The sequence below is a fragment of the Lygodium microphyllum genome, unplaced genomic scaffold (genome assembly GCF_053477565.2).
Source record: "Lygodium microphyllum isolate KBCC unplaced genomic scaffold, Lygodium_microphyllum_v1.1.10 scaffold_32, whole genome shotgun sequence".
Classification (NCBI taxonomy): Eukaryota; Viridiplantae; Streptophyta; class Polypodiopsida; order Schizaeales; family Lygodiaceae; genus Lygodium; species Lygodium microphyllum.
Window position 1 is genome coordinate 6,380,870 of NW_028229515.1, and position 144,179 is coordinate 6,525,048.

A 144,179-nucleotide genomic window follows, 5' to 3' on the forward strand; every position below is an offset into this window, starting at 1 on the left:
TTGGCTACATCTCAATGTTGGCTTGCTTTAGTTGAGAACCGATCTAGGTATAGGCTGAAATACCTACTATTAGATAATGCAAGTGAGGATGTCTCTAAATCCTTTGAGCAGTTTTGCGACATGAGGGGTATTAAGTTTCAGTTGAGCACTCCGTACACCCCACCCCAAAATGGTATGGCTGAGCACATGAATAAGACAACTCTGTTGTAAATCAGAGTTGGAAGCATGAGAGTGTGCAAAAGAGGGAGAGAGAGAGCTCAAGTACAAGAATAAGATCTTGCTTAGTCAGTTGTTCAAGGTACAACTACTACACTCTCCTCAACTATGAGTGTGTACTTTAGGCTATTTATATAGCCTCTGGAGAAGTTAGAGTTAGGGTTTCCCCTTGCTCCCCTATCCTCCAATCCATTTACACCTAGCTACCCTTATCCTCTCAGTATAAGAAGAGTTCCCATGCTTACTTCTCAACAACCCCCTTTAATCCACAATGAGATGCCTTCAGGCTACAAAAGAAGGTTATAGGTAGAGAGTGTTACAAGACTCAAAAGAGTCGGTCATCTGTGGATTGGGAGGCAAAGTTGGCCTCTGATTCCTTAGGTACTTCTAGAACATTGGGATACTTACTGGTGATATGCCTAGTCTTTTTGCATTTATTACACTTCATTTTGTCAATATATTTCTTCCGACAATTGCTTACAATATGCCCTTTTTGTGACAAAAGGAGCACTTAGTAGAAGCTGTATGGACTAACACTTGCTCATGGGAAGTAAATGTTGAAGTTCCTTCAGTATGGTTTCACTTCTCTTCATCCAGACATGACTGGATGGTACTTGCCAAGGTTGGGTTCGAGATATTAGTTAGGGTAGTCACAAGGGTTGGAAAAACCTTCTTCATAGATTTCAGAAGAATGGCAATGGCATCTTCGTCATGAATTGGTGCTTAAATGAAGGCCAGATGTGCCATAAGCCCTTTCATATGTAAAATAAACTTGCTTAGATATTCTCCATGTTTATACTCCAAGCTAAAAAACTCAATCTTTAGAAAGATCTGGGAGTTCTTCCCTGTAGCGCCATTAGCCTTTCAAGTTCATCCCACTTCTCCTTAGTACTGGAGAGTTGGTCAATATGATTAATTAAAGATTCATCCAAATAAAGCATAATGATGGCCTGAGCCCTTTCATCATCTTCTACATCAAGAGGACTAGATGGGTTAATAACTTTGGTCCCTTTTATAAAGGGCCAGTAGTCTCATTCCATCATTTTATATTTTACCAGGACTTTCCAAGGATGGAAATCTTTTCCATTGAACTTCCGAATTTGATGCCTTACATCTTCATAGGCCATGGCCATTATAGGAAGGTCTTACCTATTGCCTTGAGCAACGACACTGTCTAGTCCTTTACAGGTGGCCAAATACAAACCAAATAGTAGAAATGATAGCCCTACAAATGATAACCAACTTAAAAGTTGTAGAGATGAAAAAGGTTGGAAATCGTACATATGTAATATCTCAAGATAGGATTTTGGAGGTCTTGTTCTTCAAACAACCTTTGATTTAAGCTTTACTATTTTCCTAGGTTTCAATTGACTAGACTTCATGCTCCTCTTGATAATGTGGCCTATTAGAGGAGTTCTTGGTGGAGCACGGCTTATCAATCCACTCTATGCTATGGGATGAATCAGAGGAGAGTACAATAACACTCATTTCTCTAATTTACCAGCAACAAATAGTAAGAAGCATCAATTGAATGCATTAGTAGTGCTAAGAAGCACTCTTACCAACATCCATTCTAGTACTCATAATGTACGTTAATCTTTACAAGCTTAATATTGTCCATGGAATGAGAAGCACTGTGCATTTAGGCTCCACAAGGCAGAAACAAATCTTGACAAGTGTTTTTTAGTGATTAAAATCATTGTTGATAATGCCCATGTCGAGAAAAAATAAAAATGAGTGAGCTTGAAGCTCCATGGCTATGGCTGCCAAAAACCCTTAGTTAGGGTTTGGCTCATCGCAACTAGCACAAGAGGAATTTCTCCAAACCCTCTTAGAGGGAGATGGCCCACTGGGGGGGCTTTGAAAGCCCTATGGTGGCCACCTCAATCATACCCTCTACTAGTCATGGTCAGGTCGCTTGCAAATTTGCACTGATTTTTGTGTTTTCAACAATGTTGTCCTACTACATGGCCAATGTGGGGGTTTGTAGTGCTGGGCTGCTATGCCTTGAGCTAGGGAAGAGTTCCTTAGAAGAACCCTTGATCTAAAACTCCTCCTTTGTTCTCCCCAAGTCCTCCATCAAAGGTGGGTCTGGCTATGGATATGGTGGTCAAGAGGTTAGAGGTAGAAAATGAAGGCTCCTGTGCACTTAATGATGTAGGGAAGCTGAGGAAAGCTGAAGGATTAGAGATGGCTTTGATATCATGTTGCAAATCAGAGTTGGAAGCATGAGAGAGTGTGCACAAGAGGGAGAGAGAGAGCTCAAGTACAAGAATAAGATCTTGCTTAGTCAGTTGTTCAAGGTACAACTAGTACACTCTCCTCAACTGTGAGTGTGTACTTTAGGTTGTTTATATAGTCTCTGGAGAAGTTAGGGTTAGGGTTTTCCCTTGCTCCCATGTCCTCGAGTCCATTTACACCCAACTATCCTTATCCTCTCTGGTATAAGGAGAGTTCCCATGCTTACATCTCAACAAATTCAAAAGTGAGTTCATAGTATGCTTAGCTAGGCAGGCTTACCACAACATTTTTTGGCTGAAGCAATTACTACCGTTGTCCACTTGATAAATCGATCCCCATGTACTACTCTTGACTATTAGGTTGCAAAGGAGGTATGATCTGGGAAACCTCCCTCATGTGCTCATTTGTGTGTCTTTGGTTGTGAGGCTTTCTACCATGTACCCAAGGATAAGTGCAATAAGTTGGATCCTAAGTCTAGAAAATGCATATTTCTTAGTTATGGAGATGCAAGTGAGATGGGCTATCATCTATGGGAACCACAAGCTCGGAAGGTTATCTACAGCCACCATGATGTTGTTTTCCATGATGAGAAAATGGATAAGGACTCTGAGCATGTTTTTGAGGTACGCAGGGTAATATTTCAAGAGGAGCCTCTTGCTACTATATAGCCAAGTAAATAGCCTACAGCCATGGTGGCTGATTCTTCAATGGCCCAAGTCCCTAATGCTCCATAGGATGTCCCTAGACCCCCTAGCCTATTTTGAGAGTCTACTAGAGATAGACAATAGTCCGTGTAGCTCGAGCCCTCTATGAATTACCCCTATGGTGACAGATGTTAGTAAGCCTCTTACTTATGATGAGGCCATGCGCAGAGGTGATCGTCCCACTTGGGAGAGGGCCATGCTGTCAGAGTAGTATGACTCACTACAAAAAAATCATATAGAGAATTTGGTTCCTTTACCTAGTGAAAAGCATGCTTTGCCATGCAAGTGGGTGTACAAGTTGATGCCCCAAGCCGACATACAAGGCCAGATTGGTTGTTAAGGGTTTCAAGCATGAGCATGGTGTGGACTTTGATAAAGTCTTTTCTCCTGTTGTGAAGATGACTATCCTACATTTGGTACTAATTTCGGTTGCTCGACTTGACTTGGATCTTTATTAGATGAATGTCAAGATGGCTTTTCTTTATGGAGACTTGCATAAAGAGATTTACATGGAGCAACCTAAGAGCTTTACATAACCTGACAAGGACCACCTAGTGTACAAATTGAGAAAGATTCTTACCTTAAGTAGGCACCTAGGGGATGGTACCACAAGTTTGATGCTTTTATGAATTCACACGAATATTCCCGCAATAGTATGGATCTATGTTTATACACGAAGAAGGCTCATGATGGCAGCCTTATGATTCTGATCCTTTATGTGGATGATATGTTGATTGTTGGGTGTGATCATGATGAGCTAGATGCCTTGAAAGGTCAACTCAACAAGAGCTTTGAGATAAAGGATATGGGATAGGCGTCACATATACTTGGGATGTGTATTATGCACGATCGCTCTAAGGGGCTTCTTTACCTATCATAGGAGTACATCTAGAAGGTCCTTAAGCAATTTCATCTAAAAAATGTTAAGCCTATTGTTTGTCTTTTACCTTCTCATGCGAACGTTAATCAAGCCAATTATTCATAATCTGACGAGCAGAAGGCTGAGATGGCCAAGATCCCTTATGCATCTGCAATGGGTAGTTTGATGTATGCCATGATAGCAACTTGCCCTAACATAGTATTTATAGTAGGAGTTGTGGCACGCTATATGGCTACACCTAGCCAATGGCATTAGGATGCCTTCAAGGGTATTATGAGATACTTGATAGGTACAACAACTATGTGCATCTGTTATGGCGGCCAGGATACAGGAGTCATGGGATACACTAACTCTGATTATGCAAGACATACAGATAGTAGGAAGTCCACCTCTAGCTATGTCTTCATCTTTGCTGGAGGTGTTGTTTCTTGGATGTCGAGGGTGCAAAAATGCACGGCCCTATCTACTACACAGAGACAAAGTATGTTGCAGTCCCACTAAGGCTTGCAAGGAGGCTCTTTGGTTAGGTCGAAGACCTTGGCATTACTGATGTGGTCCCTACACTACATTTGAATTCTATGAGTGCTATTCAGTTGCCAAGAATCTGACCCTCCATGCAAAGACAAAGCACATTGAGGTGTATTATCACTTTATTCGAGAGGTCATTGAGGACAAGTCCATTGAGCTTGTCAACTAACCAGAATCCTATAGATCTATTCATTAAAGTCTCTCAACTGAGTGTTTTGCCATCCTTAGGAAGTTAATGGGCATTGGATTAGATGATGTCTTTCCTCATCCTATTGTATTTATATGCATTTGTACTTTTTCACATTTTTCTTAGTCTCTCCTCATTAGGGGCACATTCACCTTTAAGTGGGAGGTTGTTGGAGGAAAAGGTGCCAGTGCCTAGCCGCCCGTGTATTAGTTACACTAACAATACATGCACTGTTCATTAGTTACTCACACCATGTATTAGTTACCTGCACATTTGTACACTACATGTGGCAAGTGCCCATCATTGCCACTTTATTATTTATTCTTTCAGTGATACTTGAATGAAGGAAGAGCCAGTTACACATTGTGATTGTTAGAGTCCCCTCATCTTGTGTGTGTCTCTCTTGCTCTTGCTTCTTCCCTTGCTTTGCTCCATAGTTCCACTTCAAGGCTCACTTCCTTCATTTTCTACTAATGCGGAATGGTAAAAATCTCTATGTTTTTTGTGTGCACGTGTGTGTGTGCGCGCGCACGCGTGTGTTATCAATAAGCTTATCTCCCTAATAATAGTTAATATAATTGTTGGTTTGTCAACATCAAAGTGCCATGTAAACCATATAGACTACACTATGAATGTTGCAATTTTATCAAAGCATCCTTTCGATAATAGCATGAAGAACAAAGTGAGACACAAACACACATTATGTAGTTATGAACCATCATTTGCACCAAGAGAATATATTGGGAATGTGTGGCAAGTTAAGTATTGTTGAGATAAGATTACAACCTTCACAATAAGGTACAAATTACATAGTGAAGAGGTGATCCTAGTACCTACAAACCAACCAAAAAAACTAGTTAATAAGGACCAAAAAGCATTGATGAGTTGCATGTGTTAAGGAACCACCTCGGTTGTCATCCCCTTTACACCATGTGAAATATACTTGATTAGAAGACAAAGAAGCCATTTCAGTTGTCACAAACAACAGTTACCTTTTGTTTCAAATGATAGAGTGTGCTCTAATCACCTAAATTCATAGAAAGGAGCACAAAATTGCCATTTCATAAGGAGATTTCTTGATTATGACATCAATTTTTTAGGACAATAAGTAGAGAGGGAGATGCAAATATAAATGGCTATTATAAGACCACAATTTATTGATGACAAAACGGACTACCTTGCAAATTTGTAAACCAGGTCCTTGTGAGCAAGAGAGTTTTGCCTTTAAGAGCTATGTGGGAGAAGGATAGCTATACAACAATCATGATAAAGGGAAAGAAATGAGTGCTTTGTTAAGTGTAGATAAGCCAACTTGGAGAGTTACAAGAGTCGTGAATTAGAGGAGTGATTTAGGACTTTGTGAGCTATGATGGTGGGATAGCCATGTGAGCTTTGATAAGGGTAGCTTAGTGAGATTGGCATAATGAATTTAGTAGACTGATTCAGAGGGGGAGTCTATATGGTTTATATAGGCCAATGCATTTTGAGGATTTCAAAGTAGCACTGTGAGAAGGAATGTGGTTATTCTGTTAGCCCTGGCAAGTGGTTGCACAAGAGAGTGGAGGCAAGGATCATCCATACATGTCAAATTTGGCCACGTCAAGACTTAAGATGGTTCCATCGATCAAAAGGCATTACCATTCCCTTGCTAATTGTCATGTTATGTGATTACCTTTATTAAAAGGCAACAAGTCTAATGTTTATAACTTCATAAGATATATCTTGTTCTTATAGATAATTAATTACTATCACCTTGTTGCGGAGACGAAGAAATGTGTATTCAAGCTAATGCCATTATGCTTAATCATTTTTACATAATTACCCTATATCTCCTACCTAACCACATAAAACATTGATAAATGTTGGTCGAGGCAAGCTACAACCCCATTGCAATCTTCGCCTAAGTCTACATTTTAGATTATACCAAATATTTATGTATAATTCCTTATAGAACAAGTTTGCCTAGAGAAGTGCCTCATGCTACATAGGAAACCATACTTAATTTCGTAAGTTTGTATCTCTTATTTTGGTTTAAGTAGTATAGTCTTTCATTGCATCTCATGGGATAATTAGAGTGTATAGTGCATTGCTTTTTAGACCAATAAATAGATAGTCAAAGGTAATGTGGGTTATGTAGAGCAAAGGGGACTTTTGCTAGGATGCACAATTGATGGGTTACATACAAGCTTCTTACAACTTTTTGAGCAACTGTTATTAAATGAGGGAGTACAATCACTATGCACCTCCAATCCTTGCCTCAAGTGGTAGGAATTGGCAACTAATTATGAGCACACTCCTCTAAGACTTTGGGTTACCCAACAAGTCATTCATCAATGTATCTAGGTGGTAAGATAACCTCCAAACAAGATGTGGTCATCTTAACTTTACGTCTACATTTCAAGACGTAATAATTCAATGTGGTCATCTTAACTTTATGTCTACATTTCAAGACATAATAATTCAATGTGGTCATCTTAACTTTACATCTACATTTCAAGACCAAACAAGATGCGGTCATCTTAACTTTACGGCTACATTTCAAGACGCAATAACTCAATCTATAAGGAAATGTTCAAAAAGATAGATGTGTATACCTTTTCTTCTACTTTCCCAATGAAAAGGATAAGTCATTAGAAATAACTTTTAACAAAATATTTATTAGGAGATTGTGTGTGTGTGTGTGTGTGTGTGTGCGTGCGTGTGTGTGTGTGTGTGTGTGTGTGTGTGTGTGTGTGTGTGCGCGTGTGTGCGTGTGTGCGTGCGCGCGTGTGTGCGTGCGTGCGTGCATGTGCGTGTGTGTGTGCGTGTGCGTGTGCAGGCATGTGCATGTGTGCACGTGTGTGCATGCGCACGCGTGTGTGGAGACATATAAAGAGATATGTGTGAATATTTTGTTTTGTACTTTTGTGTTAGTGTGAGTGTGGGTGCACATGTAACTTATTCTCTCATATTTATGAATTATCCAAGATAAGTTAAAAATAATCATGGTTTATATCTTTGTTATGCACGACTATACTTTGTGAGAAAATATTACATAAGAAAAATTCGCCATCATAAGCGATATGAGAATTTTATTATATGGTCATTTTGAAAGGTATTTTATCATTAGTGGGTACCCTTTAGAAAGTAGATTTGCCAAGCCTTAGCAATTGAAGGGTTCACTAGTTACTGCACACATACAAAAGATGAAGGTTAGAACTTTGCAACTAAATTTTATTGCATGTGGCAATGTGGGATCCACATGGGACATTGAAGATGAAGGTTAAAACCCTACAATTAATGGGTATTGCATGTATAAAGCCATATTGGCATTGATGTCCACCCATTAAGAACCTAACGAACTCCTACTTGTTGAAGGACATCTAAGCAATCCATATAGGTCCAAGTTTCAACATCGTTTCATGGTACATGTGTATTGTCTTGTACTTTGTAGGAATACCTCTTATGTTTAAGATATTGTCCATAGTGTACCTACATTGTCTTCTAATTAACACCCATTGCATATTTCTTGGATTTTTTCTTCTTTTGCTTAGTAGTATCATTTAAGCTCAAGCTCCAAAGTGCACCCAAAGAACGTGATGTAAAGTTGAGTTGTTCGTATAAGTTAGATCAATCCTCCATCATGAATAGTTTCTACGCCAGCATAATGAACATATATCATGCATGTTATATCAACCTTATTCATGTATGATACCAAAGTAGCAACCTTATGGTAAAGTAAGCAAAGGGGGGATGTAATTAATGGTACATAATATGTAGAGAGTTCTATTCTAAGGTTAAAGTCTCCTACACTTGTGGAAAAGTTCTGAGAAGAAGAAGGCATTGTGTGTGTGTGTGTGTCTGAGCAAATGACAACTTGTGCCCTACCTAAAATATAAACTCTCTCTCTCTCTCTCTCTCTCTCTCTCTCTCTCTCTCTCTCTCTCTCTAAAGCACATATGTATACTATGTTTCTCACACTTTCAAATTATTCTAATCATTAGTAATCGCATTGGGCCATACTTGTTAAAAAGAGAATTTGATAAACACTTACTTATTGCAAATGTTGGAGTGTTATACTAGTTACACTTATTCCAAGGTGATCAAATAGACAAGTTATTGTAATGAAACATTTATCACAAAGAATAACTTATTGCAAATAATATTACAACAAAACAAGCAAATACAAGATCTTAGCAAATGTGCACGTGGTAAGACTATTCATCAAACACTGCTTGATGTAGCGGTTGACCATTGACCTATTTGGGCCTTGTCGGCGTTACCATTATTAATATGAGAATCAAAGTCATCCTCTCAATATTCCTCATGCATATTTTGAACAAGAAGATAGTGAAGAATGTAGCATGCAACAATGTACTTGAGCACACGATATGGATTAACCTTGAATGTCCCTCCACATACACATTTGATTTTTCAACATTGGAAACAAATGTTCAATATGCACTCTTCCCATTTGACAAGTGGTGATTAAACCACTTCCAATCTTTGGTAATTAGTGTGTGGGCCTCCCCTGAAGGAATTTATAAGGTGTGCACAAGATCTATAACCTGAATCAGCTAACAAATATAAGAGCATATGCATCTCTTGAAGGACAATTATTGGCTCTCGAAGAATTTGCTTGTTCTTGAAATTCTTGTAAACAGATGAGGCCTTTCAGTGTGCAACATTGTTGGTTCCATTAGGAGCCAAGACACAAACATTCCACATACACTTCTATGCATGATAAATTGCTTACACAAGAATAGAGTAGAAATGATGTCTACCACTAAGATTGAGTAGGGATATCTTTGATGTCAGGCTTTTAAACAAGCTTGATGTGTATGCCATCAATGGTGCCACACAAAGATTGGGCAACCAAGTGATGATCTGGAGATCTGCAATGATGTTCCTTAGATGATCACCTAATGAAATGAAGATGAAGATTTGCCCTGAGCTTTGTCACCAGAATGTCAACAACAATGTGACAATATTAACACATTGTAGACTCACCAATGCCAAATGTAGTGGTGCATGGAGTTGTTGATCACCAAATCCAAGTAGAGCACAACTAAGTGCTCTATCAAGCTAGATGGGTATGCGAATAATATCTCTATCACCTTATCTAGGCTAATGAGGTTGCTACAGAAGCTACTGGAAGGAACTATAATCAAATTTGAAATTTTTGTAAAATGGTTGGTTGCATGCATGAAGTTCACAAATCAATATCAATTGTTGAATGTTGAGCCAAAAAGTGCATTGCCTTGGAAGAACCCACCAATTGTGCGAAAGGGAGGTGGAATCAGGTATTGCTCATCGGTGTTGGACACAAAATCAAGAAACACATCAATAATTCCAAGTAAAGGTGTGAGGGAAGGCAAGCTTTCCTTTACTTCAAACATCTCCAAGAAGGTGAGAAAATGGAACATCTAAATGGAGTGGTCCATCTACTCTTTTGGCCAAAGAGGGAGGGGATTGGAAGAAACTTTAGAAGGCAAAGAATATGTGGATGACTAATGTAGAAAAGATTAATAAAAAGTAGGGATGTGGGAAAATGATAAGGGTAGTTGCAAATTGAAGGCAAAAAAAAAGATAGGATGGTGGATTATGCTTGAATGTTAGGGTGGATTATGATTGAAGGTTAGGGTGGATTGTGGCAAGAAGGTGGAGAAATGACTTATGGCAAGGTGCATTATGGCAAGAAGGTAGATTATGGACTATTGAGATGATAAAGAGCACAGTGGAAAAGGAGTAAGTGGCACTAAAGTGGCAAGTGCAAAGATTGATTATGGCAATTGCAAAGGAGGAAGAGCATTGCAAATTTGAACCTCTATCATCTATGCCACACCAAAACCAATTTCGAACTAGCTTTTGCCATTTTTGCCACACAAAAACTTCATTGAAAACTGCAATTAACTTGTTTATAGGTTCGATTATACTACAAACATCTCTAGGGTAGACACAAGTTTGATTAAAGTGTGCTCTTATTAGCAACCAATCTAGTGCACATACCATGGTAAGGGCCATGCCACACATAGGTTCATTGATTTGAGCAAGTCCACTAAGTCACTAGTTCGTTGCACGTGCTATAACGCCATGGACTTGGAGGACATCAAAAGGCCAACAACTAGTGTGTTTCTTGGTATTGTGACCAATGATCAAAGTATCTCCAAAAATGGTGAGAGTCAATGAACGTGACACCTATAGATTAGATACTGACATGGTAATTTCAGCTTCTCTCTCCTTACGATTGGGCTCTATCCGCTCCTCTCTCCTAGTGTTTGCTTCTCTTCTCGTTGAGCTTGAGCTCCACACAAAGCATGAACTTAGGTGTGGATTCAACACATGCACTCAATGGAGTGGCATGCACAAGTCCATTTACTCTCGCCTGAATTTGCTATAAGTCATATGCTCTTCACATCACGAGATCTTTGTTTGTTTGTTTCTAAACTTAATATTTATTTGTTTCTACCTTATTATGTTTAGTGATATCTTTGTTTGTTTGTTTCTACCATATTAAGTTTGGAAATGGAGATCGAATTATCCTTTCGTGACTACCAGATAACATTTTAGATCAAGGCATGGCGTCTGCTGCCACGGTGTGTCCTTGCACAGTCGCCATATCCGGTGCCCGTGCTCGAGAGCCGCAACAGGGGCGGCACCAGCAGCAGCAGCAGCATTTGCAGCTGAGGAGCTTCTCTCGACTTGGCAGGCCGGGCCTCCCTCAACTTCGCCGTCTCTGCCCACCCTCCCTCTCACGCACCACTGCGTGGTTTAAGTTTGGGAAGGATGCAGAGAAGGCTGGTATCTATGCGAGCCAGGGCCGCAATGACTTCGATCGAGATGATGTAGAGCAGGTATTTTCTTTTCACACAGACCAAGGCACGCGTACGCACGTGCGCACACATACCGGCCCGACCCCCCCGCCCCCCGTTTCTCTCTCTCACATATGTTCGGTAGTGGTAGATTATTCATCATGATTGTACTACTACAGCATGCCCGATAGGGATATTTGTCTCATAGGCCTATGTGACCTCTAGCGAACAGCTCTCTCGCTTCCTCGATCCAAAACACATGTACAACACTTGCTCTTCAAATTTTGTAGTGTAGTACGGCCGCCCAATTATGTATGAATGGAGAACTTCTTAGTTTACATGCATATCTATCTGTAACAACCAGAACCAGATTGATTGGGACGAGACATTATGGAACATTATCTAGCCCCAAGTTTGCTACAGGTAAGCTCTCCAGCCGGCTGCCCATAGTTTCACAACAGGTCATGCAAGAACTCTCTCTTGCTTCTCAGCCTTGTGGTGATCAGCAGATGTGCAGATTGCCATCAGTTGCTTTGCACTAGCGGACTTTTTAGTTTAAAGTTTGGGACTATGAATATTATATTGTGATGACCAAGAATGACAGAGTCTTCTGTTCGATTTGGAGGTAGAAGGACTGTGGATCCATGGAGCTCTTCGAGGACTAGCAAGGAATAGGTCGTTGGTGTGTCATGCCCTACTTGGTCAAGCATATCCTATGATGGGTGGACAGCTGGAGAAGCAAGGCAGAATGCTACAGATTGAAAGCATATCTATGGTAATGGAGGAAGAAGTTGGTGAAGGTGAGCACCCTGCTTGCAGTGAACAGGTGATGATACCATGTGAGACCGACAGCAGAAGAAGGAGAAGAACACTTGAGCAAAATGAGAATGAAGGCAAGAAGATGAACTCAGCTGAATGATGAAGAAAGCTGATACAAGGCTTAGCATCTTGCACACGCCACAGAGTGTAGCTGTAGTGAGGGCATTGGGAACAAGAAGGTGTGATACAGAAGAAGGTTATGGCTGATGATATTAGTGACCGACTGACAAGTGTGCCCATGCATAGATAAGATCCTACAATACTGTCGGGTGGCATGCAGAGCCAAAAAAAATCCTTAAATAAGGACAAAGGATAACATGATCAAAGCAACAATAATGAGTGGACACCGACAAAGCTCCTGATGTCCCTCATTGACTTAGTGTAGGCCTCACAACCAGGACATGACCACGACCACTAACAAATGCTCTTCGTTATGCAGGTGTTGTACAATGGCAGAAGTGGAAGAGGGCAGCAATGGATAGAGGGTAAGGTGATGGTATAGGTGGTAGAACTGCTAGTACCAGGCAACTGGGCAGGACTAAAGTCAAGGGCTGCAATTACTAGTGGCAAGAAGAGCTGAAAGTGGCTCCTTGGCAACATTTGGCAACAATTGATGACAAGGGTGGTAGCAACCATTGGTATTTCTAGCACAATCAGTGGTTGCTGAAGCTTTAGCAACCTAAGGGGGTAGTCTTGTTGTACAGCCCATAGTGACAACTATGAAGTAAATGCTGATGTTGATAGGCTATAGAATCATTGAAGTTGGGGATGAGAATCGACATAGAGGCAAGGATGGAGCTCAATGGCAATGGTGGTTGTGAGGGCGAGTGATGGCAAGCAATGGGTATGGCAAAGCTAGCTCTGATACCATTAGCATTATTGGCCCAAATGTGAGTGATTTTGAGAGAGAGAGAGAGTATGTGTTAAATGATAATGAAGATCAATGAAAGTACTCAATTGAATAGAATTAAAGTACAACGATCAGAATGATCCACATTGATGCACTAAAATGCACAAAGTATCTATAAATAGAAAACCCTACGGCTACTTGCACTAATTGTGTGAGAGTGCGCAACAAAGGAGGATCATGAACATGGAGAGAGAAAGAGAAGAGAAAAGAGAGCAGGAAGAGAAGAGAAGTCTGTATTGAATCTGAGATGAATGCTGAATACAAGAGCAGACCGATCAGTCCCTGCACACAGCCCAAAGCATCTGCGAGGGCACTAGATCAGACTGGAAAATGATGCCAGCACCTATGACAGTGATGGAGAAGGTGATAGTGACAGAGACGGAGTGTGCAGTTTGCAGTCCTTCGACAGAGATGGAGAAGACTGCAAACTGTCAGAGCACTTGCAGAAGGTAAGAAGACAATAATCTGCCCGGCCTTGACAAATGCTATAAATAGCAGAAAAGCAGAAACTGGCCAATTGCTGATCTTCTGGCCAACCTGCCAAATCTGTCCAACTGAAATAAATGCAGTACAGCTGCATTTAATGCAGTGAAAATTGACAACATGGCAGGTCTAGGGAAAATCACAGTAGTTTGGGACTGGACAACATCTGACAGGGTAGCACAAGCTATGAAATGCTTGACAAGTACTAGAAATGCACACTAAAATGAATGAAGACACAGTCACAGCTCCTTTGTCCCTGCCAACTTTGACTAGGGCTCAGAACTGGGAGATGGCAAATTGACAAACTAAATAACGCAGGTTAACACCCCCTCTTACATCTTGGGAGTGCATGAAGATCCAACAATCTCATGTGATGAAGCATAGAAGCCTTGGGCAATGACTTCATAAAGAGTTTGCCAGATTGTCCCTTGTGGGATAGGAGACCATTGCTAACTCAAAATCCATGATTTGCTCTTGTACATAATGATACTGAACCTCTATGTGCTTTGTGCGAGCATGTAACACAAGGTTATTTGCTAGAGCTAAGGCACTTTGGATATCTATGTGTTGTTGAGTAGATCCTTTCTATGAAAAGTCAATCTCTAACAACATCCAATGCAGCCAACCTACCTCTATAGGTACATAACAAAGGGCACAATACTTTGCCTCTATAGAAGAAATTGCCACAATATGTTACTTCTTACTAACCCACAAGATAGCTCCTGATCCAAGGGAGAAAGCATAGCCTATAATAGATTGTCTTGCAAATCCACATCATTAGCCCATGCGAGTCACTTCATCTACAAAGAGTACCCCCCTCCCACCCACCACTCCGCGCCCCCCCCCCCCCCCCCCCCCCCCCCACTTCCCTTTGTATACGATCTCGTAGGATCAAGTTCTCTATAAATAATGCAAAACTCTCAAAGTGGCTCTCCTATGAGCCTACATAAGAGTCTTCGTAAAAGAAGATGACAATGCCACCACAAAGAAAATGCTCGTTGAGTGTAAATAAAGCTAGATCAACGAACTAACAAGGCACCTGTAGTGGGTAGCTTCTAGAAGGGAATCTTCAACAGCCAAAAGCTTGGACTCTGGGTCCATGGAGTAACAAATAGGTTGACACTTGACCATACTAAACTTTGAAAGTAACTCAGAGACGTACGTATACTGGGATATGAAGATGTCATGTGCCATTTGATAGATCTCTAAGTGAAGGAAGGAGTCTAGGATCCTTACATTCATCATGTCAAACTCTTGTCACAAGATCTCCCATGTTTGATCAACCTCCTATGAGGCACTTCCTATTATAATCAAGTCATTTACATGCAAGATGATGATTATACACTTGTCACCCTTAACCTTATAATTATAAAGGTTGGGGTCATGATTTGATAGATGGAAGCCACTTTGTAAGAAGAATTAATCAATCCTCTCGTACCAAGCTTCAGAAGCTTGCTTGAGGCCATAGAGGGCTCTCCACAAACTATAAACATGGTCCTCCTTCCGTTGTTCAAGAAAACCAAGAGGTTGTGAGACATAAATCTCCTTCTTTGAGACAACACTCAAAAAGGCAGACTTCACATCCATCTAAAAAAGTGGTCAACAATAATGAGCTACAAGAGCTAAGATAGCTCAAATAGTGAACATTCAAGCTGTAGGTACAAAGGTCTCAAAGTAATCCAATCCAGTCCTCTAGGCAAATCCCTTAGCAACAAGCCTAGCATTATACTTGTCCAAGGATCCATTAGCCAAGTACTTGGTCTTATAGACCCGATGTACACTAATCAGCTTCTGCTTTCGTGGATGCGGAACCAACTTCCAAGTCTGATTACGCTTGATAGAATTGAATTTCTATATAGCACGATGCCAAATATCGTGTACAAGAGCCTCATCAACTACAGTAGGCTCATGATCCTAAAGAATTTGTGACGTAAAGGCATAGTTCACACAAAGTGAACTATCCTACTGGGCCTATAATTTGATTGATCTATGTGGGCCTAAAGGGGTAGCAAAAAAGTGGAAAGCATTGGATTTTTGCATAAGCCTTCAGTACCTCTGAGGAATGGTGATAAGCTCATCTTGCTACAAAGAAGACCGAGTAGCCTTTGGTACTTGCTGTCAAAAGATGGCATACCAGTGAGACAGTAGGGTTTGCGGGGAGAAACACGGAGTAAACTCGACAAACATGGAGAAGAGAAGAGAAGAGAGAAGATGATGAATGGAATGATGAAGTTCTGAATCATGGAGTGAATGTGATACAAGGGAACAAGGGTGCGGTAGCACAAAGAAGATGATGAAGACAGCCACAAACCACGAACTGCAATGTCCTCTTGAAGGGGTGTAAGGGTAATGAAGAGGCTAGGGAGGAGGTGACGGATTGAATGAATCAGCCGTAAGGAATGAATGAGAGAGTGGCCTATAAATAGGCATAGTTAGTCTAGGATGGCGTCCCTTTTTGGGGCTGCAAACCCTAAATGCAAAACGCAGAAACACAAACTGCGGGTGAAGGGTTTCTCAACACCCCCTCTTAGGCCCAAAAAGGGGAACAACAGAAGAGTGAGGTGGAGATGCAATACTACATGGGGAAGAATGCTCATGCAGCAGGTGCCACTTAGACAGTGTCCCTCGTGGGAAAATTGTTCACTTGCCCAAGTGCCCTAGTACAAAGATGATGAAAACATGCAATGCATAGGAGGAATGTCGGACTTTGTGTGGTGCCAAGAACCATAAGGATATGCCTATACTCGAATCTCAGGAGGTGGCTCCATGTTGACCAAGTGACCAAGGCAAGAAGAGAAGAGGAGGAAGAAAATTAGAGGATCTCTAAGATCCAAGATTTCCATCAGAAAGGGAACCTGCAGTAAAGAACAGTAGACAGAGTGAATTGGAGAACCCGAAACTCAACCCCGGGAGAGAAGACACTAGCTCCGTGCATCCATGGTGGAAGGAATACGAAGGCCTCCTCATCAAGTCGCGGCTGAATCTCCGAGATCCCGATCTAGGTGGTACCTGAAGATCCTGGGTATCAGTAGAAGAGATGACTGGTCAAAGATAGCCACCCCAAGAAAGTAGAGGATGGGTAAAGAACTTCATGTGGAGTAGGTTCCCCCTCTGAGGTGGGAGATGGAAGGGCCCCCACTGAAGTCGAAGAAGTAGATGCCCCCTCTGAGGGCAAATAAATAACATCCCCCTTTAAAGTAGATAAGGAATCCAAAAACTCATGGATCACGGACTCCGAAATGTCTGATGACAAAGGAAGTGCCGCCCGTCGTGCTGAAGAAGGTATTTGGGGTGTCGAAGAGCTCCCAGAGGTAGCCTCTCGATCCTGAGTAGTCGAGGGTGGGGAAGGGTGGGGCTTAGAATGAGTAAGAGGTGGACAACAATCGCTCTCTCTCAGTGGAGCAGACTGGGTAGTCGAAGAAGAGGAAGGAGTCGAGCAGCCACTGTCTCTCGAAGGAGCAGACTAACGAGGAGACGATATCAAACAATCACTGTCTCTTGATGGAATGGTCTGTGGAACCACGGGCCATGGTAGCCATTGTACCCGAAAATAGGTGGGAGAAGATTGTCGCTGGCATTGCGTCGATCTCCAGGAGGTCGTAGCGCCAATCGATCCTCCATGTGCTCAAAAGGACTTAGTGTACATCGGATGTGTCTTATTGCCTTGAGCATAGTACTCTTGATAGCCGATGCAAAACGATCTTTGTGGCCCAGAAAGGAGAGGTGGCACAAGTACTTGGTGGAAGATATGTACTCTGAAGGGGTGGGGAGCAAAGGTCAAAGTTGGCAAGCATCGGTGGTGTGTCCGGTTATGCCACAGTAGGAGCACCCAATAGTTGGGTCATCTGTTGGTAAAGAAGCCATAGATACCAATGTGCCTTGCTGAAGAAGAAAGAGGTCAGTCACCATGACCCACGAATTGCAATGTCCGCTTCAAGGGGTGTGAGGGTAGTGTGAAACACGAATCGCAATGTCTGTCTCAAGGGGTGGAAGGGTTGGAAGTGAGCTGCTTGTGGGAGGAGGATGCGACCAGCAGTAAGAGATTGCAACCAGTAGAAAAGCGCAAGTGAGGAGAGAGAAAGACTAAAAACACAAGCAGCACAGCCTGCAGGAGAGAGAGAGACTAAAAACGCAGGCAGCAGGACTGTGATGACACGGTAGGCTGTATGGTAGCAGATTTGCACAGGAATAGCAGTCGCCCGGCTGGAATCAGCTCCAAACTGCATGGAGAGGGCTGGAAATCAGGCGCCAACTGATGGAGACAGAAATGGACAGCTTCGGTTGAGATGTCCTCTGCGAATGGGGTGTGGGCAGCAAGCTGAAACACCTGAAATCTGCAAAAACAAGATTTTGATGTAGCGGAAGAAGAAGAGAAGTGGATGCCAAACCCGCTATCGGTCTTTGCCGTCACTGGAGTGGAGGATCTTTGTTGCTGTTTGAGCAGATCCAACCCTGATACCATGTCAAAAGATGACGTACCAGCGAGACAATAGGGCTTGTGGGGAGAAACACGGAGTGAACTCGGCAAACATGGAGAAGAGAAGAGAAGAGAGAAGAAACTCTGATGAATGGAATGATGAAGTTCTGAATCATGGAGTGAATGTGATATAAGGGAACAAGGGTGCCGTAGCACAAGGAAGATGATGAAGACAGCCACAAACCACGAACTACAATGTCCTCCTGAAGGGGTGTGAGGGTAGTGGAGAGGCTGGAGAGAAGAGATGATGGATTGAATGAATCAGTCGTAAGGAATGAATGAGAGTGGCCTATAAATAGACATAGTCAGTCTAGGATGGCACCCCTTTTTGGGGTTGTAAACCCTAAACGCAAAATGCAAAAATGCAAACTGCGGGTGAAGGGTTTCTCAACACTTGCGATACACTTGTCTAGGACAGGGACTCCCCCTCACTAGGTGAAGTTAAATCCCCCTCATCCAAAGAGGAAGCCTTCCCTTTTGACGACTCAACATCCCCAAAGGAACTGAAGGGAATGCAAATGGAGTAGAAAGACTCGAAGACGAAGTAGTAGTAGTAGTAGTAGAAGGAGCCATCAAAGAAGGGAAGCTATTACGCCCTAGAGCGCGAGGATCGAGACACGCAATGCTTTCTCACAATAGAGAGTCAGAGAGTGCAGAGTAAAGAGGAGAGCGAGCACGGCGTTCTTGGGTACAAATTACAATGATGAGTGTACCTCTTTAGGTTTTTAGATAGATATATATATATATATATATATATATATATATATATAAAAGTACAAATGTGCTAAGGGCGTGTTTATACCCGTGTACATGTAAAAGGCATAATGGCCCTTGATTCCCAACAACCTCCCACCTAAAGGCAATGTGTCTTAAGGGGAGAGAATCAGCTAAGTCTAGGTATGTACAATGCTGAAATATATACATCTATCCAACTCCCATTATCTATCAGCAATGAGCAAACCACTCTGTTGGAAGACCCTTCGTGAGAAAATCTACAGGATTATCATCTGTATGCATTTTGACAAGCTCAATGCTCTTGCTGTCAAGTACATCTCTAATGAAGTGATACTTCACCTGTATGTGCTTCGTCGTTGCATGAAAGATGGGATTCCGTACATCTCTAATGAAGTGATACTTCACTTGTATGTGCTTCGTTGTTGCATGAAAGATGGGATTCCGTACTAGCATGATAGCACTCTAACGGGTATCTCATAATATCTTTCACTGCTTCCCAATGCTTTTTACCAGGGTTTGCCATGTGTTTGCTAACCACTCCCACTACAAAGGCAATATCAAGATGTGTTAGCAACCATAGCATACATCAAATTGCCAACAATTGAAACATATGGTATCTTAGCTATTTCAACCTTCTCATCATTCAATGTAGGGTTGTCCTCTGCACTGAGTTTCACATATGGAGGCAATGAAACCCCAATTGTTTTCCCTCGCTCCATATTGAAACGTTGTAAAACCTTGGAGATATACTCCTATTGAGATAGATAGAGTAATCCTTTTGATCTATCTCTGAGTATTCGCATGCCAAGAATGTGATTTGCATCACCAAGATCCTTCATGTCAAAGCTGCCATGAAGACTTTGCTTCAGTGAGTCTAAGGCATGAATATCCCTACCAGCAATCAGCATGTCATCATCATAGAGAACCAAGATAATCAGGTTGCTATTTGCTGCCTTCTTGGTGTACTAGCAGTGATCCACTTGGCTTCTATGAAAACCTTGAGACTGCATAAATGTATCAAACTTATGATACCATTCTCTTGGTCCTTGTTTCAGCCCATACAAACTCCTTTTGAGTTTACATACCATCTTCTTTTTCCCTTTTGCCAGAAAACCTTCAGGCTAGTGTATATATATGTCTTCATGCAGATTACCATGTAAGAATGCAGTCTTTACATCCATCTATATGAGCTCCATATCTTCAACTGCAACCAAGCCCAAAATGGCTCTCAATGTAGTCATCTTGACTACAGGAGAGAAGATCTCATCAAAGTCAATTTCATATTCCTGCTTGTATCCCTTCGCAACCAATCTTGCTTTGTACTTTGGCAAGGAACTAGAAGTGACCTTCATCTTGTAAGCCCATTTGCATGGAAGGGTTTTCTGCCCTTTAGGCAACTACACCAAGTCCCAAGTGCCATTTTTCTCAAGAGATTCCATCTCTGATAACATGGCTTTATACCATTTCTTGCTGGCGTGTCTGTCCATTGCTTCCTTGAAGCAAGATGGTTCACCACAATGTGTCGACATGATATAATTAGCCACATTGTTTGCACCAAGAACAAATCTATCAGGTTATCTAGTAGCCCTAGACGATCTCCTAACCCAATGATCATTATTTGCTAGTTGTTCCTGCAAATTTTCATTTTCAGCTTGTTGTTCTAGCATTTCAGCCTGCAAATCAGCATTAGCAGCTTGTTGTCCTGGCTATTCCTACACATTTAGTGACTCATCATTATGGGCAATAGCTGGCTGACCATTTTCAGCATTATTTTATGCATTCGCAGGTTCATTTACAACAGGTATTTGCTGCTGTATAGCCAGCAGATATTTGTTGCTGTACAGCGGGCACATTTTGCTATCCAAAAGGTATTTTTTCCCAGATACAACCCTACGGACTTCCTCTGTTCTTTCGGGCTGTTTGTGCATGTGATCTTCTCAGAAGATAACATCATTGCTGTGTACTACTTTTCTTTTCTCAGGATCCCATAATCTATACCCCATTTCACCTTCATCGCCATATCCTAGGAAAATACGTGTACAGGACTTTGGCTCAAGTTTGTTGCATTCTTTCTTACGTATGTGCACAAATGCTTCGCAACCAAACACTTTCAAGTGTGTATACGAAGGTGGCTTGCCTGACCATGCTTCTTGGGAAACTCCCCTCCCCCAAAGACGTGTTTGGTGACCGATTAATTAAGTGTACGGTTGTCATAATGGGCTTTGCTAAAAAACCACGAGGTAAAGCAGCATGAGACAGCATCGTATGGACCTTGTCCTGTATGGTCCAATTCATACGCTTTGCAACTTCATTTTGGGGTGGATTATGAGGGGCAGTAAGCTCCCTCTTTATCCCTTTGCTGTCACAAAATGCCTGAAAGGCCTTGGACACATATTCCCCACTATTGTCAGAGCAAAGACACATAAGTGTCTTATTAGTCTAATTTTCAACCAATGCCAAGAATTTTTTAAACTTGTCAAGCACTTCGTCCTTGCTACGAATAGGGTAAACCCATACCTTTCGTGTAGCATCATCGACAAAGGTGACAAAGTATTTCTCTCCCCCTAAAGATAACTTTGACATTTGACATACATCGGAATGTACTAACTCTAGAGGAGAAGATTTCAGCGAAAGAGACTTCGTATGAGACATCTGTGCATGTTTACCATAAACACAATGATCACAATGCTCAAAATCAGCATAACGAAGACAAGGCAAGTAACCCAAACGAGAAAGCACTTTCATTCTAGTTTGACTCATGTGTCCCAACCGGCCATGCCACAAAGAAACACTAGGCTGCTCGGTTACGGCAACAACATGGTCACGCACATTAGATACATGGAGAGGATATAAGGTATTACTTTTACAACCTCTGGCTATCACTCTAGATCCCTTACAGATCTTCCATTTCCCATCACCAAAGGTGGTATGAAATCCATTGTCATCTAGTTGCCTTGTGCTAATCAAGCTCTTCTTGAGTTGAGGTATATGCTGTACATGCTGAAGTGTGAAGATAGATCCATGCTGAAACTGCAACTATACATTGCCAATACCTGCAATGTCACATGCATAGTTGTTCCCAAGATGGACAACACCATGTTGACCCCCGTGTATAGTCAGAAATGTTACCCTGCTCTTTATCATTCTCAGTCTGTCATCTCCTGGTTGTGAGCTCCTGCCAGAGTCTGACAGGAGACAGAGGAGCTCTGTCAGTCCTTTAGTGGCTGTTTTCATCAGTCCACAGCCTGTGGGAGACACACAGCCCATACTGGTTTTTGTGCAGTCGGCCCAGTTTTCTGGGCAGGTTGGCCAGATCTGGCCAAAGTCGGCCAGATCTGGCTGGTCGGCCAAATCTGGCCAGGTTGGCCAGATTTGGCAGGTCAGCCAGTTTACTAGCCTGGGGGCTATTTATAGCAGCCCCCCCAGTCATTCCAGCATTGTATTCTGCAGGTTTACTGTCTCCGTCGTCTCCCGCTCCGACATTGGTGCTGCCATTGCTTCCAGTCTGTTCTGGTGCCCTCACTGACGCTCCGGGCTGCGTGCAAGGACTGCTCTGTCCATTTCAGTGTATTCAGCATTCATCTCAGTCAGTGCAGACTTTCTTCCTTCATTCCCTGCTTTCTCTCTCCTCTCCTCTGTGTTTGTGTTCTTCTTCCGTTGCGCACTCTCACATGGTATCATCGCCTGATTGAGAGCACGGAGGACATACCCTCAGGAGTGAGATACCTTGCTGCTGCTGCCATCTGATCAACAACTGCCAGGCGACTTCTTTTGGAGGCTTTTCAGCCTGTGTTTTCTGTCCACGCTGTCTACAGAGGCTGCCACGTCATCCAGCGACCCAACAATCCTGCGTTTTCCACTAGGCTGTCCCTCCTTCTGTTGGGCGACTCATCTAAAGGCTGCGTTTTGCTATTCTGCTGGTCGCTTCCACTCCAGGCGACACATTTCCTGCTGGCGACTCCTTTCCTGGCTGTTTCCTGGTGCTGGTGGTCTCTTTTCTGGTGATCGTCATCAGTTATCTTTGCGTTTTGCAGATCCAAGTGTTTGTAGGCATTCTCAGCCTGCGCCTTGGTGGTTGGTGACCACACTGCTGGTCATATTTCAACATCGGCACAACTTTCTTTGGTATTTTGCAGATCGGAAGATGTCTTACCAGTTTTCAGGCTTTGATGACTCAGAGGATGAGCTTCTTTCTCATCATTCCTCTGAGCGGAGGCAGGATTATCATGAGGTTCGACGTCGGGAAGAACCTCCTCGCACTCGTCCTTCTTCAGTCCATGCATCTCAGAGGGTTCCATCTACCGCGAAGGTATCTTCCGTGAAGACTACTTCAGATGTGCGGATGCCTTCCTTGATTCCCTCTATTCAGGTGCCGATTCTTCCTTCCTTTCCGAAGGAAGATAAGTTGGATGGTTCCAACTACTCCCTCTGGTCATGCAAGGTGGCCTGCATCCTAGATACATTTGACCTTTGGGAGCTTGTTTCTTCACCCATCGACCGTCCCCCCGCGGATTCGTCCGATGGCACCTCTATGGACCGTGCAGCCTTATGGGATAGGCTCAACTCTCGAGCCCGTTTCTTTCTTTTTATGAGTCTACATGATTCCGTTCTTGTACATGTTCACAGGTTACAGTCCGCGGCGGAAGTGTGGAAGAAAGCTTGCATCTTTGTATCAGCACAAGACGTTTGCCCACAAGATTTCCTTGGAGAAGAAGTTGCGGATGCTCAGTCTTGATGATTCTCCTTCCATGAAGGAGCACATCACGAAGATGGAGGATATGCGAGGCGAGTTAGCCTCTCTTGGTCGTATGATATCGTCTGAGGATATGGCGATGATTCTGTTGACTCAGCTGCCATCACCCCGTTATGATGTCTTCTATACCAGCCTCATCACCTCGAGGACCCGTGAGACACTCCTATGGGAGGAGTTTTCCCCGCTTGTCTTGGAGCATGACGAGCGACTCAAAGAGGTGGGAGCCAGTGGCTCCACCAAGGCATTTACAGCCGGCATAGGTGGCGGCAAGAAGAAGAAACAAAAGAAGGAGAAGGCCAAGGACAAGGAGGAGGACAAGACGGATGCGAAGGAGAAGAAGCCCAAATGTCCCCGTTGTGAGAAGGGCACTCATCCCGAGGAGAAGTGTTGGCAGAAATATTCCCATTTGAAGCCTAAGGAGAAGGACTCGAAGGCGGCCCCAGCCACAACAGAATCTGCGTTTGTGCATGTCTTTGTTGAGGAGGATACAACCCTAGCTTCTACCACACAGGAGAAGCCTTGGCTCGTCGACAGTGGAGCATCTTCACATATGACCTTCCGTTAGGATTGGCTTCAGGATCTTCGTTCCAGAGGGGCTACAGTCACCATTGGTGACAACTCTACAATCCTTGTTCGAGGCGTGGGGACTTTACCTATGTTTTCTGACAGGCGGTCTTCCTCCGCCAAAGTTCTCTATGTTCCTGATTTGGGTTTTAACCTATTATCTGTGCATGGCCTTACTCAGCTAGGTACCCGAGTCATTTTTACACAGGATGCAGTCACAGTGGAGGATGCTTCTACAGGTGATGCTCTTTGGACAGGTACACAAGAGAGTGGGCTTTATACGCTCACAGCCTTGGCTGCGAGGACTTCCCATGAGCTTGGGCTGCTTTGGCATGCTCGGTATGGTCATTTGAACCTCGATTCTCTTCGGCGGGCTTCTAGGAGGAAGATGGTGGAGGGATTTCCTGATTTCCCTCCTCTTCACACTTTGTGCCCTAGCTGCTTGAGGGGCAAGCAGCACAGGCAGCCTCACCCTCAGGTTGCTTCTAGGAGGGCTACTTCTCCGCTTGAGTTGGTTCACACCGACCTTTGCGGACCTATGGGCACGGCCTCCCCTGGGAAGGCCAGGTATTTGATGCTGATTGTGGACGACTTTAGTCGTTATCTGTGGCCTTATTTCTTGGAGTACAAGAGCGAGGCATACTTCCGTTTCTGTGAGTGGCAGGTATTTGTGGAGACTCAAACAACTTCCAAGGTTCGTGGCGTTCGAGCTGATCACGGTGGCGAGTTCACTTCTCACCTTTTCTCTCAGTTTTGCAGGGATCATGGTATTTGGGTGGAGTATTCCCATCCGAACACACCATCAGAGAATGGTGTGGTGGAGCGTGCGAATCGGACCATGGTGGAGATGGCCGATCTATGCTGGAGCATAGGAGTCTTCCTCATTTCCTTTGGGGTGAGGCGGTGGCTATAGCGGTGCATATTTGCAACCGCTCTCCGACTTCAGCTTTACAGGACATGACTCCTTATGAGGCTTTCTTTGGCAAGAAGCCTTTCGTGTCCCATTTTCGCATCTTTGGGTGCGATGCTTTTGTCCATGTGGACAAGAAGAAGAGGAAGACGAAGTTCGACTCTAAGTCGAGAAAGCTTATCTTCGTGGGTTATAGCACGACCACGAAGGTATATCGGCTCTACGACCCGACGACGCAGAAGGTTGAGGTGAGCAGGGATGTGATCTTTGATGAGGCTTCGGCCTCTGAGGATCCGATTGATGGTTCCATTACAGATGTTTCTTCGTCATCGACAGACTCCCCCCCCCCCCCCCCACCTTCTCTTCCTTCCAGGATGCCCCTTAGCACCCCCCCTATTCCTCCTCCTTCAGCTTCCCTTTCCCCTTTGGTGGATGTGACTCCGTCTTCTACGAGCTCTTCCACCTCCACTTCGGGATCTTCACGGGATATACAGCCTTCTTCTGATGCGGAGGATCTACCTTCATTCGGTGAGAGGGAGTCCCTCTCCGATTTGGGTGCTTTGCAGGTTCCGGAGACCCCCCGGTCTCTCTCACAGCAGCAGGAGTCTCTCAAGATTCCTTTATGGTATCGCCGGCTCATGCAGGATTCAAGTGTTACTCACTTTCCTGCTTCTTCTACAAGTCCACGTCGCTCAGCACGTTTACAGGCCCAGCGGGATAGTTCACTATGTGTGAACTATGCTCTTATGTCACAGATTCTTCAGGATTCCGAGCCTTCCACTGTGGAGGAGGCTCTTGCACAGGATATTTGGAGACAGGCTATGCAGGCCGAGCTCGATTCCATCGAGCGAAACCATACTTGGGAGCTTGTTCCGCGTCCCGAGAAACGGAAGGTGATAGGTGTGAAATGGGTCTTTAAGACCAAGTATCTTGCAGATGGCTCCTTGGACAAGCATAAGGCTAGGCTTGTTGCTAAGGGTTTTGCACAGCGCGCAGGCTTGGATTACTTCGAGACTTTTGCACCTACAGCCAGGATGTCCACCATTCGAGTTCTTTTGGCTCTTTCTGCTCACCACCGTTGGCCTGTTTATCAGATAGACGTCAAGTGTGTTTTTCTGAATGGCGTTCTTGAGGAGGAGATTTATGTTTCACAGCCTCCTGGTTTTCTTGTGCAGGGGAAGGAGGATCATGTCTACAGGCTGCGGAAGGCTCTTTATAGCCTGAAGCAGGCTCCTCGTGCTTGGTACCAGCGGATTGACCGCTTCTTTCTACAGAGTGGCTTTGCGCGCTCCGCTTATGATCCCAATCTCTACTTACGAGTTGTGGATTCTCTTTCTGTGTTCCTTATCTTGTATGTGGATGATCTTATCATTACAGGGAGCGACACTCAGCAGGTGGAGTATACTCGGTCCATTCTTCAGCAGGAGTTTGACATGATGGATCTAGGGATCCTTCACTTCTTTCTAGGCCTGGAAATCTATCAGATGGCCCAGGGCATTTTTATCTCACAGCACAGGTACATCTCCGAGCTTCTTTCGGAGTTTGATATGGCTGCGTGTCGGCCTATCTCATGCCCCATGGACCCAGAGTCCAAGCTTTTGACAGATGGAGTTCCCCTTACAGATGCCACTCGTTACAGGTGCCTTGTCGGCTCTCTCATCTGGCTGCTTCACACTAGGCCGGATATCTCTTTTGTGGTGGCTTTATTGTCTTCTTTTATGAAGACTCCTACCCAGGATCATTGGCAGGCAGCCTTGCGGGTTCTTCACTATTTACAGGGGACTCGATCCTTCGGGATCATGTATGGAGATGGGATTACCCTTTCTGGATGGAGTGATTCTGATTGGGCAGGTGATGTGGATTCGAGACGATCCACTATAGGTTATGCTTTCACCCTTGGCTCCGGTGCTGTCTCTTGGAGCAACAAGAAGCAGCCTACTGTGGCACTTTCTTCTACAGAGGTTGAGTATGGGGCCCTATGTTCGACCGCTATGGAGGCAGTTTGGCTCCGTCGCTTACTAGCGGAGATTGGCTTTTCCCAGACCGGACCTACGGAGCTGCGCGTGGATAACCAGAGTGCTCTTGCTCTGGCCAAGAACTCGGTGTTTCATGCTCGCACGAAGCACATTGAGGTTCAGTATCACTATGTTCGAGAGCGGATCGTGGATTCGGAGCTGGTGGTGGTCTATTGTCCTACAGCGGCCAATGCCGCTGATCTCTTTACGAAGCCTTTGCCTCAGGCTTCTTTGCTTCATCACATGCGGTTCTTGGGTCTTCAGACCCTCCCAGGATCTGAGAGGGGGTGTTAGCCTGCTCTTTATCATTCTCAGTCTGTCATCTCCTGGTTGTGAGCTCCTGTCAGAGTCTGACAGGAGACAGAGGAGCTCTGTCAGTCCTTTACTGGCTGTTTTCATCAGTCCACAGCCTGCGGGAGACACACAGCCCATACTGGGCTGTTTTTGTGCAGTCGGCCCAGTTTTCTGGGCAGGTCGGCCAGATCTGGCCAAAGTCGGCCAGATCTGGCTGGTCGGCCAAATCTGGCCAGGTCGGCCAGTTTACTGGCCTGGGGGCTATTTATAGCAGCCCCCCGGGTCATTCCAGCATTGTATTCTGCAGGTACAGCACTATCTCCATCGTCTCCCGCTCCGGCATTGGTGCTGCCATTGCTTCCAGTCTGTTTTGGTGCCCTCACTAACGCTCCGGGCTGCGTGCAGGGACTGCTCTGTCCATTTCAGTGTATTCAGCATTCATCTCAGTTAGTGCAGACTTTCTTCCTTCATTCCCTGCTTTCTCTCTCCTCTCCTCTGTGTTTGTGTTCTTCCGTTGCGCACTCTCACAAGAAAACCACTCACGATGAGGGGTGGCATGAAAGGAAGCACTTGAATCTAGAATCCAAGTGTGCATGTCATCATCTGTATCTGCAAGTAAAGCATGTGTACTAAAGTGTGAAGAGACAAAGAGTACATCATTACCACTATCACTGTCATGAGTGACTACATTCACCTCTTTAATTTTGACACTGCTTTTCTTAGATTGACTCTCTTTCTTCTCTCTCTGCTATTATATGTCTTCTTGCCCTTTTCTTTCTCTTTCTTTCATTTGTAGCAGTCATGTTTAAAGCGACCCTACTTGCCACAATGATGGCATTCAACATCCTTACCACGTGATTTACTACATCCCTTGCTATCAGATTTGCCTTTCTGTTTTGATCTGCCTCTAGTATGCAAAGCACTGGAAGACTTATTGAATGCATTGTTCTGCCAATTCATTTTTTCCATGAGTAGAGTACTCTCTACATTAGCATACAAAAGGATCGCATTAGAATTGCTCATAGCAGTCCTGAATATATCCCAACTCTCTGGCAGAGTGCAAAGCAAGAACGTAGCCTTAAATTCTTTATCAATCAAGAACTTCAACAAGGCAACCATCTGGTTGAAAATGGAGTTAAACTCACTCAAGTGAGTAGACATTGTTGTACCCTCTTTCATACGCAAATCCATAAGCTTTTTCAACCAATAAATATTGCTTGCGGCACTCTTCTGGGCATATAGTTCTTCCAATCGAGTCCAAATAGCATAGGCAGAATCCAAACCTTCAATGTTAAATAATAAGGAATCAGAAATCGATAGCTCGATGGTTGAGCGTGCAAGCTCATTTAACTCATCCCAATCTTCCTGTTCCATGTCTGCGGGCTTTGCCTCTTTGGTCTTAATCGACTTTGCCTTCTTCTTTTGCAACAAGATATTATAGCATTGTTTTTGCCAGACTGCAAAGTTATGTGCTCCAAGCTTCTTAATGTGCATGAGATTACTGCTGTCATGGCTGCCAACCATGATTTTCAGCCCAAATGTGACCAAAAAATTTAGCAAATGCAGGTCCACCAAGGTACAAGCAAGTACCAACCAGCAATAAATGACCACGTAAAAGCAGAAATTTCAGACTTGCCAATAAATTTTCAGAAGCACTAAACCTTGTTTTATAGCACTCCACAACTGATTACAGCTGTTCCAAGGACAAATACATCACATTACATGAGAAGTCCCAAATTTTAGCTGCAATTTCTGTTATACATGCATCCACGGGTACAAAATTTGACACGCACGGTCAAAAGCCCCAAAATTTTTGTGCTCAAAGCATCAATTATACATCTGCATTGTCTCTAAAATGCACAGAATAGACCAATTTTGCCAAAATAGAGCGATTTCAGCAAAATCCCCAAATTTTTCAAGTGCTATATGTCCAAATTGCATGGAACTAAACCCGCATGTACATAAAATGACCAAATGACACACAAATTTTGCTCGAACAGCAAAAGCTCCAAATTGCACAGGGTCCAATGTGCATCAATGTCGAGAAATTGAGTAAATTTCAGCCCAATTCTTGCATGTACATGAAAAGCCCCAAATGTCAGAGGCAAAATGTCACAAATCCTTGGAATTTCTAAGACAAATATCACTGTTGTGTCTTACTTGTATCAAATCTGGACAAATCCCCAAATTTCTCGGGTTTGGTATGCACAAATTTTAGTGAAATTGAAAAAAATTCACTAAAATGTGAAACCCCCCAAAATAAGTCAAAATTGCACATTGTGCTTGTGCATATGAATACCCAACAAAGGGGAGAAGGAAAAATTTCAGGAATTTGACAAAAAATGATGAAAGAAAAGAGTTTGTCTCGTTTGGCGCCTGTCCGCGTGTGTCGCATCCCGTCTAGCGCCTGTTAGCATGTGTCGTCAGCTCGCCTGACCGTCAGTCGCTGTGCGTTAGCTACCTGACCCTTTTGCTTGGCAGCGCGTCAGTTACCTAACCCCCTGTCCATGACCTATCGTGTGCCTTGCGGTGATGTCTACAAACTGTCGTCTGCTACTCGTAGAGCCCCACCTGGGACTCTTGCAACACTTGCAACACTTGCTCGCCTGCGACACTTCCTATTTGCTTGGACACTCAATGTGATGACTGTAAGCTCCTGCTCGTTTGTCACTCAGTCTAACGACTGTTAATGACTCTGGAAAGCGTGCATGACCTGTGAGCTCTGATACTAGTTTGTTACACCCTGGAGCGCGAGGATCGAGACATGCAATGCTTTCTCACAACACACACAGAGAGAGAGAGAGAGAGAGAGAGAGAGAGAGTTTACGAAAAAAAAAGAGAGAGAGAGTTTACGAAAAAAAAGAGAGAGAGAGTGCAGGGTAGAGAGGGGAGTGAGCACGACGTTCTTGGGTACAATGACAAGTGTACCTCTTTAGGCTTTTATATATATATATATATATATATATATATATATATATATATATATATATATACACAAATGTGCTAAGGGTGTGTTCACACCCGTGGACATGTAAAAGGCACGATGGCCCTTTATTCCCAACAAAAGCAACTAGAGAGGAAGGAGGGGGAGGAGTCCTAGACGAAGGAGTGTGAACAGGTAACTTGGAAGGAAGGGGAAGCCCATGGGTCTATCCAACATGGATCCATCCTAGATACAATTGGAGGCTCAATGCAAAATGTCCCCCTAGGATCCAACCTACACACGAGACAACACAAGCCATATCCACAAATAAAGGGGACTCCACATTAAACTCACATTCCAACCATAGAGCCAAACAAGTTTACATACAAGCTTAGGAGCTAGCAGCATTATGAGTCACAACCACATCGCAAGGATTGGTGTCCCAGACAAGCAATCCACTCCATGCGGGTGTATAGATGTGTCAACCAACGAACCAAGAGTCCAAGAGTAGTGATCGCATGATAAATGTGTACGATAGGGTCTTGAGTCTTATAAGTACAACTCAGCTGCCCAAAACATGGACTTGGTGGTAATAGTAGGTGACAAAGAAGAGGTTGAAGGTGAGGGTATCCTCCAACACTTCTCCTCGAGGTGCGAGGTCTTCCCACAATGAGGAAACATGGGATATTCTCTATGCTTTCCCACAAGATTTGAATTAGAGTCGGAAGATGACTCCAACCTCTTCCTTTTCCCTTTCTTCTACTTGGCTGGTCCTATACCTGTAGAGAAAGCCGCATAATCATGGCCATGTGCACAAGCCCCAAAATTTGACTCACCGTGATGTGCATCCTACTCGAGCACCAATGGGAGTAGCTTCTCCCAAGTGTGAGTCTCCCGGCTATGAGAAGTGAAACACATCATATATCGATGACGGAAGATGTGAGAGAAGTGTCACAATGAGGTCCTCCAAAGAAATGTCTAAACCAAGAGATGCAGGCACATCTCGAATCTCCTCCATCCTACGGATGTGAACCCTCAGCATAGGGGAATTTGCAATAAAAAGCTATCATAGCTTCAACTCGAGATATGTGATGCCCAAATGTCCGGATTCAAAAGAGAGATGTCAATCTCCAAACCTTTGCAATGGTGTGGATCTGTCTAACATGCACGAGCACAAAATATGTACAACTCAAGAAGAAAAAAAAGCGGCCTTTGGTATTCAACTAATCCTATAAAGCTGCCGAATCCGCAATCAGATCATCATGAGGATCCGTGGTAGGTCGAGGTATAGGGATAGTAACAACATCCCAGAACAGTCGTGGAGGAGACACTCCATGTGGCATGACCATAGAGGGTAGTTTCTTCCAGCCTGCAAAGGTACTGCCCAGGAGGATTGATGACCTGCGTGCACAGAATGCAGAGTTATAAGGGCTGCTTGTGCTGAAATGCAGATTGAACAAGGGGCTGCCTGCAAGAAACGTGGATCTGAACCTACAAAATGATGCTGTGCAGCCTGATATAGGCCACCTAGGGTCAGTAATGGTGCCACCCAGCCTAGTAGAGGCTGCCTAGAAGCACATGAGGATGACACCGGGCAAGTTTTGTCGTGGACAGCACACTCCTCTTCAAGATCTCTAGCTCCCACGCATGGCTTTGTAGTAAGTTTGATACCATGTGGGTGCGTGCAACAGAAAGAGGAAAGTGAACACGGAAAGAATGAGACAAAGTGAGAATGTAAGAGAGAGAAGGAACAATGTGACTGCAATGGCTGAAGGTATAAGGGTGCAACAGTCAGCCCCAACACGCAGCTCTACACGTCAATGTGGGCACTAAACAATAGTAGGGGGATGAGAGAATTAGGGGGGTTGGCTGATCTCGAAGGATCAATGATGGATAATGAAAGTGGGAGGGCAAGCTGACACTTTTGTCTGTCATTTTGTCCTCGTTTGATACAAAATGACAGACAAATACAATGTCAAAGCTCCTAATGTCCTCTTGTGACTCAAACTGAGGCTCGCAGGCAATAGATGACCACACAAGACACGCACAACTGCTAATAGAGTTTGGGTACCATCGTCAAACTTACACTAGATTCTCCCTTTCATCTTAACTTGATGCTCACTAGCCCATTCTTTTCTTAACACATTGAACAATTATGTTGGTTGTTTGTTTGTGAAGCTTACGGTGAGTTCATGTTTTCTCCTTCTGATATCATCTCATCTCATCTAGTGCCTGTTTAGTTGAAAGAATTAGGCAAATCAAGAAAATTTTTGTTTCTGGACTTAAAATCTTATGGATTTGGGTATTTGTGCATGTCATTTACAGTATTTCAACTATATGGGCATGCTTGCCACCGAAGGCACCTACGATAAAATGGAGGCTTTGCTTAGTAAAGGAATACACCCTGTTGACATCTTGTTACTCTTGGCTGCATCAGAGGGAGACAAGCCTAAAATACAAGAATTGATGAGAGCTGGAGCAAAATATGATGTCACAGATGTTGAGGGAAGAACAGCATTGGATCGGGCTCAAGACGAGGAAGTTCGGCAGTATATACTCTCTTTTTCCTGATCGGCAATACCTGATGAGACAGCTGATCTTTTGACTTCTTTCTTGTAGAGCAGTTTATACAATCTCTCGTTTTCTTGTTCTAATTATCATGTCTACATGTCTGCTATTAATTCATTATAGGATAGCTTCACTTTATGGAACAATGTTCGTAAGCATCCTGGCACACTTTGTTCATGAGCAATGTTTCACGTTTCGTGCAGAGTAATGGTGAAAGGCTCTTCTGAGCTCGTAAAGCTTCCACTCGTTAGTGGTTAGAAAATCTACTGACTTCAAACTGTTTTGAGCTTTTACATTTGCAATTTGACGTGTATTGATGTAGGTTTCATATATCTGTTATAGAGTAGAATCCAGTGTAAAGTGCTGGTGGAGGTGACCTCCTCTTGTGGAAGAGGGCAAGAAGTGGTTACAATTGCTATTTGACCCTTCACCAGTTTGGGCATGACCGCTCTGATAGACCCGACTCTTTATTTGTGTTGCACTGCCTCATATGGGAGGAACTGGTTATTGCATGTGTCGACGAATGACTTCACATGGATGAACCGATAGTGCATCATAAGGACTGACCTGAGTATGGTCTGGTCAGGTATGCTGAACAGTCATCTGGATATTGTGGGCCTGTCCAAACAACCATGGCGTTTCCAACTTGGAGACAAGTGGACTGCAGGGAGTCAGATTTGCTATGCAAGGGGGGGAGGGGGGGGGGGAAATGATGTTGGGGCTGTAAACTACTTCAGTAGTTTTGAGTGAACTGCATTATCGGGGCTGTAGCATATGATAGAAGAGGACAGTTGAGCGCCTCGAGTTGTCCATCATGAAGTGAAAGTATAAAAAGTGTGCTTAGTGACCATGTGCTGGCCGAGCTTCTCCCGTGCATACAACGAATCAAAATTTGACAAGATATTTCCTTTAGTAGACAAATTTATGAGGCTTTGGATTGTTTCATTAAATGAAGAAACCATATAGATTACACCTATTAGGCTACGATAATGTCTAATAATCTAACGCTACGTTCCAATCTATCCCTTATCACTCTGATTCTGTGTGGGTGATCATGGTAACTGAGTTTTGCAGCATATCATCGATAAAAGTGGTTACATGTTAGATTGTATATGCCAGCAGCATCTTAAAACGAGGGCCCACGTAGCATTTGCGTGAACGTTGGCCTGCACTGCAAATTTCTTTTCATCTCTGGAATTCTGGAAATACTCTCATCAATGATATGGACATCCATGGTTTGATGCGTTCAAGGCATGCAAGGTGCTTGAAGGTAGAACGTGTGCAGAATAGACTGCCTCGAAAAGCTGACAAATTAAGAGAAGAGTAAATATCTGAAGATTAGGCCAATTGACATGACAACAAAAGCCTGCAAATTGTCAAGCAAGTCAATACGAAGGATATAAGATATGGCCAATGTACTCTGCGGGAAAGGTTGCATGCAACGCACAAATTTGGGAAAGATTGCAAGTGATATGTACAAATTACTCAAAACCTAATTGATATAAAAAACAGATGCATAGACTATTAGAGAGAGAGAGAGCTATGCGTAGACAGGAAGCAAGTGCGTAGTCCTAAGCAAACCGTGTCAGATGCTTTTGCATATGCATATGCCTTCGATGTGTACACCTAAGAGTTCCCGAGCCTACGGACAGATTAGAGTCGTGCAGAAAGACCTGTGCTTCCACAGAGAGTGATTATATAACTCTTGTGTCGATGAGTTTGTAAACCTGGTTAGGATGATTGCCCTCCAAGCAGTAGACCCGGGTTCGACTCTCGGCAAACGCATTATTAGCAGCATATCTCTGCTAGTTGTATTTTCATGATTCTTAGAACGGTGCAGAAACTCTATTCTATTTTAGAATGTGCAGAAATATGATGGTTCAAATAGTTAATTACGGAGCACATGTTTGAGAAATGCCTTGCTGCTATTCAACAGTTGCAACTTGCAAGAATTCTCTCCATAGAGGAGAGAGACATCTTGTTGTCAACTTTTGGATATATTCATGGATAAGTTGAAATACCTTAGTTGACACAACGACGAGCACTCCAAAGAAAGGGATGCCGTGGCTGCTATCAGTGTGGGAAACTTTTCTTCTTACTCTTGTAGCTCCCTCACCCCACGATGTGGAATTGTGTTGATGCATGTTGATAGCTCCACCCTCCACCCATGACAAGGTCCCTTGTTGTGCCTCCAGCTACCATGTACATGTGTTCTTGATATGAATGACTTTCTACCCTCAAGATGGGCCATTTTGCAAATAAGTGAGCATGTTGTGTTCTATGTTGCGTTTCTTGTCGTGTTGAGGTGCCCTGTGACATGTTGAGTTGGTGTTATGGTTGGGTTGGGGAATGGGTATAGTGATCAGGAGCTTAGATGGGGTCAAAGGGGAGCCCGCATATTCACAATGTGAGCTTATATATGGTAGTACCAAATTGCCAAGAACCTTGAGGGTAAATGGGTGGGGTGTGTTCAATAGCTAGGTATGTACACCCATAATTTTATAGCAAACATTAGGCGTATTCTTGGAATGATCCTCAAGTGTGAAGGGACCAAATATTGGTGGCTCTACAAATGTATTTAACTTTTAAACAATACAAAGTACCCCATAGAGAATCCAAGCAACATGAGTAATAATATATAACACAAGCATGTCTAGAGGATCACAAATGAGATAAAATGTGATATATATGGCTAACTATCAAGAGAGTTAGAGAGCAATCAAAGAGTAATTCACCAAAATGGCATGGAGCCCTTCTTGTCCTTTTCCTATTATACTAATGGCATGAACCTCCTCAATCCAATTCCCTCTTTTTGTTTGTATTCTACTCTCTTTGATTTTTGTTATAACCCAAACCCAAACTTTGTGTTAAGTACAATGTAATAACAAAGCGTGCAATTTCCAAAGAAGGCATTTTAGTATTCTAATCAAATGATTGGTGGAAGCAAGTTAATTGGTTACATTTACACAATCTTGAGGAGTCTAGAAAAATCTCTCTTTGACTACTAACTATTCTTTCTTGGTGTTTCTTACATACAATATGAGTTAGATTCCTTTCATCCATAACTTTTACCATACCATGCCTTCTTTGATCCACTACTTTGACTAAACATGGCACATTGCCCTCTTGGATTCCACCAATTCAATTAACCATGGCTCAATGCCTTCCTCAATTGTTAGCACTATAACATAATAGCATTACATGATTGCATCCTTTGAAGAGATTGGCCTCATTAAAAATAATCAAGTAACAATCATATCAATTGGCTTTTATAATTAGAACCTACAATTGGTTTAATAAATATTTGATGAATTTCTTAATGTGAATCGATAATGTAAATCTACTTTAAACCAAAAAAAAGAACTAGAAAATGCAAATGACTATTCTAAACAGATTCAACAAACGACTTTAAGCTATTCAACTTGTTTTTCCTCAAAGTTGCTAAGATTCTTTAGGGCATCCACACATTGATACACAAAGGCCTTTCATAAGGTTTTCATCAACAAGTTCATGGGATATATTCTTACTACTATAAAGCTTGTAAGCCTATTTGCAAAGAAAGCTAAATGAAATTGAACAAAGCCATGTCTCTTACAAATTGACACATAGACGACTTAAAATCCTTAAGAGCAAAAACTTCATTGCTTTGGTGGTATTATGTTCTTTGCTTTCAAGAAAAGAACAAGTTAGGCAATTGAATTTTCCTCGAGAAAAGGGTGGTATTACCATAGATTGTGCTTTGCGAAATCACAAGGATCATCATGTCACTTGAAGAAGATTATTATGAAAAGACGTACAATCACGAGCATCACGAAGAGCCAAAGAAAAGTGCTACATTGAGCATAACATTGAGCACAAGCACTATGTCAAGTTGAAAAGGACAAGGTTATATAGCCATTAGTCATCATCAACTTGTCAATCTTGGATAACTCCTTCCTTTTGCCTTTGATTAAACGTTTTGAAATTTTAGACACAAAGTTCAACCATTGGTAATCGAGACATTCTTATGCTTAGAGCTCAAAATGTGATGTGTATGCACACTTCCGATTTGACTTCATGGGACTATTCTTCAATAGTGAGACTAACTAAAGCCACGATGTCTAAACAATTACCTTTTTTGTTTGCTTATGCAACAAAATATGAAGCTAAAAAAAGGTCAAATACCCCATTTCAAAGGCATTAAGTTCTCAAACATACAAAAGAGCTAGAAGGAAATGCACAAACAACTCCACAAACAAATTCACACTAACAAAACAATTAGTACTAAAGTGGTTTGATGAGATTCATGAACACACTATCACCTCATTTCACGTCTTATATTACTTTTTGTGCTTCCTTAATCCCCCAAAAGTGTCAGGCCACTCATAATATGTTAATCCAACATTTGCTTCTTGAGATTTTACTTTCTCAGAATTATAATTTTAATACTCAATGATCTCACTACCAGAAATATGCTTCACAAACTTCGATTACATGCAGATAGTAGTACAAGCAGCCTTGACTTGTGTGGCTCAAAATACATGGAAAACCTTGCCCTGGGTGTAGTATAACGTGTAGAATCAATATATCCACAAACCTCGATTGCAACAATGCCCTGGTCATGATATTCACGATGCAACCCACCAACTTGATATTGACTTTCAATTCCAGAATTTGAAATACATCATTTTCATGGTGCAATACCTCCCATAAATGTCTTAGGATTGGGACAGGAGCCTGTAAATTCTGCCTGAGAGAAGTCAAAACCTGGATGCTGCATAGCAACCAATAATATGTTACTGTTTAATTATGGTCATCCTTGAATATTATGAAAAATTCTCACTTTAGAAGCTGTGTACAAAACATAGTTGAATGGTAAAACAAATACTTACCTTAAGACATGATTTAGGGAAAAGAGCGAATCTTTAAACTCTGAAATCCAACCTAAACAAAGTCTGGCAAGTGTAGCTGAAGCTTGAATAAATCTAATGCATTTGAACGAGCCAAGCTATGGTGGGTCAAGGACCACATAGGGGAATGTATGATAAAACTTTGTATGGTATGCAGCAACCGTTGCATGGAATGCAAAACCCAATGTATCAAAGGTATGGCTAGTGGAATGCAAAATCCCATGTATGGGAACATTGGCATGACTCCGAAAGGGCCAGCAAAGGACTATAGTGAAGGTGGTGAAGGGGTCAAGTTTTAATCCTTTAGTGGTGCACAATATAGGCTGAAAGCTGACTTTTATTCAACAGTTTGATACAGCCTATTCAAGAGGCAATTTCATGGAGTCTTCTAAAATTCGAAAGGCGACCACTTTCTTAAAGGGGAATGCATTGCAGTGGTGGACCACAACTTTAATGCAAGGAAAAGCAAAGCCAACATGGGTACAATTTAAGTAAATGTTTGCTTCAAACTTCTTATCAAGCTGTCCCCCTTCATGAGCAAGTGGAGAAGTATTGTTATGGGCTGCCTCAAGAGATCAAAGATTTTTGCATAACAACCATATAGACTAGCATGTCACAACTTATATAGACGGCAAGTACAGCTGATGCTTTGCTGCATGGTAAGGATTTGAGCTTCCAAAATGATGATGAAAAGTCATCTAAAAAGTCTTCCAAGGTTAAGAAAAGATGTAGATCAGAAAATGAGACTGAAAAGTGGCAAAAACAGCAAGGAGAGACTTGGAAATTGGTGGCACAATGCAAAGAATTAATGGCTGCAAACAAATGCTTTGTATGTGAACACGAGGGGCACATGGGAAATGACTGCACAAATAAACAGCAAGCTAAAAATAAGAGAGATTCCAAGGGGGAAAAGCACAAAACCTCTGTTTGTTTAGTCCTTGATGTAGTGACAATTCAGCCCAATGATGATGCAACTGAATTATGTAGAGGATTGGGGCAAGATTAGAGATCAACATGCACTGACTTTCTTTGATCTTGGTGCATGTTTGAATTTCAACTCTGTTGACATGGCTGCCCATCTAGGCATCAGAGAGGAGGAGATGGGTCACGACTCACATGGGTGAGATTGGTATGGAATGTAAGGGGCACGCAGAGCTGATCACTCCTATCATTGAAAAGCTTGGCTTGCACATTCAAAGTTTTGTGGACAACAAAGAGTTTTTTATTGCATCTTTGGAAGGATGCGATATAATGCTTGCGATGCCTTGGTACCACCGTGTGCATGCAGTGGTTGATAGTCTTGATAAAATTGTAACTCTTTATCATAGAGGTAAAGTCCATACATTGGATGTAAAATTGAAAGGAAAATTTGTCCCTATTGTATGAGTTTTTGCCATATCCATCCAAAGCAATGAAAAATCATCTTTCAACATACTTGGTCTTTACTAAGAACAAATATGTAACAAGTAAGAAACGTGTCTAAACTGGATCGGGATCCAGTTTCATTTCTGAAAATGTGTTTGATTGCTTTTCAAAGTCACTCCCAAGGCAGTTATTGCCAAAGATGTTGGACGATCATGACATAGCTTTGCTTTAGTGCTGAAATTGTATTCAACTAAGCATTACAACAAGAATATCTTTAGATAGTGAGATAGGATCAAGCAAGGATGATGCCTCTCAATCTCAAAATTCATGAAGTGTTGAAAAAAATGCAATGGCTAAAGGCACACAACATGGATAGCAAGCTGAGAAAGAGGGAATTGGACAGGAGGGGGTCCTTGTAAGTCTCTTGAAGCTTATGACCAGTAAGAGAAAAAAGAATTTGATGACCAATTTAAAGATCAGCTAAGGACATTAGCTAAAATGTTTTTGCAATTCACAAATGATCCTCAATTCATGCGCTTTTTGAACCTTTTTAGGAGGGCAAGGCAAGAAGAGGAAATCTTCTTCAAGAGCTTCGGGAGCTTCGAGATAGTAAGATGCACCGAAGGAAGAGCCAATACAACAACATGATGTTCCAAATGTGGATAGTGAGCATAAGCAAATGATGCTGATGCGGCAATTGATGCATATGCAACCAACTTGGAAGTGTCAATCCAATGCTTTTTGAACAATGGGGCATGCATGCAATTATGAGGCAACTAGGGTACTTTGGTGGTGGCACTAGTTTCCATGCTAGTGGGTTAGGGACCGCATACGAGGATGCAGGGTACAACTCCTTATGGTATGCAGCAATCAATGCATGGTGTGCAAGGCCCAATATATCCAAGTATGGCTAGTAATATATAAGCCCATGTATAGCAATGTTGGCATAATGCTAAGGGAAAAAGTGGTGAGTTTGGCAATGCATATATGCAACTGACTATGTTTGGGACTCATGGTATTAATGTTGGTCATGCAAATGCTTTGTATAGAGCTGGTCATGAGGAAAATACAGCTATTCCTGCATGCAATGTATGAAAAAATGTATCTTGGTATGGTTGGTAGTATATAAATTCCCATGCAAAGTGACATTGCAATGGTCCAATGTATGCAAACAAGAATGTCTTCTAATACATCTGGTGCTCCTAGCATGTTAGGCACACATGAGGGGCTAGTCAACTGGACACAATGTTGCATATTAGTTAAGTTGGAATTGTAGCAATGTGAAAGTACAAAGCATCACAATGCTTAAGAGGGAAAAAAGGCCTAGAACCTATTGGAGGTTTTGAGGCAAGTAAAGTTAGAGATGAAGTTTTCATGTGCTTCTTGGTGAAGTTTCAACATTGTTTTGTCTATGAAAGAATGCAATGGATGGAGAAGAGTGACTTGGTAGATTATCCTCAGTGATGCACTTTACCTTGATGTGTTTCAGCTAGAGCAAGTTTTGGATCGAGCTTTTTCAAGCTCAATAGAGCATAGAGGGTCCAAAGTATTGCTTGATGCTCAAGGGGAAGGTTGCACCTCCACTTCCCTAGTGATGGACAGCTCAGTTATGTAGTGGATCTCAAATGTACTTGGTTTGCACCCAAGATATTGTGTGTTGACAGTATTTCTGCCATTGAAATCACTATTCAATGTACTAGTCACTGTGAGTTGATATACAAATGTGTATGGTTTGCACCTAGGCTCTAAAATTATACATTAGCAAGGTTGTTGACATGTATGGAATACATGAAATGTACATTTTGATATGATATACATTTACAAGGCATATACAGTTGCATAAATTACATATGGTTGATGCCTGATGTATGCTTTACATGACTATTATGTCGTACATCATTGCTATGAGATGTTGTTTATGCTCAATTATGCATTACAATGCCTAAGAGGTCCGAACAATGTCAGATTTTGGCATGTGGATACATTTCATTGTAACTGGTCTAAGTGGCTGGAATTTCAAACATGGAGAGGGTATGAGCGTAGTTATGCCATAGGTATAACTGTACATGTATTATTTAACTATGATGCCAGCATGTATTTCCAATAGTGGCAATACATGCTTTGGCACATTGCAATACAATTGAGGACAATTGCAACGATTTCAAGGGGATGGTTTATCACAAGAACCTAAATTTTTATTTCTTTGCTTAGCATTTTTTATTAGAAGTTAATCAAATGTGCTAATGTGGGACCTAAAACCCTGAGATATTGGTAGGTACCAAAGACCCTGAGATATTGGTAGGTACCAAAGACAAAGTTGTAATAAGTTATGTTTGACAAGTACTAGGTGATACCTACTATTAAACTTAAGACCTGGTCTAATTCATCAGCCACTAATATCAAAGGTGACATTAGAGACTAGGCATTAATTGATTAATTAATGCCAATCCAAGGGTCAATAATTGCTCAAGGATACTTGGAAGACAAATTGGCCTAGCCAATTTAATTATTGACTGGTGGAATTTTTTTTTGGATGCTAGAATAAGTATTTTTTGAAAATTAATTTAGTAAGTTGAATAATGCTTAAAAATGGAATTAGAAGACTACCACTTAGCAAAACTTGCCCATGTAAGTGAAAAAAAGTTTTTGAGACTAGGAAAAAAATAAAGAGGCTCATTCTAGCCATTGTGAGAGAGAGGGAGGCTACTAGACAGCAAGGAGATGCTACTGATGTGATTTGCAACCACCAAGGATCATTCCTATAGCAGGTGACAGCAATTTGGAGCCCTGTAGAAGTAGATGATAATAGTCGAAGGTCCTTCTAATGCAGATGACAATATACAAGAGGCAACAACAATCTTTCTGATGGTCCTAAGTTGTAGATGATCCATGGTTGTTTGAGCAGGGCAACACCAGTTTTTTAATATTTCTCACGACAAAACTCTAAAATTTCTCTCTACAACATTCTCTTTCATCCCCCAATCATCTCTTAAGTTATCTCAACCGAATCCAACAGTTTGAGTCATCAGAGATAGAGATATTAGAAAATATTTGATGTAAACCCTAATTTAATTAGCAAATATGTCAATTTACGGTTGAGTCTGTGTATGCCAAAGAGCGATGGGCACATTCTAGATATTTTAGGTATTTTTTATTTGCTATTTTGATGGTGTTTATGGCATTTATTGCTAGTCGCCCAACATTTAATGCTAGCTAACCTGACATCATTTATGGCATTATTTCAACCTATTTATTAGGCCCTCCTCTACAATTATTATTATCATGCATCATCTAATAAGTTTTGGTAGAGGAAGAGGAGCAAGTGCTAGTGCCTTCACAGCTAGTGACTCATATTGGTTTTGTATTGTCTCATATCTTGATATGGATTCCACTTCTCGAGAATCTCTTTGCTTCTGAGTTCTTTGTGCAATGTTCTTTCTTTGCAGTGTTTCTGTTTCTCTTTCCTTTCTCTTTTGCGTTCAGCGGTCTATTATAGCAGTTTTCCACACTTCCATCACCGCATCCACTTCTAACATGGTATCAGATTGCAGGATCGTTGTTCCTACTACTGTTTTACATTGTTTCAGGTCTGACTTTTGACTTTTCATCTGCTGTTTTGACTTGTTCTTGCCGCAGCAACTGATTTACAGCCTAGACGACCTTCATCAACTAATTTTCAGCTTGTTCTTTTGCTATTTTCTCAGCATTTTGCAGACTACCATTTGCGTTTACAGATTTCCAAGGCTATTTCAAGACTTGAGACCTGTTATTGACCCTTCTAAATCTGCATTTTGGGGACAGCAGGCTGATGTGACCTGTTTTCTTGCAAGTCAACTGCATTTAATGCAGCTACTGTCTGTGTTTTGCTCTTTGCTTCTATGCAAGGCTGGGCAACACATTTCAAGCTATTTTTTTGGCTATGTTTGGTCTGTATTTTCCTTTTTGATACACTGCTCAGCTTTAGAGCGGGTTCATGTGCATCCAATTGTCACGTTCTCATCACTACACTCCGGTTATTGTCGATCTTTCCTCTATGTGCTTTCTTTACTACTATGAACTCATGCAATCCTTGTGAGTCTATCTTTTTGGCATACTTTTCTCGATGAAGATCCCTTGCCTCTCCTCATCTTCTCTGTATCCCCCTCCTTACAGCTCCTCTAGCATCTCCTCCTGATGGTCAGCATGCAAACATCATTTACTCGTCTACCAATGTTATGTTGGAGAATTGCTATGTTCAGCTTCACTTTTCTATGTGGATGCTATCTCTTGGTGATTCAAATGTTCCAGGTTCAGAGAGGGGCGCCATACAACGGAAGAAAAGTCTTCGTGCTATTATTGTGGAAAGAAGGGATGCCTCCGGAAGAACTACAAGACATTAGCAGCTTTACAAAAGGAGCAGGTGAGGATGGTGATGATGTCAGAAGTGGTGCAGCAATGGAAACATAAACACAAGCTGTAATAAACTGCTAAAGCACAAGACAAAAGAGAAAGGGAAAGAAAGAACACAATACAAATGAGAACTCAGATGTATGCTCGGGAAATGAAATCCATATATCAGACACAAGATTGTTGCATACAATAGTGAGTCACTCGCTGCGTGGGCACTGACACCGGCTCTTCTCTCCACAAGAACTCCAGGTGGTGAACTGACCAATTGAGGAGGAGGAGCCCAGAATAAATAGGCACAAATAATGCCATAAAATATGTCAGGTCAGCCAGTATTTAATGCTGGTCAGCCAGCAATAAATTCCCAATATGACCATAAAATGACACAATAAAAAATGCCTAAATAACTTGTTGGAAATAAAGGGCCATCGTGCCTTTTATATGTGCACGGGTGTGAACACACCCTTAGCACATTTGTACTTTCATACATACATACATACATACATACATACATACATACATATATATATATATATATATGTCGTGGGGGGGTTTTTTTAGGAGGTCCGCCGGGGGGTGGGTGGTTCCATGTCGCGGGAGGGGGTTGTGTGCAGTGGGGTGTGTGTCCTCTGTCATTGCGGAGCGGGATTTCTGAGGAGGGAGGGTGTGCCATGTCGTGGGGGGGTGAGGTGACGTGCCGTGGGTTGAGCGGGGTTTTTGGAGGCGTGGTTGGGTGGCGTGGTGTGAATGGAGCGGGGGTTTTCGAGGTGGGGTGCGGGGGGGGCGTCGTGGGGGGGTGCGGTGGGGTGGGGGGGTGCGCCGCGTCGTGGGGGGGTGTGACGCGGGGTGAGGTGGGTCCAACGGGGCTTTCGAAGGCGTGGTGGGGTGGAGTGGATGGAGCGGGGTTTTTCCTGTAATAAACTGCTAAAGCACAAGACAAAAGAGAAAGGGAAAGAAAGAACACAATACAAATGAGAACTCAGATGTATGCTCGGGAAATGGAATCCATATATCAGCCACAATATTGTTGCATACAACAGTGAGTCACTCGCTGCGTGGGCACTGACACCGGCTCTTCTCTCCACACGAACTCCAGGTGGTGAACTGACCAACTGAGGAGGAGGAGCCCAGAATAAATAGGCACAAATAATGCCATAAAATATGTCCGGTCGGCCAGTATTTAATGCTGGTCAGCCAGCAATAAATTCCCAATATGACCATAAAATGACACAATAAAAAATGCCTAAATAACTTGTTGGAAATAAAGGGCCATCGTGCCTTTTATATGTGCATGGGTGTGAACACACCCTTAGCACATTTGTACTTTCATACATACATACATACATACATACATACATACATACATACATATATATATATATATATATATATAACCTAAAGGGGTACATTCATCATTGTACCCACTAACATTCGTGCATCTCTATCTCTGACTCTCACTTGCTCGCTACTCTTACTTACGTTTTGCTCTCTACCTAACATTTCCATCGCCGGACATTACATCGCCACTATGCATCACTCACTTCAAACTGGTATTAGAGCTGGTGGCTAAGGTGTTTGCGCTTCTCGGCATCCATGCATGTCAGCTCATCATTGTTCTTTCACGTTTCAGTCAGGCGACAGCTCACGCAGTCACGTGGTTGCAGGCGCAAGTCAAAACGTCATTTCCTGGTCAAATGCAATCACATGGTTGCAGGCACAGGTTAAAAACATCATTTCTGGTCAGACGCGGGTCACACGAGCAGGTGACAATGAACGGGGCACATTCGTCATTCTTCCTTTGCAAAATTTTTAATTTTTTCAAAGGTTCCTTGCAAGCAAGCCCTTTGCTCACTAACGGGCGTTCATGCATGTAAGCACAATTCAAAATTTTGGACAGATGTGTGCCAAAAATTTGGGGATTTGTCCAGATTTGATGCGAGCAAGACACAATAGTGATATTTGTCTCAGAAATTGCAAGAATTTGTGACATTTTGCCTCCGACATTTGAGGCTTTTCATGTACATGCAAGAATTGGGCTGAAGTTTACCCAATTTCTCAACATTGATGCACATTGGACCTCCGTGCAATTTGGGACTTTTGCTATTTGGGCAAAATTTGTGCGCCATTTGGTCATTTTATGTACATGCGGGGTTAATTCCATGCAATTTGGACACCTAGCACTTGGAAACATTTGGGGGTTTTGCTGAAATGCTCTATTTTGGCGAAATTGGGCCATTCAATGCATGTTAGAGACAGTGCAGATGTATGGTTGATGCTTTGAGCACAAAAATTTCGGGCTTTTGACCGTGCATGTCAAATTTTGTGCCCGTGGGTGCATGTACAACAAAAACTGCAGCTAAATTTTGGGACTCCTCATGTAATGTGATGCATTTGTCCTTGGAACAGCTGTAATCAGTTGTGGAGTGTTGTAGCATAAGGTTTAGTGCTTCTGAAAATTTATTTACAGACCTGAAATTTCTGCTTTTACGTGGTCATTTATTGCTGATTGGTACTTGTTTGTACCTTGGTCACTTGTGTGACAGTTTGGGCCTGCATTTGCTGAATTTTTTGGTCACATTTGGAATAAAAATCATGGCTGGCAACAGTGACAGCAGTCATCTCATGCACATTAAGAAGCTTGAAGGAGCACATAACTTTGCAGTCTGGCAAAAACAATGCTATAATATCCTGTTGCAAAAGAAGCAGGCAAAGCTGATTAAGACAAAAGGGGCAAAGCTTGCAAATATGAAACAGGAAGACTAGGATGAGTTAAATGAGCTTTGCATGCTCAACCATCGAGCTATCGATTTCTGATATCTTGCTGTTAAACATTGAAGGTTTGGATTCTACCTATGCTATTAGGACTCGATTGGAAGAACCGTATGCACAGAAGAGTGCCGCAAGCAAAGTTTATTGGCTGAAAAAGCTTATGGATTTGATATGAAAGAGGGTACAGCAATGTCTACTCACTTGAGTGAGTTTAACTCCATTTTCAGCCAGCTGGTTGCCTTGAAGTTCATGATTGATGAAGAATTTAAGGCTATGTTCTTGCTTTGCACTCTACCAGAGAGTTGGAATACATTCAAGACTGCTATGAGCAATTCTAATGCAATCCTTTTGTATGCTGATGTAGAGAGTGTTTTGCTCATGGAAGAAATGAATTAGCAAAACAAAGCATCCTATAAGTCTTCCAGTGCAGATGATGACTCGTCGGAGGAGTCCACATCCCGCTTCGTCTTCTGCGCCTTTTGCTTCCTGGAAGCCGCTAACTCTTTGCAATCCTTCCATAAATGGCCCTTCTTGCCACTCTGGTAACACTAGACCTTCGACTTCTTCATCTTCGAACCCCTCTTTGAAGCTGCAAGAGCCTCATCTGAACCTCATAATGTGACGGAAGCCTCCCCTATAGTCGGAAAGTAGCCTCATGCTCAAGTAGCATCGATGACATATGAAGAAAACCGACAGGAGTGGTAGATGTCTCCACCTGTAAAACATTCGCCACTCCATTAAACTCCCAAGGAAGCTTATAGAGTACCGTACCAACAAGATGTGCCTCGGATAGGACAGACTGCATAGTGGGAAGCTAGTCCTTAAGTTGGGTAACTCAAAGTAGGAATGATTGGATCATTTCCTTGGGAACCCAAACTTCAATCATTGAAGCTAGCCATAGAGAGTAACGGCCCTCATGGTGGAAGGAGCCTCGTACATCAACTGCAACTTTAACCATACATCTAAAGCTATCCTACAGGAGGTGACCGCTCGTAGGACTTCTTTGGAAATACACCGAAGTAAGGCCGAATAAGCACGGGCATCATCCAAATCCCATGTAAGCACGGCCTCCTCATGGTTGTCTTCATCAAAATCAGATGGAACAAGAGAAGGCTGTTGAGGACGTGCCATAGCTCCACCAACCATGTACCATATCCGCTTCTAGATAAACTAGGACTTCATCACCGCACTCCACTGTCATTAGTGGATGTGCATAAAGGAGCCATCTGTAGAGGATTTAGAAAAGAAGCTTTCCACCAATTCAAACGTCGACGACACTAATTGAACCTCTCACACTTTCCGCCTATGCATCTCTTGATTCTTGCAAGGCACCCTCTAGTTTAGCTTCGCTATTCCATTGCACATTTCTACTCTTACTTACCTACATCTTTAGCATTTTGATAGTGGAATCATCTTCACATTGTCAGGAGGACGTGAAATTTTGAGATGCTTTAATCTTGCTAGTAACATTTGATCAAATGTGCAAGGTTGTTTAGCACATGTGATGCACATGGCAGTTATTTAATGGGGACAGGCCAAGGACCCCGAGGATGTAGTGGGTGTTAAAGGCAAAAGTTGTGTTAAGTTATGCCAACTGGGTTTTAGTGGTTAGTTGGTGCTAGGTTGGATCCTAGGACAATTGTTTGGCCATTAAGTGTCAGCGATGATACTAGGAACTAACATTAATTAATTAATTAATGCTAGTCTAAGGGTCAACAGAGATTGGGAACCACTCCAAGTTGCAAATGGCCTAGCCAATTTCATTACAGATGGGCATATTTAGTTTTGGGCAGGGTCAAAAGGGCTAAAATTAATTTTCAGAATTAATTAATTCTGAAAATTTAATTTAATGGCTGAAAATGCATTAGAAAGGCTGCCACTTGGCAAAACTTTCCCATGCAACTAGGGAGAAGGCTATTGGAGGTTGGTCGAAGCTGAATTGCAGTCGTTCGAAGCTTGGTAGAGGGAGAGGAGGTGATCAGATTTGGCTCTGAGGGACGACAGCTGATTGCGTGCCATGCCAGGACAGGGGGCAACAAGGTTTCTCTTCCACCTCAAGAGAGGTGGCGGTAGAAGAGGAGGGCTCGGCAGCTAAGCTTAGCTGCTATTTTACCCCCCTTTTGAAGCTGTTGGTGCCATCAGATTTGTCATCAGAGCTACGAATCAAAAGATACATTTCAGCTGATTTTCTCTCTTTCTACAGCATTCACTCATCTCCTCCAATCTATGCTCAGGCATTCTCAACAATTCTCACCCATTGGTAGCAGAGTACAATCAAATTTGGTGGACAACAGAGAGTTCAGTGTTGTAAACCCTAAATTACAGCAGTAATTTGGGTTTAGCAGCCACCTTGGGACCCGTGCCATCAGTCAAAGGCATTGTATACTGAAATCAGCACCGGAAATTCGTGGAATTGTGAGGATTTCAGATGCTAGCCCATCTATTGTGAATTTGGGGCAACATTTGACCAGTTGGGGTTCCATTAGAGCAAGTCTTGGGTGAAAATCAAGGGGCAAATTGTCCAAATGCTTTGCTGATTATTGGAATAGAAAGGGGCTTTTGAATCAGCCAAGGAGATCGTGAAATCTCAACTTGTAATTTATCCATCAGTATTTGAAATTAAAGAAATACCGAAAGGGGTGCCAGTTTTAGGTCCAACACGATGTCCACTGTCCAAGTTTATGAAGGTAAAGTGAGCATTTCAGTTTATGTTCATTTGCTGATTGCTGTAATTAAGTGCTTAGTCAGGTTAAACCACCCTATCCAAGAAGGAAGGCTGGTTTCATGGTTCCATTGCCAGGATAATCACTCGATCTCTTGATTTGGTGAGCCCGAGGCACCTGATTGCAAGCCAAAGCTTTGTGCTAGTCCTGATTTTTGTGCTCAGCTGAGAAATTACAGCAACATGTCTTCATACAGTGAGATGAAATCAAGCAGTGATGATGCCTCTCAGTATGGACATTCTCATGGGAATGAAGAAAATGAAATGCCTAATCTTGGAAAAGGCTCTCATGATGGACAACAAGCTGAAAATGTTGTTGTTGGGCAAGATGCAGGGCCTTCGAGCTGTCATGAGGTAGATGACCAGCAAAGTAAAGAGGAATTTGATGACCACTTCAAGAATCGGATGAGGACAGCAGCAAATCTCTTTGCTAAATTGGCAAAGGATCCTTAGTTCACCCAATTTTTGAATGCTCCGAAGAAGGACAACAAGGGCAAGAAAAAGAAGTCAACTTTTACACCTTTGGGACAACAAGGTGCATCAAAGATAGTGCCAAATCCTTCACTTGAAGCTCCTAAAGAGGCCAATGAAGCTAAACAGTTGGTATCTATGGGTCAAGAAATGCAAATGCAAGGCCATTATGGAAGTGCCAATCCAATGGATTTTGGACAACCGGGCATGCATGCTATGATGGGGCAGCCAGGATACTTTGGTGATAGTACGATTTTTCGTGCAGTGGTTGGCCAAGGGCCGCATACGGGAATGCATGGCACAAATCCCTATGGTATGCAGCAGCCAATGCATGGTGTGCAAGGCCCATTGTTTTTGGATATGGCTGGAAATGTGCAAAACCCTATGTATAGTACCACTGGCTTGATGCCTGGGGCACAAAGTGGAATGTTTGACAATGCATCTACACCCTCGAATGCTTATGGGGCTCAAGGAATGACTGTTGGTCATCCAAATGCTTCATTTGGGCTTGGTCATGATGTAAATACAGCAAATGCACCCTTTTTGCAGCAGCCAGTATATGATAACTTGACTCCCAAAGGGGAAGCAAAAGACTATGATGAGGGTGGAAAAGCAGTGAAGTTTGAGTCCTTCAGTGGTGCACAAGATAGGCTAAAAGCTTTGACCTTCATTCAACAGTATGATGCATCCTATTCAGGGGGAAACTTCAACGAATCCTCTAAGATTCAAAAGACAGTCACTTTCTTGAAGGGGAATGCATTGCAGTGGTGGTCCACGCTGTTGATGCAAGGTAGAGCACCGTCAACATGGGTACAATTCAAGCAAATGTTTGCATCGAATTGGTTGACTAGTACCTTTGAGGTGGACATCATGACAGCTTGGAACAAGCTTGATGCAAAAAAATGCAAGAATTTAGAGTAATACAATAAGAAGTTTTGGGATGCATTGCTACCCGTCACTTCTTATCGTGCTGTACCCCTTCATGAGCAAGTGGAAAAATATGTATGTGGGCTGCCCAAAGGAATATGTATGTGGACTGCCCAAAGGAATCAGGGATTTTTGCATAAAATCCAGCGTGTCTAGCATGTCTTAGCTCATAGAGACTGCTGCTACAGCCGATGCTTTGCTGCATGGAAAGGATTCGAGCTTCCAAAAGAGTGGGGAGAAGCCGAATAAAAAGTTGTTTAAGACTGAGAAAAGGGGCATATCTGAAAACCAGCCTGAAAAGAGGCCAAAACAGCAAAGAAATGACTCGAAAACATTGGCACAACGTAGGAAATTGATGGCTGCAAATAAATGCTATATTTGTGAACAGGAGAGTCATATTACCAAGAACTGTCCCAATAAGCAGCAAGCTGCAAAATCAAAAAATCAGGGAGATCCTAAGGGTAAAAGGTCCAAAACATTAGTGGAATTAGTGGCCAATGTTAGTGATCAGCCCAATGGTGATGCTATTGAGTTGTGCAGAGCATGGGGCAAAATTAGGAATCAACATGCGTTGATCTTCTTTGATAATGGCGCACAAGCCAACTTCATCTCTACTGACATGGCAGCCCGTTTAGGCATCAAAGAGGATGAGATGGGAGCCATGGGAAAGTTGGAATGGCATGTAAGGGTCATGTAAAACCTGTCACACCACTCATTGGAAAGCTTCGATTGCACATACAGGGATATGTGAACAGTGAAGAGTTTTACATTGCTTCACTTGAGGGTTGTGATGTGTTGCTTGGTATGCCATGGTGCCACCGTATACATGCAGTAATTGATTCATATGCAAAAGAGATCACTATTCAACATAAGGGAAAGACACTCACACTTGATGTAACGTTGAAAGGGGAATCTGTCCCTGTTGTATCTGCAACTGCTATTTCTAAAGTAATGAAAATTCATCTTTCAACGTATTTAGTTTTTGCTAAGGATAAGGATAATAGTGAGAATGTTGGGAATATGTCTAAATTAGAGAAGGATCGCATGTCATTTCTAAAAATGTATGCTGAATGCTTCTCTCGGTCACTTCCAAGGCAGCTACCACCTGAAAGACCCAAAGATCATGGCATAGACCTTATCCTTGGAAGTAGCCCTCCTAATAAACCACCCTATAGAATCAGTGCAGCTCAACAGGAGGAGATTATGAGTCAGGTAAATGAGCTGTTAGAAAAAGGGTTGATTCAGCCCAGCTCATCTCCTTTCTGTTCTCCAGTGCTTTTGGTGCAAATAAATGATGGTTCATGGCGTATGTGCATTGACTATCGTGCTCTAAACAAGATCACGATAAAGAACCACTTTCCGATTCCTCGGAATGATGATGTTATGCATAGATTGCAAGGGGCAGCAATATTCAACCATATAGATTTAAAAAGTGGGTATCATCACATATGCATTAGACCGGAGGATGTGCCTAAGACAGCTTTCAGGACATCTTTTGAGTTATATGAATTTCTTGTCATGCCTTTTGGACTTACGAATGCTCCTGCTACTTTTAATCGGATGATGGATTGCATCTTTCGGCCACATAGAGCATTTGTGGGTACTTTCTTTGATGACATGATTGTCTATTCAAAGAATGAGACGGAGTATAGAAAGCACTTGGACATTGTTTTCAATGAGCTACGTAAGTATAGGCTGGTTATCAATGACAAGAAGAGTGAATTCTTTTTGCATAAAATCCACTTCTTGGGACATATTGTATCGGCTGATGGTATTCGTATGGACCCTGCTAAGGTTGAAGCAATACGTTCATGGCCAGCTTTGAAGAATGTTCATAAGATCCGCAGCTTCTTGGGTTTAAACAGGTTTATGAGAAAGAGCTCTTGATTGTAATTCATGCAATATCTACGTGGAAACATTATTTGTTGGGGGCTGATTTTACAGTGCAGACAGACCATCAGACTTTGAGGTACTTTCTGACGCAAACAAAGTTGTCAAAGAAGTATATGAGATGGGTACCTTTTCTCTCTATGTTTCATTTTCAGATTGTACACATTGATAGTAAAAAGAATGTTGTGGCTGATGCACTGTCACATAAGCCACAAATTTCAGCCGTCACTATGGTTTATCACACTGAGTTGGATGCCATGAAAGAGCAATATGCTGCTGATTCAGACTTTGCTAATGTTTATGATCAACTTTGCAATGGCCAAAGGCATGAGCATTTTATGCTAAGAGATGGATTTCTGATGATGCATGGACGGCTGTGTCACAAAGCAGTTAAGGCCTAGAGTGATCATTGAAAGTCATACTCCTCCGTATGCATGACACAGAGGTATTGATGCCACAGTCAAGGCAGTGGAGCATTTCTTTTATTGGCCACCTTTGAGGCATGATGTAGAGCAGTATGTTAGGGCATGCATTATATGTCAGAAGGTAAAGCATGATAGGTAAAAGATGCCGGGCTTGTTGCAACCCTTGCGTATTCCAGATAGGCCTTGGCAGAGCATTGCTATGGACTATCTTTGAGCTTCCTAGGACACCTATAGGAAATGATGGGATATGGACTATTATCTGCAGGTTCTGCAAACAAGCCCATTTCATTCCGGTGAGGAAAAAGATAAAGGCTGATCATATGGCACAATTATTTATGCAACACATTTTCAAGTATCATGGTATGCCTGAGTTGATCATCAATGATCGAGACCCTCGACACCAGTCTATTCTAGAAGGGGTTGTTTGAGAATATGGGTACCACGCTGAAAATCTCATCATCCTTCCATCCACAGACAGATGGTCGGTCTGAGGAAGCAAATTCCACAGTGTTGGATCTTTTGAGGTGCTATGTTTCAGACCACAAGAGACAGTGGAAGTAATATTTGCCATTGGTTGAGTTTGCATACAACAATACGGTGCATAGTTCCACTGGCAAGGCTCCATTTGAGGTGGTTGAGGGTGGCAAGAAGGTTCCACCTATTTTGCACACTAAGGATAAGATCTTTGAGGCTAATCGCTTTGTGGAAAGCTTGGATGCAGCCTATGCAAAGATAAAGTATGCACTTCAGAGATCACAGAACAATCAAAAGCGGGCAGCCGATCGCCATAGACGTGCTTTGAAGTTTGCAGAGGGCAATTATGTATTGCTGCGTTTCGAAAAGGCAAGGCTGATAAAGATGAAGAGAAGAGAGAGGTTGTATCCGAAGTTAAGCATGAGATACTATGGGCCCTTTCAAGTATTGGAAAAGGTCAGCGATGTTGCATATCGGCTGAAATTACCTCCACATTGGTGGATACACAATACCTTTCATGTCAATTTGTTGAGACCCTTTTGTGGTGATGTGCCAGAAGATGTATCTGCTGAAATTCAGCCAGAGGTTGAGGAACTAGATGAGATCTTGGTACCCAAGCAGGCAAAGTTTCCAGAAGATATTTGGTGAAGTTTCAAAACTATTCACCAATGGATGCAAAATGGATGGAAGAGGATGACTTGGCAGACCATCCTCAGTTGTTGCAACTTTATCTCGATGCCTTTCAGTTAGAGCCGACTTTGGATCGGGCTTACTCAGGTTCAACAAAGCGGGGTCCGGAGCATTGCCTGATGCTCAAGGGGGAGGTAGCACTTCCACTCCACCGGTTTTGGACAGCTCTCGTATGTAGTGGATCTCGGATGTATTCAGCATACATTCAAGGTATTGTGCTAACAGTATGTCTGCCATGAGGTCACTACTCGGTGTACTAGTCACTGTGAGATACATGTATATGTGTATAGTTGTTACCACGGCTCTAAGACTATACTTATGCATGAGTTTTTGGATGAGTTTGGCATGAGTTTTTGCCTCAGTTTTGAGATCAATTTTTTATTAGTTTCAGCTCAGTTTTTTATCAGTTTGAGAACCATTTATGATCACTTTGGGATCAGTTTTGCATCAATTTCTGATCAGTTTCTTTACCATCAGCTTGTGATCAGTTTTGAGTCACATTTGCATCCATTTGTTATCAGTTCTCATATCAGTCCATGATCAGTTTATGATCAAGTCATGCTCAGTTTTTAATGGTTTACAGCTGATTCCATGGACAGCCACATGTAAACGAATGTCATTAACAGTTTCAACCATGGTTTATGCTAAGAATATGCTTTACTGTGGTTTTGAAGTCAGAACGGTTGAGAAACATGAGTTATCGATGCATCCAATGGTTTCTAGCAACAGTTTTGGACTATTTTTCACTTTTCTATTATGTTTTACTGGCTGGAAATTTTCAATACGTTTTGCGCATATGCAATGGTTCGACAACAGTGGCCAATGCTGTGATGACTGTCATACCAAATTGAAATTCCAGTGCAATATACTTTTGCTTTGGCCCAATGCAGTGCAATCGAGGACGATTGCAAGGTTTTCAAGGGGGAGGTCTGTCACGGGGACGTGAAATTTTGAGATGCTTTAATCTTGAAAGTAACATTTGATTAAGTTATTAATCAAATGTGCAAGGTTGTTTAGCACATGTGATGCACATGGCAGTTATTTCATTGGAAACGGGCCAAGGACCCCGAGGATGTAGTGGGTGTTAAAGGCAAAAGTTGTGTTAAGTTATGCCAACTGGGTTTTTATGGTCAGTTGGTGCCAGGTTAGACCCTAGGACAATTGTTTGGCCATTAAGTGTCAGTGGTGACACTACGGACTAGCATTAATTAATGCTAGTCTAAGGGTCAACAGAGGTTGGGAACCACTCCAAGTTGCAAATGGCCTAACCAATTTCATTATAGATGGGCATGTTTAGTTTTGGGCAAGGTCAAAAGGGCTGAAATTAATTTTCAGAATTAATTAATTTTGAAAAATTAATTTAATGGCTGAAAATGCATTAGGACCGCTGCCACTTAGCAAAACTTTCCCATGCAACTAGGGAGAAGGCTGTTGGAGGGTGGTGGAAGCTGAATTGCAGCCGTTCGGAGCTTGGTAGAGGGAGAGGAGGTGATCAGATTTGGCTCTGAGGGACGACGATTGATCGCGCGCCGCAACAGCACAGGGGGCAGCAGGATTTCTCTTCCGCCTCAAGAGAGGCGGCGGTAGAAGAGAAGGGTTTACCAGTTGAGCTTGTGTTTTACCCCCCTTTTGAAGCTGTTGGTGCCATCAGATTTGTCATCAGAGCTACGAATCAAAAGATACATTTCAGCTGATTTTCTCTCTTTCTACAGTATTCACTCATCTCCTCCAGTCTATGCTCAAGCATTCTCAGCAATTCTCTGCCATTGGTAGCAGAGCACAGCCAAATTTGGTGGACAACAGAGAGTTTACTGCTGTAAACCCTAAATTACAGTAGTAATTAGGGTTTAGTAGCCACATTGGGACCCATGCCATTAGTCAAAGGCATTGTACATTGAAATCAGCACCGGAATTTCGTGAAATTGTGAGGATTTCAGATGCTAGCCCATCTATTGTGAATTTGGGGCAGCATTTGACTAGTTGGGGTTCCATTAGAGCAAGTCCTGTGTGAAAATCAAGGGGTAATTTGCCCGAATGCTTTGTTGATTATTGAAACAGCAAGGGGCTTTTGAATCAGCCAAGGAGATCGTGAAATCTCGGCTTGTTATTTATCCATCAGCATTTGAAATTAAAGAAATACCGAAATGGGCGCCAATTTTGGGGCCAATAGGGTGTCCACTGTCCAAGTTTATGAAGGTAAAGTGAGCATTTCAGTTTATATTCATTTGTTGATTGTTGTAATTAAGTGCTTAATCAGGTTAAACCACCCTATCCAAGAAGGAAGGCTGGTTTCACACACCTTACACATTGCACTTGCAAGCACTTTTCATTGAAGTTGACATATGCATGCTTTATGGTCGATTGTGGAATTTTTGCTTCTAACTTGTCTTTTGCAAATTGACACTAACCCTTATAGGACCTACTAGTTGATTGAAGCAAAGACTTGGATTCTTCAGCTCTTCTTGGTTACTCTTCTTGGATGCATCCTTGGAAGCCATTCATTTCACAGGTTTTTCAGCTCAACATACATTTCACTCTTCTTCCTTCTCCTTTCACCATCCGACAATGAGAGGGAGTGGTCTTCTACTCTTGGTGTTTATACGATTTCAATTACTTCAAAGACATTATTATCATTATTGGTCCTTATGTCTATAAATTCTCATTCCTCCATTCTTGTATTGGATCACATCCACTTGGAGAGCGGGAGACTAGGGATCCTTCTGGTCACTAGATGCGCGCCATTGACCTGTGTGGTTTGTACGGTACATCCCATCTATTGTGTTAGGGATTTTGTTGTTTGTTTACTCATAACTTTAGTTATTGTCTTCTACATTGCATGATTTCATCATATTTGTACTAGGGCACTTGGGCAAGTGAATAATTTTCCCATGAGGGGCACTATCCAAGTGGCACTTACTGCATGGGCATTCTTTAGCATGTAGCATAACTATGCATCGCATTGTGCAATGATGTAGTGGAAACACCACCCTCCTCCTTCCCATAATACTTCATCGCCCTTTCCCTCATCATCAACATCCTCGAGTGGTTGGATAAGCTTATACTATTTATTATTCATATCATTAGGATGATTATGATTGTAAAAGGTGATTTCGCAAGTGAACAATTTCCATGCGAGAGCACTAGCCCAATGGCACTATTGCATAGCATTTTGCATAAGCATGATGATCTATGAAACCAGCCTTCCTTCTTGGAATGGGTGGTGATAACCCGATTTAAGAATTAATTACAGCAATAAATAAATGCACATAAAATGAAATACACACTTTACCATAACATTCTTGGACAATAGACTCCCTCTTGGCCCCAAAACTAGCGCCCCTTGCGGTATTTCTTTAGCTTTCATTCAATTGGAAGGAATACAATTTGAGATTCTTCAATCTCCTCCTGCTAACCAATTGCTCCTACTGTCATAAATGACTAGCAAGCCTTTTGGGTCATTTGCCCCTTCATTCACCCAAGACTTCTTCTCCAATTTGACCCTTCGCTGGCCAAATGTTGCCCCAAATCAATTTGGGATGGGCTGGCTCTTGAAATTCCTTGATAATCTTCAATTATCAGCTGCTAATTTCAGTCCCTTGAGCCTTCAATCTCTGGCACGGATCCCAAGGTGGCTGCTAAACCCTAATTTCTGCTGTAAATTAGGGTTTACTGCAGAAATTACAAATCAACCCACCAAAAATGGCTGAGATCTCCTCCGAATGGCTAAGAATTGCTGAGAATGGCAGAGCATAGGCTGAAGGAGATGAGAGAATGCTGTAGAGAGAGAAAATTCTGAGATTTGTCGCGAAGAACTGATCAAAATCAGCTGCTGCCCTACTGTACCAACCCCAAACGGATGCACCAACAACAATAGGAGCATCAGAGAATCTGATCTTCAGGAGAAAGTGCATCAGCAACAATTGTCAGCTTCCCAAGGTCAAGAATATGCAATCTCCATCACCAAAATGGTCTCCAATGGCTGGGATAGGCTGAAGGAGATGAGAGAATGCTGTAGAGAGAGAAAATTCTGAGATTTGTCGCGAAGAACTGATCAAAATCAGCTGCTGCCCTACTGTACCAACCCCAAACGGATGCACCAACAACAATAGGAGCATCAGAGAATCTGATCTTCAGGAGAAAGTGCATCAGCAACAATTGTCAGCTTCCCAAGGTCAAGAATATGCAATCTCCATCACCAAAATGGTCTCCAATGGCTGGGAATTGGCCCCAAAAGCTGGTAGCAACAGTCCAACACCTCTTTCCAACAACTCCAAAATGAAAAAAACGAGATTTTCCTCTTCGTTCAGCGCTATTTAGCCTTTCCCCCACTTGCATGGAAAAGTTTTGCCAAGTGGCAGTTTTCTTAATCCATTTTTAGCAATTTCCAACCATTTGATTAATTTTCAGAATTAATTAATTCTTGAAATTAATTCAGCCATTAATCTATGCCCAGAAAATTGACCTTGCCCATCCAAAAATTAATTGGCTAGGCCATTTGCAACCCAAAGCGGTCCCATGCATTAATTGACCCTTGGACAAGTATTAATCCATTAATAAATGCCTAGTCCCTAGTGTCACCACTAACACTTAATGGCCAATTAATGGTCCTAGGGGCAAACTGACACCAAAATTCACCTAGAATCTAACAAGTGTAACTTGTTACAACTTTTGCCTTTGACATCTATCGTTTTCACAGGGTCCTTTGGCCTTCAACTGTAAAAAAGTAGCTTGCACCTCACATGTGCAACACGTGTATCTTTTAATTGCACATTTGATTAATCCTTTAATCAAATGTCAATTAAACATAAGCAAAGCATCAAATTTTCACGTCCTCAAAACAGACCACCCCCTTGAAATCCTTGCAATCGTCCTCGATTGCACTGCAATGTGTCAAAGCAAATAATATTGCACTGGAATTTTCACAAGGCATCATAGTCAACACAACATTGGCCACTATTGGCTAACTATCTCATATGCCCACCATTTGCTGAAAATTTCCAGCCAACATAAACATAGCATAAAGCTCAACAATAGTCCAGAATTATTGCCAGAAACTCATCGGATGCATCCCAAACTCTTGTTTCTCAATAGTATTGACTACACAACCATAGTAAAGCATAAACCGAGCTGAAACCATGGCTGAATTGTCAATGGCATTCAGTACACATGCTGCTGTCCATAGAACCAGCTGAATACCACTGAAACTAAAGATCATACACTGAAAACCAGCACTCAGTAATCAGTCTCTCATGATCAAAACCTGATCACCCAATAGCTTATGGAAGCTTTACCTTTGACCTTTTCTCTTTATGTGCCAAAATCTGCTCAGATAACAATATCTTATTCAGCTCCTCTACATTGGACCGAATTTCAGCATATACATCCTTAGGCACATCGCCATAAAAAGGCCTCAACAAGCTCACAAGAAAGGCATAGTGTATACACTAGTGTAGAGGCAATTTCCATGATAGCCAGCATTAAACGGAGCATTTGCATGACCAGCACTTATTCCTTGAGCCCCAAAAGCACGATGGGGTACCGATGCTTGCCATATGCGTCATTTTGCACACGAGGCAACATACCGATACTGCCATACATCGGATTACGCACTCCATGAGCCATACCCGAGTGCATTGGGTTATGCAAGCCATGCATCGGTTGCTGAAAATTATACAAAGGTGTGCCATACGTTCCCACATTCAGTCGCTCACCCACCATAGAATGAAAAATTGTGCTACCACCAAGGTGCTTGGTTGCCCCAAATTCTCATGCAAACCTTGCTGTCCTAAAACCATAGGATTAGCATTTCCATCATGAACTTGCATTTGCATTCCTTGCCCAACTCGCACCAACTGCTTTTCGCCATGAGCATCTTTAGGAGCATCTTGAGAAGGCTTTGGTTTGTTCTTCGGTGCATCTTGCTGTCCCGAAGTTCTAGAAGAGGATTTTCTCTTCTTACCCTTGTTGTCCTTCGTAGGAGTGTTCAAAAACCGAGTAAACTAAGGATCTTTTGCCAATTCAATAAAGATATTGGCTGCTGCCCTCATTTGATTCTTGAATGCATCATCAAATTCCATTTCCCCTTTGTTGATCATCATCCTTTTCCGCATTGAGGGTCCAACATCTTGGGCTTCAGCCACATTTTCAGCATGTTGACCATGATTTGTGCCTTGTCCAAGATCAGGCATTGCATTTCCGTCTTTCCCATGTGAATGTGCATCATGAGAGGTATCATTACTGCTTGATTGCATCCCATTGTATGAAGACATCTTGCTGTAATTTCTCAGCTGAGCACAAAAATCAGCACTAGCACAAACCTTTAACTTGCAATCAGGTGCCTCAGGCCCACCAAATCAAGAGATTTGATGTATCCCAGCAAATGGAACCTTGAAACCAGCCTTCCTTCTTGGAATGGGTGGTGATAACCTGATTTAAGAATTAATTACAGCAATAAATAAATGCACATAAAATGAAATACACACTTTACCATAACATTCTTGGACAGTAGACTCCCTCTTGGCCCCTAAATTGGCACCCCTTGCGGTATTTCTTTAGCTTTCATTCAATTGGAAGGAGTACGATTTGAGATTCTTCAATCTCCTCCTGCTAACCAATTGCTCTTGTTGTCATAAATGACCAACAAGCCTTTTGGGTCATTTGCCCCTTCATTCACCCAAGACTACTTCTCCAATTTGACCCTTCGCTGGCCAAATGTTGCCCCAAATCAATTTGGGATGGGCTGGCTCTTGAAATTCCTTGATAATCTTCAATTATCAGCTCCTAATTTCAATCCCATGAGCCTTCAATCTCTGGCACGGATCCCAAGGTGGCTGCTAAACCCTAATTTCTGCTGTAAATTAGGGTTTACTACAGAAATTACAAATCAGCCCACTAAAAATGGCTGAGATCTCCTCCAAATGGCTAAGAATTGTTGAGAATGGCAGAGCTTAGGCTGAAGGAGATGAGAGAATGCTGTAGGGAGAGAAAATTCTGAAATTTGTTGCAAAGAACTGATCAAAATCAGCTGCTGCCCTGCTGTACCAGCCCCAAACAGATGCACCAACAACAATAGGAGCATCAGAGACTCTGATCTTCAAGAGAAAGTGCATCAGCAGCAATTGTCAGCTTCCCAAGGTCAAGAATATGCAATCTCCATCACCAAAATGGTCTCCAATGGCTGGGAATTGGCCCCAAAAGCTAGTAGCAACAGTCCAACACCTCTTTCTAACTCCTCCAAAATGAAAAAACGAGATTTTCCTCTCCTTTCAGCGCTATTTAGCCTTTCCCCCACTTGCATGGAAAAGTTTCGCCAAGTGGCAACTTTCTTAATCCATTTTCAGCAATTTCCAACCATTAATCTATGCCCAAAACATTGACCTTGCCCATCCAAAAATTAATTGGCTAGGCCATTTGCAACCCAAAGCAGTCCCATGCATTAATTGACCCTTGGACAAGCATAAATCCATTAATAAATGCCTAGTCCCTAGTGTCACCACTAACACTTAATGGCCAATTAATGGTCCTAGGGGCAAACTGACACCAAATTCACCTAGAATCTAACAAGTGTAACTTGTTACAACTTTTGCCTTTGACACCCATCTTTTTCACAAGGTCCTTCGGCCTTCAACTGTAAAAAAGTAGCTTGCACCTCACATGTGCAACACGTGCATCTTTTAATTGCACATTTGATTAATTCTTTAATCAAATGTCAATTAAACATAAGCAAAGCATCAAATTTTCACGTCCTCAAGACAAACCACCCCCTTGAAATCCTTGCAATCGTCCTCGATTGCACTGCAATGTGTCAAAGCAAACAATATTGCACTGGAATTTTCACAAGGCATCATAGTCAACACAACATTGGCCACTGCTGGCTAACTATCTCATATGCCCACCATTTGCTGAAAATTTCCAGCCAGCATAGACATAGCATAAAGCTCAACAATAGTCCAGAACTATTGCCAAAAACTCATCGGATGCATCCCAAACTCTTGTTTCTCAATAGTGTTGACTACACAACCATAGTAAAGCATAAACTGAGCCGAAACCATGGCTGAATTATCAATGGCATTCAGTACACATGCTGCTGTCCATAGAACCAGCTAAATACCATTGAAACTAAAGATCATACATTGAAAACCAGCACTCGGTAATCAGTCTCTCATAATCATAACCTGATGCAAATGTAGAGTTTCAAAGTTGCAGTGAAAACCATACCCATTTGCATACATACTACAGTGACTAGTACACTGAATAGTGACCTCATGGCAGACATACTGTTAGCACAGTACCTTGGATGCATGCTGAATACATCCGAGATCCACTATACACGAGAGCAATCCATTCCTGGAGGAGTGAAAGTGCTACCTCCCCCTTGAGTATCAGGTGATACTCTGGACCCTTGCCCTGCTAAACCTGAAAGAGCACGATCCAAAGTCGGCTCTAAGTGAAAGGCATCAAGGTAAAGCTGCAACAACTGAGGACGGTCTGCCAAGTCATCCTCTTCCATTCATTTAGCATCCATTGGTGAACAGTTCTGAAACTTCACCCAATAATCAAATGTCAATTAAACATAAGCAAAGCATCAAATTTTCACATCCTCGAGAAAATCTACATTGCCCCTTGCATAGCCCTATACATTGACATTTCTTGTTGTAAATATTTTGTGAATACTTATCCCTTTTTGGTCTTCTAGGGTGGTCGACTCTGAATCCACCACATTCACAGTAGCTCAAATGGCAATCTCCCTTGCTTGCTTAGCTTAGCTTATCCATATACTCCCTATAGCTTTTTCGTGCACATCTTTCTCATCATTGACACCCAATGGTGGTTGGGATAGCCTGTTTGTTTTGTGAAGGTCTAAACTTTGACCATCCCTTTATTCTCCCCAAGGGGCATAGATTACTCAATAGGATGAAAATTAATTGAAATCCTAACCTAAAGCTGAATCAATTCAAAAACAATCAAAAAAGCCCTTTTATTTTATTTGAGCTTTTTCAAGCAAAGTCCATTATGGTTTCATCGGCCTTTCCAAGCCTTGGTAAGCCATTGGATAGCCGACATACATCCTTTGTCCGATGCCCTAGCCTCTCTGGGGTAATCACTTGGGATCTCTTGGTAAGATAACCATCACCCCTAGTCTTGGTAGTGTGAGAGTGCGCTGCGGAAGAGGGAATATGAACACGGAGGGAGAGAGAGAGAGAGAAAGCAGAAAATAGGGAAGAGAAATCTGCACTGACTAAAATGAATGCTGAATACAAACGGGAAGGCGGAAGGAGACTGATCAGTCCCTGCATGCAGCCCGCAGCGTCAGTGAGGGCACCAGATCAAGCTGATGATGATGGCAGCACCACCACGGGGAAGGAGGAGTGTCGGAATCTGCAAGAAGACAAATGATCAAGTGGGGAGGGGGACTGCCTATAAATAGGCAAAAGGACAAACCCTAAAAATGCCCTAAAATGGGCGCAAATCCTAAAAATGCCCTAAAATGAGCGCCCCACATCAATGACCAAAAAAATGGCCGGGCAGCCCAGTGGCTGCCCACTAAAAGAGGCCAAAAAGAAATACACATCCTAAGACAGCCAGTCGAGAGTGACTAGCCTCCCCCATCATAACACATGACAGACATGTCAGAGCTCCTAATGTCCTCGTCTGACTCAGATTGAGGCTCACAGGTATGAGATAACAAGGCATGACAAACATGACTGCTAACACCCCCTCTCAGATCCTGGATGTGGCTAAAGGCTGAAGAAGAAATAGATCCTGGGGTGGCAAGAGAAATGCCAATGTCGATGAAGTCCGTCGATGTAGACTGCCGCTAAAGGAGCTCCTCACGATCCTGGGAACCCCCCTCTAAAATACTAGGGGCCAGGGAATCCACAGCCGCATCACCGAGATCGTCCCCCACTAAAAGGGATGGGAGGTACGAGGGAACCACCGGAGGAGAAGGTGGGGGATGGGAAGGAACCTGTGGAATAGAAGGTGCACAAGCAGGAATGGGTGTAGCTAGACTGCCTCGGAGGACCCTGCATCAAAAAAGGGGAATGGAGCCTGTAAAGCCCGCTCTCCTGCCAACCTGTAGATAAGACAGCTCCTGTAAAAGAATCCTCAATAACAACGGCGTGCTCGGTGAAGATCACTCGTGTGCCAAGCCTCGTAAGGCCATAAACTGAGAGGAGGGGAAGGCCCAAATCCGGAATATGTAGGGCCTATGAAAAGGAGCTCGAAGGTCGGTCGGTAAACAAAGGCAATGTGCCAACACCACTAATAGGCACCGAGAAAATGTCACCAACAGTGACTGAACCCTCTGATGGACGGAGATCCTCTAACAAATCACCTCAGGGAATCATATGACTCGAAGCACCACTGTCCACTAACCAAGGCTGCGCAAAAGACACTGCAACCACGGAAGAAGGATCCTCCTCCAAAGCATGGATATGAAGGAACACTGACTCATGGGTAACAGCTGGTGTAGAGGTAGAAGAAGGCTCCGATGTAGATCCACCCTTCGCTCCCGGACGAAGGTGAGGGTACTTCTTCCAGCATTTCTCCTCGGGATGTGTCCCTTTCCCACAATGTGGGCACTTCGGTCTCTCTGAATCTGAGTCAGAGCCTGAAGAATTATCCTTCTTCTTCTGTCCTCCCGAACCTGCAACAAAGGCTCTAGTGGAGTCGAATCCACTAGCACTGACCTCTCTGAGTCGCTCGTCATGCTCCAAGATAAGCGGGGATAGTTCCTCTCATAGAAGCTAGGCACAGGTCCTCAAAGTAAGAAGGTTGGTGTAGAAGACATCAAACCGAGGCGATGGCAGCTGAGTCAAGAGAATCATAGCCATGTCTTCAGAATATATCGTCCGACCGAGGGATACAAGCTCATCCCTCATATCCTGTAATCTGTTGATGTGGTCCATCATGGAAGGACTATCATCAATAGCCAGCATTCGCAACTTCTTTTTGAGAGATATCCGGTGGGCAAACGTCTTCTGTTGATAGAGAGACGCGAGCTTTCTCCACACGTCTGCTGCAGTCTTCAACCTGTGAACATGAACAAGGACAGAATCCTGCAAACTCAGAAAGAGGAAAGATCGGGCTCTAGAATTGAGCCGATCCCATAAGGCTGCGCGATCCATAGATGTCCCATCTGCGGGATTCACCTTAGGCCGGGGAATAGGAATAGAAACAAGCTCCCAAAGATCGAAGGAGTCCAAGATACACTCCACCTTGCAGGACCATAGAGAAAAGTTGGAGCCATCCAACCGGTCTTCTTTGGGCAGCTGAGGAAGTACGGGTACCTATACAGGGGGTACCAAAGGCTGCATCTTCGGCCCACTGGAAGGGGCTCGCCGAGATACATGAATAGAAGGGGGACGGGAAAGAGGAATACACTCCGGACGACGGTCATCGTGATAGAAATCACGCCTCTGTTCAGACGAGTGTCAAGACAAAAGCTTGTCATCTGAGTCATCAAAGCCCGTAAATTGATGAGAAGACATCTTCCAATTTGCAAACCACCAAACACCAAAGAAAACTTTGCCGATGCCAAATAATGACCAGCAGTATGGTCATCAATCACCAAAACACAGGTGGGGGAGGCCTACAGACACCTGGAGCTGCAAAACGCAAGGTTGTCTGATGAATAGTACCAAGACAGAAGCCGCCAGTACCAAAACGCAGCCTGGGAGTAGGTCGCCAGCAGGAGAAGAGCAGCCTAGAGATGGAACAACAGCCAGATCAGCAAAGCGCAGCCTAGAGGAGTGTCACCCAGCTGTAGGAGTGGCCACCCTGATGAAAACGATCCCAGAAAGTGGTTGTTGATGACGTGGCAGCCACTAGAGAGGGCGCCTGCAGCAAACACAAGGATTGTGACCTCTTGGAAGGGCCGCCTTGGCTGTTGGGGATGAGGCCAACAGCAAACGCAAAGATTTGGGTGATCTCCCGCGTAAATCTCAGCTCCGTGTACTCTCCTTCGGCTCTGATACCATGTGAGAGTGTGCTGCGGAAGAGGGAATACGAACACAGAGGGAGAGAGAGAGAGAAAGCAGAAAATAGGGAAGAGAAATCTGCACTGACTGAAATGAATGCTGAATACAAACGGAAAGGTGAAAGGAGACTGATCAGTCCCTACACGCAACCCACAGCGTCATGAGGGCACCAGATCAGGCTGATGATGATGGCAACATCACCACGGGGGGAAAAGGAGTATCGGAATCTGCAAGAAGACAAGTGAACAAGTGGGGAGGGGGGCTGCCTATAAATAGGCAAAAGAACAAACCCTAAAAATGCCCTAAAATGGGCGCCCCACATCAGTGACCAAAAAAATGGCCGGGCAGCCAGTGGCTGCCCACTAAAAGAGGCCAAAAAGAAATACACATCCTAAGACAGCCAGTCGACCTATGGTTTATGCTTAAAATATGCTTTACTTTGGTTCTGAAGTCAAAACAGTTGAGAAACATGAGTTATGGATGTATCCAATGGATTTCTAGCAACAATTCTGGATTGTTTTTCAGATTTATGTCATGTTTATGCTGGCTGAAAATTTTCAGCAAGGTTTGGGGCATGTGACATGGTTAGACAACAATGACCAATGTTGTGACTATGATGCCTTATGGAAATTCCAATGCAATATGCTTTTTCTTTTGCACAATGCAGTGCAATCAAGGACGACTGTAGGGATTTCAAGGGGGAGGTCTATCACGGGGATGTGGCATTTTAAGATGTTCTAATCTTGCCAATAACATTTGATTAAGATAATAATCAAATGCGCAAGATCATAGTTTTCATCAGACGCGTCTCATTCACCATGCAAACATCTGAAATACGTATGGAAACAGGACTATGAAATCCTGTTTCATACTTGACATACTTTTTTTCAAAAAAAGGGGCTGGAAAAGGCTAATAAGATTACAATTTCGCCAAAAAGGTTGTGGCCTTGCAAAAAGCATACAAATACTTAACGATTTTCACCAAGATCATGTCTTGTTGCTGTCACCTGCCTTCTCCCTGCCCTAAAACTAAAAACCTGCTCATGGACTGCTCAACAGGTCAATTTAGCTTTCAGCCCTGATATTATCTGCCCCATAGTTGAATAGTAAGCTTTTTCTTACTGTTTTTTCCCTCTCTCATCTTTTACATGTGTTGTTTTTGTCGGTCTAAAATTTCAGACTGCATCTCTCTCTCTCTCTCTCTCTCTCTCTCTCTCTCTCTCTCTCATGTGTCTTGACTCTCAAGTCTGAGTGGCTAATTACTGTTGCAGATTTCTTAGACTAAAGTCTGAAATTTTTATGAATTTCAAACATTAACACCCATTTGACTCTCAAATTCAGCCAGTGAACACTCAAATTCTTGAGAAACTCTCTTTTCTCCTTTAATTGCACAGCTGAAATTAACATTTTAGCAATGGCTAAAATAGTTGAAAATTTTTAGCATGATGATACGGAAGATGAGGAGAAGGATGGCAATGATGAGGATGAGGACATTCAGGAGGAGGATAAGGAGGGTGCATCTTGTCCATGATCAATATTTCTACTCTTCTTCGCATATAGTTTGCTCAGCCTTCTACTGTAGCTTAGACTCTAGAGTCTAAACTCTATTGTTATGCAACCCTTTGACTTTATGGGCAATTTGTTTTGACCTTGATTTCTTTCACTTGTCGGACCTTGCCATGATTAAAGCCATCAAAGCTTTTAGGTTCTTTGTGGAATTTGTTCCTTTCACCATCAGAACAGACTTAAAGCATATACCAGGCTACTTAACTAAAAAAACACCAAATGAAATAGGGAACAAAAGACTTCCTCGGTGGTCATTATTCTTTGATACTCTGGATGTCACTTTCGAGCATGTACCGGGAATCCAAAATACTGTAGCAGATTTACTTTCCCGAAAACCACCCTGATAAAACTACCAGACATGTTGTACAATATTCTTTTTCACTTTTGCAAAATCCATTTGTTTGTTCCCGCCTAAAGGCTTCAATGTAACTTTATTAGATTCTCTCCGCTCCACTTCTTAGCGGGAAAAAGTTTCTGCCCATCTCAATTTGCCTATATAAGGCTCTCATTTGTAACTCTTAATACAACATAAGAAATACAAATCCAGAGAGCAAGTTCCAAGCAACACCAAGTCTTCTCAGTTTTCGCCTTGACACTTTATCTCCATCTTTGCATCAGTACTTACTGGCTCTACCCTGCATCTCTCGTTTATACACATCGCTCGTTTATACTGTTTTATCATCTATTAGTACTACTTCCGCTGTGTACTCTAGTGAGTTTTTATCAGAGCCGAGTTTCATTCCTTTACTTGAGTGAAGTGAGGTAGTAAGTGACATTACGAGACATAGCTCATTGTGAGGCATTGAGGCTTTGGGTTGCTGTATTGCTGTTTCGAGCACTTCCGTCCTCCTACGAAGGACGTCGAGTAAACCCTTTTCAATGGCTTCCAAGCAAGTTGGGAATGCGTTTTCTTCTGCCTTCAAGCATCTCTCAGAGCGGTACAAGTCACTTGGTAACTCTACAATCATTGTTGATGAAGCCCAACCAAGTTCAAAGTGGATCCTGCCAGAGATTGGTGCATCTCAAATCTATGGAGAAAATGGAATCTTCAAGTTTAAGGCATCTACCATGTTTATAGAAGACCAAGGTATTTTAACTGTTGGGGACTCTCTTTCAGAAGATCAGCATGTTAATTTGTTATCTTTAGTTTATCCCAAAATTCAAAAACAACAAAATAAAAAAGAATACCCTTACCTACATCTAGGCTATATTGCTATAGGTATTATTCCTTTGTTTCGCAAAGGATTAAATGCATCCTGTATGGCAGCAGTCTTAGATACTCGCCACTTAGAATTACAAGATATAATAGTAGGAGCTGCAGTTTCACCTCTGTCAAATGGCCCAATATTTTTTGAGCTCAGACCTAATTATGTTATAGCAGTTGATGATCCTTACCTCTCAAACCTTCTAATGTTACATATTAGAACCTTAGGATTGCAAATGAAAGCATCCTCTGCACATCTAGCCATCCAGTACAGAATGGTACTTCGTTGTATGTCTCTAGCTATACCAAGGGTAATTAAAGGGGTTAATTCTTCAACAGATAAAGGACAGACCATCATTATGAAATCTGATGAAGTCACCCAAAGGTTCTTGCCTGACTGTGTCAACTGGTCAGAAATGGAACTACCTATAGAATGGCATCTTGATATTAGTTCTATTAGGAAAAAGGAATTACTTCCTCCAAAGATCATTAAAGTTCAGAATATAAAAGGAAAAACATTATTACTCCCACAAAAATAGTTGCTACCAAATCCTTCAGAACATTCAAAGGCCGTTGTACAACCACAACTGAAGGTTTCTCCCTCACAAAGAACAAACCTTCTCAAGTTCCATACACAGCCTTGCTCTCATGATCAAGTGATACATGGAGTTTGTCAGCATTGCAAAAAGCTTATTGAAAAAGCTTCTTCCTCTGTTCTCAATGTCATCCAGACCTTTGAATATGGAGAAAATAATTATAAAGCTGCCTCTTATCTATGTCCTCAAAATGGTCACTCTTGGACACCAGAACTACAGGCAGCCAATTGGACACATTTGGCTCTTTCAGGACTCATAAAAAAGATGGATTCTCTTCAGTAGATTGCAGACCAATTACTTGTCTTATGCCAACAGACACAAAAAAACACTATTGTAAAGCAAGCTACCAATGTTTCTTCAGCAATAGTAGTACATACACCAAGTATGGCAACAGACTGGTCTACCTTTTCTAACAAGAGGCTCCATAAAGGATGGACATCACACTTTTCCTCACCACCCACTGGTGCATTGAATATGCATATCTCCAGCAAAGGCAAAGAAAAAGAGATTATACCCACAGGTGAAGGTACTTCTACTGCCACTAAAAGCCCTAAAACACCTATACTTGATGAAGATGATTTGCTATGCTATGAAAATCTACAAGAAACAGATTATCCTGAAGACATCTTGCAGCAAATCCAAGACATCTACTGTCAACCTATAGGTTCGTGGACTACAACAGAACCCCCACTGCTCCAGAAGACAATACAACCAGGCTCTACAACATTAGAACTGTCAGAATACTTGGAATTTATGTTCCCTGATTGGTCAGACTCTGACTACAAATTAGCTTTTGATGATATTGATCTTGATCTAAAAAAGATTAGAAGAGTAAGAGAAGAAAATCTAGTTCTTGAAAACATGCCCCTGTGCATCAACCCTGAGCAACAAGATGACGAAGATCTTACCAAAAATGTCCATAACAGACTTAACTTCAGATACATAGGTGAGAGTATTCAACAGGCTCCACCAGATCTACCCTCTATAGAAACACCTGCATGGTATGCTCGGGATCAAGCTTATTTTGAAGAAAGAATAGCCTACACCCTCACATCTTCAGATGAAGATGGTGGTAGTGTGATTGAGGAGGAATTCACACCCATTAATCCTCACAGGTCCAAATCCCCCACTAGCATTCTCCGAGCACAGATGAATACACATCATTCTGTTATTCAAACTGCTTCATTGAATGCAACTACTTCTAAACCATCCCATAACAATTTCTATAAGAAGATTGGCGTTCAAGAGAAAGTTGATTCCTTTCCTATTTGGTTCATTGATGGAAAAACACCAAAAGAGATTAAACTACTCATCTACATGATGTATGCATATGCAGAACAAAAGATAGTTAATAAACCACAAACCAGCAGAATTGATATATTAAATGCTATCACACATGGATTTGCCGGTGGAATCAAGCATTGGTGGACATCTATACATCCCCAAGTAAAAGCCGCCATTGCACAAGACCCAGACCTGTACAGATATTTTTTGAATTACAACTAGGAGAATTAGTAGGCAATAAACTTGATGATGTTCTAGAAACTCGTTAAGCATTCTTCAAGTCCAAGCTTTGCGACCCCCGCATGTATAAAGAATACTTGATCTATATGCGAGATCTTTTATATGAAGGCTTAGGAGCTCATGATAACACCATGAAGGAACACCTTGTTTGTTCTTTCCCAGAACCCATTCCATTTTACTGCAAACAGAAAATGAAGACAGAAAATAGAGATTTTACAGATAGTGTGGGACAAATTATTCAGACCATAGAACAAACAGTCAAAGAAGTGTGTCACCACCAGAAGATGACTCAACTAAACCAAAGGTTTTCCCAATCCATTTGCAAGCAGGCACATAAATTTGACATGGATTTCGGATGTGACAAATGTAGCTGTGATAATGTATCAAGGTACAGACATCGACACCACAGACATGGCCATCCCTCCAGGTACCATAGAACTTATTCTCATGCTAAATCCTTTTTCAATAAACAAGATGATACAATACCTAGGCACCCAAGGCATTCAAGGTACTCAAGGCATCCAAGAAAGTCATACAAACACCCAAAAGGAAAGCCACGGTACAGCCAGGAGCATATGGATGAATCAAAGAAAAAGGAACTAAAATGTTTCATTTGTGGAAGTCCGTCTCATCTGGCTAACAAATGTCCAAAGAAGAAAGAACAAGCAAATGCAGCCAAAGTCAATATGATGCAATTTCACATTAACTATGACAGTTGTTACTCATATGACAACTACCCGGACACTGAATACTCCCATGAAAGTGAGTATGACAGTGATTCTGTTATTACTGAGAAAAGACTCTTCCAATTCTTGGCACACAGCTGAGGAAAACGAGGCAGAAGAAGAAGAAGGAGACACTGTTTCTGATGCAACAGAAGTCTCGGATCAGGATACAATCATGTCCTATAATTTTCATCCAATAAATGCTCACAAGTCTTATTTCCCAGGAGATAGGAAACAAAAATCCATCGCTTTAGCTTTTAGTTCCTTCCCCAAAGACTTGAAAGGAAAACAAAAGAAGTATGATTTCTCTGAATCATCAAATACTGACACATCCTCTTCCAAAACCAAAAAGACTGAGGATAAAATAAGAAAATAATTTTTCTCTAACCCTTATGATTTGCCTAAACCAGGTACTTTGGTCCCAGAAACGAAGAATCAAGCAAACATGTTCATACCACATAAACTGGAAAGTCTACATCAACCAAGAACTGCATCCCAGTTGTTACAATCCTTGACACCAACAACCATTGCTACTCGACATACAGGAGAAGAAATGCTAAATGCATTTTCTCAAATGCAACAAGAAGTCAAGTCATTATGCAAGGTTTACCGAAGAATTCTTTCTAATCAGAAAGACCTAGCAAAAGGAACAACTAGCATCTTAAAGGAATTACAAGAATTACCTTCTACTTCTCAAGGAAGACCTACTCCTACATCTCTAGTAAACCAGATCAGATTACATAAGGCACACACATTCAAGGTCAATGCCCTAGATACTGGTGAACCCATTCCTATGGTATGTGTTTAACTCAAGAACATGCCACAATTCTCTTTGAATGTTGATGCTTTACTTGACACAGGATCTAGTCTTACCATTGCCCCCTTTGAGCTCTTCCCCAAAAAATGTATAAAGGTTACCACACCTATTATAGTAGAGCTCTCCAATAATAAGAAGATTACACTTATCCATGTTACACAGGCATATCTTCACTTTGATAAAATCGAAGTGCCCATTGAAATTCAGCTCATGAGGCAAATGAGGTATGATCTTTTGATTGGCACAGATATCCTACACCATCTTGTTTCATACACCTTCTGATCTACTAAATTTGGCATCACCTATAAACATCGAACAGCAGAACTCCCTCTACTCCCTCGGATTGGTAGAATAATCTACTCAATCACAGAAACCACTGGACATGGCAAAACAGTTGCCAAAGAATTCTGGATAAAACATGAGATGAAGAAGCATGAAGATCAAATCACACATATGAAGAACAGACTTCAACAATTCATGCATGAGGACCCCATGATGTACAAAGAAAAAAGACAAAAATATGCTATTTTGCTACCTATCCAGCCAAATGCTATACCTACAAAAGCTATGCATCAAGGTATGAAAGAAGAGGATTTAATGCTCTGCAAAGAAGAGATACAATCTCTACTAGAAAAAGGGTTGATAGAACCGACAACTTCCCATTGGGCTTGTCAGGCATTCTATGTCAACAAGCATTCAGAGCAGAAACGAGGCAAGAAGAGAATGGTTATCAATTATAAACCTCTGAACAAGTATCTCATAGGCCATGGTCATCCTATTCCTCTGAAGGACCTACTGCTAAAAAGAATCAAAAAGGCTAATGTTTTTAGCAAGTTTCTTCCTTTTTTAGAGGCAATTGCCAAAAGCCAAATTTAAGATCAAACTTGCTAAAAACATTAGCCTTTTTTATTCCTTTTAGCAATAGGTCCTTCAGAGAAATAGGATGACCATGACCTATGAGATACTTGTTCAGAAGTTTATAATTGATAACCATTCTCTTCTTGTCTCGTTTCTACTCTGAATGCTTGTTGACATAGAATGCCTGACAAGCCCAAGGGGAAGTTATCGGTTCTATCAACCCTTTTTCTAGTAGGGATTGTATCTCTTCTTTGCAAAGCATTAAATCCTCTTCTTTCATACCTTGATGCACAGCTTTTGTAGGTATAGCATTTGGCTGGACAGGTAGCAAAATAGCATATTTTTGTCTTTTTTCTTTGTACATCATGGGGTCCTCATGCATGAACTGTTGAAGTCTGTTCTTCATATGTGTGATTTGATCTTCATGCTTCTTCATCTCCTGTTTTATCCAGAATTCTCTGACAACTGTTTTGCCATGTCCAGTGATTTCTGTGATTGAGTAGATTGTTCTACCAATCCGAGGGAGTAGAGGGAGTTCTGCTGTTCGGTGTTTATAGGTGATGCCAAATTTAGTAGACCACAAGGTGTATGGAACAAGATGCTGTAAGATATCCGTACCAATCAAAAGATCATACCTCATTTGTCTCATGAGCTGAATTTCAATGGGCACTTTGATTTTATTAAAGTGAAGATATGCATATGTAACATGGATAAGTGTAATCTTCTTATTATTGTAGAGCTTTACTATAATAGGTGTGGTAACCTTTATACATTTTTTGGGGAAGAGCTCAAAGGGGACAATGGTAAGACTAGATCCTGTGTCAAGTAAAGCATCAACATTCAAAGAAAATTGTGGCATGTTCTTGAGTTGAACACATACCATAGGAATGGGTCCACCAGTATCTAGGGCATTGACCTTGAATGTGCATGCCTTATGTAATCTGATCTGGTTCACTGGAGATGTAGGAGCAAGCCTTCCTTGAGAAGTAGAAGGTAATTCTTAAAATTCATTTAAGATGCCAGTTGTTCCTTCTGCTAGGTCTTTCTGATTAGAAAGAATTCTTCGGTAAACCTTGCATAATGACTTGACTTCTTGTTGCATTTGAGAAAATACATTTAGCATTTCTTCTCCTGTATGCCGAGTAGCAATGGTTGTTGGTATCAAGGATTGTAACAACTGGAATGCAGTTCTTGGTTGATGTAGACTTTCTAGTTTATGTGGTATGAACATGTGATTCTTCGTTTCTGGGGCCAAAGTACCTGGCTTAGACAAATCATAAGGGTTAGAGAAAAATTCTATTCTTATTTTATCCATAGCATTTTTTGTTTTGGAAGAGGATGTGTCAGTATCTGAAGTATCTAATGATTCAGAGGAATCATACTTCTTTTGTTTTATTAGCCCGTGGCACAACTCCAATTACTTGTGGTGTTCTGTAACACACATTTTATGACTTTGGAAATTGATTTGCAGACCTGAAATTTGTGCAATTACTGGTTTTTCCATTGCTAATTGGTAGTTGCTTTGTACCTTGGTCATTTGTGTAACAATTGGGCTCGCATTTATTGACTTTTGAGTCACTTTTGAGCTGTAAATCATGGCTAGCAACAATGATAGCAACAATCTTTTGCACATTAAGAAGCTTGAGGGTACACATAACTTTGCTATATGGCAGAAGCAATGCTCTAATGTCTTGGTGCAAAAGAAACAAGTCAAGCCCATAAAGAAAAATGAGATAAAACCAACAATCATGGATCCAGATGAGTGGGATGAGTTAGATAAGCTTGCACGCTCTACCATAGAGCTTTCAATGTCAAACACTTTGCTCTTCAACATAGAGAAATTGAAATCAACTTATGATATGTAGCAAAGACTTGAGAAATTATATGGTCAGAAAAGTGGAGCAAGCAAGGTTTATCGGTTAAAAATTTTTATGGACCTTCGTATGAAAAAAGGTATAGCCATGTATGTACATTTGAATGAATTTAACTCTATTTTCAACCAACTGATTGCGTTGGAGTTCCACATTGATAAGGAGTTCAAGGCAACATTTTTGCTATACACTTTGCCTAAAAGTTAGGACACTTTTAGAACAGCAATGAGTAACTCCAATGCCATGCTGTTATATTCAAATGTGGAGAGCTCTTCCCTCATGAAAGAGCTAAATAGGCAAAAATATTTCAGCAAACAAGTCTTCCAATGCACTACACACTAGAGGCAAATCCCAATAGAAGGGTAATTCTGAAAACAAACCACGCAACAAGTCTCGTGGAAAAAAACGTAAAGTACCATCATTGTGGCAAGAAAATACATCTCCAGCGGGATTGCTTTAAGTGGAAGAGAGAGAACGGCAAGGGCAAAAGCATTGTTGATAGCAAAGATGAGAAAAAGAACAACCAACATGCAAAGAAGAGTAGTGCAAACATAGAGGAAGTCAATGTAGTCAATCATAAGTGTGATAGTGTCAGTGATGTACTCTTTGCTTCTTGTTTTAGTACACAGTCATTGATTGCAGATTCTGATGATGACATGTACACTTGGATTCTTGATTCACGTGCTTAATTCCATGTAGCACCATACCTTTGTGAAGAAATACCTTGACACAGAAACACAAATAACACCGTACGACAAAGCACAGACTGATAGAAGAACACAGTTAGGGTTAGGATAACTAGAGGCAATGAATATAGAGAATGAATGAAGTGATATGACTATTGGATATACAATGCTCATGCAGCAAACACACTATGTAGTGAATGAATATTGTACCTCAAATTCCTATATCTCAAGGATCAGGATAGGGGTAATGAGCTAGAGAGTCGTACTCTGAACGGATCCTAAATCGCAGCAAGGCAACCTTTGGATGTCAAACACCAACAAACGCAGTCAAGGAAGGCTGGATCTGATGCAGACAAAAATGCATGAGAGAAAGACAATGCAAGTGAGAGAGAGAGAGAGAGAGAGAGAGAGAGACTAAAAACACTATCTACAAGAGAAAGAAGACAACAAACGTAGGCTGCAGAAGAGAGAAAGACTAAAAACGCTAGTTGCAAGACAAAAAAAACAGCAAATGCAGGCTATAGGAGAGAGAAATACTAAAAACGTAGGAAAAACCAACAGCTACAATTAGTATGCTGAAATCAGCTCCGAACAATGTGTGGTAGGTTGGCACTGGACTGTTGTAGACAACAATGGCCAACTTGGACCGCGATGTCCTCCATGTCCGGGGTGTGGGCAACAAGCTGAAATACCTAAAATCTACAAAAATGAGATTAAGACTGAATGGAAGGCAGCATATCTATTTAAAGAAAGCTTGGACCCTCCCCAGTGGGTTTGTGCTTATGGGATACAGATACTCTCTAGGAACATATTTCTTTTTAAATAAACAAGGTTTCTTCCTTAATTAATCATGTTTTGGGGCTGTTTAAGTGAAGGTAATGCATTTTCACCTAGACAACCTTGAGAGGCGTTCTGACTATAGTGGTAATAAGACATGGTGTTGTCCACTTAGGGGACAACTATACATGTGACATTCCAAGGATTGGCAGTGTGCAGTTGGCATTTCAACATGGTTCAATGCTCACTTTGCATGATGTGAGACATGTACCTCAGCTCAAGAAGAGCTTGATAAACACAAGGCAACTAGATGATGAAGGCTATCACACCACTTTTGGGGATAGCAAATGGAAGATATGTAAGGGATCTAGGATTGTTGCTAAAGGCTCTAGAGTAACACTCTATATCCATAACATGTATCTAGTGTGCATGATCATGTTGTCGCCATAATCGAGCAGCCATGTGTGTCTTTGTGGCATAGCCAATTGAAACACGTGAGCCAAACTGGAATGAAAGTGGTTTCTCATTTGGATTATTTGCCATGTTGAGATATGCTGATTTTGACCATTGTGATCATTGTATATTTGGTAAGCACGCTCAAACATCAGATAAAAAGTCTTTCATTCAAATTTTCACCCTTAGAGTTAGTACATTCAAATGTATGTGAGATGCCCCGGTTGTCTTTAAGGAAAAAGAAATATTTTATCACATTCATTGATGATGCCACATACAAGGTATGGGTTTATCCGATCCATCATAAAGACAAGGAATTAGATAAGTTTAAAAAATTCCTAGCACTTTCTGAAAATATAACTAGCACAAGATATTATAAGTGACTTGAAAGATGAGACAGAAAAACGATGAAACCAAAACGATGAAAACTTCTCTGAGCACGAGCCATTCTTCTCCTCCCAGCCACGCCTAGATAAGTGCTGGCACCCCTCTCCCATTTCATCTGCCAGCCGTCCACTTTTCTTGAGTCCTACTATTCTTGGACTCTCTTACTCTCTAGGCTCCCCTTAACCCCGTTCGGGCACCCAAGAGCCCGGATGGTCATTCTCGTGCATGTTTCCCTAGATTTACCTTAACGTTACATTAAATGTCACTTTTAATGTCACATTAATGTCACATTTCCTTCCCCTTAAGAATCGGTTTCGTCCTCGAAAACGATACTTGGAAGGTCTAACTGTAAATCGGGAAACCTTTTCTTTAAAGTACTTACTCGCTCCCATGTTGAGCTTTCTTCTGAACAATCTTTCCACTTAACCAAACATTCTTGATAAATAGTATTCCTTGTTCGTCTATTACGAACATTTAATATTTTTTCTGGTTCATGTGGATTAGATTGGTCATTGAATAGCTCCTCAATATCATCATTTAAGATTAGATTATCCAAATCACCCAGCTTCTTCCTTAATTTACTTACATGAAAAACTGGAAGTATTTTACTACCAACAGGTAGTTGGAGCTTGTAAGCCAATTCTCCCACCTTTTTAAGTATTATGAAAGGACCACAATACCTTGGCGAAAGCTTTGGACATTGTCCCTTTTTCATAGTTTTAGTTTGTTCAGACATCTTAAGATAGACCAATTCTCCTTCTTCAAAGGAGATGTCTCTTCGGTGAGGATCTGCATATGCTCTAGCTCGATTTTGAGCTTTTTTAATATTTTCTTGAGCAAATTTTAACATACTATTCATATCCTCCAAAAAGTCTTTAGCTGCCTGAACCTTTTCCTTATGCAGTCCTACTGCAAAAGGAGCTCTGGGCTGAAACCCATACATTAACATAAATGGACTATATCTAGTGGAAGAGTGCTTGGCACTGTTATATGCAAACTCTGCTATCGGTAAATACTCTTCCCAATTAGTTTGCCTTTTAGTTACATATGCCCTAAGCATATCTTCAAGAATTTGATTAACCCTTTCAGTTTGCCCATCTGTTTGTGGATGATCCGCCGTACTCATGCTAAGTTTAGTATCCAATTTCCTAAATACCGCACGCCAAAAATGGCTATCAAATTTTCTATCCCGATCAGAAACTATATTTACCAGAAGGCCATACAATCGGTATATGTTCTCTACGAACAATCTAGCCAATTCTGGTGTTTTAACATCAGTTGAAGTTGGAATGAACCTAGCCATTTTGGTTAACCTATCCACAATCACCCACACAAAGCCGTGCCCCCTCTGTGTTCTAGGTAAAGCAACAATAAAGTCCATGGAGATACTCTCCCATTTTCCCGAAGGAATTTCTAATGGATGGAGAAGTCCTCCCATTTTTAATCTTTCAGCTTTATTAACCTGGCATTTATTACATTTGACCACATAGTCAAGGACCTCCTTATTCATTCCAGGCCAATAGAACTGCCTTTTAATAAGACTATAAGTCTTATCAACTCCTGGATGTCCCGCACTAGGGGTATCATGACACTCAAAGAGTATCTGGCGCCTTATTTCTGTATCTTTCGGGACACATACCCTACCCTTGTAGAGTAAATAACCATTATCAATGGTAAAATTCTTCCACTTGAATCCAATTTGAGCAACCCCTGATGCTCCATTTCCTTGTTGAACATCCTCAGATATTCCTTCCTCAGTAGAAGCATTTTCATTTGGATCCCCATTTTTTATTGCTTCCCATATGTTGGAATATGCCGGATCAACCTGGCATTTCCCTTTTAAAGATTCAAGCAAGTTGGAAGTGAACTGAGTAAAACTCAATTCATTAATGATGGGCATTCTGCTGAGTGCATCAGCTACTATATTATACTTTCCTTTTCTATATCTTATCTCATAGTCGAGCTCTTGGAGGAGTTCGGCCCATCTAGCTTTACGCCCGTGTAAATCCGGTTGATCATTAAGCCACTTAATGCTTTCATGATCCGATAAAATTAGAAGTTTGGCACCATACAAATAGTGCCTCCATTTCTTCATTGCATGTACTATTGCATACAACTCCCTCTCAAACAGAATAATTATGTTTTGCACGATCTAATTTCTTGCCTTCAAAAGCAACTGGTCGACCTTCTTGTAATAAGACCGCGCCTATTGCCTTATCACTGGCATCAGCTTCAAACACAAATGGTTTATTGGGATCCACTATTAATAATACTGGAGCTGTAGCAATAGCTACCTTAAGTTTTTGAAAACTTTCATTTTGGTCTGTTTACCAATTAAAACTTTTCCCTTTCCCTTTAAGTTGGTATGTCATTGCAACAGCTATTTTGGCATAATCTCGAATGAATCTACGATAAAATCCAAATAAACCTAGGAAGATTTGCAGCTCTTCCAGGTTCCTTGGAGGTGGCCATTCAATAATTGCCCTTACTTTTTCTGGATCCATGTTGATTCCCTCTTTCGATATAATATGCCTCAAATATTTGACCTCTCGTGCAAAGAATTCACATTTAGTTTTCTTCGCATAAAGGGAATGTGTTCTTAACAGTTGGAATACTAATTGTAAGTGTTCCAAATGTTCTTCTCTTGATTTACTAAAGATCAAGATATCATCCAAAAAGACTACTACAAAATGTCCTAGATAGGGCCGTAAAACACTATTCATCAGCTTCATAGAAGTAGCTGGTGCATTAGTGAGGCCAAAAGGCATCACCAAAAAATCATAATGCCCGTATCTAGTACGAAATGCCGTCTTGGAAACATCTTGTGCCTTAATTCTTACTTGGTGATAGCCTGATCTTAAATCTATCTTTGTGAAGAATTTTGCCCCTTGTAATTGATCAAAAAGATCTTCCATTCTAGGCATAAGAAATTTATTCTTTACCGTTATTTTATTAAGTGCTCTATAGTCAACACAAAGTCGCATAGAACCATCTTTTTTCTTTACCAATAAAATTGGTGAAGCCCAAGGTGAATTACTGGGTTGAATAAACCCTTTATCCAGGTAATCCTTAATTTGTCTTTCAACTTCTTGATGATGTGTTTCACTTAACCTATACGGTGGTTTTGAAATAGGGTGTGTATCCTTATTTATATCAATTGGGTGATTTATATCACCCCTATCTGGTGGAAGGCCACTTGGTAAATCAGAAGGAAACACATCTTTAAAATCATCTAACAAACTACTCAATTCATTATTGACATTCAACTCACAAACATAAGAAAATTGTTGCTTTATACTACAGAAAGTAAAAGTATTCTGTACAGGAAAAGACCATAGCATATATACCTCACAAACTTCCTCCTTTATCAGCTTCTGAACTTCAGTAGAACACAGCAAAGGATTATCAGATACTTCATGTTCACCTTGAATAACAAAAGTCTTACCATCCCTTTCAAATTCCAGTGTATTATGGTGATAATTACGTTTTAAGGATGGTTCCAATCCCCATAGCCACTCCCTCCCTAGAGCAATATCAGCTCTTTCCATGTTCATTATTTGGAAATCAAGTTTATCTTTATATCCTTGAATCTCAATTTCCAAATTGGATACCATTGTATTTCATATTTTATTGTCCTGGCCTTGCATCATACGAACAACATATTGATGCCCACTCGTTTGTTGGGAAAGTTTCAATTTTTTGACAAGTGCATAATTTATAAAATTATGTGTGGCAGAGTCATCAATCATGACTCTAACCCTCTTTCCAGCTATCAATCCATATACTCTAAGTAAATCATGTGGCCCAAAAGTAGACTGCCACATAGAAGTTGACATACAACACTTATGTTGTACATCCATGTGCAAGACCTCTAAAGATTTATACTTTTCATGGCCCTTTAATTCTAAGGTCTGCACTACATGGATTTGTTTTTCTTTTCCCTTGCCCTTGTCCTTATCTTTTCCTTTGTCTTCCCCCTTTTTCTTTTGAGGGCAATTCCAAGCAGCATGGTTAGGGGATAGGCAATTGAAACACAACTTTTCTTTTTTGGCCTTATCAAAGTCATCAGGACTTAACTTTGGCCTCATATATGGTTTCTTTTCAAAAGGTTGTTTTTTACCCTTTAAAAATGGCATTTTCCTTTTAAATTTGCCCACAAATTTTGAGGTTTCCAATTCCTTAGACTTGGGCTCCGTATCAGTGAGACTAGTGAGTGTACCTGGACGCATACTATCTTCATGAATTAATGCAAATTTAATTGCCTCTTCTAGCATCTTAGGTAAACTCCGTTTTACTTCTTTTTTACAGGCTTTATCTAGTCCCCTAATGAATCCTCTTGTTTTTTGGAATTCATCTATTCCTTCCAGTTTGAGGATTATCTCACAATATTCCTCCAGATATGTCAGCAGGGGTCTTCCCTTTTGTCTGACATAATCCCAATCTTCCCAATTTCTTTCCATTTCATTTTCAAGAAGAAATTCTTTCAAAAAGACGGATTCAAATTGAGCCCAGGTTTCAGGTATTTTATTCGCCTCCTTTAAAGTTCGCCACTACTTATATGCTTTGGGCCCCAAAGTTAAACTAGCCTCCAGTGCTTGGAGATGTGGGGTATTTTTTAATTTATGTAAATCTTTCCATTTTTGGAGGAAATTAAAGATTGTGTCTTTATTCCTATCTTTTTCCTCCCCGTAAAATTGAGGTGGTTCAATATCCTTTAGAACTGGATTATCCCTCAATTTATGGTAAGGTTGGGGTTCCTTAGGATCACGCATAGTCACATCTAAATCTTTCAATGAAGATGGAACATCTGAGATTTCTATCTTATTTTTATCTCTTTCCAACAATAAAGTTAATTGAGATTTTATTTCAGTAAGTGTTTGAGTTAAAAATTCCATTTGAACCCCCTGAGTTTGCACACGAGCAGTAAGATCATCGAATTGCTCTCGCGTAGCAAAAAATTCTTCCCATTGTTCTTCTTGTATTTCTGGTTCATGGGGATCTACCATAGGTTGGTCCCCAGAACTAGAGCTTTCCATTACCCTTTCTTTCTCTTTTTCTGCCATTAATACACCGGAATTGGAAATCAAAGATAAGAAATTTGCATACAAAGTAAAGTACTTCCCTGATTTTAATGGCAGGCCGTGGTTGCTGGTTTGGAAAGAAACCCGAAGAGTAAGGAACAAATTTTATCTTCCCAGACTAGAGCAGTGAAGCAGTCATGCTGGAAATTCAATTTCCTGACTTCAGTCGTGTATGACATTTTTCTGTCCCTCTCACAGCAGTCGTGACAACAGTCGTGTCATGTCCATCTCACAGCAATCGTGACAACAATTGTGTCACATTTCCTCACGACCCCATGCCTAGTCATTTCGTCTGAACGTTCCTTCTGCCCGTAACGTGTCACTTTTTACGTGACGTGGCACGTCTCATTTTTTTTTTCTTCACGGCCCGTCACGCTTTCACGGCGTCTCTTTTCGGCCAGTACTCATTAATGACGGGTGACACGCGACCTTGCGAAGGACTGACGACCTGGCGGACGACTGACGACCTGGCAAATGACTGAGGACCTGGCGAACGACAGATCTGGCCGTTGAACCATAGGCTCTGATACCAATGAAAGATGAGACAAAAAAACGATGAAACCAAAACGATGAAAACTTCTCTGAGCACGAGCCATTCTTCTCCTCCCAGCCACGCCTAGATAAGTGCTAGCACCCCTCTCCCGTTTCCTCTGCCAGCCGTCCACTTTTCTTGAGTCCTACTATTCTTGGACTCTCTTACTCTCTAGGCTCCCCTTAACCCCGTTCGGGCGCCCAAGAGCCCGGACGGTCATTCTCGTGCATGTTCCCCTAGATTTACCTTAACGTTACATTAAATGTCACTTTTAATGTCACATTAATGTCACATGACTTCACTCTGACAATGATGGGGAATATGTGTCCAAAGCCTTTCAGGCCTTTTGTGACAGCAAATGGATAAAGAGGGAGCTCATTGCCCCTTATAATCCACCCCAAAACGGTATTACAAAGCATATGAATAGGACTATTAAGAAGAAGGCCCATACCATGCTATCTCATGTTGCATTACCTCATGGATTTTGGTCACTACACACATCTTTGTGGGAAAGAATCCCTCAAGAAGTGTAATCGGGCAAGCCACCTTTGTATGCACACTTGAGAGTATTTGGTTACAAGGCATTTATGCACATACGCAAGGAGCAACGTAGCAAATTGGAGCCAAAGTCCTGTAAATGCATTTCCCTAGGATATACTGACAAGGGTGAAATGGGATATGAATTATGGAATCTCGAGAAACAAAAAATTGTACAGAGTAATGATGATATCTTCCGAGAAGATCGCATGCATAAACAACTCGAAAAGACTGAGGAAGTCAGAAGGGTTGTGTTCCAAGAAGAAATACCTATAGAACAACAAAGAGTGCCCGTTATACAGCAGCAAATACCTACTGTAAATGACCCTATAAATGCACAAAATAATGTTGATATTGATCAACAAGTAGTTGACAATGATATACCACAGTTTCAATAAGAAAATGTGCCATTAAAACAGTCGGAATAGGTAGGACAACATGCTAAACCATTTAAACAACGAGTTGTTAATGTAGATTTGCACGCTAAACGGCCAACAAACACTAATCATTGGGTCTGTACATTGACGAAAAATACCAACAGCCAGATAGGTTTGTTTCTAGTGCAAATTATATTGTTGATTATATCATATTGATAGATTGTAGTGAACAGTCATGCTTCAAAGAAGTAATGGATAAAAAGGACAACAAGAAATGGCATAAAATTATGCTGTCAGAGATGGAATCTCTAAATAAGAATGTTACTTGGAATTTGGTCCATTTGCCCAAAGGACAAAAAGTCCTACCATGCAAATGGGTTTACAAGATGAAGGTCACTCCTGGTTCTTCGCAAAAGTACAAAGCACAACTTGTTGCAAAAGGATATAAGCAAGAACATAGAATTGACTTTGATGAGATCCTTTCTCCTATAGTCAAGATGGCTACTTTGCGAACCATATTGGACTCGATTGCATGTGAGGATATGGATCTCATACAGTTGGATATCAAGACTACTTTCTAAAATGGTGATCTACATGTGGACATATATATGCAACAACCAAAAGGTTTTATAGCCAAGGGGCAAGAAAAGATAGTATGTAAACTCAACAAAAGCTTGTATGGGCTGAAACAGACACCGCATGAATGGTATCATAAGTTTGATACATTCATGCAATTTAAAGGATTTAAAGAAAGTCAAGTGGATCACTCCTTATATTCTAAGAAAGCGAAAAATTATAGCCTTATTAAGCTAGTTTTATATGTAGATGACATGTTGATTGGTGGTAGGGATGTTTATGCTTTAGACACATTGAAGCAAAACCTACACAATAGTTTTGACATGAAGGATCTTGGTGAGGCAAATCACATTCTTGGCATGTGTATACTCAAGGACAGATCTCAAGGTCTTCTTTACTTGTCATAGCAAAAATATATATCCAAGATTTTGCAATGTTTCAATATGGAAGGGGGAAAAGCAATTGGTGTACCATTGCCTCCATATGTAAAGCTCAATATAGAAGACAGCCCTACATCTGATAATGAAAAGGTTGAAATGGCCAAGATTCCGCATGCTTCGACTATGGGTAGCTTGATGTATGCTATGGTTGCTACACATCCTGACATAGCATTTGCAATGGGAGTGGTCAGTAAGTACATGGCACATCCTAGTAGAAGGTGTCGGAAAGTAGTGAAAGGTATCATGAGTTATCTTAAGGGCACAAAAGATTTGTGCATCTGCTTGAAAAATTCAAAGTATGCAACAATAGGGGACCTGTTGTGGATGTGCACAACATTGATAACCCCCTCGGCCCAAAGGATAGTGGAAGCCCTTTCTACTCCATCATATCAATAAGGCATCCAATCAAGCAGCCTCACCTTAAGTTTGGTCAAATTGGCTATTCATCTTTGATCCTTCCAAAATCCAATTCAGCCTTATCACCCCGATTGGATAGCCCATGCATCTGGTAAAAGTTCCTTGCTGAATGATTGTCCCTTTCCAAACTAGGTTTTCTGAGCATTCCTTTATGCAGCTCATGCAATGCAAAAAGAGAAGCCAGACGAGAAAACAACCAAGCAGCCATTGCTCTGTCCATACTATCCTTCTGAAAACTAAGAACAAAAAGGAATCATTAGCCAGAACCTGCCCTGCAAGCTGTGGGCAAGCCAGAACAATCATCCACAACCTTGCCACCAACTGCCATTAATCTTCCACATATTCATGTGCAGGCAGCCTTCCTCAGCCAGAGATGGCCTCGGACATGCAGATAATATACACTCGGCATCCCTGCCCTGTTAACCTCTTCATCTCTGGAAGAGGATATGCAACCTTTGGACTGCCTGATAACTCCTTATGACTCCAGCAACTGCCCAGATGATTCACCTGAACAAATTCTCCTCAGGCATGCGAAAGGTATCACACAACCAATAGCTTCAATGGCCATATCTTTCTATCTTCATGGTGATCCTGAGTCGTCCTTCCCTGCCTCTGTCTCTCAAAGAACCTTCTGCATGCCTTGGTGATGCTTCCAAGAAGGTTAGTATGTGACTGATCAAAGGCATAGGAATGCACACCCATGCACACCACAAAAATGCATGCACACATAGATATTTAGCGAAAAAGAGATGTAAAACTGGCATTATTACTACACCAAATATGATAGACAAGCAATTACCTCTTCCTGAAATCGTTGAAGCATTAGGCGCCGTTGCTCTTGATCAGCTAAAAAAGGATCTAGTTCACCTTGCCCCAATATAGCTGAAGGCCAAGGTTCCCCTTTTTCCCGCTTTTGTAATGTGATATGCATTGTCTCGTCTTCTGTACACGAGTACAATCAGAACTTAGACACAAAACTCTTTTGCACAAGCTTTTCTCAAGTATTCTGGACCTACAAATATGTCAAATTATACTGCAAATAATGAGTGTAAGGATGCAAGGAATGGCAACTATTACAATTTGCAAACACTGCACAAGAACTTACCCAGAGTCCAAAATGAACTATCCAGCTTCACAGGGCCAGCCAAATCATGCTGTCATTGCAAGCTAAAAAAGTTACGTCTGAACAACTTTGATCATTAACTTCCAATCATGAAATCCTTATTTGAATTGACTTGCTTCAACTGCTGCATCTCAAAGATAGCATATGAATATAAACACAACAGAAATAAAAGCTCTTTTTTGTCTGATTTCTGTGCAAACAATGCCACTTAAGCGTGTTAGGAACACAGAGCAAGAACACCACATACGTTAAAGTAAGGAGGACTCCCTTTGATTCCTACTTCCAGATGCTTGGTCTTGATCGTGCAGTAGAACAGCTTCGTGGGCACACCCTTAGGCAGTTGGATATACATGTTCACTTCCTCCAATGTTTGATCCCATTCAAATACTGTTTTACCTGCCCAGGCAAACCATCTCTCTCTCTCTCTCTCTCTCTCTCTCTCTCTCTCTCTCTCTCTCAAAATCAATCAATCAACCAATCACACAATTCAAGCAGAAAACACGTGGACCAGAAAGGCCACCCTACCATCGTGGGTGAATTTGTGGCGTTTCGTAGGGGCCAACTTATCGGTCATGGCGCCAGAAAGATCGATGCCTGTGGAGACAGAAGTTTTATTCTGTGCGGGTTCTCAGAGAATTTGGCGACGAGTAGCTATCGGCACGCGAAAAACCAACACCGATTTCGATATTGTGCTATTCTCTGTGTTTTTGGGCCTGCCCTATGCCCATAGTGAAGATCACTTTGTCTGACTAATTTTCCATAGCACTTAAAACTAAAAACATTAATATATAAAGTTTTATTATGTCTTTTTCAATTTGGAGATTTTTAAAGGTTGCAACTTGCGATCCCACAAGTTTTGTATGCACATACACGGATGGCCAAAAAGATCAACTACTCCCTAATATACACGGGCAATAGTAGCCCAAATAGCATATATACCATACAACAGAGAAGCAGGACGGCCATAAGTATAAATCCCAAGCACTATCAAAGTCCATTGATCAGTAAGTATCTCGCATATCAAATGCAAACGAGCAATCACAACTCAATATGCAACTGCTAAAACAAGGGAGCAGTTCATTGCTCAATATATGTAAGTACATCCAAGTAATAGCCAAGATCCATAATCAGAGTATCAAATCCCATATAGCATCCAAGGTCGTAATGGAAAAAGCCAAGTCAATGTCCAACCGCTCAAGGGAATACTCAAATGAATGTCGAGACGAGCTCAAACAACTGTCATCCACAGCCAAAGCATAAAGCATTCACCAAGACATCATAACCCGTACTGGGTAGCCTAGGCATAAACCATGTCATAGATAAAAAGCCAACTGCAGAGAAGTGACAGTCAAACCTAAATCGAGATCTAATCTCAGCTCAAAAGCATTCTGGAGCATAAACAAGACATGTGGCATAGTCCAAATACATCATAACATCATATCGAGTAGCCGGGAACATCCCATGACCAATAGGCATAACCTAGCAAATCATTAAATAGCTTCAGTCCTGAAGTTTCCAACAGCATATAACCTCTGTAAACTAAGTAAATCAGTGCTCAATCCAAGCTCAAATCCATAGGCAAACCATAGGCATACATTCCCGTATGTATAGGCACCAACCGGGCATGATCGGGTATCAAATGCCAAGATCTGTAAGCATAAAATTGAAGTAACAGGTGGTTGCCCTGTTTTGGACAAATTTGGGACTATTCAAAACAGTTAATGGCTGAGCTAAATCAGCTCTAAATGCGTCTCACATAAGAGACATAACATCCACAAGTGATCCGGTATCAATAAACATTAGTAGAAGCATCACATAAACCATAGGCATACAAATACATGCTGTCTCAGACCTGAAATCTGTTGCATATATTCTATCATCAGAATTTAGCAAATCCAACATTACCATCGCATCCGAAGCGTGCCAAAACCCTAAGTTAGACTCTTATCTTGCCTAAATCGGGTTCTGAATGCCCGAGATATGACAAAAACAGTTATTTTTGAGCCATTTTTGTAAACATGTGCAAATAAAACGTGAGCATGCTACTGTACTTACGGGGCCAAATTAGGGTGGGTAGGGGATAAGCAAGAGCCCAATGAAGGCCTACAATAGGCCTACACAAGCCTAGGACAAGTCCAAGCAAGAGGTGAAGAGAACAAACTTCAATGATGGAAGCTATGGCAGCCTCTTCATGAAACCCTGTTGTTCATGTCAAAGAATGGCTGAGAACTGAGTGAGAAGCAAGCTCTCATACCTTGTGTAGATGCTGGGGAAGGCCAGGCAGCGCTCACGAAGGACACACAATGTAGGTGTTGTCGACAATGTTATGACAACCTTATTGCACTTTCATATATATATGAATAAAGAATATGAGCGGTCACTATACAAGAGCAAGCCCAAGGGCCTTTTACCCCAACACAATTGTGCACATATACATTCATATGCATACATACATCTACATTCCACCCCTCCCTCGATTCTTTGCATGTGATTTATTTACACATCATATAATACTACAATTGAGTGGAACCACATACTCTATTTGCTTCACTTACACATTCCTCTCTCTTTCTCCTATTCTCTCTCATTCTCGTTTCATCATGCTTGAAACTAATACAATCAAATAATTATGAAAGTACATATTCATTGTGCACATCAAATATCAATCAAGTTCCACTAGAGGGTGAAATGGATAATCCTTAACAAAGTCCAAGACTAAACCATTGAAGCACGCTAGCTAGTAATTAATATGAATAGATTAATATATTAAATACTTAATAACTTTAATCATTAATATATTAGTATATTAATCAATTAGCTTGTTAATTAATTAACATATCTATTAGTGAATTATTACGATTGTTAAATATACTAATTAATATTGATAGTACTAAATATTGAATGATTAACGATATACTAATTAGTATAAATTAATATGTTAGTATATTAATTTATACTAATTAGTATTTTAACTAATATATTAGTATATTAATATGTTAGTTAAATAGGTTTTTTATAGAGGGGATGTAAGAGAGAATGTGTGGGCTAGGATCATTTTGTTGTCAAAGAAGGGGTCGTCGGCACTTGCATATTTGGTGAAAAATTATATGTTGAACACCCCTCCTACCCCTTGGCTCTCTCTTCATATCTTACAAAAGGGGTTAGTCGACAATCAAATAGATTTATGGAATGTTGGGGATTGAGGTGGTAGGCAAGAGAGAGGAGAGATATAAAGAGAATGTGATGTAGAGTTATTTGGGTTTCGTATAAAGGAAATGGGAAAGAGAGTGCGCATGGACAAGGATCATTTTATCGCCAAAGAAAGGGTCATTGATGCCCCCATATTTGGAAAGAAAAATATGTCAAACACCCTCCCCCTCGTGGCTCTCTCTTCATACCTTGCATGTCTCTTAGTCTCTTTCTTTATCTCTGACACGTATTTAATACTCTATTATCTCAAAGTGGTTATATAAGGCCACACACCGCCTATGACACCCCCCAAGTTATGGAATATTTACTTAATTCCACACGTACATACGCTGCTCTTCCTTGCCCTAGCCCTCTCTCTCTCTCTCTCTCTATCCATCTCATCCCCCCCTCTCTCATATCTGGTACCTGCATCCACACACACACAACACACATATACTCTCTATTTGCCTCTCTCTCTTTATCACACACACACTTTATATATCCTCATCTCTCTCTCTCTCTCTCTCTCTCTCTCTCTCTCTCTCTCTCTCTCTCTCTCTCTCTCTCTCTCTCTCTCTCTCTCTCTCTCTCTCTCTCTCTCTCTCTCTCTCTCTCTCTCATATCTAACACTCACCCCCATACTAAGTCTTTTACTGTCACCCATACCTAACATGCATATCCATACATGTGTAGATAGCTTGGGAAATAAATCCATCGTTAAGTGCTACACCAAATACCAAGGTACGCATATATGTGGCCTCCCTCTCTGCCAAACCAATTATGCACTACACAAGCAATTGGTTATTGATGTTGAAGGAGGAAGACATTTGTTATGGAAATGGCTACCGTGTTCTTACTATCACCCATGCGAATGGCCAAATACAAAGCATATTGATCCATTGCAACAATGACCATGAGGTTGGCCAAGTATATATTCTAGATACCTTGGTCTTGCAAGTCTATTTTGTTGAACAAGGAAATAAGCCTACGTTGTAGCCTTTCCCCACACTAGACCTCACTTAGAGCCCTTGCAGCTTTGAGAAAATGACAATTATTGTGGAAACCTCACCAACCCCCCTCAGACATGGTAGAAAACAAGACCATCCCAATTATGATTGGTGTGGAAGAGGAGGGGATAGGGCCATCCTCCTATGTTGTATGTGGTTGAGTACGTAATATCTTTGGAAGGGCGACACCTAGTGTTACGTTGTTTGCTTCAGAATACAAGTGTTATAGAGAGAGTGGAGGAGATCCCAATTTTGTATGATGGCAATGTGGCATATGAGCTTCCACCGGTAGTAGACAATATGCATCTTATGGAGAGAGTGGAGGAGTTCCAATTTTGTATGATGGCAATGTGGCATATGAACAGGTAGTAGACAATATGCATCTTCTGGAGGGTATGGAGCAAAATTACGATGCCCATTGTTGGATAAAGCCCATGTCAACATCAATGGCATTTCTTAGTACCATTCACCAAAGTAAATATGCCATAAAACTAGAGTGTCCAAATCAAAATTATGTTGGCCGCTTAATTTTTGGATCACCAAAGTAGGTAGCATGGACAAGTATAGGATTCTTCATTTGTAGAGTCATTAAAAGGATCGTGGGATAGCATGACCTAGTTTTTATACCTTATTACAAATAATTTATACTAATTAAGCATAACATACCATGCAAGAAAACTTAATACCAACATACCAGTTGTCAGAATGTTAGTTGATGGTCTCAGAAGCCTTGGATACTTCTATTGTAAGTATCCCCCATCCTACTCTCCAAGTGCTAATGTATACTGTATTATGTTATGTTAGTAAGCACAATGTCAAGACTGTTCATTCATCATGGCACATATAACCATGAGATGTAAAGAGACATGTGCAAAGCTAATGTCAAAGAGGTGCAAAAGATTGTAGAGGAAATGGTGAGAGACTTTAGTGCACTTGGACCTTGACACTTGCAAATGATTGTGGCTAGAAGACTAGTGACAAGTGCCTTGGTTCACAAGCAAGGTGTTTGCATGTCTGACATTGAACTCTCAACAATGCTTAAGAAACACCAACCACTCATTCAAAGAAACAAGTAACATATTATTCCATTCAGGGATACTAGTCACACCGTAAATATCACAAACAAGCCATGCATATGATGTTCATTCAGTATTCTGTGCATGTAGGTTCAAACACATGGTCCATGCAACACACATTGAGAGTGATTAAGGGATGGAATCTCGTTTTCTAAAGTTAAAGCAACATTGTGCATACATATTTTTCCATGGTAGCCTATTTCCCAAGCAAGCCATTGACCATGATAATAGGTGCTTTATATTCAAAATGTCAATGATTGGGCTAGCCTTAGGGGTTGATTTAGTGAATTATATGCAAAGGAATGGCACCAGGGATCTATACAATAGTTGAATATTCTTCGACCATGTGCATTGTATTAATGATTGGACTACCATGGCAGCACCTATGTATGACCCAAGGTAGTTTCTCTTACAGAGTTTTACCATCATAACACAAATGTAACGAACATAGTTCTCCTTAAACTTCAAATTCTATCTTATGTTTCTATAGCGTACAAGAGTTGATGACTCTAGCATTATATGAGATGAAGAAAGGGGATACAAATGCACAAGTCTTATTTTGGCAATGTTGAATGAAGTGATGGAGAAGTGTGACCACCCAAGCACTAGTCTTTGAGAAATCATGGCAAATGAGGTAGCCACCAACAACTGGAGGGCCACCCGCATAGTGTTCAATGGTGGTCCAGACAAGATAATGCAAGGAAAGAAGAGATCTTGCTTATTTCATTGGGAACAATGTCTCAAAATACACACATCATAGTAAATGCACAAGAAATTCCAAGATGAGTATAAGTGTTTGCGCCTCATATGGAGGTGTGCAACCACCACTGAAAATTATGCAACAATGCAATACCAATCCATTTAGGCTTGGTGAGCCTCAAGGAAAGTTGTAGATTGCAATACTCTAGCAATCAATCATTGGCTTAGTTGGTGGCACATTAGATATCCATGTTGGAGGTTAAACTTTGTTGGTAATCCGTACAAGTAAGATGTGATGTGTGGTGCACTTGTTTTCTCATGCTCCATACACTTTCATGTTGGTATTTGTCCATGTGATAGAGGACATTGCTCATATACCAACCATGAACCTAATAGAGCTAATGCATGAAAGTGGTTGGCCAGGGAGGGATTCAAAGGATCTATCAGCTTGTATGATGCATGTGTAAGTAATTTGGCCAATGCTTTATTATAGAGCATGAAATGACATGCATTCATTGGTGGAAAGTTCCATGGCATAGGATCCAATGCAGAGAAGATTTTGAGTCAACTAAAAAAAGGAATTAGCCCCATAGCTCGAGTAGCACTAAGGATGGTTGAGGAGGTAGCAATTGGAATTGAACTACATCAACAACTTGATTTTAGAGGGGACAATGTGATTGTAGTGAGGTAACGAAAGGTTCATGGAAAAGTGGGGTATGAGGAAGCAAAAGCCTCTCACATGCTTAAGTATATGATAGAAAACATACCTAGAAGAAAGGGCACAAGAAAACTAAACTTTGAGGACCCTTTGCCTTCCAACCAATCAAGGGCACTATTGCCAAATCCTTCAGAGGAAATGATGGCGGAGACAGTCCTTCATGACACTGTTTGGACTATAAGCAGGATTCTAGCTCGTAATCATGTGCAATGTCAAGGTTAGTTGAGAGCTAGACAAGGAAAATGCAAAAAAATGATAAAAAATACAATGCATGGGGTGCTTACACCTTCATCTTAGGGTATCATGAAGTGGTCTAGCTTAAGAGGAGAAGCTAGCAATCAACATGGAATATAGTGCCAATTCATGTGGTTCTGTAATGTAGAGAGAGAGAGAGAGAGAGAGAGAGAGAGTATGTGCTATTTACACATCACAAGAGACAGAGAATGTAGAGAGGGAGGGAATATACACATAAAGAGAGAAACTCTCACTCAATTGATTGCTTATTACGCATTCTCTATTTAATAAATTCATGACAATAAATTAATGACTCACTTTTCTTTAAGTATTGATGATGATCTAGCATGGCCATGAGACCATTTAGAGACCAATATTCCTAGTGCATCACTTAACGGGGTGATCAGAGCATTGTGATGGGGATATCTGGTACATGCAGTACAAGTTATGAAGGGGGAAAGAAGTGTCTGCCAAGTGTAAGAGTGTACACAAGAACCAAGGAGTTACACATAAATGAAGATGGATTGAGTTTTAAGAAGAGGAAGTGCACTAGCATTGTATATATGTATTTATGTGTGCATCTAGGGATGCCTGGGAATGTTTACTTGTGTGTAATGAGCATTGCATTTATTTGGGGTCATCCTCTCCCCTACAAGTCAAGGCCTAAGGTCTTTTCTTTCATTAAGAAAGACGAGAGATGGAATTCTCTCACTAAGAAAGACGAGAGACGTGATCCTCTGGAAGTGAGGAGAGAAGTGTTTTTCTCTTCTAAAGTCTAAAATGACATAAGCTTTTGTGTGGAATGCAATCTTAAGGTTGAGGCTCAAGGCAATCTAATGAATTCTCCTTATCTATGACTCAAGGTGGTTGCATGGACCGCAAGTTAAGAGTAAAATTTAAAAAGCTATTTTTTGACAAATCCATTTTAAAAATATCTCACAATAGAAAAATGATCTCTAAAAACGGGCCGTGTAGGTTATCGAAAACTGTGAGATCTACAACTTTCACATTGAAAGTTTTTTCATCCAAACAACGCACAAAGAGATATCTTGAAATTAGTGCTACAGAGTGGAACAACCATATCTTGCATGAAGATCAACTCAGCTCTCTCTCCAAGAAGAGAAGCTCTTGAAAGCCTGTAAAAGAGGAGGCTCTCCTTGGGTGTAAGGGAGAGGTGAATGAAGCATCACTTTGCATGTATCCAAGAGGAGAAGAGAAGGTGCAAGTGCTGCGAAAGCCTTGCTTAAATTAAGTGCTACAGAAGCTCTATTGAAATCAAGTTCCAAGAGGAGAAGAGAAGATGCAAGTGCTATGGAAGCTCTGCTGAAATCAAGTTCCAAAAGAGAAGAAGAGAAGGTGCAAGTGCTGCGGAAGCTCTGCTGAAATCAAGCGCCAAGAGGAGAGCCCTACACATATTGTGTAGGAGAGAATGAGACTCAATAAGGATCAAAAGGTGTCAACTTCCAAGTTGTGCAAGTGTTAGCCGGTTGTATATCGTGCAAGGAACTGTGATCTTGTTTCCAAGATCTACAAGTAAGAAATGGCTTATGTGTAATGGAGGAGCTTGCTCCTTGTCAATAATATAACTCCACAAGAGGGGGGATTGGCCCATCTTCCAGTCCCTGATGTGTTGCAAATTTCTCTACCTCTCTCTCTACATACTTATTTTCTCTCATCTATTCTCCCTATGTGCCAACATAATATTCGCCATATATATTTTAAGTATGTAAGAAAGTCGAGCGTGTATCTCAGATTCTATAACAGAAATTAAGAGAGTAAAGTTGTTAACCCTTAGACAAACAAGGGAAAATCTAGAAAACCTAAAGTAGAATATGAAGGTGCGCCAAGAAAAATATGGAAACACAAGAGACGCAGATGAGCCCTAAATAAAGGAGAAAGGCGCACACCAATATTTTTGTAAAAGAGTGTAAGATGCATCATGATTTATTTTAAGAGCGCCAGTCGTGCAAATTGTAAAAGTAGATGGGCGATAGGAAGGAAGCTAGGAATATAGGAGAACAATGGAAAAAAGGGTCCAGGCCATGTAAAAAGGGGACGACCGCCCAAGGGAAAGAGGGTTTTGTATATAAAGTTCAAAAAGTTAATGAGAGCTCATTCTTTGGTGTGTGGCAAAGTGAACTCTTCTTCTTCTTCTCTTCTCTTCTCTTGCTTGCTTGTGAGTGCTTGAGGGAGGGAGTGTGAGTGAGTGAGGGAGTGAGTGTGTGAGGGTGAGGGATCTTAGAGGTGAAGCCCTCCACCATCTCCTCTCTTCTTTCTTTCTTTCTTTTTTTTTCTTCTTCTCGCGCGTGGCTTTGGAGGATGGAGCATGGAGGAAGAGGCTTGAGGATACTTGAGCGTGCATCATGAATCGTGGAGTTATTAGAGTGCTTGAGAGAGGAAGCAACTCAATCGGGCATCAAGGTAAGCTCACTACACTTGTAGGGAGGGATAACGCATCGGCCATGTGAGAGGTAGCCATTAGTGCTTGCTTGAAACACTTGAAAGAATAAGCAGTCAATGGGTCTTGGCAGTTGAGCTAGAGCTCACCTCTACAAAAGTGATAGAGCAATTTGAGAGAGAGAGAGAGAGAGAGAGAGAGAGAGAGAGAGAGGTTCATGGGTAGAGAGAGAGCAAAGGAGATAGGTGAGGAGAGATAACTAGAATGAGAGATGAGAGAGTAGAACAACGAGCTATTTACAATAGATTGATAGAGAGAGAAATAGAGAAAGACAGTGGTTGTGTCCAAGTGTGTGTGTGTGTGTGTGTGTGTGTGTGTGTGTGTGTGTGTGTGTGTGTGTGTGTGTGTGTGTGTGTGTGTGTATATATATATATAGAGAGAGAGAGAGAGAGAGAGAGAAGGTAGTGGTGGTGATAGTGAGGGTAGCGGTGGTGATGGTGGGTGGCAAAAGTGCAGGTGGATGTATCTAGGGGTGGAATAAGTGAATTATGTGGAACAAAATTAGTGGGGTTGCCTTAAAAAGCTTGCTAAAAAAGCTCACTTCTTGCCCTTCCCCTATATTCAATGTTATGATTGAGATTGTGTTTTCATTGTCCCATGCTATGTCTTGATTAGGTGGCTTTAGCATCTGGAGCTACCTCACATTATCAAAGCTCATCAATAGATTAGTCTTATGGAGATGGATCTCAAAGATGGTGAGGTGTGAGTAATAGACAATATGAACTCTATTTACTACTCACCACCATCAAAGAACAAAGGAGCGCTAATAATGGTGTTTTGACCCTAGTACCTTACTCTTTTGTCTAGGAATTTTCAGCCCAATCATAAGAAAGATCTTAAGAAAATTGCTATGATATGACAATGAGCTCTATTCTTCTACATCATAAATGGATATTCCCTCTAAAACATACATTGCCACTCCAAGCTCCATTTTCAAATATCATGGTTCTCTCTCTCTCTCTCTCTCTCTCTCTCTCTCTCTCTCTCTCTCTCTCTCTCTCTTTCTAATTATATACAATTTAATAGAATGATCAAAGAAACATAACCCTTACCAATGGAATTTTTGTCTTATCATTTGAAAGATACATATCACAAACAAACCCTTCCCTTTTGATCTAGATGTGCACATGAAATCCAATAACCTCAACATCCATGTATTCAATGCTATTTAATGCAATAATGACTTAATTTCATCACTAGAAATAAAATAACACACATGCACCATGCCTTAGAAAAAAACTAGAGTAATATATCACGATTAAGAACCATAGAAAACATTAATACAATCTAAAATTACTTAGACATTCACTAAATTTCGATCTCGACCTGCACATCCATGCTCATCGTTTGGTTGATAGTGGCGATAGAGAGGTTACTGCCATGGATGCTAGTAAGCCCATCAAACATATGGTTGTTGTTAAGGCTATTGAAGGAAGGGAGGTATCATCGATTGTTGTTGATGGGGACTCACTATGCAGATAAAGTGGATGGTCAGAGCATTATGAAGAGTTATAATATGACAAAGGTCAATGATGTGAGTGGTTGATGTAATTAAGGATGATGATGATGATGATGGTATGGACAAGGCGATTAATGGAAGGGATAATCATGATGATGATGTGGAGCATGCGAATGGCGAAGGGAGGCCATGGATATACATGTACCAGTTGTTGCGAGATTATAAGGGAGGGGTTGGTGGGTGCCAAGTAGAGAAGGAAGGGTACAAGGATTAGGGTTGTGATTGTCAGTTCTTCAAGAAGCTACATAATCAAGGACTAGGGTGGTTACAACAACCACAATAACCTTTGTTTCACAGATAAAGGGGGGCACATGGTCTGCTACTATGTATTTTACGGAGCCTCTTACCTGGATGCTTTTACATAGATATTTGGGGTTTATTGGAGCTTAATTCTTGCAGGTTTATTTGCCACCTTCCGTTCTTGGCTCGACATGTATGGCAGTACATGGTATGAGACATTACAAAGTTATGTATACTCCTATGTTTCGAGGATGCTTATGCATTTATGGCTTTGAGGCATGCTTATGCTTTTATGGCTGCGAGCTACAGTGGTTGGATATGTCATGCTTTTGTCTGCTATGCTTGTCCATGTGGGAGCTTTTGCATCCATGGTTGATGCCTTTGTGTTCTCCCCTTCTGGTTTGGATGAGTCCCCTTTGTAGTATGCTATGACGACTTCCAGCTCTTCTAGTCATGCAGACAGTCCTCTTGATAAGCTTGTTCTCTATGATGAGAGTTTCCTTGATTCTTTGAGCTCCTTGGATGTATTGGACAGCCCTACTCATACTATTACAGAGCAGTTGTCCTCTTCTACAAGTTTGACAGGTTCTGTTTGCTTTCATTGTGGAAAGACAAAGCATGTGAAGCGTAAATGCTTCAAGTGGATTAGAGAGCAGAAAAGATTGCGCCGCACTAGACATGAGCACAAAGTCTGTGATACAATAGGTAAGACCACTGTTAATAGTGGTATGGTGCATGTAGTTACCCATGATGATGCAGTTGAGCCTAGACTCCTGGCATCGTGTTACCCTATAGGTTACTTGCTCAGTGATATGGCCTATACCTTTGATTGGCTTTTCGACAGTATGGCATCTTGTCATGTTACTCCGCATAGAGCTTGGTTCTCTTCTTACAGGGAGGTTGACGGATCTATTTCTTTGGGCCTTGAGCAGGATTGTCATGTTATTTGTATAGGGGATATACACTTGGCTTTGCCAAATGGGTCTTCTCTTATGCTCCATGATGACTTGCATATACCTATGCTCAGTAAGAGCTCGATCTCTGTCAGTCAATTGCATGGTGCAAGATATTATGTCTCTCTTGAGGATACTTCATGGAAAATCCATTGTGGTTGCTTGGTATTGGCCAGAGGTGCTAGATATGGCAGTGATTATGTAGTGCATATCTCTCATGTGGAAGATTCTATGGTTGCAGTTACGCAGATACCACATGCATTATTATGGCATTGTCGCCTAGGCCATGTACGACACACTGAGATGGATGCTTTATGTGACATGGGCTTATTGCTTGCTCTTCCCAATGTTACTTGTCCTCATTGTACTCATGATCCGTGTAGAGCCTCTTTGGCTTATGGTGATCGTGTGAGGCATGCTCCTCTAGATCTAGTCCATGTTGCAGTATATGAACCTATGCCTTCCCAGTCACTTGGTGGAGCATCGTATTTTGTGACTTTCATGGATCATGGTACCCACCATGTTTGGGCTTTACCCTTTGGTACGAATTGAGGATGTTGTTGCTATGCTTGATAGGTTTATGGATTCTGTTGGAAGCAGGCCTAGATGCTTGTTGCAGATGGATTATGAGAGTCATGATATCTCTCCTAGCTTATGGATCTCTTGTTAGCAATATGACATTGTTTTCTTATGCCCATGGTATTATGGGATTGCTCATGGCATATGCTTGACTTTACAGGCAAAGGTTGCTTCTATGCCTACCACATCTAGGTTGTCTTATGACTTTTGGGCTAAGGCCCTTATGATGATAGTCTACTTGGTTAATTGGACGTCGTGTTTCTCTTTGGATGTTATTGCTCTGCATGAGGCATGGAGTGGCATGAGACCCTCCTATGATCACTTGAGGATGTTTGGCTGCCAGGCATATGTCAGTATGCCACATGAGCCTATGTCACGCAGATGCATACTTATTGGTTATGGAGATTGTGACTTTACGGCTTACGGGTTTTGGGATTTGGATGCCCAGCAGGTTCTACGCAGCCATCATGTTGTCTTTTATGAGACGTAGACACCTCTAAGGTCTCTTGATGCGCGTTTAGTGCGCTTTATGGCTGATCCTACAACCGTATGTCAATCTTTCGCTTTGCTAAGGCTGCATACTGCCTTGAGACCCCGTTTGTTGGGATGTTGGCCCTCTTTAGTGATTGACTCTGGAGAGTTTGGATGCTCTCCGCTGTGTTGTATATGCCACGCTGATGCTATGCGCTATTTTGATGATGATGATGTACAGTCTTGCACTCATGTGTTGTGTTAGATTGCTCCGTTGTATGGAGCTACAGGATCACTTGCCTCCCGGATATCTTGGACTCGGAGATTCCCGACACTTATTGCACAACTCGCTTTCCGATTGGGCATTGAGATGTCAGGATTCCTCACCTTGTCTCTTTTCTTTTGTTTTGTTTTTTCACTCCCTAGCCCATTGGCCTTTTAGTGGGAGGTTGTTGGGGTAAAAGGCCCTTGGGCTTGCCTGTGTACAGTGACCGCCCATGTTCTTTATTCATATATATATGATGAAATGTGAGAAGGATCGAAGCTTGCATGCGAGAGCTATGACGGGAGAGCAAGAGCAAGAAAGAGAGAGACAAGAAATGGGAACTCCGACAACCACAATGTGTGGTCGAGCCTTTCTTTATTCAAACTGTCACTAAAAGAATAAAGAATAAGTGACTGTGACGGGCAACCGCCACCTGCAGTGTGCAGTGGCAAGTACTGTCAGTATAGTAATACACAGGCGGCTAGGCGGAGGTGCCTTTACCCCCAACAGCCTCCCACTTAAAGGCGAATCTGCCCTAGTGAGAGAGAGAAAAAAGAAAAGACAGTACAACATGTACACATGTACAATAGGATAAGGAAAAAGATGTCATCTCATCCAATGCCCATCAATCTCCTAAGGAAGGCAAAGCGCTCAGTAGTGAGGCTCTTTGTGAGCAAGTTTGCAAGATTCTGCTCAGTTAGAATCTTAACAAGGTCAACGGACTTGTCCTCAACAACCATCTCACGAATGAAGTGATACCTCACCTCAATATGTTTCGTCTTCGCATGGAAGACCGGATTCTTGGCCAACTGAATGGCACTCATAGAATCCAAATGCAGTGTAGGCATAGCATCTGTCATACCAAGGTCTGCAATCAAACGATCTAACTAGATAGCCTCTTTGCAAGCCTCCTGTGGCTGCAATATACTCAGCCTCTATAGTAGAAAGGGCCATACACTTCTGTGCCTTGGACATCCAAGAGATAGCCTCTCCAGCATAAGTGAAAACATAGCTAGAAGTGAACTTCCTACTATCTGCATGTCCTGCATAATCAGAGCCAGTGTACCCCACGACTCCTGTAACTTGGCTGCCATAACAAATACACATATGTGCTGTGCCTTTCAGGTACCTCATGATACCCTTCACAACATCCCAATGTTTCTTGCTAGGTGTAGCCATATAACGTGCCACAACCCCAACTGCAAAAGCAATATCTGGACGGGTGCCTATTATGGCATACATAAGACGGCCCATGGCTGATGCATATGGAATCTTGGCCATCTGCTCATATGTCTGTGGACAATCGGCCTATGAAACCTTCACATGAGAAGGTAATGGGCAGCCAATAGGCTTAACATCCTACATACGGAAGCGCTCAAGGACTTTATGTACTCACTCTCTCTGTGACAGATAGAGGAGTCCATGAGATCTATCACGCGTGATGCGGATACCCAGTATATGAGATGCCTATCCCAGATCTTTCATCTCAAAGCTCTTCTTGAGTTGAGCCTTAAGAGCATCGAGCTCCTCATGAGCTACCCCTGCTAAAAGCATGTCATCCACATAGAGTACCAAAATCAATAAAGAATCGTCACAGGCTTTCTTCGTGTACAAGCACGAATCCATAGCACTACGGCTGTAGCCCTGTGCTGCATGAATGCATCAAACTTATGGCACCATTTCCTAGGTGCTTGCTTTAAGGAGCCAACCGAAAAAGGGAGGTGAAAGTGCTACAAGATCAACTGGAAGCAAAAACAAAGGAAGTTCAGGACAATGAGAGCCGCCTAAGACAAAGGCTAGAAGACGAAGAGCAAAACCTGGTGGGATAGCATCAAAGCTTAAAGTTGCTAGTGCAATAGTATGCTGACTTGGAACAGAGAATTGCCAAACTAGAAAGGTACGGACAGTTAGTAGCTCAAGAAGGCGAGCCAAGCGAGTGGCAAGAGGATACCATAGCTTTTCAGTAGGTATGAACTTGAGGAACAAGACAGACTGGAGAGAGAGATAGAGTTCCTAGCACAGGAAATGCCAAAAATCCCCGTAGTAGAAGCACAAAGGCTGCAACATGAGGCACAACGATTGCAAGGTGCATTGGAGATTGCCAAGGGAGACACAGAGGCCCTCATGGCCATGGCCTTCACACAAAGAAGATTGCACATTGCAGAGATCCAAAGCCACAAGTAGCTAGCGCAAGAAAAGTCAGAACTAATTGTTGAGGCAGAGCAGAGATTCAGCATTGCAAATCAAGCAAAAGAAATTGCTGAAGAATAGCTGGCTCGGAAATCCAGGGAGTAGCACCAACTCTGGGTCTTAACAAATGAACAGCAGCAGGTGGTAACCACCTTGGCAAGTGAGCTGGAAGAGGGAAGAAAGAAGATGGACGAGAGAGCCAACAAGTGGGAAAAGAACAACTCTTGGCGGTGGCTGAGTGCGAGAGAGTGCTTGCCAAATCCAGGGCAGAAGCATCCGATGTATGTGCCAACGCACAAAGGCAAGCCTTTCTATGCACAGTACTACATGTCACCCAAGCGGAGGGAAATGATTTAGTGGAGAAGGTAAGAAGGAAGCTAGAATTGACTACTCGAGTGCTAAGGTATGGCCTTCAAGAATGGGAGCTTCCAACAGGCACAGGAATCACGAAAGAGCAGCAATTTCACTACCTGCACCATGCCGGCCTCTCCACTGTTAAGCTTAAGGAACTTGGTTTCAAAGAACAGGAGCAACCAACACCACCACCACAAGTGGCCCTAGCAGTGGCCGAGCAGAATGTCGAAGAGGGTCCGGGCTTGGAGCAAGATGCTGAAGAAGAACAACAAAGAATGCCCAGTCCACCTCTACCAGACCTTCCGCCTGAAGAGCCCGAAGATACCCACATGCCCGAGCGCATTGTGGTAGCCAGAAGAAGAAGGCAGGAACTGGCGGAGGAAACCCAACGTAGAGCACGGTCATTGCCTAGACAATTCCCTAAAGAGCCGGTGCCACTACGAGGGGATCCCAACCCTATTGATTGGCCTCAGGAATTGGTCATATGGCGTGACTGGGAGTTCCAGACAAGACCATTTCAGCTCTGATTTGCTTATCCACGCTCTCTAGACCGTGCATTGCCTCTAGGCATTCTAGCCAAGATCAAGGACCTGGCCAATGATCTTGCAGACAGGTGGATAGAGGAAAGGAGCCTCATAATAACCAAGTGGAGGCAAGAGCCTGCAGATTACTGGCAGGACAAGGTAAACAGGGTTCCCAAAACCGTCCAAGGCTACAAGGCACAACCGAAGTGGCAGAGGAGGATTTGGGATGCCAATTTTGATGCTTGGACCGCCTTCTGCAGCTCATTTCCTGAAGAACGCAACGACCCCATCTACATGTCCTATCCCCGTAGGCATGGAGTTGACTATGACCAAAACATTCATGGGGATTTTGACTTTCCTAGGATATATAATGTAAATGCATGGAGCCCCAAGGAATGCCTAGTCTTTAAATTAGAGGATCTCCTCCCATCCATCAACTGCTTCCTCACGGATTTTTCTTCTTGCTCGGATCCAGCCTTATTAACCACCTGTAATTATCTTAGGCTTATCAAATTCCTATTAATGCAGAGACCTACAGCCGAGGAAGCCCACCTCCCTCCACTCTTTTTTGACATCAACCTAGGGATAGATAGTAGGGCCATGACTAGATTAATGATGAGGACAACCATGTTTCTCTCCTTTTGCCTGGAAATCTTAGAAGATATGAATGATACCCGCTTCACGAGGTACAATCATCCTTTCTTGTCATCCACACCTCTGAAGGCCCAGGCCACTATTAAAGAATATCTACAAAGTCGCGCATTCCTATCCCAATGCTTGCGACCACCTCGTAATTCGGCTGAAGGTTGTTGAGATGACAAGCTCAATACATGCGGACATTGATGATGGATCGCCTGGTTAGATGGGTCCACACGTCTACACTTAGCACATCGGCGGTCATTATGACTCTCACATGGCCACTAACTCATTACTTATTATATTTAGGTTGTTACACCTATTTACAGCTGGCATAGTTATAGCGCCAGTCGACTAGTGTAGTCGATTATGCATTGTTTCACTTAATAGGCCACTTTCATTTATGTTGTATCTTATCTATACTTTGTGTACATTGTAAAGTGTGTGGAAGAAGAAGAAGAAACCAACAAGAAAACGTTTTGGCCTCCATCTCTCTTCTTGCCTCTTGAGTGAGCTTCTCCTTGTGCATTCTGTGTGTGTTCGGCGCAGCATCTTGAGCAAGTCCCCCCACCACGCTATTCTTGACATGGTATCAGAGCCGCACCACAGAGAGACTCTGATTTCGAAGGCTGAAGCGAAGGAGAAGAAGCAAGGTTCGAGCAAGCAAGCCACGGGTAAGAAGCTCTCCCATTCTTCCACTCTCTCTCTTGGATAGTGCATGTGGAGGCACCGAAAGCAGGTTCGAGCAAAAATCTCAGATTGCAATGAGATTCAGTGTGCGCGAAGCGCACTGTATATTCTGTAGATACACCCCACAGGGCTTCCGCAGTTATTTTGGGCATCTGAGGCCGTTTCAAGCCCCGTTTTAGAGCCGTAAGGTTGCAGACAACAGTTTCAAGGTACACTGTGACTTCGACTATATTGACCAAAAGTGGGTGCACAGGTTACAGATTTTAGATCTGTAAGTTCAAAGGTGTTTACCAACCAGTAAATACAAGGTTTAACTACAAACTGGTTGTTGCAGATTGCATGTATTGTTGAGCAGACTGTGAAAAAGGTTGTCTGGTGTATTGCTGTGCACTACAGGTCGAGGGTTGTAGAAGATTTGTTTGCTGTTGGTATTAATTTGGTGATAATGGCAGAGAACAGTGGAAGCCCCATCATTGAGAAGCTCGACAAGAACAACTACCCTTCATGGAAGTTCCGTGTCACGAACTTCCTTATTGGAAAAGGCCTCTACGAGTTTGTTTTAGGTGAAGAAAAGGAGCGGGAGGTGAGTGATCCTCCAACTGCAGAAGAGACAAAGGCACGAAAGGATTGGAATGCAAAAGGCAAGAATGTCATGTATTGGTTGTTTGCAATAATTGACAATGATATGCTGGGACACATTAGAAATGCAGAGAATTCATATGCAGCTTGGACCATACTTGAAAGTATGTTTTCTGTAAATACAAAGGCACGAAAGATTCAACTCAAGCAAGAGTTGAATACATTGAAGAAAGAGAAGATGTCTATTAATGAGTATGCACTGAAGGTAAGGAGCATTATAGATGCCTTGGCAGCGGTTGATGCAATGCCCGATGATGATGATTTGGTGTCGTCTACTTTGGGTGGACTTAACAATGATAAGGCTTGAAAGTCTTTTGTAACTTCCGTATATGTTAGTTAGTAAGCCATTTCCAGATTTCGATGAGTTGGTCTCCCTTATGATCACTGAAGAGATCAACATGCAGAATGAGACATCTGCAAAAAGTAGTGAGCAAGTCCAAGCTTTCTACTCCAGTTCAGGAAGGGAACGTGGCAGGTTCTCTTCAAGAGGCCGTGGTACAGGACGTGGTAGTGACAACCAGCAAAACAGATTGAATCAGCAATTTGGCGATATGCAGGTTTCAGGAGGTCATGGTAACTTTAGAGGCAAGGGGAGCTTTAGAGGAAGAGATGGATGGCTGAATAGAGGTTCTAACAACTCTGGTATTGAGTGCCACTTTTGTGGCAAAACATGTCATATCGCAGCCCAATGTTATGCTAAGAAAGATGATATCTGCAGTGGTAAGTTGCGGTAAGGAAACTATGCATCGTCTTCATGACAGAATGAAGATAAAAATGAACGTATGTTTGTTATGCAGCATATGTTGAATGCTATTACAGGAAAGGGAACACATGATGATGTTTGGTATATTGATTCAGGTGCATCCAATCATATGACCAGCCATGCAGAATGGTTTGGAGAGATGCAGGATTTGTAAAATGAAGATTATGTGCAGACGGGTGATGATTCATGCCACCCAATTTCACACATTAGAAAAGTTCCCTTGTCCTTGTATGATGGTAAGACAAAGAGTCATTCAGATGCATTACATGTGCCATCTATTACAAAGAACTTGGTGTTAGTCGGTCAGATGGTAGAGCAAGGGCTGCAAGTCAGATTTAATACAAAGGGTTGCTTCGTAGAAGACTTCAATGACAAGTGTAGGTTAGTTACAAAGGGAAGTAGAGTTGGACGTTTGTTTACTCTGGATGCTGGAATTCCTACTATGAATACTGCTATGTATGCTAAAGGAAAAGGTGTTGTTGCAAATATTGAAATTTGGCACAAACGCATTGGACATGCAAATGTACAAAGGCTGAAATTAATGCAGTCCAAAGGGTTGGTTACAGGTTTGCCTACATTTAGAGTTGCAGAATTTCATAAGGTATGCGAAGCGTGTTAGTTTGGTAAGCACGCAAGACAACCCTTTTCACATGATAGAGATGTAAGCAGAAATATCCTTGATGTTGTGTATACAGACATTTAGGGGCCTACACAAAATGTATCTCTTGGAGGCAATTCATACTTTGTCACATTCATTGATGATTGTTCTAGAAAGCTGTGGGTATATTTTATGAAGGAAAAGAGTGAAGCGTTTGAGCACTTTAGAACTTTCAAGGCTGTAGTTGAAAGAGAAACAAGATTGAAAGTAAAGTGCTTGAGGTCAGATGGAGGGGGAGAGTACCTCTCGAATGAGTTCAGTGATTTTCTGAGGTCTCACGGGATAAAGAGACAGTTCACATGCAGGTATACCCCACAGCAAAATGGTGTTGCAGAAAGGAAAAACATGCATATTGCAAAAGTTACACATGCCTTGATGGATGAAAAGAATGTGCCTAAGCATTTTTTGTCTGAGGCTATTCATATTGGTGTTTATATTATGAACAGAACTCCCATAGCTGCAGTTCATGGGATGACTCCTGAAGAATGTTTTACTAGCAAGAAGCCTGATGTATCGCACTTTAAGGTATTTGGCTGTGTTACATACGTTCATGTGCCATATGAGCTATGGAAGAAGCTTGATCCAAAGGCAGAAAAATGTGTCTTTATTGGATACTCTTTAGAGCAGAAAGTGTATCGCTTTTATAACCCTGTCACATGTAAGTTCAGAGTGAGCAGGGATGTCATCTTTGATGAAATGAGCAGTTGGTATGCATCAAGTGGTGATGCATTAGATGATGATGATGATCATGATACTCATGTGCAGGTTGAAAAGCAAGAATCACAGACTCTTAGTGGACCAGAGACATCATTTGGTAGTCCTTGGTCTAGGAGACTAAGGAGTAGCTCTACATCTTCAGGTGCATCTAGTAGCACTACAGGTAAAGACAAAGGAAAGAATAAAGTGTCAGAAGGCATTGATGCAGTTCTTGATGGAGACTCTAGTGGCTTAGAGAGCTTGGATGATGAGCTTGGCATTCCTTCAGTGAGGACACCAGGTGTACAGAGAGCTCATAATAATGTAAAGGCTCCATTGAGTGATCCAGTGATACACAGATCTAGCAGGGTCAGGTACCCTATTAAAAGATTTGGTTTTGAAGGTTATGCAGCTCACCATTATGCTTATATGGTGAAACTAATCGAGGATGTTGAGCCCGCTTGTTTTGAGGATGCTGTTGGTCATACTCATTGGGCTGCAGCAATGAATGAGGAATTGGCTGCATTAGAGGCCAATAAGACTTGGGATCTAGTATCATTGCAGAAGGGCAAGAAAGCTATTGGATGTAAGTGGGTTTATAAGATTAAGCACAATGCAGATGGTTCTATTAGTAGGTACAAAGCTAGGCTGGTTGCAAAAGGCTATGCCGAGACATATGACATAGATTATGATGAAACCTTCAGTCCAGTTGCTAGGATGGCAACTGTCAGATGTGTGATTTCTTTGGCAGCAGCCAAAGGTTGGAGGTTGCAGACAATGGATGCGAATAATGCCTTCTTGCATGGTGATTTGCAGGAAGAAGTGTATATGGATCAGCCGGCAGGTTATGAAGATTTAGAGCATCCCACGTATGTGTGCAGATTGAAGAAGGTGCTCTATGGACTCAAGCAAGCACCTAGAGTATGGTCTGACAAGATCAGAGAGTATATTGTCAATATTAGCTTTTATCTTTCTGATGCTAATCACTCACTTTATGTGAGAAAGGGAGATGCAGGTTTGGTCATCATAGTCATCTATGTGGATGACTTGATTATTACAGGTGATAGTGATAGTGGGATTGTTGAAGTCAAGGACTTTTTGAAGAAGAAGTTTGAGATGAAGGATTTAGGTGAGCTAAGGTACTTCCTTGGCATTGAGGTGATCAGATGTGATGATGGTATATGGCTGTCCCAAAGACAGTATGGCTTGGATATTTTGTCCAAGTATGGTATGACAGCATGCAAAACACTTTCAGTCCCGTTGAAGCAGAATGTAAAGTTGAGTGCTGATGTTGGGGATGAGATAGAAGACCCTACTATGTTCAGGAGGATAGTGGGGAGTTTGATCTACATGACCATTACAAGGCCAGACTTGAGCTACGTTGTTGGTCTTGTGAGTCAATTTATGCAAGTACCTAGAAAGCCACATTTGGATACAGTCAGACGCATATTGAGATATGTGAAGTCCACATTACATTATGGACTTTTCTATGAGGTAGGTACAGATGTACAAGTCTATGAAGATCTACTAGCGGATACATGTTCTCTCTTGGTAGTGCAGCAGTTGCTTGGAGCAGCAAAAAGCAATCTACAGTTGCTTTGTCGAGTACAAAGGCTGAGTATAGAGGTGCTGCTATTGCAGCATGTGAGGTAGTATGGCTACAAAAGTTAATGGCTGATTTGGATGTGCAGGTGGAAGGTCCACTTGTCATTTATTGTGACAACATGAGCAGTATACAGTTGGCTAGGAACCCTGTGTTCCATGCCAGGACAAAACATATTGAGGTACACTACCACTTTGTGAGAGAGAAGATACTAGTAGGCGAGATTGACTTGGTGTATGTCAGCACACAGGATCAGATAACTGACATCTTCACGAAGGCATTGGATACAGAGAAGCTCCAAAAGTTTCGAAGCTTACTTGGAGTTGCAGAGATGTAGTTGAGATTGAGAGGGAGTGTTGAGATGACAAGCTTAACACATGCGGACATTGATGATGGACTGCCTGGTTAGATGGGTCCACACATCTACACTTAGCACGTCGGCGGTCATTATGACTCTCACATGGCCACTGACTCATTACTTGTTATATTCAGGTTGTTACACCTATTTATAACTGGCATAGTTATAGCGCCAGTCGACTAGTATAGTCGGTTATGCATTGTTTGACTTAGTAGGCCACTTTCCTTTATGTTGTATCTTATCTATACTTTGTGTACATTGTAAAGTGTGTGGAAGAAGAAGAAGAAACCAACAATAAAAAAATTTGGCCTCCATCTCTCTTCTTGTCTCTTGAGTGAGCTTCTCCTTGTGCATTCTGTGTATGTTTGGTGCAACATCTTGAGCAAGTCCCCCCACCACGCTATTCTTGACAAAGGTAATAGGCATTAGCCAGAACACCTTCTTTGTATGCAATTCTTCAAAAAAAAAGGCACGAGGGCTCACTTTGCTCACTAAACCTAGGGTTCACCCCTAGCCCCTCCCCCACTTCACGTTTAGGGCACATCAAGGGTAGGACTTCCAGACCTGTCACCCTAAGTTCTGCACTGCACCTCCAGCAACACACGAACTGGGTCCTTAAGTGTGGGACATTACCAAGGCCTACCCAAGGTTAGATCTATCTCCCAGTTCCACTACACATGCACTTATACCACACCCTGAGACAGACACACCCCTTAGGGAGTGCACAACCTTCTCTTGCAAGCTATGACAGTGACTCAGTGACTGGCGACCCAGTTAAGGAAGACCATCCACGACATCTGCTAATGACCAAGATTTTTTTCGTAAGTCGGACAGGACACCACTACAGTAGCTTTAGGAGCTTTTGCATACTCTGATGGTTAAATGGACCAACATGCTTGATGTGGCCGATCATCTACCTGTTGATGGCTACCATGACTGAATCGAACCAAGTAGAGGGAAAACTTAGTGATGGACCCACAACTGGCATAGATCTTGGAACCTCATATTCTCCAAATGATTAGAGATCCCTAGGTTCAACACCCATCACAGAATGGGAGCTACCACTCTCTAACAAATGCCGAGTATCTTCAAGAAGTCTAAAGCACGCCGGAATCTCTCCCGGTCATCATTAATCAAACTCCTCACAACAGCACCTTTTGATTGTGGTCATCTACCTACCAGTTCTGCTTAGCAACAACCCCAACTACCCCACTGCTCCCCACCCTAGTGCCATGGGACTGGCACTCAACTAGGAGGGGGGTAATGTTTACCGCAGCACAGAGGATCGCAAAATGGAGCAGAGGAGTGGAAAAAATGGAAGAAGGAGATAACCGAAAGGGCACAGGACAAAGGAAGGAAAAGGCGCCTCGGATGGAGGTCAGACCCTGAAAGTTTGAATGATGATCGCTCTAGAAGGCCTCAGTGTCGCCTCGAGAAAAAAAAAGAGTAAAAGCGCGCCATTAAATGGGAAGACGCTCCCAAATCCTTGTAAAAGAGTGTCGGACTCACTCATGTGTAAATTGTATGCATTAGTTGGGAATGGGATAAGTTAGAACGGTGGGAAATATAAAAAAGGGCCTAGGCTAATGGCCGGCCATGTAAAAAGTGGGGATGACCGCCCAAAAAGTAGGGCATGTATATAAAGTTCAAAAGTAAATGAGAAGCTCATTCTTGTGTGTGGCCAAAGCTTCTTTTTTTTCTTCTCTTGTTTCTTATCTTCTTGCTTGTGCTTGAGTGAGGGATTGAGAGAGTGTGAGGGAGTGAGTGTGTGAGAGTGAGAGATTGTGGAGAAGAAGCTCCCCATCTTCTCTCTTCATCTTCTCTTCTTCTCTTCTCTTCTCTTTTCTCGTGAGGCTATAGAGGATGGAGCTTGACGGAGAGGGCTTGAGGTTGCTTGAGCTTGCCGCAAGGATCGTATCGATCGAGCATCAAGATAAGCTCACTACACCCGTAAGGTAGGCATTGCACATCGGCTATGTGAGAGGTAGCCATGGCGGCTCGGGTTGTAACGCTTGATCAATAAGCGGTCTGTAGGTCTCAGGGTAGAGCTCCGTAGCTCCCCTCTAGAATGTAACAATCCCCCAAATAAGCTCCTTAGGTACTCCCATGGCATATAGTATATGCAACAACTTATCTCTCTGCATTGTATCAAGAGCTTTGCAGAAATCCACAAAGTAGTAGTAGATATGCCAGCCATGAGGTCTACCCTTCTCAATAATTGCCCAGAGTATGAGGATGTGATCCAATGTGGAGAAGCCTTTCCTAAAGCTTGCTTGTCCTTGTGCTCTAAGCCCCCACATCTTTGCAATTTGCTCAACTCATATTCAAGAATAGAGGCATATAGCTTTGCCAATGTGCGACCAATCATAATTTGAGGCAGGGTAGGGTCTTCTAACTTGATGATAGGCACAATGCTATTGGTGCTTCAACTCTCTAGGAAGCCTTCACATATCACTTTGTTAAACATGTAGGCTAGTGGTCCAACCGCTAAATCTCTAACACAAATCAAATGCTCTGCCACCATTGGTCCATCATGGTCTTGTGCCCTCCCTCTACTAAGTCTATCAATAGCCTCTTGAACTCTGTCCTCTGTAAAGAAAGTGGAAGTTGTTTGTTGGTGGATCTAGAAGAGGAGGCTGACTTGTCACCATGTACAAACTAGTTACATACTACTACCATATAACAAAGGATGTAATGGGTGTGGTTGTTGGGCAATGCTCTTTGAAGAGCCTCCAAACCTCTCTAGAGTTTTGACTAAAAAACAATTGGTATATATCTTGCTTTAATTGGGCCAAGAATGCTCTCTTCTTCCATCGTATGAGGTGTTGGAAGATTCACTATGCTTGTCAATAGGTGGTGGATCCCAAGGCTCTCTCTATGTAAAGGCGAGCTTTGGTGTCCCTGCACTCATCATCATGTCAACTATTTTGAGGCGTCAATCCAAAGGTTGCCTTGTGTGGGCTATGAGTGTGAAAAGGCTACGCCTACTGCTTTGTGCAGTGAGTAACTGAACTATTGGGTAAGATCCAGTAGTGGGATGTTAGGGTTTGCATTGTGTAGTATTTTGATAATCTCCTCCATCTAATATCCTATAAGAGAAGTAGTACCTTAGATGCGAGGGGGCCCCATGGTGGGTCTGTGGCCATGTGTGAACTGGATCTATTGCAAAAGATAGGTAAGGATGGTTCACTCTAATAAGACATGGGAAGACGTTGAGATCCTAAATATGGGGTATAATTCATGGTGGGATATGTACATTATCCACTATGTTGGCACCATGTCAATTATGTGAAGGCACCCGATAGGGGAAATCTAGTTAAGCCATAAGTAGGGCTAATTCATACATTGTACCCATCTCTATGGGGTACCTCCCATACTTTGTGTATTCCCTTGTATCTTGGGAGATCCGCTCTAGCTATAGCTTTGCCACATCCTACTCCTACAATATCTTCTCTGATACATCAAAGAAAGACACCTAATGACATGCCATTCTAGTGTTAAAGTCCCCTAGTAGGATGAGTTCTCCCTCCCTCGAAAACTCCTATATGTCCTTGTCCAAGGCCATGTATGGTGATTGCCCCTTGGGTGGAGTGTATTGGAATGTCATAGAGGGAACGTAGCAAATATTGATGTAGAGAGTCCACTCTTCGCCTTGTACTCTCACCCACATATACCTAGCTTGCTCGTCTCTACCAACTACCTAGACCACTTGCTAAAGCTCCAGTGGGGATAGCACTGCTACTCCACTTGAGCCATGCCATGATTTGTATAGGTCTCCTTCCTATATGCCGACTCCCATCTATAGCTTGCTACTTGTGGTAGCATGGTATATGGTCCATGATGTGTCTCTGAGTAGAAGACTATATCTCTCCCTTTAAAGGTCTCCTCAAATGCTCTCACATCGAGTCTTGCAAGGCTCTGTTACAATTCTAGACTGCAATTGTGAGGCTAGTCCCATAGGCCTCACATCATCATTTGGTGCACCTTTCCACGATTACAAATCTCCCTCCTTGGAACATGCAAGTTTGCCCTCTTCCCTAGTTGGCTTAATTTTGGGTATACACTCCCACATGTGGGCTAACTAGATCGGCATGAGGTCATCACCCAAAAACACCCATGTCCTTTTTAGTGTTCCACACTAGGCTAGGAAATCTCTTTTAGTCTCTATGGTGGGAAAGCATAGAATGAAAGCATAGTCCTTCAAGCTCTTCACTGCACTATATTGGGTATCCTTCTTACCCATTGTCAAAGAGGATGTGTGCAAATCTTTGCCTATATTTAATAAGGCATATGGTTCCTTGGTGTCTCCTTCCACATCTTCATGCATTGTTAGCCCCACCACTTGAACATAAAATACATGCACTTTTAATTTTTATTTTCCTTTCAGCACATGTAATTTATGATAGCTATAGAGGATGGATTAGCAAGTTGCTTCTCTTTTTTGGCTTCCTGGATCTATTGCTGTGCCTTTAGTACTTGCTTTTAAGTCTTCTTGAGTATCTTCACCCATAAAGTGGCCTCCTTCATAGTTTCTTGATCTTTATTTCGTAATCGATGGTCTTCCTCTCTATTCAACAATTCCCATTTACCATGTTGGGCTCATATTCAATGTCTTCCCCCTCTTATAATCTATGGTGCAATGCAGAGTTTAAGGTGCAAAAATTTGAGCGATTGGGCCATTGGGGTGACTCTTTAGAGTCTAGACCTAGATAGCAACCAACTTGTTGAGAGAGATGTGTGTGTGCACATGAGAAGCTCGAGGGTGAGATCTGCTGAGAAGCTCGAGGGCGAGATCCATTGTGATGAATGGATAATTATGAGAGAGAGAGAGAGAGAGAGAGAGAGTCTATAAATGAAGAAGACGACCCAATCTACACCACATAAGCATAACTTTTTTAGTTCATTAAGTAGCACCATTTTTAGCGCTACTCCATCCCTGTGCTGGATTTCCTTTTCTCACGGAGATCAAGTTACAGTCAGCCCGCCACACGCTCCAAGTTTCGACTTCTACAACTTCCACAAGTTGATTTGACTCGCGCGTGGCATGGCTCTTAGGCCCGGCTGATCATTGCCGTTCCACCTTAGAAGAGCGGTTAAACAAATACGCAATCACTTGCCTGGGAATGCCCGTGGTGCAGGAAGGCCAGGATTTTGGCAGGGTTTAGCAGGCCTCTACCATCCCAGATTGTGAGCTTCGTTACCGGCAGGCATGGCGTGCACATGTGACAGCAGGGCCGCTGAATCAAGCAGTCGCAGCTGCAGAAGCATCTCAAAGGACACATGTCGGGATGTGCTGTGTTGTTGCTTCTTGACATAGCCTGGAAGCAGTGCTGAAGAGGCCTCGGAATGTCCTATTATCCGACATGATGAAGGTGCAGGTAGCGCTCCTTCATGCCTCTCACAGCTTGCCCCAGCATCGCAGGCCTGCTTTCCTCGTTACAGATTGCAGGCAGTCCTTTATGAGCCTCTCTGGCCATCCATTTAGATCCATAAAGTATGCCATGCATTGCCGTACACAAATCAGCTATGGTATTTTCAGGGCCAATCGGCGAACGCCTTTCTGCTGCTTTTTGGCCAAGCACAGATTTGTCCATAACGGTCCGGTAGGTGTGGGGCAGAGCCAGCTTACTGCATCTGATTTCATTTGGAATGCACGTCCTGCCGGTTCAAAATTGCCTGAGACTCCCCTGAGCCACCAAATTGCCAACATCAACAATGTTCCAGCTGTGAAGCAACAACAGGTGCAGGCTGGTGAAAGATTGCAGAACAGGAAAGAGCACAGTGCAACATCGCCCTTTAAACCAGATGCCGTGATAGCCAAGTCAAGCAAAGGGCCAAGAGGGTTGACTAAGAAACCTCAAGGCAAAATGCCTCTTCGGATTTCTGAATACTACAAGAAATTTCCTTTGCTTGCACAGCAGCAGGGGCAGGTAGGTGAATCTTTGGCCTGTTCAAATGAGAGAGAAGATAGGTCTCAAACCTTTTCTGCAACATTGCCCTTGTCAGTTTCATTATCACAGCCTGTTCTCAGCAAATTAGGGGAGGATCTGAATATGCAAGTTGCGATACCAAACAAGAAAACGGCTATTCTGACATCTGAATACTATACAAGGGATGAAAGGCTAGGGAAATCTGTTGTAAGACAACTTAATGACTCACGCTCTCAATCTGATGCAGCATTTGATGCTCTGAGCAGTCAGTATGATGTTATGAATATAGAGCCTTCAAAGAGGTTCTCAAGCCATGGAAGCATGACTGAAAAATCAATACAAACAGGCTTTCAACATCAGAGAAAGGAAAGAGAAGTTCTGGTGCGAGAATTCAAAGAAATAAGAGGGAAAAGCAACAGTTTTGTGAGGAGAGATGTCATAGCAGATGAAGATAAGTCGCACACTCAGTATTTACATGGGCCCAAATGCATCACCTATCAGGATGACATGGGCTTTGTAGAAAGTGGAGATGATTGGGCCAGGAAGAGGGTAGGATGGCTTTGCAAAGAATTACCTGTTTTGAATACATCTGAGCTAGTGAAACTCCTGAATCGGCAGAGGAAGTGGATTAAACAGGAACACATCAATGAAATTATTGAGCACTTAGTGAGACTCATGGAATTGAACAGGGCCCACCAGGTAAGTGTGCAAATTGATTTAGATCTTTGCTACATTGTACTGTGTATATCACGAGGGTTACCAACTGTCGTTCTGCCGGAAGTTGAGCTATTATATTCCTTTTACTGGTTTTGTGCAGGTGCTGAATTGGATGCAACAGCAGCCTTCATATAGGTTTGAGTATGAACTACTCAACAATCTTGCCTACATTTTAGGCCGCAATGATAAAGTTTTAAGGTGTCAAAATATTTTTGATGAAATCATAAGAAATGGTAGGACTCCTGAGCCCTCTACTTTTACAGTCCTTATCAAGGCATACATACACCAATGTGAGGATGGAGACATTGATAATGCTTGGAATCTTTTTAAACAAATGGTACAGTTGAAGTTAAAAACCAGTTCAAAGTTGTTAGAGATTCTTTTCAAGGCTGTTACTTGTCCAACTGGAAGATGGCTATTGCAAGCAGAAGAACTTCTGGAACACATGAAGAGCTCTGGTAGGCATCATGTTAATGGAGAGATGTACACAAGACTGCTGGAGATTTATGGGAAACAGGGCAATCACAATAAGGTTGAGGCCTTGATTCAAGAGATGAAAGAGGAGAATCTTGAGCTTGACCTTAAGGTTATGAATTCAAGATTAGCAGCTTGTGCCAAAAATGGGGATGTTAGGAAATGTGAAGTCACTTTCAGAGACATGACTGAATTAGGTATAAAGCCAGATTGGCGCACATATGTTCATCTTATTAAAACATATGGAGCAGCAAAGATGCCTCTGCAATCATGGACAATTTACAACAAGATGAAGGGAAATGGTGTTCCTTTAAATATTGCGACGTATCATTCAATTATCAATGCGATGGCCAATGCATTGCACACTGATCATGTTCTGGAGTTACTATCTGAAGTTGAGAAGACTGACCTCAAACCACTCCAACCATGTTTTGACAGTGCCATGAATATGTATTTGCAATTGAAGTGCTATAAAGAAGTGGAGTCTTTGTTCGACAGGGCAAAGGCTGCGAATGTGCGGCCTGCACATGCTACTTTTAATATGCTTATAAAGGCTTACATAAACAGTGGACAGATGGAAAAGGCAGAATGTGTTTATCAAGAAATGAAGCAAACTGGTGGTATTGGTGCAAATTCACTCACATACAATCTGATGTTAGAGGCCTATGGTGTGGCCTGTCTTAAAGATAAGGTACAAGAAGTTCTAAAGGAAATGCTAGCAAGAGGATGCCTTGTGGATTCTAATGTCAAGGTCCACATACAATCCATGATTGGTGTAAATAAACTTGTGTCGGAAAAGGAAAAGCTGAAACTTACAATGGAGCACCGAGAGATATTACCAGGCTTATTATTAGGTGGTGCCAAGCTAGTAAGTCCTGATAACGATCAAACTTATGAGCTCCACTTACAGTTTGACTGCAAAAAGCAGGTTGCCAGTGTGCTGAAGGACCATATTTCATCCCTGTTCTTATCCTGGTGGAAGAAGAGCAGTGAACAGAACAAATGTGAAGCTGAGGAAAACCTGGAAGAGAAGTCAGACAAACTTGTAGGCCTTGAAACTGTTAGCCATGGATCCCTCAGATTTTATGCTAATCAATACAGGCCACAAGGTGTACCTGTGGTCCCAAGACTCATCCATAGATGGTTGACGCCACGCACTCTTGCCTATTGGTACATGTATGGGGGTCATAAATGTGATAGGACAGGTGGTATTGTTTTGAAGGCATCAAAGTACTCAGCAAAACAGTTGCAACTAGTAATGAAAGCTCTTAAGGCTAGAGCAATGGATTGTTGGAGAACATATGATGGACATCAAGTTCGCTTTCAAGGCAAATCAGCATCTAAGATTTGGATGTTCATGGAGCCTCATATATTACCTGAACTTAAGGAAGAACTAAAGCCTGAAGAGGTCCCTGTAAATCTTGGCTTTGCAGGTAAAATTTTCTCTGTGAATTGAAGCCTTGTTTTTTTGTGGTTGTGTTGCGTAGGGGGGGGCACGCCTTATCTCAGGAGAAAAAAAAAGTGTACTATATCGTGTTGTATTCTCACACAGAATGTGTATTACTTCTTGATCTGGTGCAGGAAATCAAGTTTCGGAGCAAAAAACGAGTGCAGAAAGCAGTGATGCCGAGGATTGGGAATGTTTGCTTTCAGATCAGTCTGAAGAGGTAAAAACATGTGTTTTATTGGTGATTCTAGGAAGACTGTAGGCTGTATTCGTGAAGGCTGTACCTGATGTTGCCTTTTCTGTTTATCTCAGGTATGCTATAGCTGAACCAGGGGGTAAAAAGTTAGGCGAAATAGTGCAGAAGCAGGGATAATGAGGATGAGGACTGGAAATATTTACTTTCAGTCTGAAGATGTAAATATGTGTCGACTTGGTGATTGTAGGAAGATGGTAGATTAATAGTTGTAAAGGCTGTACCTGAAGTTATCTTTTTTGTTTATCCCAGGTTCTCTTTAGCGAACCAGGTGTAAGCATTTTATATAAACATTCAAGGCAAGTCATTGTAATTGATACAGATAAAGTGATGCTAATTAATACATTTCATGCACTTGAATTAATTCTTGTAATTTGCTACTTCTAAGTGTCAACAATCCTTTCAACAGCATGCAGATCTACATGGATATAATGTGTTACTAGTCCTGCCAATTTACTGAGCTCAGATTTCATCTTATTCATTGATATAGGATCTGGCCACTTGTCGAATCGGATGGTGCATATTAGTACCTCATTGTCAATATACTGCCCCCAGAGTTTGTATAAGAGGAGTTATAAAGCCTGCTTACACAACAAACTTGTCTGGATTAATTTTATTTAGGCAGTCACTGTTAAAGAGAGATGTGTGCACAAAATATTCCATGTACTACGAAACAGTCAGCAGTGGAGATTTCCTCTGGTGTGGCCAGTAGAAGGGTAAATTGTGGCAGAAGACATTAGAGGACCATTCAGACATCAGAGAAACATATACTTTTGTGCCCCAATTGCAGTTTTGACTTTCTCTTAGGAAGTTTGCCATGGCGCACTGAGTAGTTAAAGACTTTTTTTTGGCAATCAGCTGTTCACCATATAGGCCTCATAGGTTGAAAAACTCCAAAATCTTAGTAAGAGTGAAGTTGGGTCTTTAGTTGTTGAAGGTACCATGCACTATTTTTCTGTGAGAACGTAAATTGATAATGAAATAGTGCACAAGGAACACTAAATTTAATGGCAGTGGGAAAAGAACCTGCTGGCAATGATCAATGAATGAGATACAATTGGCCCATGACAAGATGCAAATGAAATGGCTTTTAAAGTCTGGTCTTCTTTCGCACATACAAAGCGATTGTATAATGTTGACATGAGGTTTCCCATATCCCACCTTTCTAAATATATATGTACACATGCTGCCATGGAGTGTAAACTGAATAAGCATAGATTGGCATAAGAATAAAAATGAATACATGTGATGAGTGTCCAGATGAGGGTGTATCATTACGTATGAGCATTGCCCTTTGATTGATTTGTTGCAAGTGGACATTACAAGTTAGGCTTGATTTGTATGTTCACTTCAGCATTCCAAGTGCAGGGGGGGAAAAGGTTATAGAAAGAGGAGAGGGGGAAAATGGGGATCGAACTTCTGAAAATTGGAATGATTCTCAGTTGCTCTAACAGCATGTATCAACCATTGCAATAGTAAGCCCCTACCACAGTCTTGGTAGAGGGTCTTTTTGTAGACGAGGTGAGCAATAGAGAGATGGTTGTGGTATGCAATATCACATTGACCTTTTATAGTGCCTTGTTTATGCATTGTTGTATACTGCCAAGTCTTCTTGCCATGTAGAAGGAGCCTCTCTAGAAGTGTCTATTGTTGCCTTTCTCCCATGTTTTTCTTTGTTTATGAGGTCATTTATTAGATAGATAGCTAGTTTTCTAGGTATAGTTTTGCACCCTCCAGTTGAGAAGGATATAGATAGGATGGTGGACCAAACTATAAGAAGTAAAGATTACATAGAATGGTGAAGTTAGAGTGCTGTATCATCAATAGAAAATGGAGCACCATCTAAAATAAAACTTGTCATTGGAGCTTTATGGAGTGAGTAGTTTGAAGGGTAAGTCATCAAATGAAAGCACTAAGTTGTGTGTGTGAACAATGGGACTTGGCTCTAATGTAAAGGAATCCATTGAGTGCCACATTTTAAGTAAGAAAAATACGTAGCCTTAGCTTTGAAAATGTATATATAAATTCCTCTGGATTCACCCATTGAGTCGACGCTAGTAATGGATCGTGGCAATTTTGAAGGAACCAAGCATATTCCACTAAGTATATTGTATTAACTATTGTTTGATAATTCATGCCATACAAGATAGGGAGCCCACTTCCATGAAGAAGGCTTTGCAATCATAGCATTGGTTGGAAGATTGTAGAGCAAGAGTTAAGAGGTTGTAGAGTGAAATGGCAATTGGGAGCTTGTGCCACGACCCACTCATAGGAAGGTGATTGGAGTCCTTTAAGACCAAAAACTATAGTGATGGCACTTTGAATAAGCATAAGGTGTGGTTAGTTGCTAAAGGGTTTGTGCAGCAGTGAGGAGTGGATTTCCATGATATCTTTGCACCTAAAGCTCCAATGGCTACAATTAGGGCCGTTCTTGTTGTAGCAAACTATAGAAGAGAGCTAGTTTATTAGTTGGATGTGAAGTCTAGCTTCTTTAATGTTGATTTGAAGAAGGAGATCTATGTCAAGAATCCTCTTGGTTTTTCCTCAATAGATTGCAAAGTTTACAAGTTGAAGGTGGCCCTTTACGACCTCAAACATGCTCTACATGTTTAGAACAAGAAGATAGACTCATTCTTCCAAGGGAAGTTAGGGTATTAGTGTTCTGCTCTACTAATCCCCCATTGTACGTCCACCTATTAGTTGTAGGGCATGCTTTGTTCATGCTTTACAAGATGATCTCATTCTGATAGGTGACCGTGCTTAGAAGATCAAGCAAACAAAGGAGGTGCTACATGAGATATTTGAGATGACAGATATGGGACTTTTCCACTTCTCTTTGGCAAACACTTAAAAGGGGAATTTTCATTTCTCAACAACGGTATGTGCATGTGCTTTTGACCATCTTAGGAGATCTTGGTTGTCCTTACATAGGTCCCACTACACTTCATTGTGATAAATGAGAGCTGCATTGTTTTGGCACCAAATCCCATATTCCATGCTAGGTTGAAGTACATTGAGATACAACACCATTTCATTTGGGAGATCTTGGATGAGACTATTGATGTGGTACATTGTAAGACAAAGGATAACTTGGTAGACTTGTCCTACGAAGACTCTTCCTCAGGCCATTCTTCAACAATACTGCAAACCCCTAAGCCTTATGTCACATCTAGGATCTAAGAGATTTAGTCATCCTCTGGATGGGCACAGGCAGTTTACAGTCATTTTAGGGAAGATTCAAGTAATTTTTACCGAGCTAAGCAACATACAACAGACATTAGCATACTTGCCACATTTCTGGCAAGATAGGCAACACCAGAGTAGTTTGGGTAGTCAGATAGGTGCCATGTGGCATGCAGATATCATTCACAGTTTTTTAATGATTTTATTAATTTTGTGCAATTGGACCAGATTTTAGTCTCTTGGTCGATTTTAGGTTGGCTAACATGGTTATTTTATTCATTTCTTTTCTGCCTATTTATACTGCCCAACTCATGTCAGAGTGAAGTGGTGCAGAAGCGTACGACCAAGATTAAGAGTGAACAGAGAGATGAGAGAGAAAGAGACAGTGGAACACAAGAAAATCTGCAATGAAGAATGATGTGCAGATATGTACATGAGCGGAGTGTATGTTTGCATGTGTCTCCACCTCGAAGATCTCATGAGCTATGAACCTCAAAGTATGTGCAATAGTCTCCATAATCAGAAATCTGGAAACCTAGGATGATCAGAGAATGTACAACTGTGTGCCGAAAACATGTAATAAATAGCTTGAAGAAAAATGGTGAAAATATGATGGTTGCATTTAATGCAGATGAATGTACTGTCCAACTGTAAAACATGATGTCCAACTGCACTGTGCTGGTGTGGCGATCTGACCAGCGCTGCCATGTGACACACTTGCGGATTGTACGGACTTGCCACGTCACCCACAACACACACAATTGACAATAAATGCATATATACATAGCCTCTCTCTCAAGAATGCTTGTCCAGGGGATGACAATCTCTAACACCCCCACTTAGATCCTAGATAGGGCATGAGACTGAGGGATCTAGAATGATACCAAAGTAAAGCTTGTGGAAGTGCCTTTGTAAATAGGTTAGAAAGATTGTCCTCTATCTTGTAGTATACCACATCAATGGTCTTAACTAGAAGCTTCTCCCAAATGAAATGATACTAAATCTCGATGTGCTTTGTCATAGCATGAAACATAGGATTCCGGACCAAGGCAATGTAACTCTCATTGACTCTCATTGTCGCATTAAAGAACAATAGGACCTGTCTGTGGGGGCAGTGCCAAGCTCCTCCAATAACCTTCGAAGCTTCACTATCTATGTGGTAGAAGATGCCACCCACTGCTCAATCAAAGATATGGCAACCGTGGGCTACTTCTTGCTGCTCCATGAAACAACACCTGCACCAATGTAAAACAATAACCTATTGTGGACCATGATGATTCACATCGCCAACCCAATTTGAATCACTCTAACCTATAAGTACCAAGCCAGCATCACTTGTACCTGTTGGATAATAGATATTGAGATTAGGGGTTCCTTGAAGGAACTGTAACTCTGAGTAGCCTACCAATGCACCATCTTGGGTTTCCTCATGAACCTGGTCATCACACCTATAGCATAGCATAAGTCAACAAGAGTGTTGACAAGCCATATGAAGGAGCCAGCCGACTACCTATAATGGGTAGCATCCGCCAATAGAGAATCAAAAATGGAATGTGGCCTTCTAGTTTGGATCCATAGGGGTTGTAATAGACTTGCCTCCCTCCATCTCATACATAGTCAAGAGCTCCTGCACATACTTTTGCTAGAGGAGAAAGATCCCCCTTGGAGTCTAATAGATCTCATGATCTAGAAATAAGTGAAGAAGTCCCATATTTGTCATCCCAAACTTCTCATGAAGTGCTGTCTTTGTCTGCTCGACCATTTGGGCATGGTCACTTGTCATAATCAAGCCATCCACATAAAGGACAAACGGCGCACAACCTCCACATGAGGTGTATACATAAACTTGTGGGTTGGCTTGGGTTGCTAGTACCCCAATCTCTCTTGGAGGAATGAGTCAATCTTCTTGTTCCAAGCATGAGGAGCTTACTTAAGACGATAGAGGGCCTTACTCAACTTGTATACCTTACCATTAGAATAATCAAAGCTTGGAGGTTGCTCAACATAGATCTCCTTCTTCAACTCCCTATTCAAGAATGTAGACTCCACATCTAGTTAATAGATTGGCTAGCTCCTGTGGCTAGCCAAGGCAAGAACTGTATGAATAGTAGCCATTCAAGCTATATGAGAAAAATTATAATGGAAATCAATGCTTGGGCGTTGTGCAAAACCTTTAATAACAAGGCGGGCCTTGTGCTTGTCCAACGCGCCATTGTTGCGGTACTTGGACTTGAAGACCCATTTGACTCCGATTACCTTTTTATGAGAAGGCTTAGGCACAAGATACCAAGTACTGTTCCTCTCAATCTACTCAGCTCTTGCTCCATTACTTTCCGCCAATGATCATGCTGTAAAGCCTCCTTCACGGAGGTGAGCTCCCTATCCTACATGGCATGAGTCATCAAATAGTAATTAGTGTACACAAGCTTATTGAAACGTGCTTAGTTCCTTTGAGAATGTTGCAAGCCATCCTACGGCTGCCACTCCTCGAACCCTCTCAATCCCTGCATCACGAAGAGTGTCATTAGCCCAACAAAGAGGAGGTAGGATCTCTCCCCCTTCCCTCACCATCCGCTGATGTCTTTGGAATGTCCATTGATTGCTGCGGCTCAATCGGAGAGTGAGATGATGAAGAAATAAACTCCTCATCCTAAGAAAAATCCACGGTCTCCAGAGGTATAGTTGTGATGGGGCTCAATTATCTCTTGGATTGCCAAGAACGGGGTGTTCCTCACCCCTCACCCCTCCTCACCCCCCTCTGAGGCTGGAACATCCACGAAACCGAACATCATAGCTTGTGTAGAAATCTTGCTTGACGAGATCATACAATTAGTAACCTCTGGGACTGTGAGCTATAGCCCATTAACACTTGTCTTTTGGAAGCCGCTTCAAAATTCCCATGCATGTTTTCAAGATGTGAACATAGGCATCACACCAAAAAATCCTGAAACAACAAACATTTAGCTTAGATCCAAAGTACGCCTCAATAAGGTGTCATACCAACAACAAGGGAAGTAGGAGAGCGATTAAGGATGTGGATTTCAGTAGACACAACCTCAACCCCTAGACACTACGGTGTCTGTCTATGCTCCATCATGGTACGGACCATCTCGATCACATTGCGATTCTTTTGATCTAAGATGCCATTCTCCTGAGGGGTGTTTGTGTTGGCAAACTCCTGGTAGATACCATGATTTGCACAAAAATGAGCAAGCACATTTCAAAAAGTAACCAATCCATGAAGTTGAAGAAGGCCTCCAACTTTAGCTTTAAAAAATAAGCCCATGTCATCTTGTTGTAATCATCCACAATCAACATGAAATACAAGCTCCCTTTAAGGGACTCCACCCACATTGGTCTGCAAAGATCGGTAGAAAAAAGCTCCAAGGGTTCCAAAGACTACCTTGAAGCCTTCTTAGGAATAGCATAATGAGTTTGCTTCCCATGGATGCAGGATAGACATAGTTGCTGGCTCACCATAATATCTAGTAAAACCTTGAACAAGCTATCCCTTGAGGTGCCTTTCAAAGGTAATCATAGTTGAGGTGGCCAAACTGAGCATGCCATAGCTCAAACTATGTTTGAGAGGTAAAAAGAAGAGAAGTCAAGGAAAAAGAAGACCTCAACTTGTAGACTCCATTCTCCTTATAACCTGACATGTCTTGATCCATGATCAAGAATCCAAAAGGAATCCATATCAAACTTGACCAAGAGGCCGAGGCACAAATCTTGTGCATTGAAAGAATATGGTATCCTAGGCCTGGCACATAAAGCATCTTGGAAGTATAGGCACCACCCAACCCATTTGAAATGAGTTGTATGTTACCCTATCCTTGAATAGGGATTGAAGAACTATCACCAATGAGAATTTGCCTATGTGAAGGCCGCAATGGAGCAACACTTGCTGTAGGAGTCATGTGCCGGGATGAACCATTGTCAACAATCCACTCCCGAGTGTGTAGGGCTGTCAACACAGCATCATAGGCCTTCAGGGTCAATACCTCAACCACATCCAAGTGGAGGAAAGCAGTTGATGAGGGAGCAACCACCACTCTGAAATCCTTTGAAGATTTCTCATTCTTCTAATTTTCCTTCTTTTTCTTGTCGGGACAGTCCTTCTTCTAGTGACCTATGCCATGACAACATGCATTTTTGAAACCTCCCTTAACATGTGGATTAATTTTTATCCACATGGTTAATTAAATGTTGCACATGTGAGGTGTAATTGGGATTAGAGTAAATCATAGGATGTCAAAGGAAAAAGTTGTTGTAAGTTATGCCGAATAGGTACTTGGTGGTATCTAGTGTTGGTGGTTGGTCTAGGCCTTTCATTTGGCCATAAGTGTTAGTTGGTGACACTAGAGAAGTGGCGTTTAATGGTATCTAACATCAGTCTAATCGTCAAAGATGGCGTAGTGACACTCGGCAATGGAAGTTGCCTAGCCAGTTTAATTATTGGCAAGTCAAATTATTTTTCAGGGCATCAAAATAATTATTAGATTAAATTTTAGTATTTAATGATTGAAAAAAAGACTGCCACCTGTCAAAAATGCCCATGCAAGACTAAAAAATGTCTTTAGAGGTTGGAGAGAGGCATTTGGAGTGGATTCATCTTGCAAGAGAGAGGGAGGAGATGTTGATAGTCTAATTTATAGCCATTGGAGGAACTTTTGAGGTAGCCAGGGGTAGGAGAAGACCAATCGACAACAGGTGATAGCATCTACAAGTTGTTGAGATAAGGCAACAACAATAAATGATTGATTTTCTTTAGTTCTTTGCATCTACGAGCTGTTGAGATAATGCAACAGTAGTAAATGACAAATTTTCTTTGGTTATTCTGAATTTTCTCTCTCCTTAGCATTCTCTCTCATCTCCCAGTTTTTCTACAGCCTTGCTCTAAATATTACAACATTGAGATCACTAGAGGTTGAGAAATTTTAGATTCCTCTACTGTAAACCCTAATCTGTAAGTAGATATTATGGTTTAGCAGCAATAGGGCTAAAGTTGTTTTTAGTCAAATTCAAGTGGAGGGACCAGCAAATCAATGAATTTGGGGCATTTTCCATCTTCATCAAAGTGGGTATTGCCCGAATTAAGGGGCAAATCAGATTGAAGACTTGCTTGTCATTTTGGACAGCAAGGGAAGTTGCAATACCAAAATGAATTGGGAGAATCCCATTGTCCATCAACTTCTTCAAATAAGTTAAATAAATATCGAAAGGGGCACCAATTTTGGGACCAACAGGGTCTCCAATGTCCAAGATTATATGGTAAATTATGCATTTCAATTTTGTGAATTTGTTTATTGTTGTAAATAGTGCTTAATTAGATTATTTACCACCCTATTCAAGGATGAAGGTTGGTTTCAAGCTATCTTGCCATAGATGTGACAAGTAGACTCCTGGTCCTTGTCCTTCTTTGATTTTTCCTCCTTCTTTTGGTCCTTCCCCTTCTTCTCAGAGGACTCTAACTTGTCAATGCCTCCAATTTGGAAGCATTGTTCCCTTTCAATTGATCCTCTTGGTCCAAGACCATAGGAACCAACTCCTCCTAACGAAGAGTCTCTGTGACTGCCTTGAGGCAATCAAGGCAAAATGAAAACCACTGAAACGAGGCAGTAACTGTGAAAGGAGAGTTATAGCCATGTCTTCAGAAGTAATCACCTTCCTTGCATTTTGCACTTGCATGTGAAGCTGCCTTAGCTTGTTGGTATGCTCCTGCATAGAAGATGGCTTGTTGACATTCATGGTCCTCATCTCCACTTCCAAAGAGACTCGTTTCATGACGTCATTTTGTTATATATCTGATCAATCTCTAGCCATATCTCTCGAGCCACTTCCAAATGCTCTATATGGGAGATCTCAGCTGTAGTACATGAGAGAAATAAAACGAGTGGATTCGAGAATTTAGTTTGTCCCAATGCGCCTAAGCCTTTGCCAACTCCAACTTATCACTCCTAGAGTGTTTGGACTCCTCTCTTGATGAAGGATGGTGGAGATCCTCTATAATAAGTGTTGCCAAATCATAGGACCCATAACGGCAAGCATCATAACATCCTAGATGCAGTTGTCCTCACTACTATTGAGCTTTTGGTTTGATGGAAGAGTTGGCAAAATGGGCATCTTTCGGTCCATAATCACCTGAAACTCTGTCTCAGCCTCAGAAGACATCTTCACCTAAAGTGCATACAGAAAACACAAGAAACAATCCTAAGTTGATTGTGAAAATGCAGTATGCTAGGGCTCTTCTTTGTTCATCCTGCTCCTTCTTCACCTGCTGGAGGCAATGAAAAGGTAACATCTACACTTGAATTTCCAAAACATAGCCTTCTTTCTTCTCGAACAACAAAAATCAGCAAGCAATTTGAGCAACCTTGCTCCTTTCTCGCACACCCACACTCGCCTTAGCCTTGTTCTGATGTGCAACCCTCCTGCTTGCACTTGAACACTAAAAATGCAACCTTATATTGCGTTGAAATCTCTTCTGCAAGTAGATCCACCCTTGGCCATTCCTTCAACGCTCTAATACTATGTGAAAGTGAAGTGACTGTCAAGATTGTGGGAGAGAAGGAAGGAGTCTCACTTGTAGCTTTCTTGCTTGCACAATGGGGGAATACACACACAGGTGGAGGCTGAAAATAATTTTTCTCTTCTTAGTTGTGTAAGCCAAAAGAACTCTCGTACAAAGAAATAGAAGAACCCTCTATATGGGTCTCAAACCAAACTCAACTAAATAAGGTGGCATACTAACTAAGCCACGAACTAGAGTAGATAAGGACAACTATCATCTATCTATTATTCATGGGCGGTGCACCAACCGCATCTACAGCTAACAAGTCGGTGACATAAATGCACAACGGTCACCCTTACATATCACGAGTGGAGCTCGATATCTCAACACTCCCCCTCGAGCTTAACCCCAATTCCTGCACACCAAGCAGGTCTCTAAACTTACGCAGCTTCTCTGCGCCCAATGCCTTCGTAAATATGACAACTATCTGATCCTCTGTGCTAACATAAACTAGATCAATAAGACCTAGTAAAACCCTCTCCCGCACATAGCGATAATGCACCTCAATGTGCTTTGTTCTAGCATGATAGACTGGGTTATTTGCCAAGTGTATACTGCTCATGTTGTCACAATAAATGATAACTAGCCCATCTGTAGGCTGATGCATATCATAAAGTAGCTTATGCAACCAAGCTACCTCACATGCAACCGTTTTGCTGCACCCCTGTACTTAGCCTCTGTGCTCGACAAGGCAACTGTAGGCTGTTTCTTACTGCTCCAAGTGACTGCAGCACTCCCAAAAGAGAATACATATCCACTAGTAGATCATCTATCAGAAATACTACCAGCCCAATCAGCATCAGTGTATCCATGCAACTGTATCTGAACCCCAGTCTCATAAAATAGTCCATACTGCAATGTGGACTTTACATACCTGAGTATGGGTCTAGCCACATCCAAATGCGGTTTCCTTGGAGCCTGCATAAACTGACTTACCAATCCAACAGCATAGCTCAAATTTGGCATGGTAATAGTCATATAAATCAAACTTTCTACTATGCGTCTGTACATAGTGGGGTCTTCCAAAAGCTCACATGCATGTGCGCTCAGCTTCACATTCTGCTCCAAAGGAACTAAAATAGGCTTACAACCTGTCATCCCATATTTGGATAGCGTATCCAATCCATACTGCCTCTGCAAGAGCCGTATCCCACTTGGTGATCTAATCACCTCAATGTCCAAGAAACAACGTAGCTCTCCCAAATCCTTAATCTCAAACTTCTGCTTCAATCGCATTTTCACATGAAGGATATCTTCATCACTATCACCTGTGATAATCAAATCATCAACATAAATGACAAGTAGCATAATACATTTCTCTGTTTTTCTCACATAAAGTGAGAAATCTGCCTTGGAAATCTGAAAGCCAATAGTGACAAGATACTGTCCTATCTTGTCAGACCATGCTCTAGGTGCTTGCTTCAAGCCATACAAGGCTTTCTTCAACCTGTAAACAAACTTAGGATGAATAGCATGCACATAACCTGGTGGTTGCTCCATATAGACCTCTTCTTGCAAATCACCATGCAATAATGCATTCTTTACATCCATCTGATGTAAAGACCATCCCTTTGATGTAGCCATAGCAATGACTGCTCTTACGGTTGCCATCCTTGCAACTGGACTGAATGTTTCTTCATAATCAATGCCATATGTTTGTGCATACCCCTTGACTACTAATCTTGCCTTGTATCTGTTCACAGAGCCATCTGCATTGTGCTTCACCTTATAAACCCACTTACAGCCAATTGCATTCTTATCTTTAGGCAAAGGTACTAATTCCCATGTAGCATTTGCTTCCAAGGCATCCATTTCTTCATCCATGGCTTTCTCCCATTTTTCTTTTCCCATGGCTTGCTCAAAAGAAGTGGGCTCTGGTTCCTGTATCACTTTGACCATATATGCATAGTGAATGGCTATAAATCCATCATATTTCAGCCTATCCACAGGATACCTAGCTCTGGTAGACCTGCGCAAAGTAGGTTCACTTTCAGGTGCTCTCAAAACATCCCTGGTCTTCCTTACTCCAGGTGTAACAATAGAAGGAATACCCAACTCATCATCAATGCTCTGTTCTGAGCCACTGGATTCACCATCCACATAAGAGTGACCTGCATGCACATCAAACATGGGCTGATCTACCTTCTCTTTTCCTTTTCATGATACCTGCATACCACTATCTGCATTGCTTTATTTTTACTTTCTTTACATTGGGGTTAACAAGGATTCTACATGAGTTGAATTGAATGCACAAAGAAAAATAGATAAAATGAATTGAATAAGATTTCCCTACTACATGCATATTTTTTATTATACATTCAATACCTTCACCGATAGCAAATAATGATGTTTTTTCTAAAATTTGGACATGGGTCTCTAGATGCACATATAAGTGCTTGTGTAGACATGCTTGTAAGTTTTTATTGTAGATTAAAAATAGGCTTACACTAGCCTTTTATTGAAAATAAGCACATATATAGTGAATTTTTTGGCTACAAATATCCAAAATTGAAGCAAAAATTCTTAACCCTAGGTAATCATCATAATTTTTTGGATTGAAATATGTCACTATTTGTGGCCAAATTTACTTAAGGGCCTTTTTTTCAGTATAAAGAGTGAAATTTCACTTAAAAGGGAAACATTACTTATTAAACTTCATATGCATGAATTTGAAAATATCTAAATTTTCATCTTTGGATTTTGAAAAAAGTGGGATATAGATAACACGAAGTTATGATAAAAATAAAATTTTGACCATGAGTCTCAAACTTTTGAAAATTTTCTAAATTCACCAATATTACGTTACTAAGTGTGTGTTTGATATTGTTAATGGCATATATATTATTGTTGGTGAAATTTTGTCTGTTAAATAATTTCTATCTCTCTCATATATTCAAGAGTGTGTGAGAAGTGAGCTTTTTGAGCAAGCATTTCTGGGCACCCTCCAATTCTTGAAGCAAAGACGTATGACCAAAATAGAGATGCCCTCACGACTCTTTATCTCTAGCAATATTGTAGCACATGCATTGCCTAAAGTTCCACATAGTCCACTTATTCATTCTCTTTTCTTGGGCATATATCAAGCACCACTACTACTCCTCCACTGCCGCCACCACCACCACCACCACCACCACCACCACCACCACCACCACCACTATCATCATCATCTTTGTTGGAAGAGAGGGAGAGAGACTGAGTGGAGCGAAAGATGAGCCTCAACTCATTGTTATTCTTCTTCCATTGTTCTTCCATCATGCTCACTGAAAGAGACTTGCATGCATAGGTATGACTAACCAATACCAATTGTGGTTAAGTCACTGACTACACCGACTTATTGAATGTTACACACATGTATAGTTGTATCGAGCTAACATTAGTCACACACATAAAGATAGACTGACTAAAGAGTAATGGGAGCTTGATATTCTAACACTCCCCCTCAAGCTCAAACCATCTGATAAACTCCAAGTAGCTACCTGAAGTATATGAACTTTTTTTTACCAAGAGACTTGGTAAATATATATGCTACCTAGTCTTCAGTCTTCACATGAATCAAGTCAATCTACCCTATAAGAACCATTTCTCTTATGAAATGGTAGTGAACCTCAATATGTTTGGACCTAGCATGGTAAGCAGGATTGCTAGCCAAGATAACACTGCTGAGGTTATCACAATGCAATCTCACTCTGCTTTCCACACAAGTTTTTTAGCAGTTTCATTAACCAAATTGCTTCGCAAGCCGCTAAGGCAGCTCCTCTGTACTCAGCTTCTATACTAGACAATGCAACAGTAGGCTATTTCTTACTCTGCCAACTAATCATACTACTGCCCAATCCAAATGCATAACCATTGGTTGATCTCCTGTCAAGGAACAACCAGCCCAATCAGCATCAGTAAACCTTGTCAAGTCAAGGGATTTTCCATATGCATAAAACATCCCATAATCTATAGTACCCTTTATATATCTCATGATCCTCCTGACTGCATCTAAATGTGGTTTGCAAGGCTTCTACATGAACAGACTAATTAGCCCCACTACATAACATAAGTCAGGTTGGGTAATAGTCATATCAAGCTGCCCACCATCTATCGATACATCGTCACATTCTCTATGTCATTTACAACATCAATTTGTAGCTTGACATTTTGATCAAGAGGTGTCTCAATAGGCTTGCATTCAGCCATACCATACTTCTGTAACATGTCATGAGCATACTGCTTCTGTAGCAGCAATATACCTTGAGGCGTAGAGACTACCTCAATCCCAAGAAAATACTTCAATTCACCAAGGTCTTTGACTTTGAATTCAGCCTGTAAACATGATTTAATTTCAGCAATGCCCTGTTCATAATCTCCAATGATGATAAGATCATCTACATGAACCACTAGAAATACATATCCATGACATGTCTTCTTCATGAATAGATTGTGATTTGCATCACCCAATCTAAATCCATGTTGCTGTAAATAACTGTTGATCCTAGCATTCCATGCTCTAGGTGCCTATCTCAATCCATATAAAGCCTTTTTCAACTTACATACATGTGTAGGAAAGTCCGCACGAACATAGCCTTCAGGCTGCTCCATATATACTTCCTCAACCAAATCATCATTCAAGAAAGCATTCTTTATGTCCATTTGCCATAATTTCCAGCCTTTGCATGCTGCCAAAGCAATGATAGTTCTAACTGTTGTCATTTTAGCCACCGGATTGAAAGTCTCCTCATAGTCAAGGCCACATTGCTGTGCATACCCTTTTGCAACCAGCCTGGCCTTATAGCGTTCTAATGAACCATCTGACTTGCAATTAACCTTGTACAACCATTTGCAGCCAATGGGGACTTTGCCTTCAGGCAACTCAACCAATTCCCATGTCTCATTTTCAGCCAAGGCTACATACTCCTCATCCATGGCAGCACACCAGTTATCATCTGTAACTACATCATCAAAATTTGTGGGTTCTTTGTAACCTATCACACTAGCCATATATGCATAATGGCAGGCTGAATAACTAGTGTATGTAAACCTGCCAACTAGTTTTCTAACTCTCTTAGATCTCCGTAACTGTCTCACTCTGAGCTTGCCTCTCATGAGGCAGTACATAACGACTCTGCCTTGCTCCAAGCATCATAGTAGACGGAATGCCAATTGACTATCCAAGCTATCACTATTGGATGACTCATAACCTGCTGTAAGTGGACCTATCACATCCTCAAGCATCTTTTCTTTTCCCTTATCCAATCTCCCCCTCATTAACATATCCGTGTCAGTGGATGTAGGAGTACGACTCCGCAAATGTCCTGACCAAGGACTCACTATAGGTGACCCATTACCTATTGGACCACTCATAGATATACTCACTGTAGGTGTATTTTCACCATTACTAGTGCTGGGCTGATCCATCAATAGCCGCTGCAACAGGATTACCATACCACGATGCCAGCTCATCAAAAACATCTCTACTAATCAATGTCTCGTGTGTAGATAGTACATAACACTTGTAAGCTTTTCGGTCTTGTGCATAACCAAGGAACACACTCTTGACAACTTTAGGATCCAATTTCTTCCTCTTTTCATCAGGAACATGCACATATGCAATGCTGCCAAATACCTTCAAGTGTGAAATGTTAGGCTTATGACCATACTACTTCTCATATGGAGTTACATCATGAATCCCTACTGTAGGGGTTCTATTCAACACATAGACATCAGTCACTACTGCTTTAGCCCAATAACCATTTGGCAAACTCCTCTCATTCAGTATAGCTCTTGCTGATTCCATAAATACCCTATTTTTCCTTTCTGCTACACCATTTTTCTGCCGTGTATAGCTGCAAGTTAACTATCTTCTGATCCCATGTTTAGCAAGATACTTGTCAAAGTAATTAGAGACATATTCTCCACCTCCATCTAATCTAAGACATGAAATTTTACAGCTCAACTCATTTTCAGCATGCTTCTTGAAGTCCTTGAATGCATCAAACACATCATCCTTATGTTTCGGTATGTAAAGCCAAGTATACTGGCTGAAATCATCAATGAAGGATACATAGTAATGAGCACCACCAAATGAAGCATTATGAGACAGACCCCATACATCTGAATGTACCAACTACAAGGGTTGTGAGCTATTCCGTACATGTCTCATAAATGAAAACCATGCTTGCTTTCCAAACTGACATGCATCACATACATGTCCAAAGTCATGATACTTGAACTTAGGCAGTCCAAGCACAATCTCCTTCTACTGCATAGATTTCAGCTTTTGTACATTCACATGGCCAATCCGCTTATGCCATATCTCAACATCCCATATAGCATCATCATCACGTGCAAACATGGATGCTTTCAATTCTAGAATTGACGCATCAAGAGTAAACATTCTGCCATCTCTTCGATCTCTAGCAATCAATTTGCAGCCATTACCATATTCTTCAACAAAGCATCCATCTCTATTAAATCTCATCTGCAGATTCTATTCTGCCATCTGTCCAACTGACAAAAGATTCTTGGTTATTGTAGGTATATGTAGTACATCATGTAGGCTCTTTTTCTTGCCATCGGGCATCAACAACAGAACAATGCCTGTGTGCTGAATGTCGTGTTGGGTATCATCCCTAGTACACACATAACCATGCGAACCTGCAACCATCTCATCAAACCATTCTCCATGGGGTGTCATATGATTTGAAGCCCCTGAATCAATGTACCATCTCTCATCTCTATTCTGCCTAGATGCATTCTTAGACACATGCTGCGTGGCAAACAATCTGTCAACCTACTTATCATGAGCAACGCTAGAAGATGCATAGTGTCCATGTTGTTTGCCCTTTGCCTTCATATCTCCCTGCTTCTTGTGACAATCCTTTGCAATGTGTCCATATCTACCGCAGTAATGACAGTCCTTATCTCTGTTTGACTAATCATTTGACTGGCATGAACCAGATCCACCACCTCTATCATGGGGTGATCTCCCCCTGCCTCTAAAGCCGCCAGATCCAATCTGGCCCTATGTATTTGTGCCATGACAGGCATTCTGCTGATGCTATCCATAAGCATTTCGAGTCTCTCCTTGACCTCGAAAAGAGCCAAGGCCTCTGCCACCTCTACCACACTGGCTAGAGTAAAGGACAATGTCTCTACTTTGAGACGTACTAGAACCTGTATTCAGCCCAAGCTTAACTTTCTCATGCATTCGCAAAGCAATCAGCTCATCCCAATCAAGGGATTCAACTCTCACAGAAATAGACGTATCAAATGCTTTATACTCTTTGCCAAGTCCATTCAACGCTACTGCAATCATATCATCCTCAGGACACTGAAGATCCAAGGTGGTAAGCCGATCCACTATATTTTTTAATCTCTGTAGTGTAGACCTGGATGCTTCTGTCATTCCCAAACATGTTATTGAATTGTTGCTTTAGCTGAATCTTTCTTGCATGTGTTACATTTCCATAATTCTTCATGAGTATATCCCATGCATCCTTTGGGGATCTGCATCCAGTAATCAGTATAACCATAGCATCTGATATACATAAGGAAAACCAATGTAACACCTTGCATGCTCTCTCAGTCCATAGCTTATGAGCCCTTTTCTGATCATTTGTCAGATTCCTTTCATGCATTTCAGGTTCAGCCTCATCACCTATACATAAGTCCCAATAACCTCTGCTAACAAAAAAATCCTTCATACGGAACTTCCATAAAGAAAAATTTTTATTATCCAACTTTTCTCCCACAATTTGAGTAATATTGTCAGTGCCTTGAGCATTTGCCATAGTTGCAGCTTAGGTATTCAGTGATCTATACAACCTATAAGTATCTGACTCCTTTTCCTACAGTTCAAAACCAATTTTCTGCTATTCATGACAGTTTCCTGCAATTCAGGACAGTTTTCCTAACAACCTACTTGCTGTAAACTATATTCCAACAATTAAAAAACACAGTCAACTGAGCATAAACCAAGCTCAAACCAGTACCAAAACATAGCCCAAACATCTCATTTTTGTACCACTCATTTTTGTAGCACTCTATGCATAAAATATCCCCAAAACATCTCATTCAGTTGCCACTCTATGCAAGAGTTGATACATGTCCAACTGGTCAGGATATATTGCATATATGTCAAGTGAAGATGATAGGTATCCTTCCTACAGACAATAACCAGTCAATACCCTGGTATAACCAGTAAAAAATTAGTCCAAAATTTAGACTTTCAGTACTCACAATATCCCAAAGAGCATCTACCACTCAAGTGGTATGATCCAAGCATTCGTTAGTAGCAAATAAGCATCACAGATACTTCAACCCTGTAGGTATATTCTTTCCAAACTTAGGATAGCAACCAGTTCAATATTTCCAACCTGCAAATAAGCTCCAAAATTGAGCATTTAACACTCTAATATCATGCTCAAATTCATGATAATAAGGGCATATACGTTGTTAAGATGAAAGCCACCAATGCCCTGGAATCACCTGATGTTTACTGCAGTAAAAAGTCTGTATGCACAGGTCTGTGTGGAATATCTCAAAATTTGTGAGGAATTTAAAAAAAAAATCTTCTGCAAAGTTGTAGACCACGTCGAAACGGTTAAGATTGAAGTGTTGTTTCTCCAAAAACCATTTTTGTAGCAAGATATAGCTTCTGCAAAAAAATGTGCTACATGCATAGTCCCCTTTGATGACGTTTTCTTCATATCTGATGTCTTGATGTCAAATGGTCACTGCCAAGCCTTCAGGCTTTAAGCGTTCAAGCTTTGATACCATGTTGGAAGAGAGGGAGAGAGACAAAGTGGAGCGGAAGATGAGCCTAAGCTCATTGTTATTCTTCTTCCATTATTCTTCCATTATACTCACTAAAAGACACTTACACACATAGGTATAACTAACCAAAACTAACTGTGGTTAAGTCACTAACTACACTGACTTATTGAATGTTACACACATGTACAATTGTATCCAACTAATGTCGATCACACACATAAAGATAGACTGAATGAAGAGTAACAGGAGCTTGATATTCTAACAATCTCTACCACCACCTCCTCCACCACTACCTCTACCACCTTTGCCACTACCATCTCCATTGCTTCCACCACCACCATCCCCACCCATGTTTTTTCCCCCATGTTAAGTATCTCAAGTACAACTCTCTCTCTCTCCCACCAATTATTCTCTCTCTATTCCCCCTCCTCCCCACCTCTCTCTCTCTCTCTCTCTATGAGTGAGGGATCACTCTCTCCCTCCCTCCCTCCCTCCTTTCCTTCCTTTATTAGCAACATCATGTTTCTCCCTCTCTTACTCTCTCTCACTCACTCACTTTCTCTCTCTCTCACTCACATGCACTCTCTCTTTGTGTCACTCAGGCACACACACGTGCTCTCCCCCCCCCCCCCTCTCTCTCTCTCAATTAGCAACTTACCTCTCTCTCCCTCTTACTCTCACTCACTCACTCACACACACGCACGCACGCACGCACACACACACACACACACACACACACACACACACACACACACACACACACACACACACACACACACACACACACACACACACACACACTCACTCACTCACTCTCTCTCTCTCTCTCTCTCTCTCTCTCTCTCTCTCTCTCTCATTTTCTTAGTCTCACACACGAATTCATGATGTGCATTCATTTTTCATAATCTTGTTAATTTTGGAAAGGTCAAGAGTTTGCAGCAGATCCATTGTCTCTAACACTTTTAGTTAATATTAGGGTGATAAGAATATCACATTGTTACTCCCACATGTATATATGTATTCACATTCTTCTATGCTCTTATGTGTGTGTTTTGCAATTATATCTTGATATATCAATACTTCAATCGTGCACACGTGAATGAAACTACAATGCACGTGTTTTTGCTATATTCAATTATGCATTATTGCATGAACTTACTACAAGAGGGTATGATATCAAATAGTTAGTTACGCCTACAAAAATGTGTGATATTTGTTTTTTTCAAATTGTTCAAATTGTTAATATCAAGATAACAATGTTACCTCATTGTTACTCAATCAATTTGAAAGGAATGCAAGAGACACCGGAGAGAAGAGCACACACAATGTAGGTGCTATCAACAATGTTATGACAGCCTTATTGCACTTTCATATGTTGGGGGTAAAGGCGCCTCCGCCTAGCCGCCTGTGTATTACTACACTGACAATACCCGCCATTGCACACTGTAGGTGGCGGGCGCCCGTCACAATCACTTATTCTTTATTATTTTAGTGACTGTTTGAATAAAGGAAGGCCCGGCCACACATTGTGGTTGTTGGAGTTTCCATTTCTTGTCTCTCTCTTTCTTGCTCTTGCTCTCCCGCCATAGCTCTTGCGTGCAAGCTTCGATCCTTCTCACCTTTGAACTGGTATCAGAGCTCGGCTTCCCGAATCTTGAGCTTGGCTCATGGCATTCTCAGCTTCCCATCGACTCCCTACTCGCATTGGGTCTCCATCCCGACAACCATAGCCGACTCCCTTGAGCTCCCGTCACTCCCCAGCTTCCCGAGCTTCCTCCCGGCCTATTGAGGCATCCTTAGGGCATTCACATAAAGGTATTGCTTCATTCTTTACTGGGTTTTATTAAATCCATAGGGTGCAGCCAACAGGGCAGCCATATCCAAGGTCCATGGAGCTCATATCTTGCTCCTCCTTCATGGTGGCTTATTGAGGCCTCTTACTAGGCTTCATTGGTGCCTACCCTACCCCCCACACTTGCCAGTTAGGCCACATGGCATTGCAATAACCCTAGATCAGGTTGCACCAGTTTTTCAGCCTGTTTCCAGCAGCTCCAATTTGGTCTTCCTCATCTCCAGCTTCCTAGGCATTGGGCACTTGCAAAGGCTCCATTTCGGGCATATAAACATGCTTTGATGCTTAGCATTGAAGGTTTGAGCACTGACATCGATTCGGGACTGATTTGGCCCTATTTTGGGACTGTCATAATACTCCATAGGCAGTTTATAATAGTGCTATAGTGATATTTGATGTTTATGCTTGCCCGTCATTGCTATTTGATGCCCAGTTGGTCTCGGTTGATGCCTATTGATTCGAGGATGCATGCCTATTGATTTGACACCATTTTGGATCTGATTTTGATGCTGAAATATTCAGTTTTGCACAGTGAATCATTGCTGTAATACAGTGGGCTGAAGCTATTTAACTCATGCTTGGTTATGCCTATGCTATTCGGGCTATGTTTCGGGCATACATAGTGATGTATTGACATTTGGGAACCGACTTTGAGCTTGGCTTACACTCTGGATCGTTGATTGAGCTTGAGCTTGGCTTTGGAAAGCATTTGGATGCTCCATCTTTGATGCACTTATTGTATGCTTTGGTCTATGCTTGACCGCCTTGACTGCCATTAAGGGTTATATCACCTATGTATGCTAGTTACATTGTTTGGAGCCGCTTGCTACTGGAGCCTTGTCTTTGGACTCCTAGAGCTTACTTGGGCTATTTATTGGCTTGCCAAAGTTTATTTCAGGATGTACTTGATGTCTATGGATGCTACATATGGATGCTCTACCGCCTACATGTTCGGGATGTATCATTGATGCTTGATCTTGGACACTTGTCTGATGCTTGTACATGCTTTGTTAGATCTTTGTTGCTTGATATTTGCTGCTTTTGTGCCAATGGGAGCATCTTTGGATGCTTGACAAACATTGAGCAGGCGGTCTATGCTATTTGAGCTTTTGAGACTATTTGGGATTTCTTACCCTTTGGAATGATGCATGGTTCATATGTCTTGGTTACTTCCAATGCTTATGAGTTGACTCTTTGACTTGGATCCCTTTCCTTGTGGGCTGACACCTACTTGTGTCAAGTCTTGGTAGTGGTAGGCACACTTTGCTCCGTTGACTGGGCGGTGTGCCTACTCACTGGTAGATATTTCATGACATGTTTGGGTGTTGGATTCATGCTTATCGACTGTCATATGCCTATGTTATGCCCGCATGATGATGGTTATGGTCTTGGCAGTATATGATTGACTTGGGATCTGCTTTTGACATAGTTAGCTCTCATTTACTGAAATCTATCATTTATTACAGCAAGCTGAAATCTGTAGATTTTGAGCACTTCTTTGAGAGTAATGCTTACTATTTGATGTTATCTTGGTCATATTTGGTGGACAGGTGCTTCTCTTAGTAAAATTCACTCTTTCAGCCAGTTTTAATAGTGGTTTTAGTGCATTTTTTGCTAATTACAGCAATATGCAATTTTGCATTTTTGCATTGATTTGGGATAGTATGGCTGGTCATCTGAAAGACACAGTTCTCTTTAACATTGCCAGGTTGGATGGTATCAACTATGGGTATTGGAAGTCCCAAATATGGCAAATTTTGGTGCAGAAGTTGCAGATTAAGCCCTTGCATTTCAAAGATGTCAAACTTGAGGATATGGCTAATGATATTTGGATGGAAGTTGATGAGCTATGCAAGTCTACCATTATTTTGTCACTCTCAGAAGAGGTCCATCATAATGTTGTTGAAGATGAGAATCAGAGTGCATAGGATTTATGGGAGAAGATTCAAGAGCTCTATGCATAGCAGAGTCCTGCGTCACAGATGTATTGGCTGAAGCAGTTAATGGACCTTTGCATGAAGGAGGGGACCTCCCTTTCATCTCATTTCAGTCAGTTTCATGCTATTACGAAGAGTCTGTTGTCACAGGGTATTGAGTTCAAAGATAACTTGCACCCATTGTTTCTGCTTGGCACCTTGTCTAAATCATGGGATGTCTTCCGTACTGCCATATACACGAACAAGCTTGATGGGCTGAAAATCAAAGATGTTGAGAGTGCTTTATTGGCTGAGGAAATCAACAAGAGAAACAATGATACTTCCCGCTCTTCACATGCATTGACCGTAAGAGGTGGCAGACATGGCAAGCATGATATTGATCATAAGGGCATGGACTCTCAGAAGTCTAGGTTCAAGTCACATGGTCGCAGTAAGTCCCGTGGATGGAAGTCTGATGTTACATGTCATTATTGTGGGAAAGCACAATATATTAGGCCGCAACGCCATAAAATGTGCGATCATAAGCGCAAGGAAAAGGAAAAATAAAAAGTGCAAGAAAAGTCTTCTAAGCACAGTATTGTACATGCAAAGTCCAGTGTGAAGATAGAAGAGGTTAATGTCATGCAGGCCACTGATTCAAATGATGATTACAGTCTTTGTTTGGGTATAGGCTTTTGGTCGCTCCTTTGCAAGTGAGAATCCATGCTTGTGTAGAGCCATGACTACACTAGGATCTAATTTGGAGGACCTGTCACGGTGTGCATTTTCTCTCCAACCTACTTGGGGGAGGTGCGGAGGGGGCAGAGTCACCTCTGCGGGGGTCTTGGGGGGGGGAGAAGGGAGAGGCAGTCCCCCTCGGCCCACAGGGCCATTATGGTAAATGCCATGTGCGATTTGAAGGACCGTTCGTAGCCAACTTTGAACTACCTGCTCTAAAATTCAGCCCAATGATCGATCTATGATATGGTTTTTGCTCTATATGGTCTCTCGGTTAGTTTCAGGGTCTACATGTTAAAATTTGGAAAAATCCAAATTTAGCCCAACAGGTTCGAATTGCAGGGGCCAAATGCCCGATTCGGCCCATCCGAATGGTCAAGGGCCAAATGAGAAAGGGCCGAATCTAACTGAGCTAGATGTCAAATTTGGCAAGTCCGAGTGCATTTGTTTGAGGGCCAAGTGGGCCAAGGGCCAAGGGCTGAATGGTGAATTCGACCGAGCCGAATGTCAACTTGTCCAAGTGGGATTGGGTCGAGTCAGCAGGGCCAAGGGCCGAATCAAGTTGGTTCGAATGGTTGACTCGAACGGGCCGAGCAATGAGTGTCCAAGTCAAGTGGTCAGAGTTAGGTGGGCCGAGGGCCGATTCTGGGACTCAACCCAGAATCGTCATCACTCGGACGAGCCAAATGCAGTAGGATTTTGGTCGGCGCAACGATAAATCGCTCAAATCACATGATTTAGGTCACGACCTATCGCACACACGCTCCCTTTTATACAAATTGTAAAGTCTAAACGGACATAGGTAAAGGGATAAGGGAACTAGAAGGGAATATGGAAAGATGACCTTGGCAAGATGCATGGTCATGTAAAAAAGGGGATGGATGCCCGGAGGATTTAGGACTTGTATATAAACTAAAAAAGTGAATGAGAAGCTTATTGTGGTGTATGGCAAAAGTGGCTTCTTCTTCTTCTCTCTTTCTTGCTTGCTTATGTGTGCTTGAGAGAGGGAGTGTGAGAGGGTGAGGGAGTGAGTGTGTGAGCACAAGGGATCTTGGAGAAGAAGCTCTCCAACCATTATCTCGTCTTTTCTTCTTCTCTTCTTGTCTCACGTGTGGCTATGGAGGATAGAGCTTGGAGGTGGAGGCTTGAGGTTGCTCGAGCTCACATCTCAAATAGTGGATCTACCAGTTTACTTGTGGGAGGATGCTACTCATTTGAGCATCCATGTAAGCTCATTACACCCCCATAGGATCAAAGGTGCATTGGATAGGTGAGAGATAGCCCTTTGTGCTTGCTTGGAAATGCTTAAAGCAATAAGTGGCGTGTGGGTCTTGGTAGATGAGCATGAGCTCCCACTAAATTTTGGCTCTATTGCCAAGACAACAAATTCAAGCTTAAGTACTTGCATGCCTCGAATCGAGTGTTGAAGTGGGGTTCCATCCCCAAACTAGTGCTTGATGTAGCTAGGAGATTTGGGGCTTTTAGTCTTCAAAACAAGTAATTATTTTGGGTTTTTGATGAGTAGGAAAGTAGGATAAATCATTTCAGAATTTGGATTTTGATTTTTGTTGCATTTACAATAGGATAGGATTAAGAAATCGAAGCAAATCACTTTAGGATTGTTGTTGTAAAACAGGCTCAAACAGGGCACAAACAAGGAAAAAAATGGAGAGAAAGAACGCTTGAATGTGTTAATACCATAAGGGGAGCGATTGAAGAGGTCAAGGCTGAGCGGACAAGGGTTTAAGGCCCCAGAGGGCAAGGGGGAAGCTCATTTTCACCTTCAGTAGTGAGAGAGAGAGCTTGAGAGAGAGAGAGAAACCTTGAACTTTGGGTAAATCGATCGGCTTCCACAACAGTTTTTTATGCATACCAGTTATATAGAAACCTTCATGTGTATCCATTCTTATATTCTGGAGCTCCTTACATGTTGGTGTGACCAAAATCATTATCACGAGTTGATTTTTACATTCGTTGTTTGTGTGTTGCCGGAATCAGACATGACTCGTAGGGAATCCCAAAATCGGACAATTGGACGTCTGATTCTGTTTAAATGGACATTCAAACTTCCTCAACCTATTTGATCGGATGCTACACATCCGATCACAAAAATCAGACCACTTGCTCGTCCGATCAGATTTTCACCCTATTTGATTTAAACAATTGGACACCTCCGAAATCGGACTCAAACACTCAACCATCAGCCACTCGGGCACACTATAATCGCAAACCAGTCTAAATTGGACACATAACAATTGGACACAAGAATCAAACTAATTTGAATCAGATGCACAAAAATCGAATAGTTGAAAATTAGACGTCCAATTCTAGGGATCGCACAATGCAAAATCGGACATTACAGAATCGGACCAGGAATCTAACAAGAGAAAATGATAATTTTAGCGCATCACGGGCAAAGCAGAACACCTCCCGCAATGAGGGAAGACCTTGAAAGCCTCACTAGTGTAATTGCCCTTAGAAATTGCAATCAGAAGGCTAGACATAAGCACTAACAATCACATTCTCTTTTAGCCCCCTTTAGAGTCGTAAACTAACCTACAGACCCCCATTTGGCCTTGATCGAGCTGAATAGTGTAGCACAGACCCTAGAGACCAATGAGAGTGGCCAATGACTGAGTATAAAGGCCTATTCGATCGATAACTTAGACTAGAGTGTGGAAGCTGCACTCATTATCTCATGTTTGCACCCACATTATTTTCAACATTTGAAGTGCTTGGAAAAATTGAAAGCCAGATTTCACATAGTGCACGGAAAAGAGCACCGCACACACATTGAGTGAATGTAAATTGAGGCTTGTTTGTAAATAAGAAGAAACACACTCAAACTTAATAAATAGAATGAACCCACCAATAGGATATGACTCTCAAACCTGGACGGGTGATCAATAGCCCCAATTGGTAGGACCTAGTGAGAGACACGATACGAAAAGCTAAACACATAGAAGGATCCACACCATTGGGAGTGTGGCACCCGACTTGATCAACCTCATCCACAACTTAGCAGAACAGGACATCGCAGATATGGCAGAACCTAGTACAAACTACAAAAATGATGACGAGCTCAACCTAGGGGATTTCCCAGTCAAAATCTAGTAGATGGTGAATAAATACGATGCACAAACTGGGTTGGACCACCACGGCAGATCGTCAAAAAACATCATAACAAACCTTGAGGAGGAAAGAAAGTTGGCACAAAAAGCTTTGCAAAGCATAAAGGCATACAACCAGTAGCAACATACTAGGAGATTGCGACATGGCATA

The 144,179-nt window shown here is 41.8% G+C and overlaps 3 protein-coding genes across 3 annotated transcripts; 2 read left to right on the forward strand and 1 right to left on the reverse strand.

Annotated features, from left to right (window-relative positions):
* The first annotated feature begins 11,236 nt into the window (after positions 1–11,236).
* On the forward strand, positions 11,237–33,136 carry LOC148009244 (protein LHCP TRANSLOCATION DEFECT-like). Its single transcript, XM_087673653.1, has 2 exons — positions 11,237–11,589; positions 32,756–33,136. Exons 1-2 carry the CDS (start codon positions 11,314–11,316, stop codon positions 32,999–33,001), a joined length of 522 nt encoding a protein of 173 aa, XP_087529779.1. The 5' UTR covers positions 11,237–11,313; the 3' UTR covers positions 33,002–33,136.
* Positions 33,137–37,295: 4,159 nt separating this feature from the next.
* Positions 37,296–87,275, reverse strand: LOC148009245 (uncharacterized). The gene is made up of 5 exons (XM_087673661.1): positions 87,060–87,275; positions 86,782–86,930; positions 86,517–86,565; positions 86,211–86,353; positions 37,296–37,751 (listed from the first exon to the last, which is right to left on the reverse strand). The coding sequence occupies exons 1-5, from the start codon at positions 87,106–87,108 to the stop codon at positions 37,668–37,670; spliced, it is 474 nt and encodes a 157-aa protein (XP_087529787.1). The 5' UTR covers positions 87,109–87,275; the 3' UTR covers positions 37,296–37,667.
* A 26,770-nt stretch (positions 87,276–114,045) lies between these two features.
* LOC148009246 (pentatricopeptide repeat-containing protein OTP51, chloroplastic-like) lies at positions 114,046–118,238 on the forward strand. The gene is made up of 4 exons (XM_087673663.1): positions 114,046–115,682; positions 115,801–117,607; positions 117,756–117,841; positions 117,934–118,238. The coding sequence occupies exons 1-4, from the start codon at positions 114,417–114,419 to the stop codon at positions 117,946–117,948; spliced, it is 3,174 nt and encodes a 1,057-aa protein (XP_087529789.1). The 5' UTR covers positions 114,046–114,416; the 3' UTR covers positions 117,949–118,238.
* Positions 118,239–144,179: the final 25,941 nt, after the last annotated feature.

Coding starts and splice junctions, on each gene's coding strand:
- LOC148009244 (XM_087673653.1), top strand. CDS start 11,314: ATGGCGTCTGCTGCCACGGTGTGTCCTTGCACAGTCGCCATATCCGGT. Junction 11,590..32,755: donor ATCGAGATGATGTAGAGCAG/GTATTTTCTTTT, acceptor TGTCATTTACAG/TATTTCAACTATATGGGCAT.
- LOC148009245 (XM_087673661.1), bottom strand. CDS start 87,108: ATGACCGATAAGTTGGCCCCTACGAAACGCCACAAATTCACCCACGAT. Junction 86,354..86,516: donor TAGTTCATTTTGGACTCTGG/GTAAGTTCTTGT, acceptor ACTCGTGTACAG/AAGACGAGACAATGCATATC. Junction 37,752..86,210: donor TTCAACGATTTCAGGAAGAG/GTAATTGCTTGT, acceptor GTTGCTATGCAG/CATCCAGGTTTTGACTTCTC.
- LOC148009246 (XM_087673663.1), top strand. CDS start 114,417: ATGATGAAGGTGCAGGTAGCGCTCCTTCATGCCTCTCACAGCTTGCCC. Junction 115,683..115,800: donor AATTGAACAGGGCCCACCAG/GTAAGTGTGCAA, acceptor GGTTTTGTGCAG/GTGCTGAATTGGATGCAACA. Junction 117,608..117,755: donor TGTAAATCTTGGCTTTGCAG/GTAAAATTTTCT, acceptor GATCTGGTGCAG/GAAATCAAGTTTCGGAGCAA.